This window comes from Lepisosteus platostomus, chromosome 5 (genome assembly GCF_059453375.1).
Source record: "Lepisosteus platostomus isolate fLepPlt1 chromosome 5, fLepPlt1.hap1, whole genome shotgun sequence".
In the NCBI taxonomy this organism is placed as follows: Eukaryota; Metazoa; Chordata; class Actinopteri; order Semionotiformes; family Lepisosteidae; genus Lepisosteus; species Lepisosteus platostomus.
This window is the reverse complement of record NC_142615.1, coordinates 29,135,293-29,279,471: the sequence shown is the minus strand read 5'-3', so window position 1 is coordinate 29,279,471 and position 144,179 is coordinate 29,135,293. Positions and strand designations below refer to the sequence as shown.

Below are 144,179 nucleotides of genomic sequence, written 5' to 3'. Positions count from 1 at the left end.
ATGGTTTTGTGTAAAAGTTGATTTTGAAATCTAACAATTCAGCAATTCTTGTTGGGATATATATTTTCCTAAATATAGGGGAGAATGAAAAGGATCTTGCACTACATGTACAAGGCTACATTAAAAGAACGTATCCAGACTACTTCAAAAAGGAGCACTTGTTTGGAATGCTATCACAGTAGTGCTTCTCTTTGGGGCAGCCTTGAGAGGATCTGGCACAAATCCCTTTTGTTGAGCGTACCTGGAAGTATGGTTTTGTGTTGCAGTAGTTCCGCTGAAACTACCTGAGGTCTCAAACCTCTCTCCTTTATGATGAAGACTATGCAAAATGACACGTTCAGGCCCCTTCAAAGTGAAGCACTTGCTTGGAATACCTGCATGTAAGTGCTTAGTTTTGGAGTAGCTTTGATGGGGTACAACAGATCCAACGCGAGGAAAAACTGGCATAGGTGCTCTCTTGTACAAATTTACATTGGACGGCACGCGTCAGACTAACGTCAAGCAACTGGAGGCACGATCTGAAACTAAAAGACGGGAAGCCCCACTTGAATCGAACCTCGACTTTAGCACTGTTCTTGGTATGATATTAGAAAGTGCTACCAAGTGGAGGTATGATCTGGTGTTGTAATTCTTCAGTCACAATTATCGAAAGGCCTTCGAAGGTCTGAAACCTCTTGCTTCGTTAATGGAAAAGGCTGTTAAAAATGACACATTCAGGCCACTTCAAAATGGAGCACTTACTGAGACTACTTTTTGTAAGTGCTCAGTTTTGGAGTGGCTTTGATGGTGTGCAACAGGCAGCTTCACCTACAAAACCTAATAACAATGGTTTTCAGTAGTCTTTTTTTCTGCATTTTCTGAAATACTTGGCTTTTCCTGGATCTTTACTTGAAATCTAACGACTGGCAATGATTTTATTGTAAATTCATGAACCTAATTAGGAATGCTGAAAAGTGACGAATGCCGTCAACACCCACATTTCCATCTGAAACTGGAATGTGCCACAATGCCACAGGGGGCAACAATGAGCACTTCACACCTTTCGACTGGCCGTCTTCGACAGAAACTGCTCAAACCACGGAGGAGTGGTTGTGAAAGGGGGAGTGGCTGCATACGGCTGACACTTTGTTTCACGGCCAACTTAAACATGGCAAGGCGAGGTACGTCAAACCTGTAGGCTGTACATTAACCTCACCTTCATTGGACACAAGTCTTTCTTCTTCTGAAAGATGAAAGATGAAACGACAAATGGTAAGTCCTGCTTTATCACCATTACACTGGGTTGCACTCTTTAGTGACGCAATTCTTGTTGGGCGTAAGTGCTCCGTCTTGGAGTGGCCTTGATGGCGTAAAAAGACATTTGCAGGGAACATGGTTTTGTGTAAAAGTTGATTTTGAAATCTAACAATTCAGCAATTCTTGTTGGGATATATATTTTCCTAAATATAGGGGAGAATGAAAAGGATCTTGCACTACATGTACAAGGCTACATTAAAAGAACGTATCCAGACTACTTCAAAAAGGAGCACTTGTTTGGAATGCTATCACAGTAGTGCTTCTCTTTGGGGCAGCCTTGAGAGGATCTGGCACAAATCCCCTTTGTTGAGCGTACCTGGAAGTATGGTTTTGTGTTGCAGTAGTTCCGCTGAAACTACCTGAGGTCTCAAACCTCTCTCCTTTATGATGAAGACTATGCAAAATGACACGTTCAGGCCCCTTCAAAGTGAAGCACTTGCTTGGAATACCTGCATGTAAGTGCTTAGTTTTGGAGTAGCTTTGATGGGGTACAACAGATCCAACGCGAGGAAAAACTGGCATAGGTGCTCTCTTGTACAAATTTACATTGGACGGCACGCGTCAGACTAAACGTCAAGCAACTGGAGGCACGATCTGAAACTAAAAGACGGGAAGCCCCACTTGAATCGAACCTCGACTTTAGCACTGTTCTTGGTATGATATTAGAAAGTGCTACCAAGTGGAGGTATGATCTGGTGTTGTAATTCTTCAGTCACAATTATCGAAAGGCCTTCGAAGGTCTGAAACCTCTTGCTTCGTTAATGGAAAAGGCTGTTAAAAATGACACATTCAGGCCACTTCAAAATGGAGCACTTACTGAGACTACTTTTTGTAAGTGCTCAGTTTTGGAGTGGCTTTGATGGTGTGCAACAGGCAGCTTCACCTACAAAACCTAATAACAATGGTTTTCAGTAGTCTTTTTTTCTGCATTTTCTGAAATACTTGGCTTTTCCTGGATCTTTACTTGAAATCTAACGACTGGCAATGATTTTATTGTAAATTCATGAACCTAATTAGGAATGCTGAAAAGTGACGAATGCCGTCAACACCCACATTTCCATCTGAAACTGGAATGTGCCACAATGCCACAGGGGGCAACAATGAGCACTTCACACCTTTCGACTGGCCGTCTTCGACAGAAACTGCTCAAACCACGGAGGAGTGGTTGTGAAAGGGGGAGTGGCTGCATACGGCTGACACTTTGTTTCACGGCCAACTTAAACATGGCAAGGCGAGGTACGTCAAACCTGTAGGCTGTACATTAACCTCACCTTCAGTGGACACAAGTCTTTCTTCTTCTGAAAGATGAAAGATGAAACGACAAATGGTAAGTCCTGCTTTATCACCATTACACTGGGTTGCACTCTTTAGTGACGCAATTCTTGTTGGGCGTAAGTGCTCCGTCTTGGAGTGGCCTTGATGGCGTAAAAAGACATTTGCAGGGAACATGGTTTTGTGTAAAAGTTGATTTTGAAATCTAACAATTCAGCAATTCTTGTTGGGATATATATTTTCCTACATATAGGGGAGAATGAAAAGGATCTTGCACTACATGTACAAGGCTACATTAAAAGAACGTATCCAGACTACTTCAAAAAGGAGCACTTGTTTGGAATGCTATCACAGTAGTGCTTCTCTTTGGGGCAGCCTTGAGAGGATCTGGCACAAATCCCTTTTGTTGAGCGTACCTGGAAGTATGGTTTTGTGTTGCAGTAGTTCCGCTGAAACTACCTGAGGTCTCAAACCTCTCTCCTTTATGATGAAGACTATGCAAAATGACACGTTCAGGCCCCTTCAAAGTGAAGCACTTGCTTGGAATACCTGCATGTAAGTGCTTAGTTTTGGAGTAGCTTTGATGGGGTACAACAGATCCAACGCGAGGAAAAACTGGCATAGGTGCTCTCTTGTACAAATTTACATTGGACGGCACGCGTCAGACTAACGTCAAGCAACTGGAGGCACGATCTGAAACTAAAAGACGGGAAGCCCCACTTGAATCGAACCTCGACTTTAGCACTGTTCTTGGTATGATATTAGAAAGTGCTACCAAGTGGAGGTATGATCTGGTGTTGTAATTCTTCAGTCACAATTATCGAAAGGCCTTCGAAGGTCTGAAACCTCTTGCTTCGTTAATGGAAAAGGCTGTTAAAAATGACACATTCAGACCACTTCAAAATGGAGCACTTACTGAGACTACTTTTTGTAAGTGCTCAGTTTTGGAGTGGCTTTGATGGTGTGCAACAGGCAGCTTCACCTACAAAACCTAATAACAATGGTTTTCAGTAGTCTTTTTTTCTGCATTTTCTGAAATACTTGGCTTTTCCTGGATCTTTACTTGAAATCTAACGACTGGCAATGATTTTATTGTAAATTCATGAACCTAATTAGGAATGCTGAAAAGTGACGAATGCCGTCAACACCCACATTTCCATCTGAAACTGGAATGTGCCACAATGCCACAGGGGGCAACAATGAGCACTTCACACCTTTCGACTGGCCGTCTTCGACAGAAACTGCTCAAACCACGGAGGAGTGGTTGTGAAAGGGGGAGTGGCTGCATACGGCTGGCACTTTGTTTCACGGCCAACTTAAACATGGCAAGGCGAGGTACGTCAAACCTGTAGGCTGTACATTAACCTCAGCTTCAGTGGACACAAGTCTTTCTTCTTCTTTGCCAAGGCTGAAAGATGAAACGACAAATGGTAAGTCCTGCTTTATCACCATTACACTGGGTTGCACTCTTTAGTGACGCAATTCTTGTTGGGCGTAAGTGCTCAGTTTTGGAGTGGCCTTGATGGCGTAAAAAGACAACGGCAGGGAACATGGTTTTGTGTAAAAGTTGATTTTGAAATCTAACAATTCAGCAATTCTTGTTGGGATATATATTTTCCTACATATAGGGGAGAATGAAAAGGATCTTGCACTACATGTACAAGGCTACATTAAAAGAACGTATCCAGACTACTTCAAAAAGGAGCACTTGTTTGGAATGCTATCACAGTAGTGCTTCTCTTTGGGGCAGCCTTGAGAGGATCTGGCACAAATCCCTTTTGTTGAGCGTACCTGGAAGTATGGTTTTGTGTTGCAGTAGTTCCGCTGAAACTACCTGAGGTCTCAAACCTCTCTCCTTTATGATGAAGACTATGCAAAATGACACGTTCAGGCCCCTTCAAAGTGAAGCACTTGCTTGGAATACCTGCATGTAAGTGCTTAGTTTTGGAGTAGCTTTGATGGGGTACAACAGATCCAACGCGAGGAAAAACTGGCATAGGTGCTCTCTCGTACAAATTTACATTGGACGGCACGCGTCAGACTAACGTCAAGCAACTGGAGGCACGATCTGAAACTAAAAGACGGGAAGCCCCACTTGAATCGAACCTCGACTTTAGCACTGTTCTAGGTATGATATTAGAAAGTGCTACCAAGTGGAGGTATGATCTGGTGTTGTAATTCTTCAGTCACAATTATCGAAAGGCCTTCGAAGGTCCTCTTGCTTCGTTAATGGAAAAGGCTGTTAAAAATGACACATTCAGGCCACTTCAAAATGGAGCACTTACTGAGACTACTTTTTGTAAGTGCTCAGTTTTGGAGTGGCTTTGATGGTGTGCAACAGGCAGCTTCACCTACAAAACCTAATAACAATGGTTTTCAGTAGTCTTTTTTTCTGCATTTTCTGAAATACTTGGCTTTTCCTGGATCTTTACTTGAAATCTAACGACTGGCAATGATTTTATTGTAAATTCATGAACCTAATTAGGAATGCTGAAAAGTGACGAATGCCGTCAACACCCACATTTCCATCTGAAACTGGAATGTGCCACAATGCCACAGGGGGCAACAATGAGCACTTCACACCTTTCGACTGGCCGTCTTCGACAGAAACTGCTCAAACCACGGAGGAGTGGTTGTGAAAGGGGGAGTGGCTGCATACGGCTGGCACTTTGTTTCACGGCCAACTTAAACATGGCAAGGCGAGGTACGTCAAACCTGTAGGCTGTACATTAACCTCACCTTCAGTGGACACAAGTCTTTCTTCTTCTTTGCCAAGGCTGAAAGATGAAACGACAAATGGTAAGTCCTGCTTTATCACCATTACACTGGGTTGCACTCTTTAGTGACGCAATTCTTGTTGGGCGTAAGTGCTCAGTTTTGGAGTGGCCTTGATGGCGTAAAAAGACAACGGCAGGGAACATGGTTTTGTGTAAAAGTTGATTTTGAAATCTAACAATTCAGCAATTCTTGTTGGGATATATATTTTCCTACATATAGGGGAGAATGAAAAGGATCTTGCACTACATGTACAAGGCTACATTAAAAGAACGTATCCAGACTACTTCAAAAAGGAGCACTTGTTTGGAATGCTATCACAGTAGTGCTTCTCTTTGGGGCAGCCTTGAGAGGATCTGGCACAAATCCCTTTTGTTGAGCGTACCTGGAAGTATGGTTTTGTGTTGCAGTAGTTCCGCTGAAACTACCTGAGGTCTCAAACCTCTCTCCTTTATGATGAAGACTATGCAAAATGACACGTTCAGGCCCCTTCAAAGTGAAGCACTTGCTTGGAATACCTGCATGTAAGTGCTTAGTTTTGGAGTAGCTTTGATGGGGTACAACAGATCCAACGCGAGGAAAAACTGGCATAGGTGCTCTCTTGTACAAATTTACATTGGACGGCACGCGTCAGACTAACGTCAAGCAACTGGAGGCACGATCTGAAACTAAAAGACGGGAAGCCCCACTTGAATCGAACCTCGACTTTAGCACTGTTCTAGGTATGATATTAGAAAGTGCTACCAAGTGGAGGTATGATCTGGTGTTGTAATTCTTCAGTCACAATTATCGAAAGGCCTTCGAAGGTCCTCTTGCTTCGTTAATGGAAAAGGCTGTTAAAAATGACACATTCAGGCCACTTCAAAATGGAGCACTTACTGAGACTACTTTTTGTAAGTGCTCAGTTTTGGAGTGGCTTTGATGGTGTGCAACAGGCAGCTTCACCTACAAAACCTAATAACAATGGTTTTCAGTAGTCTTTTTTTCTGCATTTTCTGAAATACTTGGCTTTTCCTGGATCTTTACTTGAAATCTAACGACTGGCAATGATTTTATTGTAAATTCATGAACCTAATTAGGAATGCTGAAAAGTGACGAATGCCGTCAACACCCACATTTCCATCTGAAACTGGAATGTGCCACAATGCCACAGGGGGCAACAATGAGCACTTCACACCTTTCGACTGGCCGTCTTCGACAGAAACTGCTCAAACCACGGAGGAGTGGTTGTGAAAGGGGGAGTGGCTGCATACGGCTGACACTTTGTTTCACGGCCAACTTAAACATGGCAAGGCGAGGTACGTCAAACCTGTAGGCTGTACATTAACCTCACCTTCAGTGGACACAAGTCTTTCTTCTTCTGAAAGATGAAAGATGAAACGACAAATGGTAAGTCCTGCTTTATCACCATTACACTGGGTTGCACTCTTTAGTGACGCAATTCTTGTTGGGCGTAAGTGCTCCGTCTTGGAGTGGCCTTGATGGCGTAAAAAGACATTTGCAGGGAACATGGTTTTGTGTAAAAGTTGATTTTGAAATCTAACAATTCAGCAATTCTTGTTGGGATATATATTTTCCTACATATAGGGGAGAATGAAAAGGATCTTGCACTACATGTACAAGGCTACATTAAAAGAACGTATCCAGACTACTTCAAAAAGGAGCACTTGTTTGGAATGCTATCACAGTAGTGCTTCTCTTTGGGGCAGCCTTGAGAGGATCTGGCACAAATCCCTTTTGTTGAGCGTACCTGGAAGTATGGTTTTGTGTTGCAGTAGTTCCGCTGAAACTACCTGAGGTCTCAAACCTCTCTCCTTTATGATGAAGACTATGCAAAATGACACGTTCAGGCCCCTTCAAAGTGAAGCACTTGCTTGGAATACCTGCATGTAAGTGCTTAGTTTTGGAGTAGCTTTGATGGGGTACAACAGATCCAACGCGAGGAAAAACTGGCATAGGTGCTCTCTTGTACAAATTTACATTGGACGGCACGCGTCAGACTAACGTCAAGCAACTGGAGGCACGATCTGAAACTAAAAGACGGGAAGCCCCACTTGAATCGAACCTCGACTTTAGCACTGTTCTTGGTATGATATTAGAAAGTGCTACCAAGTGGAGGTATGATCTGGTGTTGTAATTCTTCAGTCACAATTATCGAAAGGCCTTCGAAGGTCTGAAACCTCTTGCTTCGTTAATGGAAAAGGCTGTTAAAAATGACACATTCAGGCCACTTCAAAATGGAGCACTTACTGAGACTACTTTTTGTAAGTGCTCAGTTTTGGAGTGGCTTTGATGGTGTGCAACAGGCAGCTTCACCTACAAAACCTAATAACAATGGTTTTCAGTAGTCTTTTTTTCTGCATTTTCTGAAATACTTGGCTTTTCCTGGATCTTTACTTGAAATCTAACGACTGGCAATGATTTTATTGTAAATTCATGAACCTAATTAGGAATGCTGAAAAGTGACGAATGCCGTCAACACCCACATTTCCATCTGAAACTGGAATGTGCCACAATGCCACAGGGGGCAACAATGAGCACTTCACACCTTTCGACTGGCCGTCTTCGACAGAAACTGCTCAAACCACGGAGGAGTGGTTGTGAAAGGGGGAGTGGCTGCATACGGCTGGCACTTTGTTTCACGGCCAACTTAAACATGGCAAGGCGAGGTACGTCAAACCTGTAGGCTGTACATTAACCTCAGCTTCAGTGGACACAAGTCTTTCTTCTTCTTTGCCAAGGCTGAAAGATGAAACGACAAATGGTAAGTCCTGCTTTATCACCATTACACTGGGTTGCACTCTTTAGTGACGCAATTCTTGTTGGGCGTAAGTGCTCAGTTTTGGAGTGGCCTTGATGGCGTAAAAAGACAACGGCAGGGAACATGGTTTTGTGTAAAAGTTGATTTTGAAATCTAACAATTCAGCAATTCTTGTTGGGATATATATTTTCCTAAATATAGGGGAGAATGAAAAGGCTCTTGCACTACATGTACAAGGCTACATTAAAAGAACGTATCCAGACTACTTCAAAAAAGGAGCACTTGTTTGGAATGCTATCACAGTAGTGCTTCTCTTTGGGGCAGCCTTGAGAGGATCTGGCACAAATCCCTTTTGTTGAGCGTACCTGGAAGTATGGTTTTGTGTTGCAGTACTTCCGCTGAAACTACCTGAGGTCTCAAACCTCTCTCCTTTATGATGAAGACTATGCAAAATGACACGTTCAGGCCCCTTCAAAGTGAAGCACTTGCTTGGAATACCTGCATGTAAGTGCTTAGTTTTGGAGTAGCTTTGATGGGGTACAACAGATCCAACGCGAGGAAAAACTGGCATAGGTGCTCTCTCGTACAAATTTACATTGGACGGCACGCGTCAGACTAACGTCAAGCAACTGGAGGCACGATCTGAAACTAAAAGACGGGAAGCCCCACTTGAATCGAACCTCGACTTTAGCACTGTTCTTGGTATGATATTAGAAAGTGCTACCAAGTGGAGGTATGATCTGGTGTTGTAATTCTTCAGTCACAATTATCGAAAGGCCTTCGAAGGTCCTCTTGCTTCGTTAATGGAAAAGGCTGTTAAAAATGACACATTCAGACCACTTCAAAATGGAGCACTTACTGAGACTACTTTTTGTAAGTGCTCAGTTTTGGAGTGGCTTTGATGGTGTGCAACAGGCAGCTTCACCTACAAAACCTAATAACAATGGTTTTCAGTAGTCTTTTTTTCTGCATTTTCTGAAATACTTGGCTTTTCCTGGATCTTTACTTGAAATCTAACGACTGGCAATGATTTTATTGTAAATTCATGAACCTAATTAGGAATGCTGAAAAGTGACGAATGCCGTCAACACCCACATTTCCATCTGAAACTGGAATGTGCCACAATGCCACAGGGGGCAACAATGAGCACTTCACACCTTTCGACTGGCCGTCTTCGACAGAAACTGCTCAAACCACGGAGGAGTGGTTGTGAAAGGGGGAGTGGCTGCATACGGCTGGCACTTTGTTTCACGGCCAACTTAAACATGGCAAGGCGAGGTACGTCAAACCTGTAGGCTGTACATTAACCTCAGCTTCAGTGGACACAAGTCTTTCTTCTTCTTTGCCAAGGCTGAAAGATGAAACGACAAATGGTAAGTCCTGCTTTATCACCATTACACTGGGTTGCACTCTTTAGTGACGCAATTCTTGTTGGGCGTAAGTGCTCAGTTTTGGAGTGGCCTTGATGGCGTAAAAAGACAACGGCAGGGAACATGGTTTTGTGTAAAAGTTGATTTTGAAATCTAACAATTCAGCAATTCTTGTTGGGATATATATTTTCCTAAATATAGGGGAGAATGAAAAGGCTCTTGCACTACATGTACAAGGCTACATTAAAAGAACGTATCCAGACTACTTCAAAAAGGAGCACTTGTTTGGAATGCTATCACAGTAGTGCTTCTCTTTGGGGCAGCCTTGAGAGGATCTGGCACAAATCCCTTTTGTTGAGCGTACCTGGAAGTATGGTTTTGTGTTGCAGTACTTCCGCTGAAACTACCTGAGGTCTCAAACCTCTCTCCTTTATGATGAAGACTATGCAAAATGACACGTTCAGGCCCCTTCAAAGTGAAGCACTTGCTTGGAATACCTGCATGTAAGTGCTTAGTTTTGGAGTAGCTTTGATGGGGTACAACAGATCCATCGCGAGGAAAAACTGGCATAGGTGCTCTCTCGTACAAATTTACATTGGACGGCACGCGTCAGACTAACGTCAAGCAACTGGAGGCACGATCTGAAACTAAAAGACGGGAAGCCCCACTTGAATCGAACCTCGACTTTAGCACTGTTCTTGGTATGATATTAGAAAGTGCTACCAAGTGGAGGTATGATCTGGTGTTGTAATTCTTCAGTCACAATTATCGAAAGGCCTTCGAAGGTCTGAAACCTCTTGCTTCGTTAATGGAAAAGGCTGTTAAAAATGACACATTCAGGCCACTTCAAAATGGAGCACTTACTGAGACTACTTTTTGTAAGTGCTCAGTTTTGGAGTGGCTTTGATGGTGTGCAACAGGCAGCTTCACCTACAAAACCTAATAACAATGGTTTTCAGTAGTCTTTTTTTCTGCATTTTCTGAAATACTTGGCTTTTCCTGGATCTTTACTTGAAATCTAACGACTGGCAATGATTTTATTGTAAATTCATGAACCTAATTAGGAATGCTGAAAAGTGACGAATGCCGTCAACACCCACATTTCCATCTGAAACTGGAATGTGCCACAATGCCACAGGGGGCAACAATGAGCACTTCACACCTTTCGACTGGCCGTCTTCGACAGAAACTGCTCAAACCACGGAGGAGTGGTTGTGAAAGGGGGAGTGGCTGCATACGGCTGGCACTTTGTTTCACGGCCAACTTAAACATGGCAAGGCGAGGTACGTCAAACCTGTAGGCTGTACATTAACCTCAGCTTCAGTGGACACAAGTCTTTCTTCTTCTTTGCCAAGGCTGAAAGATGAAACGACAAATGGTAAGTCCTGCTTTATCACCATTACACTGGGTTGCACTCTTTAGTGACGCAATTCTTGTTGGGCGTAAGTGCTCAGTTTTGGAGTGGCCTTGATGGCGTAAAAAGACAACGGCAGGGAACATGGTTTTGTGTAAAAGTTGATTTTGAAATCTAACAATTCAGCAATTCTTGTTGGGATATATATTTTCCTAAATATAGGGGAGAATGAAAAGGCTCTTGCACTACATGTACAAGGCTACATTAAAAGAACGTATCCAGACTACTTCAAAAAAGGAGCACTTGTTTGGAATGCTATCACAGTAGTGCTTCTCTTTGGGGCAGCCTTGAGAGGATCTGGCACAAATCCCTTTTGTTGAGCGTACCTGGAAGTATGGTTTTGTGTTGCAGTACTTCCGCTGAAACTACCTGAGGTCTCAAACCTCTCTCCTTTATGATGAAGACTATGCAAAATGACACGTTCAGGCCCCTTCAAAGTGAAGCACTTGCTTGGAATACCTGCATGTAAGTGCTTAGTTTTGGAGTAGCTTTGATGGGGTACAACAGATCCAACGCGAGGAAAAACTGGCATAGGTGCTCTCTCGACAAATTTACATTGGACGGCACGCGTCAGACTAACGTCAAGCAACTGGAGGCACGATCTGAAACTAAAAGACGGGAAGCCCCACTTGAATCGAACCTCGACTTTAGCACTGTTCTTGGTATGATATTAGAAAGTGCTACCAAGTGGAGGTATGATCTGGTGTTGTAATTCTTCAGTCACAATTATCGAAAGGCCTTCGAAGGTCCTCTTGCTTCGTTAATGGAAAAGGCTGTTAAAAATGACACATTCAGACCACTTCAAAATGGAGCACTTACTGAGACTACTTTTTGTAAGTGCTCAGTTTTGGAGTGGCTTTGATGGTGTGCAACAGGCAGCTTCACCTACAAAACCTAATAACAATGGTTTTCAGTAGTCTTTTTTTCTGCATTTTCTGAAATACTTGGCTTTTCCTGGATCTTTACTTGAAATCTAACGACTGGCAATGATTTTATTGTAAATTCATGAACCTAATTAGGAATGCTGAAAAGTGACGAATGCCGTCAACACCCACATTTCCATCTGAAACTGGAATGTGCCACAATGCCACAGGGGGCAACAATGAGCACTTCACACCTTTCGACTGGCCGTCTTCGACAGAAACTGCTCAAACCACGGAGGAGTGGTTGTGAAAGGGGGAGTGGCTGCATACGGCTGGCACTTTGTTTCACGGCCAACTTAAACATGGCAAGGCGAGGTACGTCAAACCTGTAGGCTGTACATTAACCTCAGCTTCAGTGGACACAAGTCTTTCTTCTTCTTTGCCAAGGCTGAAAGATGAAACGACAAATGGTAAGTCCTGCTTTATCACCATTACACTGGGTTGCACTCTTTAGTGACGCAATTCTTGTTGGGCGTAAGTGCTCAGTTTTGGAGTGGCCTTGATGGCGTAAAAAGACAACGGCAGGGAACATGGTTTTGTGTAAAAGTTGATTTTGAAATCTAACAATTCAGCAATTCTTGTTGGGATATATATTTTCCTACATATAGGGGAGAATGAAAAGGATCTTGCACTACATGTACAAGGCTACATTAAAAGAACGTATCCAGACTACTTCAAAAAGGAGCACTTGTTTGGAATGCTATCACAGTAGTGCTTCTCTTTGGGGCAGCCTTGAGAGGATCTGGCACAAATCCCTTTTGTTGAGCGTACCTGGAAGTATGGTTTTGTGTTGCAGTAGTTCCGCTGAAACTACCTGAGGTCTCAAACCTCTCTCCTTTATGATGAAGACTATGCAAAATGACACGTTCAGGCCCCTTCAAAGTGAAGCACTTGCTTGGAATACCTGCATGTAAGTGCTTAGTTTTGGAGTAGCTTTGATGGGGTACAACAGATCCAAAGCGAGGAAAAACTGGCATAGGTGCTCTCTTGTACAAATTTACATTGGACGGCACGCGTCAGACTAACGTCAAGCAACTGGAGGCACGATCTGAAACTAAAAGACGGGAAGCCCCACTTGAATCGAACCTCGACTTTAGCACTGTTCTAGGTATGATATTAGAAAGTGCTACCAAGTGGAGGTATGATCTGGTGTTGTAATTCTTCAGTCACAATTATCGAAAGGCCTTCGAAGGTCCTCTTGCTTCGTTAATGGAAAAGGCTGTTAAAAATGACACATTCAGGCCACTTCAAAATGGAGCACTTACTGAGACTACTTTTTGTAAGTGCTCAGTTTTGGAGTGGCTTTGATGGTGTGCAACAGGCAGCTTCACCTACAAAACCTAATAACAATGGTTTTCAGTAGTCTTTTTTTCTGCATTTTCTGAAATACTTGGCTTTTCCTGGATCTTTACTTGAAATCTAACGACTGGCAATGATTTTATTGTAAATTCATGAACCTAATTAGGAATGCTGAAAAGTGACGAATGCCGTCAACACCCACATTTCCATCTGAAACTGGAATGTGCCACAATGCCACAGGGGGCAACAATGAGCACTTCACACCTTTCGACTGGCCGTCTTCGACAGAAACTGCTCAAACCACGGAGGAGTGGTTGTGAAAGGGGGAGTGGCTGCATACGGCTGACACTTTGTTTCACGGCCAACTTAAACATGGCAAGGCGAGGTACGTCAAACCTGTAGGCTGTACATTAACCTCACCTTCAGTGGACACAAGTCTTTCTTCTTCTGAAAGATGAAAGATGAAACGACAAATGGTAAGTCCTGCTTTATCACCATTACACTGGGTTGCACTCTTTAGTGACGCAATTCTTGTTGGGCGTAAGTGCTCCGTCTTGGAGTGGCCTTGATGGCGTAAAAAGACATTTGCAGGGAACATGGTTTTGTGTAAAAGTTGATTTTGAAATCTAACAATTCAGCAATTCTTGTTGGGATATATATTTTCCTACATATAGGGGAGAATGAAAAGGATCTTGCACTACATGTACAAGGCTACATTAAAAGAACGTATCCAGACTACTTCAAAAAGGAGCACTTGTTTGGAATGCTATCACAGTAGTGCTTCTCTTTGGGGCAGCCTTGAGAGGATCTGGCACAAATCCCTTTTGTTGAGCGTACCTGGAAGTATGGTTTTGTGTTGCAGTAGTTCCGCTGAAACTACCTGAGGTCTCAAACCTCTCTCCTTTATGATGAAGACTATGCAAAATGACACGTTCAGGCCCCTTCAAAGTGAAGCACTTGCTTGGAATACCTGCATGTAAGTGCTTAGTTTTGGAGTAGCTTTGATGGGGTACAACAGATCCAACGCGAGGAAAAACTGGCATAGGTGCTCTCTTGTACAAATTTACATTGGACGGCACGCGTCAGACTAACGTCAAGCAACTGGAGGCACGATCTGAAACTAAAAGACGGGAAGCCCCACTTGAATCGAACCTCGACTTTAGCACTGTTCTTGGTATGATATTAGAAAGTGCTACCAAGTGGAGGTATGATCTGGTGTTGTAATTCTTCAGTCACAATTATCGAAAGGCCTTCGAAGGTCTGAAACCTCTTGCTTCGTTAATGGAAAAGGCTGTTAAAAATGACACATTCAGGCCACTTCAAAATGGAGCACTTACTGAGACTACTTTTTGTAAGTGCTCAGTTTTGGAGTGGCTTTGATGGTGTGCAACAGGCAGCTTCACCTACAAAACCTAATAACAATGGTTTTCAGTAGTCTTTTTTTCTGCATTTTCTGAAATACTTGGCTTTTCCTGGATCTTTACTTGAAATCTAACGACTGGCAATGATTTTATTGTAAATTCATGAACCTAATTAGGAATGCTGAAAAGTGACGAATGCCGTCAACACCCACATTTCCATCTGAAACTGGAATGTGCCACAATGCCACAGGGGGCAACAATGAGCACTTCACACCTTTCGACTGGCCGTCTTCGACAGAAACTGCTCAAACCACGGAGGAGTGGTTGTGAAAGGGGGAGTGGCTGCATACGGCTGGCACTTTGTTTCACGGCCAACTTAAACATGGCAAGGCGAGGTACGTCAAACCTGTAGGCTGTACATTAACCTCAGCTTCAGTGGACACAAGTCTTTCTTCTTCTTTGCCAAGGCTGAAAGATGAAACGACAAATGGTAAGTCCTGCTTTATCACCATTACACTGGGTTGCACTCTTTAGTGACGCAATTCTTGTTGGGCGTAAGTGCTCAGTTTTGGAGTGGCCTTGATGGCGTAAAAAGACAACGGCAGGGAACATGGTTTTGTGTAAAAGTTGATTTTGAAATCTAACAATTCAGCAATTCTTGTTGGGATATATATTTTCCTAAATATAGGGGAGAATGAAAAGGCTCTTGCACTACATGTACAAGGCTACATTAAAAGAACGTATCCAGACTACTTCAAAAAGGAGCACTTGTTTGGAATGCTATCACAGTAGTGCTTCTCTTTGGGGCAGCCTTGAGAGGATCTGGCACAAATCCCTTTTGTTGAGCGTACCTGGAAGTATGGTTTTGTGTTGCAGTACTTCCGCTGAAACTACCTGAGGTCTCAAACCTCTCTCCTTTATGATGAAGACTATGCAAAATGACACGTTCAGGCCCCGTCAAAGTGAAGCATTTGCTTGGAATACCTGCATGTAAGTGCTTAGTTTTGGAGTAGCTTTGATGGGGTACAACAGATCCAACGCGAGGAAAAACTGGCATAGGTGCTCTCTCGTACAAATTTACATTGGACGGCACGCGTCAGACTAACGTCAAGCAACTGGAGGCACGATCTGAAACTAAAAGACGGGAAGCCCCACTTGAATCGAACCCCGACTTTAGCACTGTTCTTGGTATGATATTAGAAAGTGCTACCAAGTGGAGGTATGATCTGGTGTTGTAATTCTTCAGTCACAATTATCGAAAGGCCTTCGAAGGTCTGAAACCTCTTGCTTCGTTAATGGAAAAGGCTGTTAAAAATGACACATTCAGGCCACTTCAAAATGGAGCAGTTACTGAGGCAATGATTTTATTGTAAATTCATGAACCTAATTAGGAATGCTGAAAAGTGACGAATGCCGTCAACACCCACATTTCCATCTGAAACTGGAATGTGCCACAATGCCACAGGGGGCAACAATGAGCACTTCACACCTTTCGACTGGCCGTCTTCGACAGAAACTGCTCAAACCACGGAGGAGTGGTTGTGAAAGGGGGAGTGGCTGCATACGGCTGGCACTTTGTTTCACGGCCAACTTAAACATGGCAAGGCGAGGTACGTCAAACCTGTAGGCTGTACATTAACCTCAGCTTCAGTGGACACAAGTCTTTCTTCTTCTTTGCCAAGGCTGAAAGATGAAACGACAAATGGTAAGTCCTGCTTTATCACCATTACACTGGGTTGCACTCTTTAGTGACGCAATTCTTGTTGGGCGTAAGTGCTCAGTTTTGGAGTGGCCTTGATGGCGTAAAAAGACAACGGCAGGGAACATGGTTTTGTGTAAAAGTTGATTTTGAAATCTAACAATTCAGCAATTCTTGTTGGGATATATATTTTCCTAAATATAGGGGAGAATGAAAAGGCTCTTGCACTACATGTACAAGGCTACATTAAAAGAACGTATCCAGACTACTTCAAAAAAGGAGCACTTGTTTGGAATGCTATCACAGTAGTGCTTCTCTTTGGGGCAGCCTTGAGAGGATCTGGCACAAATCCCTTTTGTTGAGCGTACCTGGAAGTATGGTTTTGTGTTGCAGTACTTCCGCTGAAACTACCTGAGGTCTCAAACCTCTCTCCTTTATGATGAAGACTATGCAAAATGACACGTTCAGGCCCCTTCAAAGTGAAGCACTTGCTTGGAATACCTGCATGTAAGTGCTTAGTTTTGGAGTAGCTTTGATGGGGTACAACAGATCCAACGCGAGGAAAAACTGGCATAGGTGCTCTCTCGTACAAATTTACATTGGACGGCACGCGTCAGACTAACGTCAAGCAACTGGAGGCACGATCTGAAACTAAAAGACGGGAAGCCCCACTTGAATCGAACCTCGACTTTAGCACTGTTCTTGGTATGATATTAGAAAGTGCTACCAAGTGGAGGTATGATCTGGTGTTGTAATTCTTCAGTCACAATTATCGAAAGGCCTTCGAAGGTCCTCTTGCTTCGTTAATGGAAAAGGCTGTTAAAAATGACACATTCAGACCACTTCAAAATGGAGCACTTACTGAGACTACTTTTTGTAAGTGCTCAGTTTTGGAGTGGCTTTGATGGTGTGCAACAGGCAGCTTCACCTACAAAACCTAATAACAATGGTTTTCAGTAGTCTTTTTTTCTGCATTTTCTGAAATACTTGGCTTTTCCTGGATCTTTACTTGAAATCTAACGACTGGCAATGATTTTATTGTAAATTCATGAACCTAATTAGGAATGCTGAAAAGTGACGAATGCCGTCAACACCCACATTTCCATCTGAAACTGGAATGTGCCACAATGCCACAGGGGGCAACAATGAGCACTTCACACCTTTCGACTGGCCGTCTTCGACAGAAACTGCTCAAACCACGGAGGAGTGGTTGTGAAAGGGGGAGTGGCTGCATACGGCTGGCACTTTGTTTCACGGCCAACTTAAACATGGCAAGGCGAGGTACGTCAAACCTGTAGGCTGTACATTAACCTCAGCTTCAGTGGACACAAGTCTTTCTTCTTCTTTGCCAAGGCTGAAAGATGAAACGACAAATGGTAAGTCCTGCTTTATCACCATTACACTGGGTTGCACTCTTTAGTGACGCAATTCTTGTTGGGCGTAAGTGCTCAGTTTTGGAGTGGCCTTGATGGCGTAAAAAGACAACGGCAGGGAACATGGTTTTGTGTAAAAGTTGATTTTGAAATCTAACAATTCAGCAATTCTTGTTGGGATATATATTTTCCTAAATATAGGGGAGAATGAAAAGGCTCTTGCACTACATGTACAAGGCTACATTAAAAGAACGTATCCAGACTACTTCAAAAAGGAGCACTTGTTTGGAATGCTATCACAGTAGTGCTTCTCTTTGGGGCAGCCTTGAGAGGATCTGGCACAAATCCCTTTTGTTGAGCGTACCTGGAAGTATGGTTTTGTGTTGCAGTACTTCCGCTGAAACTACCTGAGGTCTCAAACCTCTCTCCTTTATGATGAAGACTATGCAAAATGACACGTTCAGGCCCCTTCAAAGTGAAGCACTTGCTTGGAATACCTGCATGTAAGTGCTTAGTTTTGGAGTAGCTTTGATGGGGTACAACAGATCCATCGCGAGGAAAAACTGGCATAGGTGCTCTCTCGTACAAATTTACATTGGACGGCACGCGTCAGACTAACGTCAAGCAACTGGAGGCACGATCTGAAACTAAAAGACGGGAAGCCCCACTTGAATCGAACCTCGACTTTAGCACTGTTCTTGGTATGATATTAGAAAGTGCTACCAAGTGGAGGTATGATCTGGTGTTGTAATTCTTCAGTCACAATTATCGAAAGGCCTTCGAAGGTCTGAAACCTCTTGCTTCGTTAATGGAAAAGGCTGTTAAAAATGACACATTCAGGCCACTTCAAAATGGAGCACTTACTGAGACTACTTTTTGTAAGTGCTCAGTTTTGGAGTGGCTTTGATGGTGTGCAACAGGCAGCTTCACCTACAAAACCTAATAACAATGGTTTTCAGTAGTCTTTTTTTCTGCATTTTCTGAAATACTTGGCTTTTCCTGGATCTTTACTTGAAATCTAACGACTGGCAATGATTTTATTGTAAATTCATGAACCTAATTAGGAATGCTGAAAAGTGACGAATGCCGTCAACACCCACATTTCCATCTGAAACTGGAATGTGCCACAATGCCACAGGGGGCAACAATGAGCACTTCACACCTTTCGACTGGCCGTCTTCGACAGAAACTGCTCAAACCACGGAGGAGTGGTTGTGAAAGGGGGAGTGGCTGCATACGGCTGGCACTTTGTTTCACGGCCAACTTAAACATGGCAAGGCGAGGTACGTCAAACCTGTAGGCTGTACATTAACCTCAGCTTCAGTGGACACAAGTCTTTCTTCTTCTTTGCCAAGGCTGAAAGATGAAACGACAAATGGTAAGTCCTGCTTTATCACCATTACACTGGGTTGCACTCTTTAGTGACGCAATTCTTGTTGGGCGTAAGTGCTCAGTTTTGGAGTGGCCTTGATGGCGTAAAAAGACAACGGCAGGGAACATGGTTTTGTGTAAAAGTTGATTTTGAAATCTAACAATTCAGCAATTCTTGTTGGGATATATATTTTCCTAAATATAGGGGAGAATGAAAAGGCTCTTGCACTACATGTACAAGGCTAAATTAAAAGAACGTATCCAGACTACTTCAAAAAGGAGCACTTGTTTGGAATGCTATCACAGTAGTGCTTCTCTTTGGGGCAGCCTTGAGAGGATCTGGCACAAATCCCTTTTGTTGAGCGTACCTGGAAGTATGGTTTTGTGTTGCAGTAGTTCCGCTGAAACTACCTGAGGTCTCAAACCTCTCTCCTTTATGATGAAGACTATGCAAAATGACACGTTCAGGCCCCTTCAAAGTGAAGCACTTGCTTGGAATACCTGCATGTAAGTGCTTAGTTTTGGAGTAGCTTTGATGGGGTACAACAGATCCATCGCGAGGAAAAACTGGCATAGGTGCTCTCTCGTACAAATTTACATTGGACGGCACGCGTCAGACTAACGTCAAGCAACTGGAGGCACGATCTGAAACTAAAAGACGGGAAGCCCCACTTGAATCGAACCTCGACTTTAGCACTGTTCTTGGTATGATATTAGAAAGTGCTACCAAGTGGAGGTATGATCTGGTGTTGTAATTCTTCAGTCACAATTATCGAAAGGCCTTCGAAGGTCTGAAACCTCTTGCTTCGTTAATGGAAAAGGCTGTTAAAAATGACACATTCAGACCACTTCAAAATGGAGCACTTACTGAGACTACTTTTTGTAAGTGCTCAGTTTTGGAGTGGCTTTGATGGTGTGCAACAGGCAGCTTCACCTACAAAACCTAATAACAATGGTTTTCAGTAGTCTTTTTTTCTGCATTTTCTGAAATACTTGGCTTTTCCTGGATCTTTACTTGAAATCTAACGACTGGCAATGATTTTATTGTAAATTCATGAACCTAATTAGGAATGCTGAAAAGTGACGAATGCCGTCAACACCCACATTTCCATCTGAAACTGGAATGTGCCACAATGCCACAGGGGGCAACAATGAGCACTTCACACCTTTCGACTGGCCGTCTTCGACAGAAACTGCTCAAACCACGGAGGAGTGGTTGTGAAAGGGGGAGTGGCTGCATACGGCTGGCACTTTGTTTCACGGCCAACTTAAACATGGCAAGGCGAGGTACGTCAAACCTGTAGGCTGTACATTAACCTCAGCTTCAGTGGACACAAGTCTTTCTTCTTCTTTGCCAAGGCTGAAAGATGAAACGACAAATGGTAAGTCCTGCTTTATCACCATTACACTGGGTTGCACTCTTTAGTGACGCAATTCTTGTTGGGCGTAAGTGCTCAGTTTTGGAGTGGCCTTGATGGCGTAAAAAGACAACGGCAGGGAACATGGTTTTGTGTAAAAGTTGATTTTGAAATCTAACAATTCAGCAATTCTTGTTGGGATATATATTTTCCTAAATATAGGGGAGAATGAAAAGGCTCTTGCACTACATGTACAAGGCTACATTAAAAGAACGTATCCAGACTACTTCAAAAAGGAGCACTTGTTTGGAATGCTATCACAGTAGTGCTTCTCTTTGGGGCAGCCTTGAGAGGATCTGGCACAAATCCCTTTTGTTGAGCGTACCTGGAAGTATGGTTTTGTGTTGCAGTACTTCCGCTGAAACTACCTGAGGTCTCAAACCTCTCTCCTTTATGATGAAGACTATGCAAAATGACACGTTCAGGCCCCTTCAAAGTGAAGCACTTGCTTGGAATACCTGCATGTAAGTGCTTAGTTTTGGAGTAGCTTTGATGGGGTACAACAGATCCAACGCGAGGAAAAACTGGCATAGGTGCTCTCTCGTACAAATTTACATTGGACGGCACGCGTCAGACTAACGTCAAGCAACTGGAGGCACGATCTGAAACTAAAAGACGGGAAGCCCCACTTGAATCGAACCTCAACTTTAGCACTGTTCTTGGTATGATATTAGAAAGTGCTACCAAGTGGAGGTATGATCTGGTGTTGTAATTCTTCAGTCACAATTATCGAAAGGCCTTCGAAGGTCCTCTTGCTTCGTTAATGGAAAAGGCTGTTAAAAATGACACATTCAGACCACTTCAAAATGGAGCACTTACTGAGACTACTTTTTGTAAGTGCTCAGTTTTGGAGTGGCTTTGATGGTGTGCAACAGGCAGCTTCACCTACAAAACCTAATAACAATGGTTTTCAGTAGTCTTTTTTTCTGCATTTTCTGAAATACTTGGCTTTTCCTGGATCTTTACTTGAAATCTAACGACTGGCAATGATTTTATTGTAAATTCATGAACCTAATTAGGAATGCTGAAAAGTGACGAATGCCGTCAACACCCACATTTCCATCTGAAACTGGAATGTGCCACAATGCCACAGGGGGCAACAATGAGCACTTCACACCTTTCGACTGGCCGTCTTCGACAGAAACTGCTCAAACCACGGAGGAGTGGTTGTGAAAGGGGGAGTGGCTGCATACGGCTGGCACTTTGTTTCACGGCCAACTTAAACATGGCAAGGCGAGGTACGTCAAACCTGTAGGCTGTACATTAACCTCAGCTTCAGTGGACACAAGTCTTTCTTCTTCTTTGCCAAGGCTGAAAGATGAAACGACAAATGGTAAGTCCTGCTTTATCACCATTACACTGGGTTGCACTCTTTAGTGACGCAATTCTTGTTGGGCGTAAGTGCTCAGTTTTGGAGTGGCCTTGATGGCGTAAAAAGACAACGGCAGGGAACATGGTTTTGTGTAAAAGTTGATTTTGAAATCTAACAATTCAGCAATTCTTGTTGGGATATATATTTTCCTAAATATAGGGGAGAATGAAAAGGCTCTTGCACTACATGTACAAGGCTACATTAAAAGAACGTATCCAGACTACTTCAAAAAGGAGCACTTGTTTGGAATGCTATCACAGTAGTGCTTCTCTTTGGGGCAGCCTTGAGAGGATCTGGCACAAATCCCTTTTGTTGAGCGTACCTGGAAGTATGGTTTTGTGTTGCAGTACTTCCGCTGAAACTACCTGAGGTCTCAAACCTCTCTCCATTATGATGAAGACTGAAAAATGACACGTTCAGGCCCCGTCAAAGTGAAGCACTTGCTTGGAATACCTGCATGTAAGTGCTTAGTTTTGGAGTAGCTTTGATGGGGTACAACAGATCCAACGTGAGGAAAAACTGGCATAGGTGCTCTCTCGTACAAATTTACATTGGACGGCACGCGTCAGACTAACGTCAAGCAACTGGAGGCACGATCTGAAACTAAAAGACGGGAAGCCCCACTTGAATCGAACCTCGACTTTAGCACTGTTCTTGGTATGATATTAGAAAGTGCTACCAAGTGGAGGTATGATCTGGTGTTGTAATTCTTCAGTCACAATTATCGAAAGGCCTTCGAAGGTCCTCTTGCTTCGTTAATGGAAAAGGCTGTTAAAAATGACACATTCAGACCACTTCAAAATGGAGCACTTACTGAGACTACTTTTTGTAAGTGCTCAGTTTTGGAGTGGCTTTGATGGTGTGCAACAGGCAGCTTCACCTACAAAACCTAATAACAATGGTTTTCAGTAGTCTTTTTTTCTGCATTTTCTGAAATACTTGGCTTTTCCTGGATCTTTACTTGAAATCTAACGACTGGCAATGATTTTATTGTAAATTCATGAACCTAATTAGGAATGCTGAAAAGTGACGAATGCCGTCAACACCCACATTTCCATCTGAAACTGGAATGTGCCACAATGCCACAGGGGGCAACAATGAGCACTTCACACCTTTCGACTGGCCGTCTTCGACAGAAACTGCTCAAACCACGGAGGAGTGGTTGTGAAAGGGGGAGTGGCTGCATACGGCTGGCACTTTGTTTCACGGCCAACTTAAACATGGCAAGGCGAGGTACGTCAAACCTGTAGGCTGTACATTAACCTCAGCTTCAGTGGACACAAGTCTTTCTTCTTCTTTGCCAAGGCTGAAAGATGAAACGACAAATGGTAAGTCCTGCTTTATCACCATTACACTGGGTTGCACTCTTTAGTGACGCAATTCTTGTTGGGCGTAAGTGCTCAGTTTTGGAGTGGCCTTGATGGCGTAAAAAGACAACGGCAGGGAACATGGTTTTGTGTAAAAGTTGATTTTGAAATCTAACAATTCAGCAATTCTTGTTGGGATATATATTTTCCTAAATATAGGGGAGAATGAAAAGGCTCTTGCACTACATGTACAAGGCTACATTAAAAGAACGTATCCAGACTACTTCAAAAAGGAGCACTTGTTTGGAATGCTATCACAGTAGTGCTTCTCTTTGGGGCAGCCTTGAGAGGATCTGGCACAAATCCCTTTTGTTGAGCGTACCTGGAAGTATGGTTTTGTGTTGCAGTACTTCCGCTGAAACTACCTGAGGTCTCAAACCTCTCTCCATTATGATGAAGACTGAAAAATGACACGTTCAGGCCCCGTCAAAGTGAAGCACTTGCTTGGAATACCTGCATGTAAGTGCTTAGTTTTGGAGTAGCTTTGATGGGGTACAACAGATCCAACGCGAGGAAAAACTGGCATAGGTGCTCTCTCGTACAAATTTACATTGGACGGCACGCGTCAGACTAACGTCAAGCAACTGGAGGCACGATCTGAAACTAAAAGACGGGAAGCCCCACTTGAATCGAACCTCGACTTTAGCACTGTTCTTGGTATGATATTAGAAAGTGCTACCAAGTGGAGGTATGATCTGGTGTTGTAATTCTTCAGTCACAATTATCGAAAGGCCTTCGAAGGTCCTCTTGCTTCGTTAATGGAAAAGGCTGTTAAAAATGACACATTCAGACCACTTCAAAATGGAGCACTTACTGAGACTACTTTTTGTAAGTGCTCAGTTTTGGAGTGGCTTTGATGGTGTGCAACAGGCAGCTTCACCTACAAAACCTAATAACAATGGTTTTCAGTAGTCTTTTTTTCTGCATTTTCTGAAATACTTGGCTTTTCCTGGATCTTTACTTGAAATCTAACGACTGGCAATGATTTTATTGTAAATTCATGAACCTAATTAGGAATGCTGAAAAGTGACGAATGCCGTCAACACCCACATTTCCATCTGAAACTGGAATGTGCCACAATGCCACAGGGGGCAACAATGAGCACTTCACACCTTTCGACTGGCCGTCTTCGACAGAAACTGCTCAAACCACGGAGGAGTGGTTGTGAAAGGGGGAGTGGCTGCATACGGCTGGCACTTTGTTTCACGGCCAACTTAAACATGGCAAGGCGAGGTACGTCAAACCTGTAGGCTGTACATTAACCTCAGCTTCAGTGGACACAAGTCTTTCTTCTTCTTTGCCAAGGCTGAAAGATGAAACGACAAATGGTAAGTCCTGCTTTATCACCATTACACTGGGTTGCACTCTTTAGTGACGCAATTCTTGTTGGGCGTAAGTGCTCAGTTTTGGAGTGGCCTTGATGGCGTAAAAAGACAACGGCAGGGAACATGGTTTTGTGTAAAAGTTGATTTTGAAATCTAACAATTCAGCAATTCTTGTTGGGATATATATTTTCCTAAATATAGGGGAGAATGAAAAGGCTCTTGCAGTACATGTACAAGGCTACATTAAAAGAACGTATCCAGACTACTTCAAAAAAGGAGCACTTGTTTGGAATGCTATCACAGTAGTGCTTCTCTTTGGGGCAGCCTTGAGAGGATCTGGCACAAATCCCTTTTGTTGAGCGTACCTGGAAGTATGGTTTTGTGTTGCAGTACTTCCGCTGAAACTACCTGAGGTCTCAAACCTCTCTCCATTATGATGAAGACTGAAAAATGACACGTTCAGGCCCCTTCAAAGTGAAGCACTTGCTTGGAATACCTGCATGTAAGTGCTTAGTTTTGGAGTAGCTTTGATGGGGTACAACAGATCCAACGCGAGGAAAAACTGGCATAGGTGCTCTCTCGTACAAATTTACATTGGACGGCACGCGTCAGACTAACGTCAAGCAACTGGAGGCACGATCTGAAACTAAAAGACGGGAAGCCCCACTTGAATCGAACCTCAACTTTAGCACTGTTCTTGGTATGATATTAGAAAGTGCTACCAAGTGGAGGTATGATCTGGTGTTGTAATTCTTCAGTCACAATTATCGAAAGGCCTTCGAAGGTCCTCTTGCTTCGTTAATGGAAAAGGCTGTTAAAAATGACACATTCAGACCACTTCAAAATGGAGCACTTACTGAGACTACTTTTTGTAAGTGCTCAGTTTTGGAGTGGCTTTGATGGTGTGCAACAGGCAGCTTCACCTACAAAACCTAATAACAATGGTTTTCAGTAGTCTTTTTTTCTGCATTTTCTGAAATACTTGGCTTTTCCTGGATCTTTACTTGAAATCTAACGACTGGCAATGATTTTATTGTAAATTCATGAACCTAATTAGGAATGCTGAAAAGTGACGAATGCCGTCAACACCCACATTTCCATCTGAAACTGGAATGTGCCACAATGCCACAGGGGGCAACAATGAGCACTTCACACCTTTCGACTGGCCGTCTTCGACAGAAACTGCTCAAACCACGGAGGAGTGGTTGTGAAAGGGGGAGTGGCTGCATACGGCTGGCACTTTGTTTCACGGCCAACTTAAACATGGCAAGGCGAGGTACGTCAAACCTGTAGGCTGTACATTAACCTCAGCTTCAGTGGACACAAGTCTTTCTTCTTCTTTGCCAAGGCTGAAAGATGAAACGACAAATGGTAAGTCCTGCTTTATCACCATTACACTGGGTTGCACTCTTTAGTGACGCAATTCTTGTTGGGCGTAAGTGCTCAGTTTTGGAGTGGCCTTGATGGCGTAAAAAGACAACGGCAGGGAACATGGTTTTGTGTAAAAGTTGATTTTGAAATCTAACAATTCAGCAATTCTTGTTGGGATATATATTTTCCTAAATATAGGGGAGAATGAAAAGGCTCTTGCACTACATGTACAAGGCTACATTAAAAGAACGTATCCAGACTACTTCAAAAAGGAGCACTTGTTTGGAATGCTATCACAGTAGTGCTTCTCTTTGGGGCAGCCTTGAGAGGATCTGGCACAAATCCCTTTTGTTGAGCGTACCTGGAAGTATGGTTTTGTGTTGCAGTACTTCCGCTGAAACTACCTGAGGTCTCAAACCTCTCTCCATTATGATGAAGACTGAAAAATGACACGTTCAGGCCCCGTCAAAGTGAAGCACTTGCTTGGAATACCTGCATGTAAGTGCTTAGTTTTGGAGTAGCTTTGATGGGGTACAACAGATCCAACGTGAGGAAAAACTGGCATAGGTGCTCTCTCGTACAAATTTACATTGGACGGCACGCGTCAGACTAACGTCAAGCAACTGGAGGCACGATCTGAAACTAAAAGACGGGAAGCCCCACTTGAATCGAACCTCGACTTTAGCACTGTTCTTGGTATGATATTAGAAAGTGCTACCAAGTGGAGGTATGATCTGGTGTTGTAATTCTTCAGTCACAATTATCGAAAGGCCTTCGAAGGTCCTCTTGCTTCGTTAATGGAAAAGGCTGTTAAAAATGACACATTCAGACCACTTCAAAATGGAGCACTTACTGAGACTACTTTTTGTAAGTGCTCAGTTTTGGAGTGGCTTTGATGGTGTGCAACAGGCAGCTTCACCTACAAAACCTAATAACAATGGTTTTCAGTAGTCTTTTTTTCTGCATTTTCTGAAATACTTGGCTTTTCCTGGATCTTTACTTGAAATCTAACGACTGGCAATGATTTTATTGTAAATTCATGAACCTAATTAGGAATGCTGAAAAGTGACGAATGCCGTCAACACCCACATTTCCATCTGAAACTGGAATGTGCCACAATGCCACAGGGGGCAACAATGAGCACTTCACACCTTTCGACTGGCCGTCTTCGACAGAAACTGCTCAAACCACGGAGGAGTGGTTGTGAAAGGGGGAGTGGCTGCATACGGCTGGCACTTTGTTTCACGGCCAACTTAAACATGGCAAGGCGAGGTACGTCAAACCTGTAGGCTGTACATTAACCTCAGCTTCAGTGGACACAAGTCTTTCTTCTTCTTTGCCAAGGCTGAAAGATGAAACGACAAATGGTAAGTCCTGCTTTATCACCATTACACTGGGTTGCACTCTTTAGTGACGCAATTCTTGTTGGGCGTAAGTGCTCAGTTTTGGAGTGGCCTTGATGGCGTAAAAAGACAACGGCAGGGAACATGGTTTTGTGTAAAAGTTGATTTTGAAATCTAACAATTCAGCAATTCTTGTTGGGATATATATTTTCCTAAATATAGGGGAGAATGAAAAGGCTCTTGCACTACATGTACAAGGCTACATTAAAAGAACGTATCCAGACTACTTCAAAAAGGAGCACTTGTTTGGAATGCTATCACAGTAGTGCTTCTCTTTGGGGCAGCCTTGAGAGGATCTGGCACAAATCCCTTTTGTTGAGCGTACCTGGAAGTATGGTTTTGTGTTGCAGTACTTCCGCTGAAACTACCTGAGGTCTCAAACCTCTCTCCATTATGATGAAGACTGAAAAATGACACGTTCAGGCCCCGTCAAAGTGAAGCACTTGCTTGGAATACCTGCATGTAAGTGCTTAGTTTTGGAGTAGCTTTGATGGGGTACAACAGATCCAACGCGAGGAAAAACTGGCATAGGTGCTCTCTCGTACAAATTTACATTGGACGGCACGCGTCAGACTAACGTCAAGCAACTGGAGGCACGATCTGAAACTAAAAGACGGGAAGCCCCACTTGAATCGAACCTCGACTTTAGCACTGTTCTTGGTATGATATTAGAAAGTGCTACCAAGTGGAGGTATGATCTGGTGTTGTAATTCTTCAGTCACAATTATCGAAAGGCCTTCGAAGGTCCTCTTGCTTCGTTAATGGAAAAGGCTGTTAAAAATGACACATTCAGACCACTTCAAAATGGAGCACTTACTGAGACTACTTTTTGTAAGTGCTCAGTTTTGGAGTGGCTTTGATGGTGTGCAACAGGCAGCTTCACCTACAAAACCTAATAACAATGGTTTTCAGTAGTCTTTTTTTCTGCATTTTCTGAAATACTTGGCTTTTCCTGGATCTTTACTTGAAATCTAACGACTGGCAATGATTTTATTGTAAATTCATGAACCTAATTAGGAATGCTGAAAAGTGACGAATGCCGTCAACACCCACATTTCCATCTGAAACTGGAATGTGCCACAATGCCACAGGGGGCAACAATGAGCACTTCACACCTTTCGACTGGCCGTCTTCGACAGAAACTGCTCAAACCACGGAGGAGTGGTTGTGAAAGGGGGAGTGGCTGCATACGGCTGGCACTTTGTTTCACGGCCAACTTAAACATGGCAAGGCGAGGTACGTCAAACCTGTAGGCTGTACATTAACCTCAGCTTCAGTGGACACAAGTCTTTCTTCTTCTTTGCCAAGGCTGAAAGATGAAACGACAAATGGTAAGTCCTGCTTTATCACCATTACACTGGGTTGCACTCTTTAGTGACGCAATTCTTGTTGGGCGTAAGTGCTCAGTTTTGGAGTGGCCTTGATGGCGTAAAAAGACAACGGCAGGGAACATGGTTTTGTGTAAAAGTTGATTTTGAAATCTAACAATTCAGCAATTCTTGTTGGGATATATATTTTCCTAAATATAGGGGAGAATGAAAAGGCTCTTGCAGTACATGTACAAGGCTACATTAAAAGAACGTATCCAGACTACTTCAAAAAAGGAGCACTTGTTTGGAATGCTATCACAGTAGTGCTTCTCTTTGGGGCAGCCTTGAGAGGATCTGGCACAAATCCCTTTTGTTGAGCGTACCTGGAAGTATGGTTTTGTGTTGCAGTACTTCCGCTGAAACTACCTGAGGTCTCAAACCTCTCTCCATTATGATGAAGACTGAAAAATGACACGTTCAGGCCCCTTCAAAGTGAAGCACTTGCTTGGAATACCTGCATGTAAGTGCTTAGTTTTGGAGTAGCTTTGATGGGGTACAACAGATCCAACGCGAGGAAAAACTGGCATAGGTGCTCTCTCGTACAAATTTACATTGGACGGCACGCGTCAGACTAACGTCAAGCAACTGGAGGCACGATCTGAAACTAAAAGACGGGAAGCCCCACTTGAATCGAACCTCAACTTTAGCACTGTTCTTGGTATGATATTAGAAAGTGCTACCAAGTGGAGGTATGATCTGGTGTTGTAATTCTTCAGTCACAATTATCGAAAGGCCTTCGAAGGTCCTCTTGCTTCGTTAATGGAAAAGGCTGTTAAAAATGACACATTCAGACCACTTCAAAATGGAGCACTTACTGAGACTACTTTTTGTAAGTGCTCAGTTTTGGAGTGGCTTTGATGGTGTGCAACAGGCAGCTTCACCTACAAAACCTAATAACAATGGTTTTCAGTAGTCTTTTTTTCTGCATTTTCTGAAATACTTGGCTTTTCCTGGATCTTTACTTGAAATCTAACGACTGGCAATGATTTTATTGTAAATTCATGAACCTAATTAGGAATGCTGAAAAGTGACGAATGCCGTCAACACCCACATTTCCATCTGAAACTGGAATGTGCCACAATGCCACAGGGGGCAACAATGAGCACTTCACACCTTTCGACTGGCCGTCTTCGACAGAAACTGCTCAAACCACGGAGGAGTGGTTGTGAAAGGGGGAGTGGCTGCATACGGCTGGCACTTTGTTTCACGGCCAACTTAAACATGGCAAGGCGAGGTACGTCAAACCTGTAGGCTGTACATTAACCTCAGCTTCAGTGGACACAAGTCTTTCTTCTTCTTTGCCAAGGCTGAAAGATGAAACGACAAATGGTAAGTCCTGCTTTATCACCATTACACTGGGTTGCACTCTTTAGTGACGCAATTCTTGTTGGGCGTAAGTGCTCAGTTTTGGAGTGGCCTTGATGGCGTAAAAAGACAACGGCAGGGAACATGGTTTTGTGTAAAAGTTGATTTTGAAATCTAACAATTCAGCAATTCTTGTTGGGATATATATTTTCCTAAATATAGGGGAGAATGAAAAGGCTCTTGCACTACATGTACAAGGCTACATTAAAAGAACGTATCCAGACTACTTCAAAAAGGAGCACTTGTTTGGAATGCTATCACAGTAGTGCTTCTCTTTGGGGCAGCCTTGAGAGGATCTGGCACAAATCCCTTTTGTTGAGCGTACCTGGAAGTATGGTTTTGTGTTGCAGTACTTCCGCTGAAACTACCTGAGGTCTCAAACCTCTCTCCATTATGATGAAGACTGAAAAATGACACGTTCAGGCCCCGTCAAAGTGAAGCACTTGCTTGGAATACCTGCATGTAAGTGCTTAGTTTTGGAGTAGCTTTGATGGGGTACAACAGATCCAACGTGAGGAAAAACTGGCATAGGTGCTCTCTCGTACAAATTTACATTGGACGGCACGCGTCAGACTAACGTCAAGCAACTGGAGGCACGATCTGAAACTAAAAGACGGGAAGCCCCACTTGAATCGAACCTCGACTTTAGCACTGTTCTTGGTATGATATTAGAAAGTGCTACCAAGTGGAGGTATGATCTGGTGTTGTAATTCTTCAGTCACAATTATCGAAAGGCCTTCGAAGGTCCTCTTGCTTCGTTAATGGAAAAGGCTGTTAAAAATGACACATTCAGACCACTTCAAAATGGAGCACTTACTGAGACTACTTTTTGTAAGTGCTCAGTTTTGGAGTGGCTTTGATGGTGTGCAACAGGCAGCTTCACCTACAAAACCTAATAACAATGGTTTTCAGTAGTCTTTTTTTCTGCATTTTCTGAAATACTTGGCTTTTCCTGGATCTTTACTTGAAATCTAACGACTGGCAATGATTTTATTGTAAATTCATGAACCTAATTAGGAATGCTGAAAAGTGACGAATGCCGTCAACACCCACATTTCCATCTGAAACTGGAATGTGCCACAATGCCACAGGGGGCAACAATGAGCACTTCACACCTTTCGACTGGCCGTCTTCGACAGAAACTGCTCAAACCACGGAGGAGTGGTTGTGAAAGGGGGAGTGGCTGCATACGGCTGGCACTTTGTTTCACGGCCAACTTAAACATGGCAAGGCGAGGTACGTCAAACCTGTAGGCTGTACATTAACCTCAGCTTCAGTGGACACAAGTCTTTCTTCTTCTTTGCCAAGGCTGAAAGATGAAACGACAAATGGTAAGTCCTGCTTTATCACCATTACACTGGGTTGCACTCTTTAGTGACGCAATTCTTGTTGGGCGTAAGTGCTCAGTTTTGGAGTGGCCTTGATGGCGTAAAAAGACAACGGCAGGGAACATGGTTTTGTGTAAAAGTTGATTTTGAAATCTAACAATTCAGCAATTCTTGTTGGGATATATATTTTCCTAAATATAGGGGAGAATGAAAAGGCTCTTGCAGTACATGTACAAGGCTACATTAAAAGAACGTATCCAGACTACTTCAAAAAAGGAGCACTTGTTTGGAATGCTATCACAGTAGTGCTTCTCTTTGGGGCAGCCTTGAGAGGATCTGGCACAAATCCCTTTTGTTGAGCGTACCTGGAAGTATGGTTTTGTGTTGCAGTAGTTCCGCTGAAACTACCTGAGGTCTCAAACCTCTCTCCTTTATGATGAAGACTATGCAAAATGACACGTTCAGGCCCCTTCAAAGTGAAGCACTTGCTTGGAATACCTGCATGTAAGTGCTTAGTTTTGGAGTAGCTTTGATGGGGTACAACAGATCCATCGCGAGGAAAAACTGGCATAGGTGCTCTCTCGTACAAATTTACATTGGACGGCACGCGTCAGACTAACGTCAAGCAACTGGAGGCACGATCTGAAACTAAAAGACAGGAAGCCCCACTTGAATCGAACCTCGACTTTAGCACTGTTCTTGGTATGATATTAGAAAGTGCTACCAAGTGGAGGTATGATCTGGTGTTGTAATTCTTCAGTCACAATTATCGAAAGGCCTTCGAAGGTCCTCTTGCTTCGTTAATGGAAAAGGCTGTTAAAAATGACACATTCAGACCACTTCAAAATGGAGCACTTACTGAGACTACTTTTTGTAAGTGCTCAGTTTTGGAGTGGCTTTGATGGTGTGCAACAGGCAGCTTCACCTACAAAACCTAATAACAATGGTTTTCAGTAGTCTTTTTTTCTGCATTTTCTGAAATACTTGGCTTTTCCTGGATCTTTACTTGAAATCTAACGACTGGCAATGATTTTATTGTAAATTCATGAACCTAATTAGGAATGCTGAAAAGTGACGAATGCCGTCAACACCCACATTTCCATCTGAAACTGGAATGTGCCACAATGCCACAGGGGGCAACAATGAGCACTTCACACCTTTCGACTGGCCGTCTTCGACAGAAACTGCTCAAACCACGGAGGAGTGGTTGTGAAAGGGGGAGTGGCTGCATACGGCTGGCACTTTGTTTCACGGCCAACTTAAACATGGCAAGGCGAGGTACGTCAAACCTGTAGGCTGTACATTAACCTCAGCTTCAGTGGACACAAGTCTTTCTTCTTCTTTGCCAAGGCTGAAAGATGAAACGACAAATGGTAAGTCCTGCTTTATCACCATTACACTGGGTTGCACTCTTTAGTGACGCAATTCTTGTTGGGCGTAAGTGCTCAGTTTTGGAGTGGCCTTGATGGCGTAAAAAGACAACGGCAGGGAACATGGTTTTGTGTAAAAGTTGATTTTGAAATCTAACAATTCAGCAATTCTTGTTGGGATATATATTTTCCTAAATATAGGGGAGAATGAAAAGGCTCTTGCACTACATGTACAAGGCTACATTAAAAGAACGTATCCAGACTACTTCAAAAAGGAGCACTTGTTTGGAATGCTATCACAGTAGTGCTTCTCTTTGGGGCAGCCTTGAGAGGATCTGGCACAAATCCCTTTTGTTGAGCGTACCTGGAAGTATGGTTTTGTGTTGCAGTACTTCCGCTGAAACTACCTGAGGTCTCAAACCTCTCTCCATTATGATGAAGACTGAAAAATGACACGTTCAGGCCCCGTCAAAGTGAAGCACTTGCTTGGAATACCTGCATGTAAGTGCTTAGTTTTGGAGTAGCTTTGATGGGGTACAACAGATCCAACGCGAGGAAAAACTGGCATAGGTGCTCTCTCGTACAAATTTACATTGGACGGCACGCGTCAGACTAACGTCAAGCAACTGGAGGCACGATCTGAAACTAAAAGACGGGAAGCCCCACTTGAATCGAACCCCGACTTTAGCACTGTTCTTGGTATGATATTAGAAAGTGCTACCAAGTGGAGGTATGATCTGGTGTTGTAATTCTTCAGTCACAATTATCGAAAGGCCTTCGAAGGTCTGAAACCTCTTGCTTCGTTAATGGAAAAGGCTGTTAAAAATGACACATTCAGGCCACTTCAAAATGGAGCAGTTACTGAGGCAATGATTTTATTGTAAATTCATGAACCTAATTAGGAATGCTGAAAAGTGACGAATGCCGTCAACACCCACATTTCCATCTGAAACTGGAATGTGCCACAATGCCACAGGGGGCAACAATGAGCACTTCACACCTTTCGACTGGCCGTCTTCGACAGAAACTGCTCAAACCACGGAGGAGTGGTTGTGAAAGGGGGAGTGGCTGCATACGGCTGGCACTTTGTTTCACGGCCAACTTAAACATGGCAAGGCGAGGTACGTCAAACCTGTAGGCTGTACATTAACCTCAGCTTCAGTGGACACAAGTCTTTCTTCTTCTTTGCCAAGGCTGAAAGATGAAACGACAAATGGTAAGTCCTGCTTTATCACCATTACACTGGGTTGCACTCTTTAGTGACGCAATTCTTGTTGGGCGTAAGTGCTCAGTTTTGGAGTGGCCTTGATGGCGTAAAAAGACAACGGCAGGGAACATGGTTTTGTGTAAAAGTTGATTTTGAAATCTAACAATTCAGCAATTCTTGTTGGGATATATATTTTCCTAAATATAGGGGAGAATGAAAAGGCTCTTGCACTACATGTACAAGGCTACATTAAAAGAACGTATCCAGACTACTTCAAAAAGGAGCACTTGTTTGGAATGCTATCACAGTAGTGCTTCTCTTTGGGGCAGCCTTGAGAGGATCTGGCACAAATCCCTTTTGTTGAGCGTACCTGGAAGTATGGTTTTGTGTTGCAGTACTTCCGCTGAAACTACCTGAGGTCTCAAACCTCTCTCCATTATGATGAAGACTGAAAAATGACACGTTCAGGCCCCGTCAAAGTGAAGCACTTGCTTGGAATACCTGCATGTAAGTGCTTAGTTTTGGAGTAGCTTTGATGGGGTACAACAGATCCAACGCGAGGAAAAACTGGCATAGGTGCTCTCTCGTACAAATTTACATTGGACGGCACGCGTCAGACTAACGTCAAGCAACTGGAGGCACGATCTGAAACTAAAAGACGGGAAGCCCCACTTGAATCGAACCTCGACTTTAGCACTGTTCTTGGTATGATATTAGAAAGTGCTACCAAGTGGAGGTATGATCTGGTGTTGTAATTCTTCAGTCACAATTATCGAAAGGCCTTCGAAGGTCCTCTTGCTTCGTTAATGGAAAAGGTTGTTAAAAATGACACATTCAGACCACTTCAAAATGGAGCACTTACTGAGACTACTTTTTGTAAGTGCTCAGTTTTGGAGTGGCTTTGATGGTGTGCAACAGGCAGCTTCACCTACAAAACCTAATAACAATGGTTTTCAGTAGTCTTTTTTTCTGCATTTTCTGAAATACTTGGCTTTTCCTGGATCTTTACTTGAAATCTAACGACTGGCAATGATTTTATTGTAAATTCATGAACCTAATTAGGAATGCTGAAAAGTGACGAATGCCGTCAACACCCACATTTCCATCTGAAACTGGAATGTGCCACAATGCCACAGGGGGCAACAATGAGCACTTCACACCTTTCGACTGGCCGTCTTCGACAGAAACTGCTCAAACCACGGAGGAGTGGTTGTGAAAGGGGGAGTGGCTGCATACGGCTGGCACTTTGTTTCACGGCCAACTTAAACATGGCAAGGCGAGGTACGTCAAACCTGTAGGCTGTACATTAACCTCAGCTTCAGTGGACACAAGTCTTTCTTCTTCTTTGCCAAGGCTGAAAGATGAAACGACAAATGGTAAGTCCTGCTTTATCACCATTACACTGGGTTGCACTCTTTAGTGACGCAATTCTTGTTGGGCGTAAGTGCTCAGTTTTGGAGTGGCCTTGATGGCGTAAAAAGACAACGGCAGGGAACATGGTTTTGTGTAAAAGTTGATTTTGAAATCTAACAATTCAGCAATTCTTGTTGGGATATATATTTTCCTAAATATAGGGGAGAATGAAAAGGCTCTTGCAGTACATGTACAAGGCTACATTAAAAGAACGTATCCAGACTACTTCAAAAAAGGAGCACTTGTTTGGAATGCTATCACAGTAGTGCTTCTCTTTGGGGCAGCCTTGAGAGGATCTGGCACAAATCCCTTTTGTTGAGCGTACCTGGAAGTATGGTTTTGTGTTGCAGCAGTTCCGCTGAAACTACCTGAGGTCTCAAACCTCTCTCCTTTATGATGAAGACTATGCAAAATGACACGTTCAGGCCCCTTCAAAGTGAAGCACTTGCTTGGAATACCTGCATGTAAGTGCTTAGTTTTGGAGTAGCTTTGATGGGGTACAACAGATCCATCGCGAGGAAAAACTGGCATAGGTGCTCTCTCGTACAAATTTACATTGGACGGCACGCGTCAGACTAACGTCAAGCAACTGGAGGCACGATCTGAAACTAAAAGACAGGAAGCCCCACTTGAATCGAACCTCGACTTTAGCACTGTTCTTGGTATGATATTAGAAAGTGCTACCAAGTGGAGGTATGATCTGGTGTTGTAATTCTTCAGTCACAATTATCGAAAGGCCTTCGAAGGTCCTCTTGCTTCGTTAATGGAAAAGGCTGTTAAAAATGACACATTCAGACCACTTCAAAATGGAGCACTTACTGAGACTACTTTTTGTAAGTGCTCAGTTTTGGAGTGGCTTTGATGGTGTGCAACAGGCAGCTTCACCTACAAAACCTAATAACAATGGTTTTCAGTAGTCTTTTTTTCTGCATTTTCTGAAATACTTGGCTTTTCCTGGATCTTTACTTGAAATCTAACGACTGGCAATGATTTTATTGTAAATTCATGAACCTAATTAGGAATGCTGAAAAGTGACGAATGCCGTCAACACCCACATTTCCATCTGAAACTGGAATGTGCCACAATGCCACAGGGGGCAACAATGAGCACTTCACACCTTTCGACTGGCCGTCTTCGACAGAAACTGCTCAAACCACGGAGGAGTGGTTGTGAAAGGGGGAGTGGCTGCATACGGCTGGCACTTTGTTTCACGGCCAACTTAAACATGGCAAGGCGAGGTACGTCAAACCTGTAGGCTGTACATTAACCTCAGCTTCAGTGGACACAAGTCTTTCTTCTTCTTTGCCAAGGCTGAAAGATGAAACGACAAATGGTAAGTCCTGCTTTATCACCATTACACTGGGTTGCACTCTTTAGTGACGCAATTCTTGTTGGGCGTAAGTGCTCAGTTTTGGAGTGGCCTTGATGGCGTAAAAAGACAACGGCAGGGAACATGGTTTTGTGTAAAAGTTGATTTTGAAATCTAACAATTCAGCAATTCTTGTTGGGATATATATTTTCCTAAATATAGGGGAGAATGAAAAGGCTCTTACACTACATGTACAAGGCTACATTAAAAGAACGTATCCAGACTACTTCAAAAAGGAGCACTTGTTTGGAATGCTATCACAGTAGTGCTTCTCTTTGGGGCAGCCTTGAGAGGATCTGGCACAAATCCCTTTTGTTGAGCGTACCTGGAAGTATGGTTTTGTGTTGCAGTAGTTCCGCTGAAACTACCTGAGGTCTCAAACCTCTCTCCTTTATGATGAAGACTATGCAAAATGACACGTTCAGGCCCCTTCAAAGTGAAGCACTTGCTTGGAATACCTGCATGTAAGTGCTTAGTTTTGGAGTAGCTTTGATGGGGTACAACAGATCCAACGTGAGGAAAAACTGGCATAGGTGCTCTCTCGTACAAATTTACATTGGACGGCACGCGTCAGACTAACGTCAAGCAACTGGAGGCACGATCTGAAACTAAAAGACGGGAAGCCCCACTTGAATCGAACCTCAACTTTAGCACTGTTCTTGGTATGATATTAGAAAGTGCTACCAAGTGGAGGTATGATCTGGTGTTGTAATTCTTCAGTCACAATTATCGAAAGGCCTTCGAAGGTCCTCTTGCTTCGTTAATGGAAAAGGCTGTTAAAAATGACACATTCAGACCACTTCAAAATGGAGCACTTACTGAGACTACTTTTTGTAAGTGCTCAGTTTTGGAGTGGCTTTGATGGTGTGCAACAGGCAGCTTCACCTACAAAACCTAATAACAATGGTTTTCAGTAGTCTTTTTTTCTGCATTTTCTGAAATACTTGGCTTTTCCTGGATCTTTACTTGAAATCTAACGACTGGCAATGATTTTATTGTAAATTCATGAACCTAATTAGGAATGCTGAAAAGTGACGAATGCCGTCAACACCCACATTTCCATCTGAAACTGGAATGTGCCACAATGCCACAGGGGGCAACAATGAGCACTTCACACCTTTCGACTGGCCGTCTTCGACAGAAACTGCTCAAACCACGGAGGAGTGGTTGTGAAAGGGGGAGTGGCTGCATACGGCTGGCACTTTGTTTCACGGCCAACTTAAACATGGCAAGGCGAGGTACGTCAAACCTGTAGGCTGTACATTAACCTCAGCTTCAGTGGACACAAGTCTTTCTTCTTCTTTGCCAAGGCTGAAAGATGAAACGACAAATGGTAAGTCCTGCTTTATCACCATTACACTGGGTTGCACTCTTTAGTGACGCAATTCTTGTTGGGCGTAAGTGCTCAGTTTTGGAGTGGCCTTGATGGCGTAAAAAGACAACGGCAGGGAACATGGTTTTGTGTAAAAGTTGATTTTGAAATCTAACAATTCAGCAATTCTTGTTGGGATATATATTTTCCTAAATATAGGGGAGAATGAAAAGGCTCTTGCACTACATGTACAAGGCTACATTAAAAGAACGTATCCAGACTACTTCAAAAAGGAGCACTTGTTTGGAATGCTATCACAGTAGTGCTTCTCTTTGGGGCAGCCTTGAGAGGATCTGGCACAAATCCCTTTTGTTGAGCGTACCTGGAAGTATGGTTTTGTGTTGCAGTACTTCCGCTGAAACTACCTGAGGTCTCAAACCTCTCTCCATTATGATGAAGACTGAAAAATGACATGTTCAGGCCCCGTCAAAGTGAAGCACTTGCTTGGAATACCTGCATGTAAGTGCTTAGTTTTGGAGTAGCTTTGATGGGGTACAACAGATCCAACGCGAGGAAAAACTGGCATAGGTGCTCTCTCGTACAAATTTACATTGGACGGCACGCGTCAGACTAACGTCAAGCAACTGGAGGCACGATCTGAAACTAAAAGACGGGAAGCCCCACTTGAATCGAACCCCGACTTTAGCACTGTTCTTGGTATGATATTAGAAAGTGCTACCAAGTGGAGGTATGATCTGGTGTTGTAATTCTTCAGTCACAATTATCGAAAGGCCTTCGAAGGTCCTCTTGCTTCGTTAATGGAAAAGGCTGTTAAAAATGACACATTCAGACCACTTCAAAATGGAGCACTTACTGAGACTACTTTTTGTAAGTGCTCAGTTTTGGAGTGGCTTTGATGGTGTGCAACAGGCAGCTTCACCTACAAAACCTAATAACAATGGTTTTCAGTAGTCTTTTTTTCTGCATTTTCTGAAATACTTGGCTTTTCCTGGATCTTTACTTGAAATCTAACGACTGGCAATGATTTTATTGTAAATTCATGAACCTAATTAGGAATGCTGAAAAGTGACGAATGCCGTCAACACCCACATTTCCATCTGAAACTGGAATGTGCCACAATGCCACAGGGGGCAACAATGAGCACTTCACACCTTTCGACTGGCCGTCTTCGACAGAAACTGCTCAAACCACGGAGGAGTGGTTGTGAAAGGGGGAGTGGCTGCATACGGCTGGCACTTTGTTTCACGGCCAACTTAAACATGGCAAGGCGAGGTACGTCAAACCTGTAGGCTGTACATTAACCTCAGCTTCAGTGGACACAAGTCTTTCTTCTTCTTTGCCAAGGCTGAAAGATGAAACGACAAATGGTAAGTCCTGCTTTATCACCATTACACTGGGTTGCACTCTTTAGTGACGCAATTCTTGTTGGGCGTAAGTGCTCAGTTTTGGAGTGGCCTTGATGGCGTAAAAAGACAACGGCAGGGAACATGGTTTTGTGTAAAAGTTGATTTTGAAATCTAACAATTCAGCAATTCTTGTTGGGATATATATTTTCCTAAATATAGGGGAGAATGAAAAGGCTCTTGCACTACATGTACAAGGCTACATTAAAAGAACGTATCCAGACTACTTCAAAAAGGAGCACTTGTTTGGAATGCTATCACAGTAGTGCTTCTCTTTGGGGCAGCCTTGAGAGGATCTGGCACAAATCCCTTTTGTTGAGCGTACCTGGAAGTATGGTTTTGTGTTGCAGTACTTCCGCTGAAACTACCTGAGGTCTCAAACCTCTCTCCATTATGATGAAGACTGAAAAATGACACGTTCAGGCCCCGTCAAAGTGAAGCACTTGCTTGGAATACCTGCATGTAAGTGCTTAGTTTTGGAGTAGCTTTGATGGGGTACAACAGATCCAACGCGAGGAAAAACTGGCATAGGTGCTCTCTCGTACAAATTTACATTGGACGGCACGCGTCAGACTAACGTCAAGCAACTGGAGGCACGATCTGAAACTAAAAGACGGGAAGCCCCACTTGAATCGAACCTCGACTTTAGCACTGTTCTTGGTATGATATTAGAAAGTGCTACCAAGTGGAGGTATGATCTGGTGTTGTAATTCTTCAGTCACAATTATCGAAAGGCCTTCGAAGGTCCTCTTGCTTCGTTAATGGAAAAGGTTGTTAAAAATGACACATTCAGACCACTTCAAAATGGAGCACTTACTGAGACTACTTTTTGTAAGTGCTCAGTTTTGGAGTGGCTTTGATGGTGTGCAACAGGCAGCTTCACCTACAAAACCTAATAACAATGGTTTTCAGTAGTCTTTTTTTCTGCATTTTCTGAAATACTTGGCTTTTCCTGGATCTTTACTTGAAATCTAACGACTGGCAATGATTTTATTGTAAATTCATGAACCTAATTAGGAATGCTGAAAAGTGACGAATGCCGTCAACACCCACATTTCCATCTGAAACTGGAATGTGCCACAATGCCACAGGGGGCAACAATGAGCACTTCACACCTTTCGACTGGCCGTCTTCGACAGAAACTGCTCAAACCACGGAGGAGTGGTTGTGAAAGGGGGAGTGGCTGCATACGGCTGGCACTTTGTTTCACGGCCAACTTAAACATGGCAAGGCGAGGTACGTCAAACCTGTAGGCTGTACATTAACCTCAGCTTCAGTGGACACAAGTCTTTCTTCTTCTTTGCCAAGGCTGAAAGATGAAACGACAAATGGTAAGTCCTGCTTTATCACCATTACACTGGGTTGCACTCTTTAGTGACGCAATTCTTGTTGGGCGTAAGTGCTCAGTTTTGGAGTGGCCTTGATGGCGTAAAAAGACAACGGCAGGGAACATGGTTTTGTGTAAAAGTTGATTTTGAAATCTAACAATTCAGCAATTCTTGTTGGGATATATATTTTCCTAAATATAGGGGAGAATGAAAAGGCTCTTGCACTACATGTACAAGGCTACATTAAAAGAACGTATCCAGACTACTTCAAAAAGGAGCACTTGTTTGGAATGCTATCACAGTAGTGCTTCTCTTTGGGGCAGCCTTGAGAGGATCTGGCACAAATCCCTTTTGTTGAGCGTACCTGGAAGTATGGTTTTGTGTTGCAGTACTTCCGCTGAAACTACCTGAGGTCTCAAACCTCTCTCCATTATGATGAAGACTGAAAAATGACACGTTCAGGCCCCGTCAAAGTGAAGCACTTGCTTGGAATACCTGCATGTAAGTGCTTAGTTTTGGAGTAGCTTTGATGGGGTACAACAGATCCAACGCGAGGAAAAACTGGCATAGGTGCTCTCTCATACAAATTTACATTGGACGGCACGCGTCAGACTAACGTCAAGCAACTGGAGGCACGATCTGAAACTAAAAGACGGGAAGCCCCACTTGAATCGAACCCCGACTTTAGCACTGTTCTTGGTATGATATTAGAAAGTGCTACCAAGTGGAGGTATGATCTGGTGTAATTCTTCAGTCACAATTATCGAAAGGCCTTCGAAGGTCTGAAACCTCTTGCTTCGTTAATGGAAAAGGCTGTTAAAAATGACACATTCAGGCCACTTCAAAATGGAGCAGTTACTGAGGCAATGATTTTATTGTAAATTCATGAACCTAATTAGGAATGCTGAAAAGTGACGAATGCCGTCAACACCCACATTTCCATCTGAAACTGGAATGTGCCACAATGCCACAGGGGGCAACAATGAGCACTTCACACCTTTCGACTGGCCGTCTTCGACAGAAACTGCTCAAACCACGGAGGAGTGGTTGTGAAAGGGGGAGTGGCTGCATACGGCTGGCACTTTGTTTCACGGCCAACTTAAACATGGCAAGGCGAGGTACGTCAAACCTGTAGGCTGTACATTAACCTCAGCTTCAGTGGACACAAGTCTTTCTTCTTCTTTGCCAAGGCTGAAAGATGAAACGACAAATGGTAAGTCCTGCTTTATCACCATTACACTGGGTTGCACTCTTTAGTGACGCAATTCTTGTTGGGCGTAAGTGCTCAGTTTTGGAGTGGCCTTGATGGCGTAAAAAGACAACGGCAGGGAACATGGTTTTGTGTAAAAGTTGATTTTGAAATCTAACAATTCAGCAATTCTTGTTGGGATATATATTTTCCTAAATATAGGGGAGAATGAAAAGGCTCTTGCACTACATGTACAAGGCTACATTAAAAGAACGTATCCAGACTACTTCAAAAAGGAGCACTTGTTTGGAATGCTATCACAGTAGTGCTTCTCTTTGGGGCAGCCTTGAGAGGATCTGGCACAAATCCCTTTTGTTGAGCGTACCTGGAAGTATGGTTTTGTGTTGCAGTAGTTCCGCTGAAACTACCCGAGGTCTCAAACCTCTCTCCTTTATGATGAAGACTATGCAAAATGACACGTTCAGGTCCCTTCAAAGTGAAGCACTTGCTTGGAATACCTGCATGTAAGTGCTTAGTTTTGGAGTAGCTTTGATGGGGTACAACAGATCCAACGCGAGGAAAAACTGGCATAGGTGCTCTCTCGTACAAATTTACATTGGACGGCACGCGTCAGACTAACGTCAAGCAACTGGAGGCACGATCTGAAACTAAAAGACGGGAAGCCCCACTTGAATCGAACCTCGACTTTAGCACTGTTCTTGGTATGATATTAGAAAGTGCTACCAAGTGGAGGTATGATCTGGTGTTGTAATTCTTCAGTCACAATTATCGAAAGGCCTTCGAAGGTCCTCTTGCTTCGTTAATGGAAAAGGCTGTTAAAAATGACACATTCAGACCACTTCAAAATGGAGCACTTACTGAGACTACTTTTTGTAAGTGTTCAGTTTTGGAGTGGCTTTGATGGTGTGCAACAGGCAGCTTCACCTACAAAACCTAATAACAATGGTTTTCAGTAGTCTTTTTTTCTGCATTTTCTGAAATACTTGGCTTTTCCTGCATCTTTACTTGAAATCTAACGACTGGCAATGATTTTATTGTAAATTCATGAACCTAATTAGGAATGCTGAAAAGTGACGAATGCCGTCAACACCCACATTTCCATCTGAAACTGGAATGTGCCACAATGCCACAGGGGGCAACAATGAGCACTTCACACCTTTCGACTGGCCGTCTTCGACAGAAACTGCTCAAACCACGGAGGAGTGGTTGTGAAAGGGGGAGTGGCTGCATACGGCTGGCACTTTGTTTCACGGCCAACTTAAACATGGCAAGGCGAGGTACGTCAAACCTGTAGGTTGTACATTAACCTCAGCTTCAGTGGACACAAGTCTTTCTTCTTCTTTGCCAAGGCTGAAAGATGAAACGACAAATGGTAAGTCCTGCTTTATCACCATTACACTGGGTTGCACTCTTTAGTGACGCAATTCTTGTTGGGCGTAAGTGCTCAGTTTTGGAGTGGCCTTGATGGCGTAAAAAGACAACGGCAGGGAACATGGTTTTGTGTAAAAGTTGATTTTGAAATCTAACAATTCAGCAATTCTTGTTGGGATATATATTTTCCTAAATATAGGGGAGAATGAAAAGGCTCTTGCACTACATGTACAAGGCTACATTAAAAGAACGTATCCAGACTACTTCAAAAAGGAGCACTTGTTTGGAATGCTATCACAGTAGTGCTTCTCTTTGGGGCAGCCTTGAGAGGATCTGGCACAAATCCCTTTTGTTGAGCGTACCTGGAAGTATGGTTTTGTGTTGCAGTACTTCCGCTGAAACTACCTGAGGTCTCAAACCTCTCTCCTTTATGATGAAGACTATGCAAAATGACACGTTCAGGCCCCGTCAAAGTGAAGCACTTGCTTGGAATACCTGCATGTAAGTGCTTAGTTTTGGAGTAGCTTTGATGGGGTACAACAGATCCAACGCGAGGAAAAACTGGCATAGGTGCTCTCTCGTACAAATTTACATTGGACGGCACGCGTCAGACTAACGTCAAGCAACTGGAGGCACGATCTGAAACTAAAAGACGGGAAGCCCCACTTGAATCGAACCCCGACTTTAGCACTGTTCTTGGTATGATATTAGAAAGTGCTACCAAGTGGAGGTATGATCTGGTGTTGTAATTCTTCAGTCACAATTATCGAAAGGCCTTCGAAGGTCTGAAACCTCTTGCTTCGTTAATGGAAAAGGCTGTTAAAAATGACACATTCAGGCCACTTCAAAATGGAGCACTTACTGAGGCAATGATTTTATTGTAAATTCATGAACCTAATTAGGAATGCTGAAAAGTGACGAATGCCGTCAACACCCACATTTCCATCTGAAACTGGAATGTGCCACAATGCCACAGGGGGCAACAATGAGCACTTCACACCTTTCGACTGGCCGTCTTCGACAGAAACTGCTCAAACCACGGAGGAGTGGTTGTGAAAGGGGGAGTGGCTGCATACGGCTGGCACTTTGTTTCACGGCCAATTTAAACATGGCAAGGCGAGGTACGTCAAACCTGTAGGCTGTACATTAACCTCAGCTTCAGTGGACACAAGTCTTTCTTCTTCTTTGCCAAGGCTGAAAGATGAAACGACAAATGGTAAGTCCTGCTTTATCACCATTACACTGGGTTTCACTCTTTAGTGACGCAATTCTTGTTGGGCGTAAGTGCTCAGTTTTGGAGTGGCCTTGATGGCGTAAAAAGACAACGGCAGGGAACATGGTTTTGTGTAAAAGTTGATTTTGAAATCTAACAATTCAGCAATTCTTGTTGGGATATATATTTTCCTAAATATAGGGGAGAATGAAAAGGCTCTTGCACTACATGTACAAGGCTACATTAAAAGAACGTATCCAGACTACTTCAAAAAGGAGCACTTGTTTGGAATGCTATCACAGTAGTGCTTCTCTTTGGGGCAGCCTTGAGAGGATCTGGCACAAATCCCTTTTGTTGAGCGTACCTGGAAGTATGGTTTTGTGTTGCAGTACTTCCGCTGAAACTACCTGAGGTCTCAAACCTCTCTCCATTATGATGAAGACTGTGCAAAATGACACGTTCAGGCCCCGTCAAAGTGAAGCACTTGCTTGGAATACCTGCATGTAAGTGCTTAGTTTTGGAGTAGCTTTGATGGGGTACAACAGATCCAACGCGAGGAAAAACTGGCATAGGTGCTCTCTCGTACAAATTTACATTGGACGGCACGCGTCAGACTAAACGTCAAGCAACTGGAGGCACGATCTGAAACTAAAAGACGGGAAGCCCCACTTGAATCGAACCTCGACTTTAGCACTGTTGTTGGTATGATATTAGAAAGTGCTACCAAGTGGAGGTATGATCTGGTGTTGTAATTCTTCAGTCACAATTATCGAAAGGCCTTCGAAGGTCCGAAACCTCTTGCTTCGTTAATGGAAAAGGCTGTTAAAAATGACACATTCAGACAACTTCAAAATGGAGCACTTACTGAGACTACTTTTTGTAAGTGCTCAGTTTTGGAGTGGCTTTGATGGTGTGCAACAGGCAGCTTCACCTACAAAACCTAATAACAATGGTTTTCAGTAGTCTTTTTTTCTGCATTTTCTGAAATACTTGGCTTTTCCTGGATCTTTACTTGAAATCTAACGACTGGCAATGATTTTATTGTAAATTCATGAACCTAATTAGGAATGCTGAAAAGTGACGAATGCCGTCAACACCCACATTTCCATCTGAAACTGGAATGTGCCACAATGCCACAGGGGGCAACAATGAGCACTTCACACCTTTCGACTGGCCGTTCGACTAGGCTGTACATTAACCTCAGCTTCAGTGGACACACGTCTTTCTTCTTCTTTGCCAAGGCTGAAAGATGAAACGACAAATGGTAAGTCCTGCTTTAGCACCATTACCCTGGGTTGCACTCTTAGTGACGCAATTCTTGTTGGGCGTAAGTGCTCCGTTTTGGAGTGGCCTTGATGGCTTAAAAAGACAACGGCAGGGAACATGGTTTTGTGTAAAAGTTGATTTTGGGCGGCCACAATCACTTGAAAAACCTGTGCATTCCTGCACTCATTCAGCCAAGGGCGTCTGTTACCTCAAGACCTAAATGCCTCTCCGAGACTTTAGAGAGGACTTACACCGCACTGTTCACAGGTAAGGAACGAGACCTCAAAAACCCCCTTTCTTGATCAGTAATTCACCATCCCCAGAACACCAGCATCGCTGCTTTTGCCCCGGGGTGGACTTACGCACTGAGCTCAATCAGGGCGATTCTCGGGTCTCAACGTCCTTTAAATCCTGCTACTTAATGCTTTGCTCTTTTATTATGAGGTGTGTTTATGTTAGTGTCGTGCGTGTGTATATGTATTTCACAAACAAGGAAAACACCAAAAACATACATACATATATATCTCTTCTACTCCTGTTTCCTTTAAAACAAAAAACCACGCCACGCCAATCCGTGCACGATCAAGGCGTAGCTAATCTCAGGACCCCGGGCGCAATTAAGGCCCACACCAATCTTGGATTATACGTGCATTTAACGCACCACTCAGCTCCAGAACCCCGGGCGCAATTAAGGCCCACACCGATCCCGAGCCTCAGAACTCCGGGCGCAATTAAGGCCCACACTAGTCCTGAATTACGTGCATTTAATGCACCACTTGCTCTAGAACCCCGGGCGCAATTAAGGTCCACACTGATCCTGAGCCTCAGAACTCTGGGCGCAATTAAGGCCCAAACCAGTTCTGACCTTCAGAACTCCGGGCGCAATTAAGGCCCACACCAGTCCTGAACTTCGCGGTAAGGGTCCAAAACCCGTTCAAAAACTCCACGCGCAATTAAGGCATACACCAGTTTCGAACGCCTGTACACAATACCGCGGACCTCCTGCCAGACCAAATTCTGGGCTTACAGCAAACAACCCCTTACATACACCGGTGTCTTCCCCGGGCCAGAGGAATACAGGAACTCACGTTTACTCTGTCATCTCGGGCGATTCTCGCAGGGAGCAGAGACTTCCCAATCGGTCAGAGAGAGTCGGGACTTTTAAATAAAAGAGGAGTCCTTACCTCTTAGTAATGTGCGCGCTGACCGTCTCTCCTGCCGATGGGAAGTTCCGCACCTTCTGGAGCATCCGCCGACTACGCCAAATTTGTTGTAACAGAAGAAATAAGGTTCTTGATCCCGAGATGTAGTAAACATATGGGTTTATTGCATGCAAGGAACAATAAAGCCGAAGTCTTGTTTCCCGCAAGAAACAACAAAACGGAAGTATTGTTCCCCATACTGTTACAAATTTTTGGGTTATATAGTGTCTTCTTCTCCGGTTCTGACGTCACTCGGTCTGATGGTAAAGAGGGGGGTTCATGGTATTTGGCCAGTTTACGATGTTCTGGACAAATGGTCAGTTTAAGATTACACCCAGGGGGGTTCCTAGCTTGCATCTGCAATCCTTATCAGTTAACCCCCTTTCCGGCCATAAACCCCAGCTTGTGACTTAGAAGTCTAAACCCCCTACAGAAAGGATTAAATTCAAACCCCCGTCTTCACATCTTTCTTCATTGGCGTAAAAAGACAACGGCAGGGAACATGGTAAATATAGGGGAGAATCAAAAGGCTCTTGCATTACATGTACAAGACTACATTAAAAGAACTTATCCAGACTACTTCAAAAAGGAGCACTTGTTTGGAATGCTATCACATTATTGCTTCTCTCTGGGGCAGCCTTGAGAGGATCTGGCACAAATACTTTTGTTGAGCGTACCTGGAAGTATGGTTTTGTGTTGCAGTACTTCAGCTGAAACTACCTGAGGTCTCAAACCTCTCTCCTTTATGATGAAGACTATGCAAAATGACACATTCAGGCCCCTTCAAAGTGAAGCACTTGCTTGGAATACTTGCGCGTAAGTGCTCAGTTTTGGAGTGGCCTTGATGGCGTCAAAAGACAACGGCAGGGAACGTGGTTTTGTGTAAAAGTTGATTTTGGGCAGCCACAATCAGACTACTGTGGAAACCTGGGGTTGCCGAGCTTTGACAGTACACATCCAAGGACGTGGAATCCCACTTGAATCAAACCTCGACTTGAGCACTCTTCTTGGTCTAATAATAGAAAGTGCTGCCAAGTGGAGGCATGGTCTTGTGTTGCAGTACTTCAGCTGAAAGTACCTAAACGCTTGGAGTCCGCTCAGATGATTTAAAGCCTCCTTTTCACCGTCAATCAAGCATACACTACAATGACACATTCAGGCCACTTCAGAATGATGCACTTGCTCGGAATACCTGCACGTAAGTGCTTAGTTTTGGAGTAGCTTTGATGGGGTACAACAGATCCAACGAGAGGAAAAATTGGCATAGGTGCTCTCTCGTACAAGTTTTCATTGGACGGCACGCGTCAGTCTAACGTCAAGCAACTGGAGGCACGATCTGAAACTCAAAGACGGGAAGCCCCACTTGAATCGAACCTCGACTTTAGCACTGTTCTTGGTATAATATTAGAATTAATATTGTAATTAGTGTTGTAATTCTTCAGTCGCAATTATCGAATGGCCTTTCGAAGGTCTGAAACCTCTTGCTTTGTTAATGGAAAAGGCTGTTGAAAATGATAGGATGAAATTAGGTCAGCACAATTCTGCAGTCATTGTGGTCACTATATATTATAGAGACCACAGCTCTCAGAACACAAATATTCAAATCTCTGATCTGAAGGCACACAGTCTTTAAAACCATTGTTCACTGCAGTGACCATAGGTGCAGAATCTCACGAACAAATTAATTACAGCCATTGTCCAATTTAGTGAACGTAACACGTAACCCAGAAATATAGTAATTAAACCCACTGTCCATTGTAGTACTGCCAGCTCCCAAAACACAGGAACACTGTCATTACATTTACTTTCCACTGCAGTGACTACAGTTCACTGGTACACATTCAGTATAGCCACTGTCCACCATAGTGACCACAGCACGAAATAACAAGGAACACAGACAGCAAGAGACACAGGACCATATTCAGAACATCAGTCACTGGACACTTCCTTCCACATTCAGCAAGACATACAGGACCATGATCAGAACATCAATACAATACAGACAACAAGAATGACAGGACCATATATACATAATTGATTATCTTAATACTGATTTACATTTATAATTCTTGTCTAGAAATGAATACATTTATTTTACTGTATAGTATATCTGATCTCTTCCTGCCCCTGCTGCACCTGCAGCTCGCTGTATGTGTCTGTGAGTTTCCTCCAGTGAGACACAGAGCTGCTCCTGTCTCTCCTTTCTTCCGCAATGCTGGCAATGACGTTTGGATGAAAAAAGCATAACAAAATATTTTGAAAATGAGATAGGCTTGAAAAATAGTTATATTCTATTATAATTTCTGTAGAAAAATATGGGCTTAGATATTTTAATGTTTTATTTTAAATTCAGGTTTCTGAGTATTTGTCAAATTGTAAATCTGTAAACATTATTTTAAGATGTTGCCATTGGTGTTATAAACATTCATGAGCTATTACACACAGTGAAGACAGGGTTAGAGATACAGGACTGGGTTTTGTTATTTACAAGTTATCAATCTATGGGAGAGGCTGGTTATTATCAGCCTCTATTGATACTTTCTAAAATGTTTGATATATAAAATAGAAATACTAACTATATAAAGTATTTACAATTCCAATTCTGTCACCATAAAAATGTAAGCTGTTTCCTAAAAACAAAAGATGAAGAAAAAAAGTATAATAGTATAATATTGTGACTTGGAAATAATTATAAGAGACTAATGTATTAATAGAAATCAGTGGGTTCTTAATGACTGAAGTATTATTGAGACTGACATTTTATTATTCAAGATTGGTGTTGTAGCGGCGAGGCTTATTAATAAGAAAGAATTAAGTGTTTCTGAGCTTTCCCAAATTAGGCCTCATCTCTCTGTTCATCTCTGTGGTGCAGCCACAGAGAAACTATTCATGCAGGCTGATTTAAGGTTTCCTTTGATAAGGTTTCCTAGGACAGCTCCCAAAGGGGGATGCACTTAGCTAAGCCTGGCTATCATGATCAATGGTCATCCATTGCGCCTATCTGTCTAGGGAGTGCCAGATGGACATCTGGACATCTGGACTGCATTCCTAAGTGTCAGGAGTAAGTGACTCATATCTCACCTTGATCAACCAATCAGGGACTGGTAGGGCCGAGTAACCCACGTGGGACTCTGATGCCCATGGAACTTTCAGCCAATCAACGAGCTGAAGTTCCTCCAGGTAAAAACAGGCAACACAGAGATTCAGTAAGATTCAGTGGAGGATTAATGTGGACTTTTGTAACGGGAATTCAAAGGAGAATTCCAGGGCAGGACAGCCCAGGAGCAGAAGGCTCCCAAGGGCAGGACATTCTCGCAGCGCGCCTACTGACCATCCTGAGACTCAACCCGGACAACCACGGAACGGCCAGTGTGTCCGAGTGCCAGAATTTTCCTTTGTTCTAAGAGTCTAGAGCGGAGGTTGCCAGAGAGTAACCAGAGGATCCACCCGAGGTTAGCACCAGCAGCAGGCCTCGTGAACAGGTCAGCTGTGTGGACAGCTGAATCACTATTCAGAACTAGCTCTTCATCAGGAACGAACCGGTCCTCTTCCTGACTTGCTTGGACCCACAGTCATCTTTTCTCCTGTGCGCAAACTTTGCTAGTTAAAGCCAACACTAACTAGCCGGTCAGTGAGCATCAGCAGCGCACCGTCGCAAGCCGCACAGCACAGCCTGGCACCGAGCCAGAGAGCGCGGATTGGACAGCAACAAGCCTGCAACTGTTCCTTTGTGCCCGCAGGAGATCTGAATCCCCAGAGAGTGGATGAGTATTCAACTTCAAAGCATTACAGCTCGAGAATTCAATTGTTATCCAAACCAGTTGATATCAATTTAATTCCTAAGAGTTATGTACTTGTTTTGAGTATCTAATGTAGAAGTTATAACCAAGTTCATTTATGAAACGGTCTAAATGAATGATATACTGAACGTATGTCCTCTTGATATATGTAACTCTTTGTAACTGACTGAATATATACCTTTTGTATTCTGATAACCCTCTCGATAAGATCTGTTAGGTTTACATGCATATTCTATGTATTAATAAATGTATCCTCGTGTATTAGTACCTGTGTGTGCGCGTTGTTTGAGTTATATCGCATGGTTGGATTCTAAAGCCATCAAAAAATCAATTTTGTGATTTACTGCTACAATTAATAATTGTCCCAGTAAATGCCCAAACCCTACAGAACTGGTGCCTTCAGAGAGCACACTACATTACAGTGTATTAATATAAATAAGTATAACATTAAAAGAGATGTGTATTTTTAAATACTAGAGTATTTCTGAGACATATTATATTATTACAGAATCATCTATAAATATAATTGTGTTATTGAAGACTTAAATATTATTGAGACTAATATTTTATTATTACAGACTGATGTATTAATAGAAATATGTGTCATTATAGACCAAAATATTATTAAGTCTGATAGACTGATAATTTATTTTTACAGACTGATTTATTCATAGACTCTTCGATCAAATCAAGATGAAAATATTGAGGCAAAAAGTCATGAAAGCCAATGGCCAAGACAAATACACCCTATTAGTCAATAGGCAACATTGATGTGGGGGGTTTACAGTTTACAGATTAAATCCTAGACTTCACTGGAAGACTGAAACTAAAAAAAAACACATCTAGGCACTCTAAATTCAAACCATATTCACAATGTGGGAGTAATTACTGTTAGCTCCCCTACCTGAGCACAGGATTCTCACATCCTCCTTGTGTCCACAGTCATGCTGTCCCCATCACGCTGAAGGATACTCAAAGAGACGACTCGTTCCCCAGACAGCCCACCTCATCCAGCCAGATGGGTCCAGTTCCCTGGCTGAAGGAGGCCGGCACTGGGGCACTGAGGGCCGTCCCACACTGGAGCTGCCTGCACACCACTTGAGAGTCTGCCAGGTCCCAGGACTCATCACACACTGTCCCCCAGGAGCCACTGTGATAAACCTCCAGCCTCCCAGCACAACCGCCTGCTTGTCAGAGAGGCAAAGGTCAAGGGCCAGTGAAGTACTCTAGAGGCAGACATTTTGCTGTAGCAACTTAAACATCAGCTCAGGCCACTGGGGGCAGCAGATACAGTACAAGTAACTCTTGTGTCTCCTGGGGCTCCAGTCTGAGTGAATAGCAGCAGCTCAGTTACTGAAAACCCAGAGTCAAGACTTTCCACCCACTACAGGACCAGCAGTACACACACAACAGTGTGCTGTGGGTTTTACAGGAAATTGGAGGATTCCTTAATCTCATCTGTTTTAAACACTGTGGAATTACTTCACATATTAGAAGAAAGTAAGCATTTTACAGATTTAAATATTCAGTTATGAGAAGTGATGACTGTCATGATCTTCTCCACACAGTAGAATAAGATAAATTAAAAACAGTATTAAAAACTGGAATGGGATTTAAAGATCTCAGAATTGGGCATTTTTATTAATTTCATATGTACTTTTAGCAGACTGTACCAGCTATGATAAAGCACAGAAAAAGTACCTCTCAGGTGACAAACTAAAGTGTTCATATATTGTAGATGCATTTGCTGCAGATCCCACGAACACTGACTGTATGAGAAAGGTTGAGCAGGACAGTGGTGAAAACCCACATACACACCTGCAGCCTCATCTGGGATTAAACTGATTTACAGGTATAGAGAGCTCAACACACACTGGGAGCCCTGGAGATTGTCACGATTATAGTCCTCCCTCTTTAAGGGTGCTCCAGCCCTTCACTTTAGACCTTATTCTGTGCACCTGATCCCTATTCCCAGCCCACCTTAAAAGCCAAGCGCTGACGCTCATCTGGGCTCTGCATCTGGTTTCCGTACCGTGCGAGTCCGGGACCTGGAAGCGCCTGGTCCCATTAAGGTTTTAATCTCTGTTCCCGTTCCTGTTCCCTGTCCGCCGGTTCCGACCCGGTTTCTGGTTTTAATTCCTTGTTTTGATGGATCTCCTGGTTTTGGACTTACCCATGTGTTTTGGATACTCTCTAAGGATTATTCTTTTGGATTGTTTGCCTCGGCCACACCTTCCCCGTGCTCCAGAGCACTTTTCAGCCCCGTATTCCTGCATGACGTTTTCCCAGTGTTCCCCACTTCTTCGAATTGTGTCGTCTGCATAGGGTCCGGGAAGAACTGTTCGTTACAGAGATACAGAATGAGAACCAGTTCATACCTGGTGTTTCTGAGGAAGAAACAGTTGAAGATTGGAAACCTGTCAAAAATCAGAGTGTGTGAGAAGAGCGATTTAACACTATTAAGGAAACTACAATTAAAACAGCACTGATGTGATAGAAACATATCTCATTATCTCTTTACCTGCTCCAGGTGAATCTCTGGTGATATTTGTGTCTGTAAAAGCGAAGGAAGGAGCTCAGCTCTGTCCACAAGTGTGATGATTCCCCAATAGAGTGTCAGCTGTGTTCAACCATTGCTATCCATAAACCTTTACTATTCGACTCTTGCTTTCTCAAGCCCCTTGGTTTATTAGTTGTTGGATTAAAGAACTGGATTAAAGAAGAATTTAACTGGACAGTTTTTAGTTACTGGGTACTGACATCAAATTTTTTTTAGTTTATATAACCATGAATACAATTAAAAAATATGAATATAAATGTAAAACTCATTTTTACTCCTCACTGTATCTATGTAGCAATCTAAAAAAATGACACAGTAATGTAATAGTGTGCTTCTGTGTGTAAGCAGAGGGAGTGTTATTGTGTGTTAAACACACAATTCTCACCTGAGCAGATGACCCCTAAGTCTTGTCCATGAGAGCACCTTGTTCTCCTCCGTGAAGAGACAGCGCAGTGTGAGAGACGGCTCTCATTGCCCCGGCACTCAAACACATCAGCCCATACTGGTTCACTGCCCTGTCCAAACCAGGCCTGTCCTGGCGCTGCTACAGCCTCCCCACAGCCCAGCTGCTGGCAGAGAACACTGGTATCTCTCAGGTCCCAGTACAGGTCACACACTGCCCCAATTCCTAAAGAGCCACTGTAACTCCACTCGTCCAGAGCAGGACTCTGAGCCATTCACCAGCCTGAACCCTGTGAATCCTGCCCACAGGACAGAGGAGAGAACAGAGGCACAACTTCACAACACAACAACAGGCTATAACTCTCAACTTCAACTTCAAATCCATTGTGATGGTGCACTTTGTTAATCAAAATGATTACTTTTTTTCATTTTCAAGTGTAAACAAAAAAGCAATACAAAAACAAAGCAGATTAATCTCTCTGACCGTGGCTCTCTTGCAGAGACCTGGTGTGCTCTTCCTCTTCAGACACTGTACCTCACACACCTGCAAACAAGCTGGAATTTAAATGGGAAGGAGCTCACTGGTCAGTCATCTGGGACTGTAATAACTACCTGCTGACTCCCCTTGATTAGATACTCATGCGGACTACTTGTTCATATATTTACAACCGTGACCTTTGAATTATTTAAGTAACTTGCCAACATATTATTGTGAATCAGAAGGCTGGTTTGATGAGGCATCATGGCCAGACCATGGTAGCATGACCAAACCAATGTATCAGCACTGAAGTCAGTGGAGCACCACTACAGCAAAGACTACTGGGAATGACAGTCTGATGACCAGTGTTAATACCGCAGTGAGCAGATGTCTGATGGGAGTTGGGATCTGCTTCTCCCCCAAACACTGTATTATGAAATACATGATCCCGCTCTTACCAAAACTCACACACTGAACCCCAGGTCTCTCTGTGCTCCAGTTCCACTCTTCCAGAGCAGAGATCACTGCCTCCAACGAGCCTGAACCCTCGATGAGCTGGGATATCAGAACAATAACAGAGATCACTGTCTGTCCCTGACCAGTCTGACCCCTCGATGAGCTGGGATATCAGAACAATAACAGAGATCACTGTCCCTGACCAGTCTGACCTCTCAATGAGCAGTGCAAAAGGGAGGATGGACAGATGGGTCATGATGATGGACTCTAGATCACTGATGGAGCTTCAATATTCCTCACTGCTGGAGACTGAAGAGAGTCTGTACTTTCTCCCTGAACACCTCAGTCGAGCATCATGGACATGACTGAAACCTCATTCTTACCTACCTGTACAGATCACACCAGAGTCCTCATGAGCATAGTAGTACTGTATCACTTCATCTTTACCACAATCTCTCAACGCAGACTCTGATCCCCTACAGTAGACCTAGCCCAGCAGGACTGATCCTGGTCTGAAGTGAGCTCCTATTGGTGCTGAAATAGCAGATCCACAGCCCAGCTGTCTGCACACTACTGCAGCATCATCCAGATTCCAAACTCCGTCATAAACTGTCCCCCACTCTCCTTTATACTGAATCTCCACTGTCCTCTCACAGGGACTGGCTCCATTCACCAGCCTCACATCAGCACTGTCTGGAGAAAGAGAGAGACAATACCTGTCTACAGGATGTTTTTATATTTATACATATTTGAAAGACACCAGATATTGTCTTATTTGTCTTATTAATGTTTTTTACCTGCTTGATTGGATTGCTAGTCCCTCTCATTGGGAAGAGGAGACAGTACAGTGACAGGAAGATACCGACAGTGTGTGAGATACAGAAGTGTCTATCTGTTTGACTTTAGAAGGTTGGGACTTCTGGTCCTGTGTTTCTGGGAGCTGTGGTTCAGAGTTCACTAAAGTTGTCAATGTCATCACATTAGAGTAACTACATTGCTTCTGATTGTATATAACAGGTAAGAGATTTAAACACTAAGGTGGCACTCTGTGTGCTGTACTTTGAAAGCATTAGTTAAGAAAACAAAACAGAAACAATGAAAGACTTTTCACAGTTTACATCATATTTTGCTGAAATATATATGAGATGTACAGTATATGTTGTGATGGAGATTTTTGTCTGAACTACATTCCTAAGAATGCTGTGGGGAATTAGATGCTGCCATAAGCCACCTGACCACTTTTGAGAAGATGATTGATCAGGTGTCAGTCTAAAACCAGTAAGCCAAGTCTTTCAAGGGTTCAGTCTACCTGCTGTTTGGGACCAGAGGGCAGATCCTACAGAATGTGTTGTAAATTCACCCAGGATTGTCATCTAGCTAAAACTTTTACGGCTTTTGAGGCTTTTTTAGTGTTTGTGAGGATCAAAGAGAGAAACCTGTCTGGTAAAAGTGTTTGTGTAGAAAGACTGAGCTTTGTGAGGAGTTTGGGTGAGGCACTTTGTCTTGTAAGATTTGCAGATTGAAACCTGATGTTGCAGCGTATCTGTGCAGCTCTGTTTATGAGGGAGTGAGTACATTCATGAATTAAAAAATGGGGCACTTGCTTTGGTGGGGAAAAAAAACCCATGACACCTGCACTGTCATTAACACAGACTGAGATCCGTATCAGGTCTTGTAGTAGACTGTATGTGATGCGGTAAGAGCTGGAGAAAACAGGAGGCGAGGTAAAAGGAAACACACAGGGGTTTAATAGTGCACAAAATTATAGTGACAATCCATGAGACAGTGAACTGGGGAGACAAAGAATGGCATCTAAATCCAAATGGGTCCAAAAGCAGGTCAGGGCACAGTCCGAGAGTCCATCAGCGAGTAATCCATCCTGGGACACGACAAGGTTAAAATCCCCGGGAGGGTGGAACACACAGACAGACAAAACTTAGAGGTCCAAGGGTGATAGGGAGAGAGCTTCCAGACCCCGGGATCAGGAATCAGGAGGTGTTGGGGATGAGGCCTATGCCCTCAGGAGACGGACATAGGGTTTCCTGGTGCCAAGAGGGCCTCGCGACATCCTTACCCTAATGGCCCTGAGGACTGGAGGAGCTAGTCTTTAAATAATACACCTAAGAAGGTACACCTGGGGAGCTTTATCACAGAAACAATAATGGGAGTAGTGGAGCGCCCCCAGGCATGAGGAGGCATGAGACACTGTAAATAAAAACAATATGGAGCACAGGGTCTACCAGTGTATGGCACCCCTGGAGCAGTTGGGGTTAAGGGCCTTGCTCAGGAGCCCAACAGAGTAGGATTCCTCTGCCAGCTGCAGGATTTGAACCAGCAACTTTCCAGCCACAGGCACAGATCCTTAGCCACAGAGCCACCCCTCCGCCCGAAAGCAATAGAAATCAAACTTGTCATGATTAATTCATTATTCTTCCCCAAGCTGCTTCCAGGTTCCGGACTCGCCTGGTGCGGAAACCAGAGCAGATCCCGGATTAACGTCAATGTCTGGCTTTTAAGGGGAGCTGGAAGAAGCCTAGAACAAGGGGCAGGTGCATAAAATCAGGTCAGAAGTGAAAGAGCCGGAGCGCCCTGTAGTGTGCTCTGAAGGCACCAGTTCTGTAGGGTTTGGGCATTTACTGGGACAATTATTAATTGTAGCAGTAAATCACAAAATGATTCTTTTGATGGCCTTAGAATCCAACCATGTGATATAACTCAAACAACGCACACACACAGGTACTAATACACGAGCATACATTTATTAATACATAGAATATGCATATAAAACTAACAGATCTTATCGAGAGGGTTATCAGAATACAAAAGGTATATATTCCGTCAGTTACGAAGTATTACATATATCAAGAGGACATACGTTCAGTATATTATTCATTTAGACCGTTTCATAAATTAACTTGGTTATAACTTCTACATTAGATACTCAAAACAAGTACATAACTCTTAGGAATTAAATTGATATCAACTGGTTGGGATAACAATTGAATTCTCGAGCAGTAATGCAGTGAAGTTGAATACTCATCCACTCTCTGGGGATTCAGATCTCCTGCGGGCACAAAGGAACAGTTGCAGGCTGTTGCTGTCCAATCTGCGCTCTCTGGCTCGGTGCCAGGCTGTGCTGTGTGGCTTGCGACGGTGCGCTGCTGATGCTCACTGACCGGCTAGTTAGTGTTGGCTTTAACTAGCAAAGTTTGCGCACAGGAGAAAAGATGACTGTGGGTCCCAGCAAGTCAGGAAGAGGACCGGTTCGTTCCTGATGAAGCGCTAGTTCTGAATAATGATTCAGCTGTCCACAGTTCTGACCTGTTCACGAGGCCTGCTGCTGGTGCTAACCTCGGGTGGATCCTCTGGTTACTCTCTGGCAACCTCCGCTCTAGACCCTTAGAACAAAGGAAAGTTCTGGCACTCGGACACACTGGCCGTTCCGTGGTTGTCCGGGCTGAGTCTCAGGATGGTCAGGAGGCATGTTACGAGAATGTCCTGCCCTTGGGAGCCTTCTGCTCCTGGGCTGTCCTGCCCTGGAATTCTCCTTTGAATTCCCTTTAGAAAAGTCCACAGAATTCTCCTGAATCCTCCCTTCTGAATCTTACTGAATCTCCGTGTCTCTCAGGCTCTCTGTGTTGCCTGTTTTTACCTGGAGGAACTTCACCTCGTTGATTGGCTGAAAGTTCCATGGGCATCAGAATCCCACGTGGGTTACTCGGCCCTACCAGTCCCTGATTGGTTGATCAAGGTGAGATATGAGTCACTTACTCCTGACACTTAGAAATGCAGTCCAGATGTCCATCTGGCACTCCCTAGACAGATAGGCGCCAATGGATGACCATTGATCATGATAGCCAGGCTTAGGTAAGTGCATCCCCCTTTGGGACCTGTCCCTTATCAAAAGAAAACATCTTTAAATCAGCCTGCATGAAAAGTTTGAACAGAGAGATGAGGCCTCATTTGGGAAAGCACAGAAACACTTAATTCTGTCTTATTAACAAGCATTGCTGCTACAGCCCTTAAGGAGGAGGGACTACAATCGTGACAGCTGTATGTACAAACATTAGATTAGTTTTACATTACCTCTTTTTTCATCTAGAGCTTTTACAAAAATAAAATTGTTCTAAGCAATTAAACATTTTTCCTGATTCCCAGCCCAACAACAAAAAAAGCAGTTGTAGGATCTGTAAGTAACCACAAATCAGAATTAAAAAAAATATATTACAATCTCTCTAACCCGTTTTCACTTTTTTGCTTAAGTACATTCACAGTATAATTATACTGAATAGCAGCTGTAGAATTATTATTAATCCCACTGCTTTTAAAAACAAACTTAAAATAAAAGTAGGCAATTAATTTACAGTAATTACATACAGAATCACCAAAGAAGTAATGTCTGATAAATTACCACAAAGTTGTATTTAAAATAAAACAGAAATGTCTCAACACAGGTTCATTTTTGCACAACATTGTGCTCCTTTAAAATGTATAGATTTAGATAGATAAATACTTTTATTGATCCCGTGAGGGAAATTGCAGTGCAACAGCAGCTTTACACAGACAACACAGCCACACTCTAACGAATGATACAATAATAATAATAGTACAATACATACAATACAATCAGTACAGTGAGGGGTGCACTAAAAGAGTTACTCTCAGCCCGGACACACAAAGAACAAACTAGAACAGAACAGTACGGAGAAAAATCCTATCACACATGATTATAAATATAGATATAAATACAGATATAAATATAAATATAAATGTATTGCACGGGTCCCTGGCATATATTGCACAAAAAATGGTTGTAAACGGGAAAAGAAAGAGAACAGATGTAGAGTAGATGTGTAGATGTGTGCAGTCCAGAAACAGGTCACTGTCAATGTTGCCTCTGTCCAGACGCAAGGTGGATGCGTTGTACAGTCTTATGGCAGAAGGCAAGAATGACCTCCTGTAGCGCTCCCTGTCGCACCGTGGATGAATCAGTCTATTGCTGAAGGTGCTCTTCATTTCTACAAGCCTGTCATAGAGGGGATGGAAGATGTTGTCCATGATGGCCTTTAGTTTGGACACCATTCTCCTCTCAGCCACTACCTCCAAGGGGTCCAGGTCAGACCCAGTGACAGAGCTTGCTCCCCGGATGAGCTTGTTCATTTAGGTTTTAATTGCAGTTTTTAACCAGTACAATCTCTGCATTTGAATCTGCAATCATTTTTACATTACTTTTTACTCCTTCCCATCTACAGATTGATCCCGAGTTCCAGTCTCTCAGCAGAGATACAGTTATTATTACTGCATTTTTCTTAAAAAGACAGAAATATTTCTAAGCATTAATTATTTTCTTTACTAACAGATGCAGAAAACAATCAAATTTCTGGTTTAAATTCTGGGCTCATTGTAACTGTAAAACTATAAAAAACTGAATTACTCTGTAGATGATATGGAGTTAAAAGTAATGTTAAAACGTTTTAAACAGTTTATCAAGCTGACTGATAGGTCTCTAAATTCCCTGGTTTTGAGCTCCAGTCTCTCAGCAGAGATCCAACTATCATCACTTCTATTTAAGAATAAATAACTTAACAGTGCTTAAAATGAAACCATCAAAATCTCTGCTTTGGAATTATCATCCATTCTGTTTTATTCTAAGACTAAAATTGTTCAAGGCAACTCAATATGTTCTTTACTAACAGACTCAGAAAACAATCAGTGATAAATAACCAGCAGTCTCTGCTTTTGAGCCTGGGTGCATTTTCACATACTGTAATTTCTACTCCTTTTAGTTTATCAAGCCAAATTTCTCTACACCCTGATCCTGACCCCTAGTCTCTCAGCAGATTGCAGTTATTGTCACTGCTGTGCTTTTACAAAAAGACTGAAATTGTCCTAAGCAATTCATTAATTTCTTTTATGACAATTCATGATAAACAGCCAGTACAAGCTCTTCTTTTGAAACTGGGCTCATTTTCAAATTACCCCTTACATTGTAACACTAAAACTGTAGAAAAACTGTACTTGTAGATTAAATAGGGGGAAAAAGTAAAAAGAAATTCTCAGATGAATTTTCATTTGCAGTTTTTACACAGTTAATCAAGCTGAGTGATAAATCTCTAAATTTCCTGATCTTGGGCCCTGGCCTCTCATCAGAGATACAGTTATCTTCCCTTCTATTTAAAAAAAAAACAGACTAAACAGTGTTTAAAATATAAAAAAACATTATAATTTCAGATTTTTGAATTATCATTCCAGATGCTTTTTTTAAGACTAAACTGTTGGAGGCAATTTAATATGTTCTTTACTAACAGATCCAGAAAAAGATCAGAGATAAATAACCAGTACAATTTCTGCATTTGAGCCTGGGCTCATTTTCACAGTAGTTAATACTTCTTTTCATCTAAAGATTAATTATACTTTTTATACAGTTTATTAAACAGACTAATGAGTTTCTGAATTCCCTGATATTGAGCCCCAATCTCTCAGTAAAGATGTGATAATCATCAATTATATTATGTTCTTTAAAAGCGGGCCTGATCTATGATAAATAACCAGTACAATCTCTGCTTTGAAAACTGGTCTAATTGTTTTACGTCATCTTCAGATTAATTACAGATATCATACAGTTTATTAAGCACACTGATTATCCTGAATCCAGTCTTTCAGCAGAGTGCAGTTATCACTGCTGTTGTTTTACAAAAATACTGAAAGTTTTATTTAACTCTTTATTTTTTTTAATAAATAACCACTAAAATCCCTGCTTTTCAGTCATGGCTCATTTTCACATTACATTGTTCTCCTTTTCATCTACAGATTTTTTAAAGACTTTATACTGTTTATTAAAGCAGACTGAGTCTTTACACTCCTAAATCCCAGTTGCTCAGCATATGTGCTTATTTATTTTATTTTTTATTTAAAAAGCACTAAAATTGATCAAGGCAATTAAATACCTTCTTTACTAACAGACCCCAAAAAACAGTAATATATACTGCATAAGGCTGAGTTTAAAATAAAAGTAGTAAACTCTCTCACCCTGAGCTCATTTTCACATTACGTTTTACCCCTTTCATCTAAAAATTTATTACAGGTTTTATGCACATTATCACACTGATTGCTGAGTCCATGACTCTGTCATTTATAAGTGCTGGTTTTGAAAACTAAAATTATTATAAAAAATGTAATATATTCCTGATTTGATAACCAAAAAATAAAGAGCAACTAAACTAATTTTAAAAAAAAAAATCCAGCATTGCCAAGTTTTTATTATTAGTTTGTGTTCCTTTTCCACCTAGAGATTTATGGTTTAATTAGAGATCTTTATTAAGCTGATTGCTGAGTTTCTAAAAAACCTGATCCTGAATCCCAGTATCCCACGACTCATCTGAGCAGCTGGACAGGAAAAGACTGGACAATTACTGGCTGAGCTGTGTAGCACCAGGACAGCGAGAGAGAAGATGGACAGGTAGCTCTCCATTGTTGTCAGGGCAGAGAAAAGCTGAGACCCCTGACTTCACCCCTGGCCCACACGGCAAATGAGCTGCTGCTCCAAACCCCAGTCCCCCAGTAACAACACAGCCCCCTGCCCCTCCAATCACACACAACCATGCCTTTTCAGACTGACAGCAGGAACCTCTCGCACAGCCAATCAGACAGTTCCATTTCAGTCTTCTCCATATCTATCAGAGACACATCACTGTGAATTTTTTTGTGAAATTTTTTTTAAGGAATACTTGGATTTTTTTTTTCCTGGACCATCTTGTTTCTCCGTTTCTTTTCCTTTCTCCACTGGAACTATTTTTTGAGTGGACAGCCCTACCGTTTTGTATATAGTATTCTCTGGTTTTATCTTGTGTATATAGTGATTCTGAATTTCATTCTCTGGTTGTATATTGTCTGTGCTTGTGATATTCTTGTTGATAGTATTGCCCTTATTTTTAATCGTGTAGGGCGTCAGGAGCCGCCCTTGAAGGGGGGGGGGGGGTTCTGTCATGCCCGACATCCCTCCCTAGAGGGCGATCCACTGCTCCCGTTATTGTCCTTGTGATTAAGCTCCCCAGGAGCACCTTTTTAGCGTTATTATTTAAAAACCAGCTCCTCCAGTCCTCGCCGCTCATCATTAGGGTAAGATGTCGCGAGGCCCGCCTAGCACCAGGAAGCCCTACGTCCATCTCCTGAGGGCATAGGCCTCATCCCCGACATCTCCTGCTTCCTGAGCCCGGGGTCTGGAGGATCTCGCCCCGTCACCCTTGGACCTCCATGTTTTGTTTGTCTGTGTGCTCCCCCCTCCCGGGGATTTAAACTTTGTCGGGTCCCAGTATGGATTCCTTGTTGATGGACTCTCGGACTGTGCTTTGACCTGCCCTTGGACCTGTTTGGATTTGGATGCCGTTTTATCTTCCCCGTTCACTGTCTCACGGATTGTCACTATTATTTTGTGCACTATCAAACCCCTGTGTGTTCCCTTTTACCATGCCTCCTGTTTTCTCCAGCTCTTACTGCATTGCATAGGTCTTCTACAAGATCTGACACGGATTTCAGTCCGTGTTCGTGACAGAATGCACGGAAGAACTTTTGTAACCTGCAGTGTCAAGAAATGGAGCAAATCATCCATATATATCCTATATACCACAAACAACATGTTTTGCCATTCTGCTGGTATTACATAAATAAATCACTTGGTTATGCCAAAAAGAGACAAAACCAACTGCATTAAACCTCAAGAAACATGGGACGCCTGACCAAATGCCCATAGATATCACTTATTTGGTCTTAAAGAACAATATATAATAAAACAGAAGAAAAAGTCAGATTTCTGATTGCAATAACCATTATTAAAAGGATTTAGCATTTAGAAAACACATTATTCTCATCCATTCACATTGATTGAGGGTCCCAGTTAGGAAAACACCCCCTCTGGTGGTGAAATGGGATACAACCTACTCTGATTGCTTGTTTAGCAAATCAGAAGTTTGACCTGATAAAATAGCATCCTTCATTCCATTCATAAAAGACTGTATGAAGTACTGGCTGTATTCCCACATTACCTTCTAATTATTGGCCTAAACGGGAACACTGAAATAGTATAGAAAAACCCCTATACAAACAAACAGCACTAGAAAAAGACCAAATTATTTCCCTACAAAAGTGTGAATCTAAAATATTAAATTAAAAATACAACATAAGAGAATTTAATTATTTCAGGTAGAAGTGGGCTATGCTTGTTTGGTATCAAAAGAATGGGCAAAACATGAGTAGTTTGGAATTCTAATGATCAACTTGTATGTAATACGCAAAAGAAGTTATGAGTTTTCCCAAAAAACGGATATTTTATCCTGTCTCTCCTGATTGAAGCAATACAATATTCTTGCAGGAGAGATATGCAAATCAAATATTTGAATTGGCCAACCAGAACCCTGGCTGACAAGGCGTTGGAATGTCTTTGTCTGAGGCTAATAAATAGGGCAAGCCAAGAACCACTATCTGGAAGTTATGCCCTGATGTCTGGGAAGTAAGGCTGAAGAGGACAGAACATCAAGACCCAAGGAAGCCAGCGTACCAAGTAGCAAAGAGCTCAACTAGTCCAGGGAAACAAAGTCTGATATGCTGCTCCATCCTCTCCAGCCAGCAGCCCATCTACAGCACAATTCCGCAGCAACACTGGATCAGCTCCTGAGTCACAGCACCACTCGCCTAACAAATCTTCACGGATCAGGTGGAGATTGCCCCACTATTCAGAATATAAGAAATAAGAACATACCAAGCTCGCTCTCATTTGCACACCTCTTAAAGGAATAGGTTGCATTCACCTTGTGCTTGGGTTAAATGCTTGATAGTGTAAAATAGTTATCTTAATCTTAATCTTAATGAGAATATATTATAAACATGCCTTTTGCCTTGAATAAGGATTCATTAACATTATTCTATATCTTAACTACTTGCACTTTTCAATTTTTTTTCATTCATTTCCTCATGTCTTTCCATAAGCCTTTGTATTAATGTTTATTTCTAATAAACTCAAATATTTCACACAGATCAACGTCACTGCTATCTTAATAATAATAATAATAATAATAATAATAATAATAATAATTGCTTACACTTATATAGTGCTTTTCTGGACACTCCACTCAAAGCGCTTTACAGGTAATGGGGACTCCCCTCCACCACCACCACCAATGTGCAGCATCCACCTGGATGATGCGACGGCAGCCATAGTGCGCCAGAACGCTCACCACACACCAGCTATCAGTGGGGAGGAGAGCAGAGTAATGAAGCCAATTTATAGAGGCCATGATTGATAAAGGCCGATGGGGAAATTTGGCCAGGATGCCGGGGTTATACCCCTACTCTTTTCGAGAAACACCCTGGGATTTTTAATGACCACAGAGAGTCAGGACCTCGGTTTAACATCTCATCAGAAAGACGGCGCCCACTACAGTATAGTGTCCCCGCTTACATGGACATTAGGGTGGGCACCCCCCGCTGGTCCCATTAACACCACTTCCAGCAGCAACCATAGCTTCCCAGTTGGTCTCTCTTCCAGGTACAGACCAGGTTCTATCCTGCTTTGTTTCAGTGGATAACCAGTTGAGAGCTGCAGGGTGATATGGCCGTTGGTGCAGTCTATAATATCTCCTGTCAGTTTGTCAAACGTATGCCTAACCTTTTATGAAGTGTTCTTGTTATCAGTACATTCCTCAACTTTCCCAAAATTATCTTTTTCCTACCTACATCTCTAGTTTTGCATCCTGCAATAACTCAGCCTATACTTAAATCCTCAGAAACTGCTTGTATTAATTTAACAAATATCATATGTAAATACCGGCTATGTAGCACTCTGCACTGTGAAATAAAACACTGATTCCCTTTCTTTTAAAGGGAACTAGAGAAACTAAGAAAGGTTTTTTTTTCTAGAATTACTCGCTAGCAAGCAATCACATTACACCTGTCTTCAAGTACTTGCACTGGCATCCTAACAGGTTTCTAGTCAACTTCAACATTCTCATCCTCATTCAGTACCAATATGGCTTATTATCTATCTACTCCCCACCTTGCAACCTTTGTTCATCTGACTCTTGTCTTCAAGATAATCTACATTCTGTGGGAGACAGGGCCTTCTTTAGCTTCACCCCAGAGCTCTGAATTTGTGTCCTCAGGGATATCAGAGTCACCTATCCTGAGTGCATTTAAACTCAAAACCTTTCTTTTCAGAAAGACTGTATCTAACACTGTTAGTGTCTGTATTGTCTTCATTTTCTAATTTCAGTGGCACTTCTAACTGCTTGTCTTTCTTATATGTACTTACTTTGTAATTTGTGGTCCTTATTCCTGTTTTTACACCTACTGTATTGCTTTGAGATGCTAATTATAAAGGTGCTATATTAAATAATAAAAAAAAACTTTATTGTTATAGAGAAGCATGATCAGGTTTTCCCTGGTAAAGAAAAAATATCTAAAGCATACTGGTTTGTCTCTCCTTACACCCTCTTTGCTAAATGGCTTTGCATACTAATTAGATCTATCTAACTACATATTTCCTGTGCTTTCTCTATCCTACTAGAATTATAACTATTCTGAAAATCTCTTCTTGAAATGTGTCATTTCTAAATACCTGATTTCTTGCACGAACTCTCTGACAAAATATACACTGAACTCAACCTGACAGCTGCTGAGTCATAAGTTCATCCTACTACCAGCATTGAATTAAAGATCTTTAGATTTCTGTATTCATGTCTTTATGTGGTTCCATTAGTGACAAACACTAAATTACTCTGTTGTAAAAATGTTTCTGTGTTGCTTGGAAAAGTGTTTTATGTGTTGCAATAAAAACTGACATGCTTTAACAAAATATATTTATAAATCTTTTACCCTGACAATCTACCTGAATGCTCAACTAATTGAGAAGCCTTTCATGAAACCATGTTTGCTATTAATTCATACAGGGCTCTCTAACTGAATTGCTCTGTTTGTCACGTGAGCTGATTTTCTGGCTCTCTATCCTATCAAACCTTCATACTGTTCATACTGCCAGAAACGCACCTGATTATTCAAGCCCCTCACTCTCTGCCAAATCTGAATCAGGCTCACATGTTCTTTTTGTGATTTTATTTGTATACCTAAGCTTTTGCAATTGTAGTTGGGATTCACTTTTTCCTCTACGTCTATCCCTACTCTCTCTCACCCTCTGCGATTTGGACATGGAACGGTTAAAGATGGTGACAAGTCAGGCACCCAGAGGGAAGTGGGGAGGGTTGCCTTCCTGACTCCATAACTAAAAAGGCAAATAGGAGTGGGTTAAGCAACATACAGATTTGTGTAACTGACAATTTGAGGTAGGCTATCATGTAAATTACACTTTGTTGCTGATAAGTTAAGCTTTCAAAAATCAGCCCCAGCCCCAAAGTCATGGACTGATTTTTTGCCCTGTTTTGTTGGTTAAACAATATAGCCGACTTTTAAAAGTTTGAAAAGAATTCTCTACACACTGAACGTAATGTTGTTTAATTTATCTGATTTTAAAACATTTATTTTTATATTTTTAATATTTAAAAACTACATTCTGTGCAGAGAGTTATTTTCAAACTTTTATAGCCTATCAGTTACAACTGCAGAGAAGTTAGTAAAATTTAAAATTCCACCCCATCCACAATGTTCTTCTCAAAAGAAAAAAAACCTTTGTATTTTTTAATCCAATGTAATTTTCTATTTCTTCCCCCAAATCGTGAGGTTTGTGGTTGGGGTTGTACTATAGCACCGCAACCAATTGAAAACTGTTTATGCTTAAAATTAGCTGGGGTGTCCAGCATAAACTGTACCGACCGAGCTGTCAGGACCGGCCACTGTGTATGTTATTTTCAACACTTGGCTTTCTTTTTTGCAAATGTCAGACAATGCAACAACCAAGATGGACTCTGGATTTCGTCTCCATTCTGAAAGTGATTCTGTTGATGGGGAACTGACAATATCTGACGGAAAAGAGTCGCTACAAATGGTAAATATCTTATTTTGGGAAAAAGCATACTATTGAATGCTTTTTTATTTAGTCAAGCATTCCTTTTTCTTTTATCTTTTAATAGAATAATGAAGAGGTTGAGTCGCCAATCTTCAAACTACAAGCAAGATTGAAAGTTTCATATCTGTACGTGTGTTCACAAAAATGTGAATAATGTTCATTATGTAAATAATGACGATGGTCAACCTAGTTTAGCTAACTCACACACTAATGCGTCCTTTGTTATGGACCAGGCTGTAAAGTTGGCTGTTTGTTGCATCTTCAACCACTGTTTAAAGGGGCTTCTGATTGATGAATGTGAAGCATGTTTAATTGATAATCCGAGTCAGATGGGGCAGTATGAAGATGGCTACAATGATGGGTCAATTGTAGAGTCAGAAACGTATAAGTCTCTCAGTTTCGGCCGAATTTTAGCAACTGTTCTGTACATCGCACGAGCCCTGGGTACATTTTCACTGAGCAGGAGATAAGACTGGTGCTAAAAACAATTAATGAATAATTAATACTTTTTTTACAGAAAGAAAGAAAAAAGATCTTAAGTAAAACCAGGGGTGTGAGATTTTTAAATTGTGAATAGAGCTTCACTCTGTTTTACAGACCTGGGTGAGACACTGTCAGAAGAATGAGGAATTTCGATTGTAAAAGGTGTATGTAAAGAACATGAGTGACATTACTTCAAATCTGATGTTTACAGATCAGAAACTAAAGCCCTGTGCTAACTGTGGGTTCTATTCCAAAATACAACGTGTGTTGCATAGAACCTGTGGTAACACTGTGCCTCTGATCAGCCAAACAAATCTATTTTCCCTGCTGAACAGAGTAGCACAGGTAGGTGTTCACAGCTATAGAAGCGGAGAGAGAAAGGGTGTGCAGAGTTTTTCAGCCATGTTCGAATAATAGCTACATGTACTGAACCAATTTTCCCACCAACATTTAATTGTAGATTGCAACCAGGAGTCTGTAACATCTGTAAAAAGTTTTAAAAGTTCAAAAGTGTATTCTGGGTTGGTTTCTCTCTCAGTTTTCTGTATTTGAAAAGCTGCTGTTATAATAAAAGCTGATCACATTTTACATTCTGGTTTTCCTGAGTGTTCTTTCCGTGACACTTTACTCTACGTGTATGTGTGTGTCTGTGCACGCATGCATGCTATCAGGATGCCCAGTTATAACCCCTTCCAGACCTGGTTTTCAGAGGCACAGCCCAGGCGTATTTAGACAACATGTCTATACATGTTAAGAAGTAACAGAAACCGTCACTGAACTCTGTGTACTTACCCATGTCCACTTAATCAGCCAGCCACTGCCAGTTGATATCCAGCACCAGCGTCCAGTTTCTCTTAAATCTCATGCAAACCCGTTTGTGCAGACAACCAATCTGACACACGCCCGTGGCTTCCAGTCACACCCCGGGGTCACACAGCCCTAGCCAGGCTCCCCACGCTGCCGGAACTCCCTGGCTCCTTAGGAGTAAAATACACAGTGCTCAAATCCACTTCAGACATGTTGCTCAACCATTATAAAAATATACACTTTTTATTCATATATATGTAGCCTGGCAAAGAATACACCATACTACAATGAATTTAAATGGGGATTTTTTTTATTCTGGATCTGCATGAAATCATAAAAATGAGGGGTTGTATTATTTTGTGTTACAGAACTTAGATTGCATACAGTATGACCTTTAACCCAAAAGCTTCACATAGATATACCTGGAGATATACACACACCAGGATACACAAAGCGCTACTAAAATAACAAAGACAAAGAAATAAATACGGTAATGGCAATTTCCCTAAGGAAAGAAATACTCCACATTAGTCTGATGCCATATTCATTGGTCCCCTTACATCACAGAAATATAAAAAAAAGTACTCACTCTTTGATCTCGCCTAATCCAAGACGCACAGAATATCACAGTCTTCTTTTAACACGCTCTGAACAAGTTAAACAGAATAAGGTCATTCTCAAAGAACAAAATAAATCATTTCCTCCACAAACAATGGTTAAAGAAATGCAAACATCTAACAAAAATTTATGACCATTCAACATTGTGAACATTATTCCCGCAAACTCACCCACACAGCACTGAAACTTCATGGGGGTTGGGATCACTTCATCCCTAAACATCCACCAATTTTCTCTAACTAATATGTCACCCTCCACTAATATATCAGCAATATACGTCTCTTTCAAGGATTACCAAACTTCATTTTCGATAGCTACACAATCAACTGAATTCTGAACATTTACCTCTGCATTCACATCACACGTAACCAAACACGCTCAACTTTATGATGTCCACTCCCACAATTACTGGCGCGCTGATGTCACTCATACGTGCATGTCTTAAAGCGACACCTACCAATTTCAGTGTCAGATTCCAAATATCCCTTCCATAACCACCTGGTTACTTATATTTATAAATGCTGGATGGGAGGCAACAGAGGCGGAAATATGGACTCTGCAATGCAGCACCGCTAGCAGGGGGTCGGGGAGTGGGACGTCCCAGACATAACGGCCTCCCATTGGATGGAAAAGAGGGCGTGGCACCAAGGCGTCACCTTGCACTACTGACAGTCTCTCGAGAAACTAAGCAAGGTGTTCAAAGATACTTTGTCATCTTAACATCAATACAGAAAAAAACTTTATTTCATCTTCTCAACACAAACGCGCTTGGCCACCTTTTTGCGTTATGCAAGGAACGAGGTCTGCCGAGATCACTTTGAGTCAGTGCAAATCGTAGTGTGCCCTCAGTTTTAATGTTGGTTGTGCTGGCTTGCTGCTTCTGTCTGTGAATCTTAAATGTTCTGCTTCTTCAAGCCGAAACATTAGCAGGGGTATAACTTATCAAATAGTTGCGCATAGCGCTCTCTTAGAACTAATTTGTCCAAGTTCAAAAGAGGTCGTGGGATTTAACTCATGCGTTCATAAAGCATAGCTCACACGACAAATGTAAATGAATTTAAATGAATTGATTGTGCTTCTTGCCATTGTTGTTGTGGTCACAAAGCTGAAGGTTCTTCCATGTTCTGCTAGAGTATCCCCTGGGTGGGCTTTATCAATTGTCTCAGAAAGAACATCTGTGCTTTGTCTCTGGAAAAATATCCAGCACTGCCATTTTTACTGTGCGTATGGCCATCTTTTAAAGCATGTAAAATCACGAGTTCATAGATTACAACGGCATTGTCACGATTGTAGTCCCTCCCCCTTAAGAGAACTCCAGCTCTTTCACTTCGGACTTGATTTTGTGCACCTGCCCCTTGTTTCAGCCTCCTCCCAGCCCACCTTAAAAGCCAGATGCCCACTCAGTTCGGGGCTCTGCATTGATTCCCGCATCATGCGAGCCCGGGACCTGGATGAGCCTGGCTCCGTTATGGTTTTATTTTCTATTCCTGTTCCTGTTCCCAGCCGGTTCAGATCCGGCTCCTGTCTTTATCCTGTCTAGTCTCGGATGGACCACCCGGCTTTGGACTTTGCCCGTTTTGGATTACCCGTTTGGACTACTTCTGGATTGTTTGCCCCGGACTCACCCCCTGGACACCTGCGGACTTTGGACATGCCCCCCGACTCCTGCATGCCTTTTTGCCCTGTGTTTTCCTCACTCCACCCCGGATCTTGTCGTCTGCATAGGGCCCTGAAAGAACTCTCTCGTTATAGGCATGTTGTAAACCTATGATATGTATGCAGCCATAGCTCAGAATTCCTAATATGATTTTCCTGAATTCAGTTTTGCAGTGCTTTATTGCACAGGCACAGACATTATCCGGTGCACCTCCTGAACATTTCACAGACTCCAGCTCCTCCTGAACATTCTCAGACTCCGGCTCCTCCTGGAAATTTCCCAGACTCAGCTCGGACACCCATGTAATGGCCAGTGTGTCCGAGTGCCAGGACTTTACTTTTGTTCTAAGAGTCGAGAGCGGAGGTTGCCAGCGCGTAACCAAAGGATCCACCGCAGTCACTTTTCTCCCGTGCACAAACTCTGCTAGTTTCATCCAACACAAACTAGCCGGTCTACAGAGACATCAGCAGCACATTGCAGCAGGAATCTCTCCCTCCTTCTCCCACACCGCCAGCCGCACTGGCCACTGCTTGGCACGGGGCCAGAGAAAGCGATTAGACACAGCAACAGCCTGCCACTGTTCTTTTGTGTCCGCGGGAGATCTGAATCCACACAGATTTGATGAGTACTCAACATTCTGCATTACAGCTCAAGAATTCAATTGTTACCTTAACCACAGTTGATATCAATTTAATTCCTATGAGTGATGTACTTGTTTTGAGTATCTAGTGTAGAAGTTGTAATCCAAGTTCATTTACGAAACAGTATAAATTAATGATATACTGAATGTATGTCCTTTTTGGTTTGTAACTCTTCGTGATCAAATATATACCTTCTGTATTCTGCTAACCCTCACTATAAGATCTGTTATGTTTATATGCACATTTTATGCATTAATACATGTATTCTCATGTAATAGTCATGTAATAGTGTGTGCGTTGTTTGAGTCATCCCGCATGGTTGATGCGGGATAGCCATCAAAGAATCATTTTGTGACTTACTGCTACAATTAATAATTGTCCCAGTAAATGCACAAACCCCTACAGTTATTGGTGCCTTGTGAGAGGATGCCTATATTGGGTTGGGTGTTATTTGGCAAGCATGCACCACTGAGAATGAATCTAAATCAATCAAGAACACAGCAATTCTAATATTATAATAACTGTGGTCTTGTGTACAGAGATCTGCTTCTTCTTTATTGAGTGTTTCAGTGTTTAAGAAGATGCTTTCTACCTCCAATGCTAGTTTCAGAAGATGGGTTAAAGGATCACAGATTCATTTGAAAAGATTTGGGGATGCATTGCCCAGGACTCAGGCCCAGCTCAATTGTTTGGAAAACACCTATACCACCAATGCACTTCTGTGAAGCACCTTTTTCACAATCCTCTCTCTCACCTTAAAAGTTACGAAGATACAAACGTCCAATGACTGTATAACTGATTCATTTTTTGATCCCGGTCACTGGAAGCTTTAATGAGATTCTTTTCCCGTCCTTATTTCTTCATTCCCATTAATTTACTTTGTAGTAAAGGAAAAGCAAAAGCGGGAAACTGCACGTATTCTTTGTGGTGAATTCCTTGTGCAGAGAGTTTTTGCACTTCCCTAAAGTGTAGCTTTAGCGGTGGTGTAGCACATCCTTTGCATGCATGAGGTTCTGGCTTAAATCCCTGGCATTTCTGGGTGTTTTGTGTTAGCGCTCACATAGAAAACGTCTTTGCTTGTGTTCATAGGGAGCTAGGTTTATACAATTAAATCTAGATACTCTCCAAGTGCTACAATGCTGCTCTACTGCTTTAAAGATACTTCTAAAGCATTTAGTCTTGTTAACTATCAAATGATATAACTAATTTAACGTCATCTACAAGAAAGCCAGAGAAGGCCTTCCGACTTGTCTTGGCTGTTGAAGAAGCACCAGTTGAATCTCAGCCGGGATTTCTTGAGAGTTCATTCAGCGAGCGAGGCCTCTGGACTCCGCACTGAGCTGAAAACTGTGCGAGCTCCTCACTGTGTGTCCTGTACTGTTACGTGTGCTCTCGTGTAGATTATCTATGTGCAGCACAGCGACAAGAACACCTTGAAATTTTTCCGTTTGGGAAGAAAAATGATAAAGAGAATGAAAAAATAATGAACGTGTAAAATATCCACGATACAATTAAAAAACCTGAAGGACAAAACAACGACTTTTGAAGATCACAAGAGCTTCAAGAAACACAGCCGTCCACTTGAATGCTGAACAGTTAAAAGTTAAAAGACTGATTGTTTACCTACAAAGCGAAGGACATGACCTGTAACTCTCTTCATGGTTTATAGTTTATGAAATAAATGGTGCAATCATTTTGTTTCAGTTTTGGAAAATCGAGGCCAGCAGCTACTGAAATAGCAGCATTTTGGGTAGAAAAAGGTATGTCTTCGTATGAATTCTAACACTTTTATGGGCGGCATTCTAGGACTTCTCACTTCAGATAAAGTTGTCAATACATCTTCTACTTCATTAATATCAGCAGTGCTGTTGCTACTGAACGCTAAATGTAGATCCAGGCAATACTTAATGAGATCTTTTTTAGAAAATTGTTTATTTTACTTTTTAAATATTTTCAAAACCATTCACAAAATTGAAAGTTTTAATTGAAGGCAACTGATGAAATCTTTCTTCGATGGAAGTTATAACTATGTCCATAATACTACAGAAACAATCAAATTAACATGTTTCTTTTGGATATTAAAGATATTAAACTACAATTGTACAGTCATAACCTAATAATGCTTGAGAAGTTTTCCAACAAATCTGAACTGTAATTGTGAAATATTATAGCTGAGAATGCAAAGAGAGTATGTAAATTCAACAAGTGAAAATAATTTTATTGGAAGTTGCCGATGTTGGTCATTATTGATCATTCCAGGTGATATTGACTTAGATACTAAATTGATTACTTGTTGTAGCTTTAAATATGCAAAACACTTGCATTTCTTCCAAACCTCAAGATGTTTTAGAGAAAAATAATTGAGTTTTGGCAGAGATGATGTTTACATGGGAATCACAGGAAGTGAGACACAGGGTGGGCAACTAATCTTCTGCTTTAGAGAAAAAGTAACAAGGACTGACATTTTGCAAAGTTATTAAAAGACCTTGATAGAGAAATGTGGCAGTGAATGAATCTCCAGTTCAAACTTAAATGGAGACGCACGTGTTTTCAAGGTAAATTTATTCCTGCTCCCAAACCAATATGGTGCAGTGATATCTGAAAATGGTACTGTCACTGCATGTGAGTCACGTATTCCAGCTGTCAGCCTACAATACCATGTTCAACCAATGCTAGAAATATTAATGTGTAATAGAGGAGCAAGAGAGGCGTAGTCGGTAGAGCTGACGACGCTTAAGTTCAGAATTGTGGATTCAAAGGTCGTTTGTGTCCTTTCTGATTACTCTAATCTTTTAGTAGGACAGTGCAAGCAGCACGTGATAGCATCATCAGTCACTAGCTACATCAGGAAATGTGCTGACAATGTCACACTCACAAAAGAAATAAGAACTTTTCCTAACTAGAAACCATCGATGAATAGTGAGGTTCGCACCCTAATCAAAGCAAGGGATGCAGCATTCAAATCCGGCAATAACTCAGAACTAAGATCAGCCAGGATCAATCTTAACAATGGTATTAAACATGCAAAAAACACGCTCAAACAAGAATTAGAGGTACACTTCACCACTAATGACCCAAGGCGTATGTGGCAAGGTATACAGGCCCTCACAGACTACAAGAGGAAGAACATCTGTGCAACTGCCCATGATGCCTCCCTGCCTAACGAGCTCAACACCTTCTATGCTCGGTTTGAAGCCAACAACACAGAACCAGTCATCAGAACTGCACCCTCCGCAGCTGACCAGCTGCTCTCACTGTCTGCAGATGAGGTGAGGAGATCTCTGCTAAAAGTGAACACACGCAAGGCTGCAGGACCCGACAGCATACCCAGTCGCGTCCTTAGAGCCTGCGCCAATCAATATGATGCAGTCTTACCCACTGCATCACTGACTACATAAACTTCTGTGTTGACAGTGTAGTGCCCACCAGGAAAGTGCGCTGCTTCTCCAATAATAAACCCTGTGTCACCAGTGATCTGAAGGCCATCCTAAATAGGAAAAAGAGGGCTTTCCAGGCAGGTGACAAGGAGAAGCTGAAGCGAGCACAGAAAGAGCTGAAGGTGAGAGTTAGGGAGAGCAAGGTGGCTTATGGGAGGAAAATGGAGGACAGGCTGAGGGAGAGCAATGTGAGAGAAGTGTGGAATGGCATGAGGAAGATCTCCGGATACAAGTTGTCCGGCGGCCAACAGAGTGAGGGAGGCCTGGAGAGGGCCAATGAGCTGAATCTTTTCTTTAACAGATTCGATACAGGGTCCACTGTCCATTCACCTCACAGGCCTTCACCCCAGATACCCTCTTCATGTCCTCAGTCACCCCATCATGTGATCCCTCCTACTCCTACTCCATCTTCCCCTGCCCTCCTCGGCTTATCCATCACAGCTGACCAGGTCAGAAGGGAGTTGAGGAGACTCCATGCAGGGAAGGCAGCGGGTCCTGATGGTGTCAGCTCCAGGGTGCTAAAGATCTGCGCAGACCAACTGGGTTCAGTGCTGCAGTATATCTTCAACCTCAGCCTGAGATTAGAAAAGGTTCCGGTGCTCTGGAAGACATCTTGCCTGGTGCCAGTACCCAAAAAGGGGCACCCTAAAGTCTTGAATGACTACAGACCAGTGGCACTTACATCACACCTAATGAAAACTCTGGAAAGGCTTGTACTGGACCACCTCAGAACCCTGGTGAGTACAGCACTGGACTCCCTGCAGTTCACCTAACGGTCACACCTGGGAGTGGAGGATGCAGTCATCTATCTGCTACACAGAGCTAACTCTCACCTGGAGAAGACGGGGAGCATTGTGAGAGTTATGTTCTTTGACTTCTCCACCGCCTTTAACACCATCCATCCACCTTTACTGAGAGATAAGCTAAGGGTGGTGCAGGTGGACACTCCCCTGCTGTCCTGGATTATAGACTATCTGACCTGCAGGCCACAGTATGTATGGCTACAGAGCTGTGTGTCCGAACAGATTGTTAGCAGTACTGGGGCTCCACAGGGGACTGTCCTTGCTCCATTCCTGTTCACCTTTTACACCACTGACTTCAGGTACAACTCTGAGACATGTCACCTGCAGAAGTTTTCAGATGACTCTGCAATTGTGGGGTGTATTAGAGAGGGGAGGGAGGAGGAATATAAGAGCTTGATTACTAATTTTGTGGAGTGGTGTCATCTTAACCACCTCCAGCTTAACACCAGCAAGACCAAAGAAATGATCAAGTAATAGGTTTATTCCATGCTGAAAAAAAGAAGAAAGAGAACACAACGTTTCGGCCGTGGAGCCTTCTTCAGGTGTGAGAGAGACAGGGCAGTAGGCAAAGGTAAAGTAGCGGGAGAACAAAGGTTGGGAGGGAGGAGGAGTGAGAGGCGGGAGCAGGGGACAGAAAGAGAGGCCAATCAAGAGGTGTGAAGTCAGAGTGGGTGCAGAGAGGTGTGAAATGAAACTTCCAATGAATGGAGAAAATTTAAAAGAACAGTAATCTGTCATTAAGGGAAGGGAGAATGTGTGATCCTAACTGCAGAATAATTTTAGTTTCGGTGGTCTTTCTGATGTATGAGTTCGGAAAACCGTCTTTGAGAACACAGACGGAGAGATTAGTGTGGTCGTGGCCGTAAGAGGTGAAATGAGAAACAATGGGCCTGGAGAGATCTTTAATCTTCACAGCCCTGACGTGTTCTCTGAAGCGGTCTCCGAGTCTCCTTCCTGTTTCTCCAATATAGATGGCTGGGCATTTACTGCAAGAGATACAGTAAATAAGGTTGCTGGAGGTACAAGATGCTGTCTGGGTGATCCGGAATTGTCCTGAGGGGCCTTGAATGAGTGTGGTGGTGGCTGTGTACTTGCAGGTGATACAGCGAGCTCTGTTGCAAGGGAAAGTGCCTGGTGTGGATGGTTGTTGAGGGCGGTCAAGGGAGCTGTGAACAAGGAGGTTACCAACTTCCACCCGTCCCTCAAATATACGGTTAACATATCTTCCACCACTCTTCCGTTTCTAGACATCCACTTGTCTATCAACTACCCCCGACTGTCCACTTCAGTTTATTACAAACCCACGGATTCACACAGCTACCTCCTGTACAGCTCATTTCACCCCAACCACACTAAAAACTCTCTTCCTTTTTCACAGTTCCTTAGGTTACGACGACTATGCAGCGACGACATCGACCGAGGACCTCACCGAGGACCTCAAATGGTCTCTCAACACCACCTGTCTGATCAAGAAAGCGCAACAGCGCCTGTACTTCCTAAGACAGTTGAAGAAGGCTAAGATATGTCTACAGAAAGCACACTGACAGGCTGCAGGTGTTTCTAAATCGAGGCTGATCTGCTCAGGAGTAAGTACAAACACCTGAGCGTTTACTGTTTGAAGACCGTATTTTGTCAAAATACTTCTGCTTCTTAATTTCAGGTAATTGTAACGAACAGTTCTTTCCGGACATTATGCGGACGACACAGTCCGACGGAGTGGGGAAACATTGGGGAAATGTCATGCAGGAAAACGGGGCAGAAGACAGGGGGCGTGTCCAAGGTGCGCTGGTGCACGGGGGAGGTGTGGCCGAGGCGAACGATCCAAGAGTAATCCATAGAGTATCCAAAACGCAAGGGTAAGTCCAAAACCAGGAGATCCATCCGACGAAGGAATTAAAAACCACGAAGGCCGGGTCGGAACCGGCGGACGGGGAATAGGAACGGGAACCGAGGTTAAAACCTTAACGGGACCAGGCGCTTCCTGGTCCCGGACTCGCACGATATGGAAATCAGATGCAGAGCCCGGAAGAGCGTCAGCGCCTGGCTTTTAAGGTGGGAAGGGAATGGGAAACAGGTGCAGAGAATGAAGTCTTTAGTGAAAGGGCTGGAGCACCCTTAAGGAGGGGGGACTATAGTCGTGACAGTACGCCCCTCCTTTTCAGGGCAGCTCCGAAGCCCTAAGAAAAAAAAAGGGAGAAAAAAAAAAACGATGGAATCCGGGCTGCCAGGGTGCCGTCCGCGGGGTCCAGGTGTAGGCTCTGCATTCTGTAACGAACAGTTCTTTCCGGACCCTATGCGGACGACACAGTCCGACGGAGTGGGGAAACATTGGGGAAATGTCATGCAGGAAAACGGGGCAGAAGACAGGGGGCGTGTCCAAGGTGCGCTGGTGCACGGGGGAGGTGTGGCCGAGGCGAACGATCCAAGAGTAATCCATAGAGTATCCAAAACGCAAGGGTAAGTCCAAAACCAGGAGATCCATCCGACGAAGGAATTAAAAACCACGAAGGCCGGGTCGGAACCGGCGGACGGGGAACAGGAACGGGAACCGAGGTTAAAACCTTAACGGGACCAGGCGCTTCCTGGTCCCGGACTCGCACGATATGGAAATCAGATGCAGAGCCCGGAAGAGCGTCAGCGCCTGGCTTTTAAGGTGGGAAGGGAATGGGAAACAGGTGCAGAGAATGAAGTCTTTAGTGAAAGGGCTGGAGCACCCTTAAGGAGGGGGGACTATAGTCGTGACAGTAATGGTATTGAGACGGGGCAAAGTACTCTAGCCCTTGTACAACTTTGATCGCTGATTAGAGCTTTAAGTTACGGCAGCAGGAGTAGCAGTAATGGCAAGAGCATATTTGGAGTTCAGAATTTCTCATTTCTTATGCAGGGCCATCGACTCGGAAAGCACTGCCAAGTGCAATAAGGAATTGCGGCTTCAGATCGCTTTAACTGAGAGCTGCCTTGGTCTGTTCATGTTGCCTAAATGCTTTGAATTGCTGGCATTTTCTGCAAGCATTCCTTTTTGAGGTTTCATAAAATTCCTTACATTTGAGACAACACTAAAATATTTCATTTGGGTCGCCTAATTCATAGTGCAAACTGTATCTGCATGGGAATCCTGTGGCACATGTAGCCGTTTGTTATTCTGTCACAATTTAGTGTGAAGCACAAAAGCCAGCTGGATAAATCTCTTACATGTAATTTATAATGGCCTTTCAACTAAAAGCCCGTGCAGGGATCAGACCCCAGCTGTTGGTTCGAGTTAGCCTCTGCAACATGCAGATGAAAAAGTATCCGATGCTTCTTCATTATATACACAGTGAGCAATATTTGTGAGCCTACTGCCCCCAGGTCTTGCAGAAATGAGGTGAGGAGGGTATGTTCATTAAAAGGCTCGCAGTATCCATGGGTGGGCTCAAACCACCACGCTTTCAGTTAACAGCCAAGCCACAAAGACTCAAATACAGCTTAACACTTCTCGGTCTCATTGAAATTGCTACACTCAATTTCCGGAGATTTTTTTAATTTTTTTAAAGGAAAAGAACCAACAGCGGCCAAGATCTGCAAGATTTTTTTAATTCTATACAGTGATTTCTAAAGGTTAACCTGTGAAAATATGAGTTCTGACGAGAAGGGATGGACATACAAGGTCATCAGGCTTGCAGAATTGGAGGCACGGTGAGGGATGCAGGTCCAGCAGCAGCAGAACCCGAACAGTATTAATAAACTCTGATGTGATTTGAACTTCCTGATGTTAAGTCAGACATGCTACCATTACACCACAAATTGATCACATACAAAACCTTATTCTCATAAAGAACATGTCACCTACACAGTCACTGTGAAACTGGTATTAGGAAACGTTTCTTAATATTTCTTTTGATAAGCATGCAAGTAAATTTCATCATTACCTATGGAATTTCTCGCCAGTGTGGAGCTCGAATTCGCAACCTTGAGATTTAGAGTTTAAGAGTCACAGAAAAGTTCGGGCTGCTCTTCAACTTACTAACATTAAACTCATGGAAGTGCTCCTCTGTAAGGCAGTTTTATTGGATCGGTTATGTGGGATGGCACAATTCTAAGATCGTATCCAGTACACGCATGGTTTCCCCTGCTTCTCTCAAATAACATAGACGAAGGAAGCTCTCTTGTCTTGGGCAACTGTTACCCGGTTTCAAAGTTCTATGGGTGCCAGCTAACTCTCTAGCAAGCACACTATAAAGACAGGAATTACACTTTGCTCGTGTCACGCACAGAATGCTGAGGCTACATGCTTCGGTATTATCTAGTCTCACCTCATATGGTGAGGATTCGTGGTTTATTTTAAAAAGAGCACTGCAAACACCGTAAGCAGTGCAAGACATTTGATTAAAGACATCTCATTTCTGTCCTTTGGCTGACATTGGAACATTGACTGGTGCATTTTTGTTAGTATCGCAGTCGCTCAGGGCGCGTTACTTATAAAGCAGTACACAGCGGAGTCATGCCGAGGGTTGTGAGCTCAAGATTTAAGTGGAACACTGTCCTCTATGTCTTTCGCTGCTTAAAGCAACTGTTGACTTTACTTGCGTAGTTCTTACTCTTTTCTCTCCTATACAGCTGTATTAATGCCTGTGTCCACATGAAAGTTATTGCTGCTCCTAAACCAAAGTACTGCAGCCTCATCTGATACTGATACTGATACTGTCAGTGCGCGTGGACTACGTGTTCCTTGAAGTTAGCCTACTACCCCATGTTCAGCCACTGCTAGTCTGCAAGTGTTAGTCCTCCAGTACAGGAGAAAAGGAACACCAAACCAGCTTAGAAACAGCACACATGTAAAACGTTACAAGCGATGAGGATGGAATTCGAACCCACTTGTGATCTTTCCCTGTACTCAAGGGTAATTTTCCCCTTCCACTTACCATTTCACTGTTTTCCTTGGGAGATATCAAGCAACCAAGCCTGTTGTGTGCTTCAGAGGTGGGTGTAGAGGACATCTTCTTTTACACAGAAAGCACATTGAGATCCTTGGACATGAAAAGTGCCAGATTCTTATCCTCTCTTAGTGTTGATGCTGCAATCGCATTTAAAGGAGGCAACTTGCTCGGCAAGCAGGCTCAGGGCACACCAAACACAGATGTCTCAAGTCAGTTGAGATGTGTCCAAGAGGATGTAAAAGGACAGCACTTTGCCAGCACCATGTCTTAGTTGGTTAAAGTGCTTTTCTAGGAAACTGGAGATCCTGGGTCCAATTCCCAGCAGTGCCTTTCGTCCTGTCATACCATACAGATTTTATCCTTATGGGCAATCACAAATGGCTTGATTTAGTTAAATGCAAGTGTTCATTTCCTTTCTGCAACATCTTGTTTTTCAAGAAATCCATAAATCTTGCAAAAGGGGAAATACAAATCATGCTTATCAAATTATATCTCATAGAGCTCTAAGAGCAAAGATTTAAAAAGCTCTACTCCCGAAAACAATTCAGCATGAAGAATATACTGTGCAATGTCTTCTTAATGCACCGCACATTCTGGGTTTATGTATTCATTTATTTTTATGTAAACATATTACTTACTTTGTAGTACTTGCATTAATAGTATTATTTTGTATATTGATGTTTATATGGATTGATTTATAAATATGTACATTTGTGTGGGATCTACATGTGGACAGAGCTCTAACACACCTATTCTTGATGTGCAATATATGTCTTGTTTAGATATCTTGTTTGCATGTTTGTACATGTTGTGTGAGTAACCTAAATCTAATTCCTTGCATGTTAAAACTCATTTGGCCAATAGGTTGATATACTGTCTGCCATTCTTTATATTTAATTTTTATTGCACTTTTAACTGATTCTACTTATTATATTACTGTTATAATATTACATTTATTATATTTACACTGTGCTTGATTGTGCTTAATAAAAGTACTTAAAGTGGACACGTGGAATCGAACCTGAGCCCTTTTGTGTCTCGTTGTTCTCTGCGCCACTGGAGCACCTCCCTTTATTTAGCCTCTTCCCCCGAGTATAAGATTGCTCCCCCTCCTCCAAGGTCAGCTCTGAACACTCTTCTGGCTTAACTGCTAACAAGCGAGTGACTTTTGCAAACTGTGGATTTTGAACTTTTTTCTATTAACTGTGAGCCAGCACCATGAAACAGTAGCTAAACGTCTCTAATCGGCAGAAAAGTAAATGTACTTCCTCTTTGTTGTAATACTGTAGTGTTAATCATGTATTGATGCATTTTATTAATTCATGACACAGGCAAATATCCGACAAAGCGATAACTATTAATTTAATGTGATTAAGAATACCCGATCTTAAGTCTATGACTAACTGGTTTAAAGTAAACTTGCTATTACACCATGTTAGCTGAAAGCTGATGACTTTTTTCAGTTACCTTGCTGTTGACCTGCTGTTGACCTGCTGTCGATAGCAGTTGAACCACCAAACTTTTTATCAATTGTATGATACATGGAAAAGTGAGCTCTGGAATTAAGGAGAATGGGGAACATGAGGCGTTATGCACTATCTCAAGAAGAAACTTTAAAACGGCAGAGGAACATTGTAGCACTGCGAGAGCATTGGGATTTAAATGTATAAACTGGGCTCTCTATGAACACAAGCAAACAGTTCTCACTCAAGAGAGGTTCGGTAATATAAAACACCTAGAGCTGCCAGGGATGGAACCCAGAATCTCATACATGTGAAGCATGTGCTGTACTACTGAGCAACACCCTCATCGCCTTGACTTGAAGACGCAGAACATTAATGTTTCACTGATAAAAGTGGCACAACTGACATTGAAATTTAGGGCACACTGATTTGCACGGACTCAAAAGTCATCTCCGTAGACGTCCTTCCCGGCATAACGCTGAAAGTGACAAACAGCGTTTGTGTTGAGAAGATGAAACAAAGCTTTTATTTCTGCCTTGATGTTAAAGCTGGCAATGTAACTTGCAACGCATTGCTCAGTTTATTGAGAAACTGTCAAAACACACTTACACCCATTGGATTCCAAATCAGTAGAAGCAGTTTTAACACAGAAACAGCTGGTAAGGATCAGATTCAAACCACACATCCTAGAGCCTTAATCCAGTGCCTTAGGCCGTTCAGCCACGCTACCCTCTACGTGCTACCCCTGCGCCACGAGGTCACACAGAACAGTCAGAAAAAAAATCAGCGTTCCGAGAAAAGATTTTTTATTTCATTCTCTCCTGTGAGGAGCACCTTCCAGACCACAGAGAGCAGACACACCATTTCCACTAATGTCTTCACTACATCTACAGATCTGACCCCCGTACAGCCCCAAAATTCCTGGACAGTCAATTGATACTGATCATGTTCTGCTGCTGCCTAACCCGCAGCCCTCACCATACAGTAAAATACTTCCGAAGGTGTGCTATGCGCAAGGATTTAACAAGCTCAACCCCTGCCTACGGTTCGGAACGAAGAAACAGAACATTAATGTTTCACAGACAGAAGCAGCACGCCACCACAGCAAGCTGATTGATGGAGCACTATGATATTCATTGACTCAAAAGCGATTTGGGCAAAATTTGTTCCCTACGTAAAGTTGAAGGTGCTAAACAGCATTTCTGTTGAGAAGACAAAAAAACTCCTTCTGCCTTGATGTTAAGGTCAACTTTCTTTAATAATGTTGCTCTCACTCTTCCAGGAGATGAACAAATGTACTTCATAACTCTAAAGCCAGAAATTGTCAGTGATGGGATACAAACCCATGAGCCAGAAGGGACTATAACCTTAACCCAGCACCTTAGACCACTCAGCCATACTACCTACGGTACTGTGTCTCTTCGTCACATTACTTGCTCCGAGAAAGCTGGTGTTTTTAGCACTTGCTGTCCGACCTAGTGGCGTTTTGACTGTGGAAGCGACTGCACCTGCTTTTTCCCGAGATGCATCCTTTCTCATGGTGAAATCGTTACTTCTTTAGCACCTGTGGGAATAGTTCTTCTGACATCTGGTATAGTGCCCTTGACGTCATTTTATTCTTAAAACAGCACACATTCTGAAATCTCTTTTTTTACTTTTTATTTGAACAACAAAACTAGATACAATAAAAACAAGAGCACATATAATGTATATATAACATAGTCAGGGACACAAACTATAATAATTACACTTTATGAAAAAAAGATTAAACAAGGCAATTAAAAACAACAGCCGTAAAGCTTTCATGTACTTACATTTCAAAATCGTCTGCAAATAAAGTCTTTACATCTATTTTGAACTGTTCAAGCATAGGACTCTTCCCAGATAATTTCACCTTATGTATATCTCATTTCGAAATGAAGCCTATATCTCCTCTTTTAGAAAATCTTTAGGTTGTGTATTGTACAATGCATAAACACTATTCTAATCGTGGACTGTAGATCTTTGCTATAGTTCAGCTGAATTCGAGTGATCCAGCAATCATACTGGATTTGACTGAGATTCTGAAATGTCTCTTTCAAAGGTATTCGGGCATCAAAATCAGTGATTGGAAGGTAGGAAGTTTCAGATCACTTTGCTATTATAGATTCAAGCAAACCTGAATAGATTTAAAGAAATCCAGTAAAATTGCTGCACAGATCTACAATATATAATTAGAACACTATCATTTAGATATATCTTAAACACAGTTGAACATAACACAATGAATGCGTTTAACTTCACTTTTACTTCAACGGCCATTACACAATTCGTTCAAAGATGAGCCATCTTCAATCTCACACTAGCTTACTCCAGGGAGTGTCTCAAAATTACTAGACTAACTAAAACACAAGGGAGTGTGTTAAAATTACCCATCATGATAGTTCTGTTTATGCTGCCTTAATGCTTTGAATTGGTGATGTTTTGAGCAATCAGGTCTTGGGGCAAAGTGGTGGCTCTTTGGCTAAGGAGCTGCACCTGTGGCTAGAAAGTTGCTGGTTCAAATCTTGCAGCTGGCGGAGGAATCCTCCCCCATTAGGCCCCTAAGCAAGGCCCTTATCCCCAACTGCTCCAGGGGTGCTATACAATGGCTGACCTGCACTCTGACCCCAAGCTTCCATGTGTCTCATAGAGAGCAAGCTTGGGTATGTAGAAAAGACAAATTCATAATGTAGGAAATTGTATATGGCTAATAAAGTGATATCTTATATTCCTTTTTCTAGTTCCATGAAATTCCTCACATTTGAGCCTTTTTGTCAAGGAAAAAAAAAATCGCTGGCAGCCAGCAGTATTTCTTCCTAACTTATAAGCAAGATTTGTATTTTATTTTCCCGAAGTTGTATGCATTTCTTGAAGATGAAAACCAACTTGTTACAGAAAAGAAAGGTACACTTACTTGCATTACCTGTATATTAAACTGTAGTACTGTATTTTTTTTCAGCACATTCGTAAGAGTGAAAATCAAAGGCAATTCCTGCCTCTACCATAACTATAAATAATATTCAAACTGCGGTGTTGTGCAGCTTCTGAACTCTTATACATGTTTAATTTCAAGAATGCTGCAGCAACAGCACTTACTGTAGATGTGGTCAAATGGTTAAAGTGATAAACTTGAAATCCTTTGGGGTCTCCCTATGAAGGTTTAAATTCTGCCGACTACGGCAACCTCCTCATGGGGTTGTGTGCACAAAAAAGGAGAAGCACCCTTTCTCTTTTCCTTATACTTTTAAAATGCTAAATCACTTGGACCCGCTACCTTGGAAATCAATTCTTCAGTGCCTACGAACTACATTGAGCAGCTAGAAACAAATAACAATAATAATAATAATTGCTTACACTTATAGAGCACTTTTCTGGACACTCCACTCAAAGTGCTTTACAGGTAATAGGGACTCCCCTCCACCACCACCAATGTGCAGCATCCACCTGGATGATGCGACAGCAGCCATAATGCACCAGAACGCTCACCACACATCAGCTATTAGTGGGGAGGAGAGCAGAGTAATGAAGCCAATTCATAGACGGGTATTATTAGGAGGCCATGATTGATAAGGGCCAATGGGAAATTTGGCCAGGACGGTTACACCCCTACTCTTTTCAAGAAACGCCCTGGGATTTTTTTTAATGACCACAGAGAGTCAGGACCTCAGTTTTACATCTCTTCCGAAGGACGGCGCCTGTTTACAGTATAGTGTCCCCATCACTATACTGGGGCATTAGGACCCACATGGACCGCAGGGTGAGTGCCCCTTGCTGGCCCCACTAACACCTCTTCCAGCAGCAACCTTAGTTTTTTCCAGGAGGTCTCTCATCCAGGTACTGACCAGGCTCACACCTGCTTGCTTCAGTGGGTTGCCAGGTGTGAGTTGCAGGGTGATATGGCTGCTGACAATGCATTTTGTGTCCACGTGTCTTGTGTCCTTCCAGCCTTTGAAAACCTTATTAAAAAAATCAGGAGGAAACAACTCCCTAGGTGTTTGTAGTGCACAAGAAGAAGCAGTGATGATAGCAGAGGAGGAGTGAGGATGGCACAGATGAAAACACACTTCCATGGGCTCCTCTGGAAGGAATAAAAATAAAAGCCGAAACCAAAACAGTAGCAGCTGCAAGAGGAAATGCCTCCTAACACCAATCAAGTGCTCCTTGTTAGTACAGTGATGAGTATCTACACATGTGGGAAACCGGGGTTCGATTCCCCACCAGGAAGTGGTAGCTTTTCTCCAATCCCATCTCTCATATGGTGTGTGTGAGAGCTTATGTAATTTTCGTTTCCCATCATTTTCTGAGGGCTGCTCCAAAGGGGCACCCTGTCAACTGCTAAATACATTTGAAAATCTGCCTCTGTGCTTGATTAGTTTTTTTTTGTCTAAAAAGTTCAATATTGATCATAATCTCCAGCGAACAAAAACTGGGCAAAAGATGCAAGATGCTACACAGGTATCTGTTCTGTGGTGGTTAGGATATATTCGTACCAGATACCAAGAGGAATCGCTTCACTCCTAAAAAGCAAGAGCTGAAACAGGAAAGGAATGGGACATTTTGTATGTTCTTTTACCTACATTGTAGTGCCTTTCTCACTTGTATGCTACCAGAAAGACCATAGAGCAAGCTCTTCATCATGAATTGGATTCAAACCCAGGCCTCCCCTATAACACCAGTATTAAAATGTGTCAGCATTTATATCCCATATTCTTTGTGGAGTGAATGTTGTATTTGAGAGAAAAGCAAAGATGCTCACTAAAGTAGGGATGACAAAGGTTCCGGCTACGCAGGAACTGTGAATCATATTCATACGAGGTCGTCAGAAAATAATGTTTAATTGCATTTAGTTACGTAGCTGTTAAAGAATATATATATATTCCTTGTCCTCTCTGGGTTAAAAAAAATTAGCATTGAAAAAAAATGCTAAAATATGGAATTATAGTCACTAAAACCCTTTCCACAATGACTGCAGCTGAAAAGTCTCTCTCTGGTGTGATTAGGAAAGGTGCAGTGGCTCTGTGGCTAAGGATCTATGTCTGTGGGTGGAAGGTTGCCGGTTCAAATTCCACGGATGGCAGAGGAATCCTACTCTGTTGGACCCTTAACCTCAAGTGCTCCAGGGGTGCTGGACAAAGGATGGTCCTGCGGTCTAACCCCCAGCATCTCCCTAGTTGTGGGCCTCATGGTGAGCACGTTGTGAGAGACAAATTCCTGATATAAAAAACTGTATATGGCCAATAAAGTGATCTTATCTTATGTGCTGGTGATGTCTTAAGGTGATTCAGTCACTAAAACTCTTCCCCAGGCTGACTGCAACAAAATGGTCTCTCTCCTGTGTGAATGCGCTGGTGTGTTTGTAAGTGGTTTATCCGACTAAAACTCTTCCCACACTGACTGCAGCTGAACGGTCTCTCTCCTGTGTGAATACGCTGGTGGGCTCTTAAGACACTTGAGTCACTAAAGCTCTTCCCACACTGACTGCAACAAAATGGTCTCTCGCCTGTGTGAATGCGCTGGTGTGTTTGTAAGTGGCTTATCCGACTAAAACTCTTCCCACATTGACTGCAGCTGAATGGTCTCTCTCCTGTGTGAATGCGCTGATGGGCTCTTAAGTTACTTGATAGACGAAAACATTTCCCACACTGACTGCAGCTGAACGGCCTCTCTCCTGTGTGAATACGCTGGTGTTTTTTTAAGTCATGTGATTCACTAAAACTCTTCCCACACTGACTACAGCTGAATGGTTTCTCTCCTGTGTGAATGCGCTGGTGGGCTCTTAAGTTACTGGATTTAATAAAACTCTTCCCACACTGACTGCAGCTGAACGGTCTCTTTCCTGTGTGAATGTGTTGGTGGGCTCTTAAGGTACTTGAATCACTAAAACTCTTCCCACACTGACTGCAGCTAAATGGTCTCTCTCCTGTGTGAATGTGCTGGTGTGTTTGTAAGTGGCTAAACCGAATAAAATCCTTCCCACACTGGCTGCAGCTGAACGGTCTCTCTCCTGTGTGAATGCGCTGGTGGGCTCTTAAGGTACTTGAATGACTAAAACTCTTCTCACACAGACTACAGCTGAACGGTCTCTCTCCTGTGTGAATGCGTTGGTGGACTATTAAGTTACTTGACTTAATAAAACTCTTCCCACACTTACTGCAGCTGAATGGTTTCTCTCCTGTGTGAATGTGCTGGTGGGCTATTAAAGCACTTGAGTCTGTAAAACTCTTCCCACACTGACTGCAGCTGAATGGTGTCTCTCCTGTGTGAATGTGCTGATGTCTTTTTAAGTGACTTGACTGACTAAAACTCCTACCACACTCACTGCAGCTGAATGGTCTCTCTCCTGTGTGAATGCGCTGGTGGGCTCTTAAGGCACTTAAGTCTCTAAAACTTTTCCCACAGTGACAGCAGCTGAATGGTCTATCTCCCGTGTGAATGCGCTGGTGTCTTTTTAAGTGACTTGACTGACTAAAACATCTGCTACACTCACTGCAGCTGAATGTACTCTCTCCTGTGTGAATGTGCTGGTGGGCTCTTAAAGCACTTGAGTCTTTACAACTCTTCCCACACTGACTGCAGCTGAAAGGTTTCTCTCCTGTGCAAAAGGTTTTTGAAATGCTAGACTGACAGAAATGCTGCTCTTCTTTGTCCACTCCATCTGAGGAAGGCCTTGAGTGATTCTTTCTCATCCTCTGATTGTGCTGTCTCTTATTTTGCAAATGCTCCATGGAATGGTCTTGCTCTGTGTGCTGAAACTGATATTTGTTTTCTCCATTATGCCCCTCAGTGTGCTGCTCAGCAGTGTGAATCACCTGGGGCTCCTTCCCCTGCTCTGCGGGGTCAATCAACTGGGGCTCCATGTCCTGCTCTGTAAGATTAAACTCACTCAGTTCTTCGAGTTCTTGTACAGAGACGCAGTCAAGTTCATCACAATGTTCTGCAATATTCTTCGTATCCAGATGATTAATCTTCTCTGTAAATATTAAGAACCCAAGTGTCTCACTCTCAGGTTCTATCTTCATGCTGTGCAGATCCTCGACACTCTGTCTGCTCTCTGTGTACTTCTCACTGAGTTTCTCTTTCCCTTCTGCAGCAGTGAGCTTTGTCTCCTGCATCAGACTGGAGCCCCACTCCTCCTCACTGTGCTGCTGTTCAAGAGGAGCCCTTTCCCTAGCTTCACAGAGAACACTGGCCTCTGAGCCTGAAAACACAGGACAAAAGGACAAGATCTTTATCATAATAACAATAAGCTTAATTTTATATAGCATCTTCAAAGGTGGCTGTATAGTATGGGAAAGAAAGATGTTCTGTAAATGTGTTGCACATGTGGGTCAAATGTCAAGCCTGAGTCAAATATCATGCCCAAGTTTTTCAATTTAGACTGCAGCTCAAGTACAGAACCATCTACAGATAGGTTTACAGCATTGGTTTTACAAAGTTGATGGGGGTGCCAATAAGCATGACTTCAGTCTTGTCACAGGTAATATGAAGGAAATTTTGAGTTACATAGGTTTTTATGTCCAAGATACAATTTGATAGAATAGAGAAAGCCACATCAGTGTCAGGTTAGGTATGGTTGTATATTTGTGTCTCATCAGCATAGAAATGATAGTTGAGGCCATATTACCTTAAAAGCTGACCAAGTGGACACATCCAGTACAGATCCAGCCATTCAAAACACTTGGGAGTCAAAACGTGGTGGGTGTGGCGCATGATACCTCATTATGCCGCTTGCAAATTGAAATATGATAACAGTATCCGGAGACACCTTGTAAAACTGCCAGGTGGAGCTAATAAAGCTTAACATATCTTGTACAGCATTTGAGCCATCACCAGAAAATGTCCAGTTTTGAATCCCGGTCACTGCTGAGGGACAATCTAAGTTGTATACTCTTTAGACTTTTAATAATTTTAAACTGTGTATTACAGCATGTTAATCATTAAACATTAAAAAGGCGGTACATTTTATAAAAGCAAGATTGATCAGTTAGACAAAAGTACACAACCTTACACCTTCATCATAAATATTTTAATTATGCATTGTAGATTAAACCAACCCAGGGATGCCAAATAATGTAGGGAAAACCGGTTCAGGGACGCCAAATATGTAATGTTAGTGGCTCTCTGAAGGCACCAGTTCTGTAGGGTTTGGGCATTTACTGAGACAATTATTAATTGTAGCAGTAAATCACAAAGTTGATTCTTTTGATGGCTTTAGAATCCAACCATGCGACATAACTCAAACAACGCGCACACACAGGTACTAATACACGAGGATACATTTATTAATACATAGAATATGCATGTAAACCTAACAGATCTTATCGAGAGGGTTATCAGAATACAAAGGTATATATTCAATCAGTTACAAAGTGTTACACATATCAAGAGGACATACGTTCAGTATATCATTCATTTAGACCGTTTCGTAAATGAACTTGGTTATAACTTCTACATTAGATACTCGAAACAAGTACATAACTCTTAGGAATTAAATTGATATCAACTGGTTTGGATAACAATTGAATTCTCGAGCTGTAATGCAGTGAAGTTGAATACTCATCCAATCTTTGGGGATTCAGATCTCCTGCGGGCACAAAGAAACAGTTGCAGGCTGTTGCTGTCCAATCCGCACTCTCTGGCTCCGTGCCAGGCTGTGCTGTGCGGCTTGCGACGGTGCGCTGCTGATGCTCATTGTTGGCATTAACTAGCAAAGTTTGTGCACAGGAGAAAAGATGACTGTGGGTCCCAGCAAGTCAGGAAGAGGACCGGTTCGTTCCTGATGAAGAGCTAGTTCTGAATAGTAATTCAGCTGTCCACAGTTCCGACCTGTTCACGAGGCCTGCTGCTGGTTACTCTCTGGCAACCTCCACTCTAGACTCTTAGAACAAAGGAAAGTTCTGGCACTCGGACACACTGGCCGTTCCGTGGTTGTCCGGGCTGAGTCTCAGGATGGTCAGAAGGTTTGCTGCGAGAATGTCCTGCCCTTGGGAGCCTTCTGCTCCTAGGCCGTCCTGCCCTGGAATTCTCCTTTGAATTCCCTTTAGAACAGTCCACAGAATCCTCTCCAGAATCTTACTGAATCTTGTTGAATCTGAATCTGAATCTGAATCTGAATCTGAATCTCAATCTGAATCTGAATCTGAATCTCAATCTCACAGGCTCTCTGTGTTGCCTGTTTTTACCTGGAGGAACTTCAGCTCATTGATTGGCTGAAAGTTCCATGGGCATCAGAGTCCCACGTGGGTTACTCGGCCCTACCAGTCCCTGATTGGTTGATCAAGGTGAGATATGAGTCACTTACTCCTGACACTTAGTAATGCAGTCCAGATGTCCAACTGGCACTCCCTAGACAGATAGGCGCCAATGGATGACCATTGATCATGATAGCCAGGCTTAGCTAAGTGCATCCCCCTTTGGGAGCTGTCCTTGGACCTTAAATCACCTTGCATGAATGGTTTCTCTGTGGCTGCACCACAGAGATGAACAGAGAAATGGGGCCTCATTTGGGAAGCTCAGAAACACTTAATTCTGCCTTATTAATAAGCCTCACCGCTACAGCATAAATATTTTATGCATCAAAGTCTTTAACTTGGTAACTTACATGGGTTCTGGTTTTTACGTGCTTGTTCTAACATTATTATACTTATATTCTGTACTTCATAAAAAGTCATAACGTTTTATCCTTTTCTAAGAATATGTACTGTAGTAAGAACACCACTTGCTGTTACTGTAAAAAATAAAAGTTGTACTGATTTAATACCACTTGATAGTAATATTATTATGGAGCTGTTTAACTAAGCAGCTAAAATATTTCAGAAACATATTTTGGACATTTTGACATTTGTTTTTTTTTCAAGCTTGTATTGTTCTTCTAGTGGTAATGGAGAACACACTGTACAGTATGTTGAAACTGTACCATGACAGTGAAGACGTGTTACACCTTAAGTAAATAAGCCAGTGTCTGTTGTTTACTATGCTGAGATGAGGTTGTTTAACTCTACCAAAATTATTCTGTACACTGAAGAGATATAGAGCAAACACGTTGTGCATCGCCTCATACACTTGCTCCAATTTTGATGCAATATGGAAGATGTTATTAATAGTATTAATAATGAATGACCTTGGACAGGTTGTTTCGGATAATACCCCACCTGTCTGAAGGGTGCACAGTAAAGCCCGACATGGTTTGTGTATCAGGGCCAGGAGGGTTGAAATAGAGAGGTTTCTGATTGTACCCCACCCATATGAAGGGTGCACAGTAAAGCCTGACGTGGTTTGTGTATCAAGGCCAGGCGGATTGAGATAGAGGGGTTTCAGATAATACCCCACCCGTCTGAAGACGGAAACACGCAGTAAAGCCAAATGGGAGTGCGTAGGTCTGGGAAAATTAGTTGGTGTAAAGACAAGTTAACTGAGGTTTCTGACTGGGTGTCAGAGAAAAAGAAGCTGAAAGAGGAGAAACTTAAAAAGAAATATGGCCTCTCCGAAGGTACCCTGACGGAGCCCGAGTGTAAAAAGGTCTACGTATATTGGAATAAAAACAAACAAACCGAAATTTGGCTGATTCTAGGAGAACACCTTAGGTGTAGACAAACCAGTAGTGAATAAAGAGAATGGGACAAGGTACAGAAGTCCTTAACAGAGAAACTAAAAGCTATGGCAGAATGGGTTGATACCCTGACCGAAGAAAGATATAAGCTGCAAAGCGAAGTAGAGACAAAAGACACTAAAAAAGCAGACAAAAATAAAAGGGAGGGGGAGGGCAATAAGCCTCCCAAATTATATCCAGATTTGACACCATTGCAAGCAGGGAACCCCTGGGATAAACATCCCGACTGGCTGTATGGGGACCAGGGATCTGATTGGGATGACACATGGTATGAAAGGGACAGAGAAGGGGTGAACCTGTTTCCTGCACAAGCAAAACTGAACTCAAAGGGAGCCAAGGGTAGACAAAAAAGTCCAGAAAGGGATAGTAATACAGGCAAGGAGGGTAAGAAAAATTAGAATATACCCAGATATAAAGCCAAACCAGAAGATATTGATTGATGGGCCAAAGAAGTTCCCCACCCTAAAGCAGGGATGCAACAGACCTGGAGTGCTCTTCAAGAGTTAAAAGATATGTATGGCATAAAACCCGTGGAGGCAGCAATGATTTTAAAGAGAGTGGGGGAAGAGACGGGCTGGGCAGTTGTGTGAGATATATGGAATTAACAGTGAGGCCACAGGGTGGGAGGTAATATTGAAAAATCAATATCCTCCTAAAGCAGACTGGAAGAAAGTGACAACCTGTCAGTAGAAAGAATGAGGATGTATCAGATTTTACTGAACGGTTTATCACTTTATGGATCGAATATTCCGGGTTGGCAGACAAGAAAGTAGTAAATAAAACAGATTAACACGGGAGGGTTGAAACCTGATATCGCTAAGACCATTATGTTAAGTTGCCCGGACCTTAAGGAGAAAGAGGAGCAATTTGAGATGCTCACTAGAGAAGCCCATAAAATTGAAAGAAATATGTTTGCTAAAGTATGAGCCATGCAAATGGAACGGGCAACTTAATAGTAACGTCTAAGGGAAAATGGGGACAGGAAGGTAGTGGCGTTATATGCTTCTATTGTAACCAGCCAGGACATACGATCAGGCGCTGTCCCAAGAAAAAAGCTCTCTGAGCTTAACACAAAATTTAGGGAAAAAAGGGAACTGATGCTCCAATGTACAGTTAATGATGTTCCAGTACTGATGTGGGATACAGGAGCTCAGATATTGTGTTTCAGCTAGAACAGCAGATGTCAAGTGCAATATTCTGTAAGGCATTTAGAGGCCACTGGGGTGGGGGGGGGCAAAGGGTTAGCTTAAAAGAAACACGAGCTGTCACCATCCGTATGGGAAATGATGTACAGTATCAGTTCTCCATGTCAATTGCACGGGATATCATTATTGGTACAGGGCAATCAGGTACAGGTCAATATATGGTCCTTACAAAAGGACGAAGTGAATGGGCATGCTATTTGGTCAGAAGATAAGGATGAATGTGGGCTTTTGGTCATGCCCCCAGTCACGTTCACAGGTAAGCAGCCACCCTATACAAGACCGCTCCAGATTAGCCCTGAAGCTAAAGTAAGCATTAGGCCAGTAGTGCAGAAATTAATGGAACAGGGCATCATTAGACCTGCAGTAGACGCAATAGTCCCACATGGCCTGTAAAAAAGGAAAGCTCACTGTAAATTACCAGGAAGCAAATAAATATATTGAGAAATTGACACCCTAAGTGGCTGACCCTTCTACTCTTTTTCAGTTGCTGCAGCCAGAACACAATGTTTTCTCAGTCATAGACATGGCTAATGGTTTCTGGTCTGTACCATTAATCCCTGACGTTCAAGATTTGTTTGCCTTCGTGGTAGATGGGGAGCAATACACCTGGACGAGGTTGCCTCAGGGATTCCATAACAGCCCCACTGTATATCATATGGCATTGAGGCAACACCTCCGGGAATTGCCCCCACTGGAATCTGGTTATACAATATGTAGACGACATATGGGTGGCCTCTCTTGATGAGGAAACTCATAAACAGGAGCTGTTATTAATATTGGATCATTTGGCTAATAAAGGGCATAAAGCTAGCCTCGAGAAAGCCCAAACATGCCTAGACACAGTAGTGTATTTAGGACAAAAAAATCAGTAAAAGGAAAGAGGAAACTCACAAAAAAGCAGGCACAGGCCATACGCCTGTATGCCTCCCCCCCGAAAACTGTCAAGGAATTGAGGACCTTCTTGGGCATGTGTAAATTTCAATAGGACATGGGTAGACTCCTTTGCTGAAAGAGCGCAGGCTCTCACTGATCTACTACAAGGAGGGGTGCGTTCAGATGACCCTATTTTATTAAATTCAGAGGCTGAGGTAGCCTTTACTGATTTGAATCAAGCTCTTTTACAGGCTCCAGCACTGGGTTTTCTACAACAGGAGAGGCCTTTCTACTTGTATGTAAGTGAGCGCAATGGACGGCTGTTCTGACTCAGGACCATGACTTGGCTGGTGGGATACTATTCAGGAGAATTGGAAACTGTAGCTAAAGGGTGGGGCCCTTGCTTGAGGGCTGTTCAGGCTGTCTGTTTAGCCGTACAAGCCGTCAACAGCATAGTCCTGGATCAGCAGTTGACTGTATGTTGCTATCCCTTAGCAGGGTTAGCCAGGTGAGCACTAGCCGATGGGCTAAGCGGCAGGTGTTGCTAGAAGCCCCCAATGTGGTAGAAGAAAGGGAGGGCTCCCTCAACCCAGCCTCCCTAATGCCTGATCCAAGTGACCAATTCCTCTTAGAACATGAATGTGAGGATTGGATTGTAGGAGATAATATGTCTGATATTTCAGAGCAAGCCCTCGAAAATGCTGATCTTGTGCTATATACAGATGGTTTTTGCTTTATGCATGAGGGGGGGAAAAAGAGACAGCTGGGCTGTGGTCTCTGACACCCAGCTAGTGTGCTCAGACATTTTAGCAGGGGGGAAGTCCGCACAGCAGGCAGAACTGAAAGCGCTCATAGAAGCTTGTAAATATGCTAAAGGTCAAACTGTTACAATTTATACGGATTCACGGTATGCATTTGGGGTATGCCATGATTTTGGGAGATTGTGGAGAAAGGGATTTTCTCACAGCTACTGGGACACCAGTTAAAAATACTGGGTTGGTAGCAGAATTGTTAGAAGTACTGGCCCCCCCAAAACAGATTGCAGTTGTTAAATATAAAGGATACAACAAAGAGGACTCAGCTGTGGCTAAAGGCAATGGCCATGCTGACACAGCAGCCAAACAAGCAGCCTGTACAAGACAGACAATTACAGCACATACAGACAGAGGCACCCAAAGAGGAAAACTGGGCCTGGCTCGAAAAAAGGAATCGGGCTAGGATCTGATGGATTATGGCTACATCAGAGCACTGGAAGGCTAGCATGTCCTAGGCCTCTGATGCCTTTTGTTGCCAGATATATTCTGTGGGACATGTGGGAGTTACGCAAATGTCCCAGTGCTTTATGCAGCACTGGGTAGGGATAGATTTCATTAAATATGCTAGGGACGTGGTCGAGAGATGCAAAATTCCACAGCTGACCAGGTGAAGGTGCCCCAGCGGAAGCAACCTGCTCCAGAAGGGCCATTTTTGCATTGGCAAATCGACTACAGCACCCTACCTGAGTGTAAAGGAAAGACTGTTTTTTTGGTCATGGTAGACCTTTTCTCCTGATGGGTTGAGGCCTTCCCTGTCAAGAGAGCTACAGCTTCTGTCACTGAGAAATACCTAGTGACTGAAATTATATCCAGATGGGGGTTGCTGTGCCAAATAGACGCTGATCAAAGCACACATTTTACTGGGAAAGTGTGCCAGGAAGTTGAAAAGTTATTATGAATCAAATGGGACTTGCATTGCCCCCATCATCCCCAGTCCAGTCTAAAAGCTACCAGTCTGAAGGACTGTCATGGGTAGAGGCGCTTCAGCCAGTCCTGTGCAGCATACGGGCAGGGGCCAATCGAATTATGGGTTTAAGCCCGTTTGAAATTGTGACAGGGCGTCCTATGAGGTTGCCTGGGTCCCGAGATCTGACTAAGGGGAATATGAGTTTATTAACTGATTGTCTGTTGCAGTATGTGGAGCTTTTGACGGCAGCAGTCCAACAAGCCAGGGAGCAAGTGCTGGACGCCTGGGGCCCCCCTGTTGAAGGTGGACGGGACTTGATACCCGGGGAGTGGGTCTGGATCAAGAGGATACCATCCAGCCAAAGTGGGAGGGTCCCTTTCAGGTGCTGCTGACCACCAACTCAGCGGTCAAGGCCAAGGGCAAAGATCAGAGGATTCTTGCTTCACACTGTCGACAAGCAGGTCCTCCGGAAAATAATTGAGACAATGAAAACTGCTATCAATGTCCTGTCTTCTCTCCCTCCTCTACAGGGATATCCTGCAACAACGCTTAGAGCATCGACTGGACGATGGGAAAAACTCAAATAGAAGCTCCTGTTAGGTGTGCCTAGCAATTCCTAGATATATGAGGGGGGGGGATTTCCTCTCATGCCTACATTCTACGACTTGTCAGATTATCTAGGAGCCATCTTACGGATGAATGACATTAGTAATACTTGCTGGTGGGGCTGTAATAATACAAACAACAATTGTACGTTTAAAGGTTGGCTAACAGATAAAAAAAAGTGTATACTGATTTTTCCAACCTTTACTTACCAAATGTGTGGCAAAATAATAGTTGGTGGAATAGGAAGCCACCTTATCTGAAATTAAGTGGGACGTTTAATGGATCAATATGTTTCAATCACATAGGAGAGAACGAATCACAGACATTAGGAGTTAGCCGTAATCACACCATTAACGTTAATTCTTCCCACCAGGCTTTCCAGTGGCCTCAGAAAGGGATAATTGTAAGGAATGGTAGTGAGGCTAACTTTAGCCCAACTTTCCGATTTCAGGTGTGGCCAAAAGACCTCCAAACGGTACTTATTTTATCTGTGGAAATAATGCATATCCCTGGCTGCCGACTAAATGGAAGGAAAGTTGCTATTTGTTTATGGTTCCTGAGCAAAATACAAGCAGTTTGAAATTATTTGTTGTTATTAATAAATCACTTAGCTTCAAACATGTTGTGATATTTAGAAATATGAAAAAATGTTAATAGTGTCCATAACATTTTATCAGTTAGTTTTTCAAAGAAATGTTTATTTCTTAAAAGAAAACTCAGCTGGATTCAAACCCCCGACCTCCAGCATGCAAGTCACACGCCTAACCCATTACTCCAACACAACGCTTAACAACTTAAACCGTAGCTGAAAAGAGCAGGCAAAATGTTTCCAAATAATCGCTGGTGAATGGGTCAAATTTATGCAGATGTTTACAAAGAGAGTGTACCACTGTAATAATTTGAGCTATATGAATAATTATATTGTTATTAATTTCTTTAGATACGCAATTCCATATTGAAAATAAAGCAGACTCGCATTTTACGTTACATATTTTTACAAACATTCATATATAGCCAGTCAGCGGTGAAAAATAATATTTACTGTAAATACAAATTTAAATAATGCAGGAAACTCCAAAAATTCACCTCTCAACAGCACACACCTTAAGCACCTCTTTGGGAACTGGTCACTAGTTATCATGCAGCATGAATATCAATATGACAAGCACAAAGAGGAAAAGCAAGACAAGAAAAGTTAAGTTGTAGCACTGTTTTTATTATACTTTAAACTACATACATGCACATGCTAGAACAGTGACAAATTAGTTGTTTAGGGATGGGTAATAAGCATCTAAGCGGGGGGGGTTCCGATTATATGCAATTTGGATATGCAGGCTTTGTCAGGAATTAAACTGCTGTATAAAATGCGATTCTACTGGAATAATATCACAACTACATTATACTTAAATTAACACTGCACTGACACTGAGCAGCTCCAGTTACTTTGTGATTTGTGTGTCTTTTTGTTGTTTACTACCTGTAGTTTATATTAGTTTTAGTTTTGAATATCGTTTAGTTCTTTTCTCAGATTTATGACGGTCTCTGAGCAACTTTTTAAATCGGCGTGTACTACAGGCAAACCGGGCTCTTTTGCTTACACTAGAGACCAGCTCTTCATGTTACAGAAGTCGGCAGTGTTCTCATGTGAGCTGTTGAAGATCCCCAGGGAACTAATACAATGGAGTAGAGGCTGTAGATCCGGAGCAAAGTGTCGGGCTAAAAAAAGAAGGTATAAACCTTCTTTACCCTCCATCATAATGGGGAATGCATGATCACTTGCCAACAAGATGGAGGAGCTAGTGACACTGACGAGGAGCCAGTGGGAATATCGTGAGACCTCCATTATGTGCTTCACAGAGACTTGGTTGAACGAACTGGTTCCCGCCGCTAATGCTACAGTAGAGGGTTTTCAGATGGTGCGTGCAGATTGGAAAATCAAGGAGAGCTGTAAAAAGAGGAGAAAAAAGGAGAAGGTCTGGCAGTGTTTGTGAATAACAGATGGTGTAACTTTAGTCATACTGTAAAAGAACAGCTATGCACCCTGGACACTGAGCTACTACCAGTTAGCCCGCAGGTATATTACCTATCTAGGGAGTTCTCACATGTTATTGCTGTTGGTGTGTGTCCTTGCCCTCTGCCGACACAGCCTCAGCGTGTAACATCATACACTGATAACTGGGGATTTTAATCATGTTTCGCTCTCCTCTACTCTGCCTACTTTTAGTACGCTGGTCAAACGTTCTGAGGTCAAATTCTTCCGCGACGGGGGTACCTTTAAAGTGGAGATGACGGTACCGAAATTTTTTGGCGCACCCTCTCTTTAAAGCCCTGGCCAAATATGAATACAGTACGTACAGTTATAATTCAAACTGAATTAAAAACTACACATCCCATTTACCATGGTGGTGCTTGTGATCATTGCGTTTAACCAATGAAACGGTGAAAAATCAGTCACATGACTTTGGGGCTGAGTTTCGAAAGCTTAACCTATCAGCAACAAAGTGAAATCTACACGATAGGCTACCTCAAACTGTCAGTTACATGACTGTGTATGTCGCTTAAGCCAACCCTATTTGGCATTTTAGTGCCCCCCCCTCCCCCCTCTGGGTGCCTGACTTGTCGCCATCTTTAACCGTTCTGGTGCCAAGCCACAGCGAATGAGAGAGACCCTGAGAAAGAAAAAAATGAATCCGGAGAAAACGCTTGTGTGCCCTGGTGGTAAGGGGAAGCAATACATCAGTATTCCTTCAAGGAATTAGGGATAGATGTAGAGTTAAGATTTGAACGAATACAAAAACTAGATGTTAAAATCTTGACGAACAGAGCGATGATGGAGATATACAAATTTTCTGGAGCCAAAAAAACAAATAGGAAACAGGTGCTTTTTGATATCTTAAATCATAATTTCGACCTAGGTTTAAGAAATGAACAGGAAAAATAATATTTTCACAGAGTGATTAGTTTGTATGTACAGAGGATCATTAATAAGAAATCCCACTTAAGAAAAAGTGAAAGGGAAGATTTTGACCGCCAGATCTTTGCTCTACCCCTAGTAAGAAAGGAGAGCAGTGAAATGTCAGCTGCAGAAGATGCACAGCAAACAGCTAGCACTAGCTCTGCTTGTGATGTAAGATCAGCAACGAGTGAATTAAGTGATGTAAAGTGCACTCATGAGGTAGTTAGCGAATTAGGAGCACGGTTTAAAAATGTGCATAGATTAATGCAGGAAGCTAGACGATGAAAGAGCTAGGTTAGACAAGAAAAAAAAAAGAGAGGACTTATGCTTTATAAGGCTGAAAATGAAATTCAAGCTCTCTCAAATAAATTAAGCAAGGCAAATGAAAAGTTAGGACATGGAAGTGTTAGGAATGTAAATAAAAGGCTTAGACACAGGGATAGTAAAATTCGGACACTTGAGCAGAAAGTTGTGGAGTGTGAGCAGGTAGTCATTTTGAATGAACAGGAGAAAAGTGAGTCAGAGAAGGAAAAGGCACAGCTAGAGAAGAGTATTGATGAATTGCAAGAACAGTTGGAAAAGCTTAGATGTACAAAAAAAAGGAATCGCAGAAGGTTGTGTATTATAAAAGGAAATGTGATTCTGAAACAAATTTAGCACATAGGGTGAGGGACCTGAATTAGGAGGTACAGTTCTGGCAGGGAGAATATGAAGGATTGAAAACAGAGATAGACAGGATAGTGAGTCACAATATTAGCATGTATGAAAAAGGCAAGTATAGTGATGCTGTAAGAGAGGCTTATATGGATTTAGTAGCAAACATGGGCGTTAGTACACGAAAAGCTTCTCAGATAGTCAGACTAGTTTTTGATAAATTGGTAGGTATTCAGGTAGATAGATTACCAGGGGAAAGTTTTTGTACATATCTTGTGTTAGAAGCGAGGCAAGTTTCTTTGCAACATCTGAAAGAAAAACTGTTGCAAGAAAGTAATTTAACCCTTGCCACAGATGGGACCACTAAATATGGTCATAAATATGGAACTGCAGGGTTTTCTTTCCAGGATGGTAGCAGAATGCATTTAGGACTCAGAGAGCAGGCATCGGGTTCAGCTCAGTGCATATTTGACACAGTTAGAAAGTGGAAGCAAGGATTTGGATGCAACAAGTTCTGAGAAGGAAATTTTCTGCAAAATTACAAATCTAATTGGCGACAGGGCAAGTACAGAAAAAATATTTAATGAAATTCTGGCGCAGTACAGAACTGATATCTTGCCTGAAATTGTAGATGGATTTGACGACCTCAGTGAAACAGACAAGGCTAGGATCGGAGTTATCAATGAGTTGTTCTGTGGATTGCATTTAATTGATGGCTTGGCACATCAGGCAAATGTTACACTTTCTGTCTGGGAAAGAATGATTTTTGGTGGTGAAAAGGTGGGCAGTGTTAGCTTAGATTGGATGCAAAGCCATCCATGAAAGAGGGTGTGAGAAAAGTGGCAAATCTGTGCAGTTTAGATCTTTTTTGTTGAGTCAGGGGAAATCTGATCATGTCCCTCTGGTTCCCTTTAAAGGAAACCGAATGAATGCAATGTTCCACAATGCAGCTGGAGAATAGGAAAACATCTTGTAGCCGATGCTGATGTGCCAGGGAGGCTAGTGAAAAGCTGATCCCTGGAGCCAGCATCTTAAGATCTCTGTATTTGTACATACCTAGGAAGTAAATTAATTTAAAAACATGCAGATTATGGATGCTGATGCGCCAAGGAGGTCAAAAGGTTGATCCCTGGAGCCAGCAATATGAAATTAATCCTCTATATATACATATCTGCTGATATAACTTCCCCGTGCCTTCTGATATCAGGTTTCCAGCACTGTATATAGTTACTCATTAGTTATAATTTTTAACATTTACATTGTTATTCATTGTTCATTGCTATTCATGAACATAGCAATGCTATTCAGCTGTGATAATGCCTTTTTTCCCCATCAGGTCCAAAGAAAGTGTATGTCCTCAGCACCTATGTTGCGGGGCCTGGAAAAACTGATGCCAGCAGAGCAGGTGTGGCTGCATCCTGGCACAACACTGCAGCGCAATGCCCACCAGCACCTGTACCACCTCCAGGCCCTGAAAGAGGATATATAACTAATCATTAACATAGGGACAAATAACATAGCTCAGGGTGACACCCCCTATGACATCCTTAGAGCTACGGAAGAACTGACTGAGACAGTAAGGAGAGCATCTCCTTGTAGGTTTATATTGCAATTTGCTCAATTTTGCCACGGCTGTGTGATGACTCATTTACTGCTAGAGCTGTGAAAGAAGCTAACCGGGCTCTTTCACAGCTCCCTTCTCAGATGGACCATGTGCAGTTCCTCAGGAGCAACAGAGTGCTTCTGAAGAATAAGCAGCTCATTTCTCAGTCCTTTGCTGCTGATGGGCTTCATCTCAGTGCCGATGGGAAAAGGAGCATTTTTTAGTATATTTTAAATTGTATTTCTCATTATTTTAGAACTTTAGTACTTTAGTTTGATTTATTTTACTAGTGCCACATTTTATTTCATAATTTACTTTTTTGTTTACCTTCATTTCTTGATATTTTTATTTTGTCAGATCAAATGCACATTTGACCAAAGTCTTGTAAATGATTACATTTTAAAAGACATGGGAAAAAGTGCAACAATTCCAACGCAATTTTAATTTTACTATATTTGTCATTCATACCTTATATTATGTATGACAATTATTATATTTATAATTTATACCAAAACTGTTTTGTATAGATGAAACCTTTCCAAAATGTATAAATCATTAAAGATTATTAAAAACATTATTTTCCATGTGTAATATAATTAGGAAGTACAATAAGATATTGTTATAAAATGATACGTCTAATTTGTTGAAAAAGTTGTTTGTTTAATGATAAGTAAAGGACTTAGAAGTAAAAAGAGATGCTTCATATTGCTTGATTAATTTTAAAAACGAAGTTATAAATGCAGATGCGAGCGGTTCCATAAGCGCTCCAGGCAGCAAAACGTTCGTTCTGCGTCTCCTCCCTCTCTCAGTGCCGCCCCCCTCTCTGACGGAATGCAGTGGGCGGTACGCTATTGTCAGAGCCTCTGATTGGGAAAAAAAGACGTGCTGACCAGTTTCACACAACAGGAATAGAAAAGAATGGGATTTTTTCACTTCGAAACGTGTGTTGTCTTTATGAAATTTGTGTATTTTAAATGTTTAATTAAGAAGTAAAAACCTTACAGCGTACACAAAGATTCTGAGCTGATCACGAGGAAGAAAAATCACCCATTTTTCATGCATAAAAAGTGGTTTTTAACTCTCGAAACCTGTTTTTATAGGTTTTAAAGTCATGCAATGTCCAAAGTTAAGCAGGAACACATCATTATATCACATTTTTTATTTCTTTAAAAAAAATTTAAAATTGTTTGCCCAGCCTACTTTTAGTCAGTTTGTTAAATGCCCTACTAGCGATAACAAGACTTTGGACTTGCTGTATGCTAATATCAAGGATGCCTACAGCTCCTCATCACTAAGCCCACTTGCCAGATCTAACCACAACCTTGTTCATCTCCTATCTCTATACAAGCCTCTTGTCCTACAGCAACCAGTGACCACCAGGACAGTGAGGAGATGGTCAGCTTAGGCTAATGATGCACTGATGGACTGTTTTGAAACAAGGGAAATACTCTGTGAGCCTTATGAAGATGATATTAATGGTCTTACTCACTGCATCACTGACTACATAAACTTCTGTGTTGACAGTGCAGTGCCCACCAGGAAAGTGTGTTGCTTCTCCAATAATAAACCCTGGGTCACCAGTGATCTGAAGGCCATCCTAAATAGGAAGAAGGCTTTTTGGGCAGATGACAAGGAGGTGCTGATGTGAGTGCAGAAAGAACAGAGCAAGGTAGCTTATGGGAGAAAAATGGAGGACAGGCTGATGGAGAACAATGTGAGAAAAGTGTGGAACAGCATGAGGAAGATCTCAGGATACAAGCTGTCTGGCAGCCAACAGAGTGAGGGAGGCCTGGAGAGGGCCAGTAAGCTGAATCTTTTCTTTAACAGATTCGAAACAGGGTCCACTGTCCGTTCACCTCACAGGCCTTCACCCTAGACACCCTCTTCATGTCCTCAGTCACCTCATTATGAGATCCCTCCTACTCCATCTTCCCCTCCCCTCCTCGGCCTATCCATCACAGCCAACCAGGTCAGAAGGGAGTTGAGGAGACTCCATGCAGGGACGGCAGCAGATCCTGACGGTGTCAGCTCTAGGGTGCTAATGATCTGTGCAGACCAAAGGGTTCAGTGCTGCAGTACATCTTCAACATGAGCCTGGGATTAGAAAAGGTTCCGGTGCTCTGGAAGACATTTTGCCTGGTGCCAGTACCCAAAAAGGGGCACCCTAAAGTCTTGAATGACTACAGGCCAGTGGCACTTACATCACACCTAATGATAACTCTGGAAAGGCTTGTACTGGATCACCTCAGAACCCTGGTAAGTACAGCACTGGACCCCCTGTAGTTCGCCTATCAGTCACAACTGGGAGTGGAGGAGGCAGTAATCTATCTGCTACATAGAGCTAACTCTCACCTGGAGAAGACGGGGAGCATTGTGAGTGTTATGTTCTTTGATTTCTCCAGTGCCTTTAATACCATCCATCCCCCATTTCTGAGAGATAAGCTAAGGGCGGCGCAGATTGACACTCCCTTGGAGTCCTGGATTATAGACTATCTGACCTGCAGACTGCAGTATGTACAGCTACAGAGCTGTGTGTCCGAACATGTTGTTAGCTGTACTGGGGCTCCATAGGGGACTGTCCTTGCTCCATTCCTGTTCACTTTTTACACCTCTGACAAGTACAACTCTGAGGCATGTCATCTGCAGAAGTTTTAGAATGACTCTACAATTGTGGGGAGTATTAGTGAGGGGAGGGAAGAGGAATATAGGAGTTTGATTACAGGCTTTGTGGAGTGGTGTCATATTAACCCTAGCTAAACACCAGCAAGACTAAAGAAATGGTCATGGACATTCGGAGGAATAAGTCTCCGCTGAACCCTGTTTCCATCCATGGTGAGGACATAGAGGTGGTGCAGTCCTACAAGTACTTAGGGGTACACCTGGAAGATAAGCTGGAGTGGACTGTTAACACTGATGCCCTGTACAAGAAAGGTCAGAGCCAACTATTTTGATAGAGGTCCTTTGGTGTATGTGGAACACTGCTACACATTTTTTATGAATCAGTGGTGGCAGCGGCTATCTTCTACACTGTTGTGTGCTGGGGCAGCAGTATCATGGCAAGAGATGTATATAGGCTCAATAAAGTCATCAAGAAGGCTGGCTCTGTGTTGGGGTTGGGCCTTGACCCCCCTGGAGGTGGTGTTGACCAAGCTCAGGAACAACACCTCTCATCCGCTAAATGGGGCTGTTATTAGGCAGCAGAGCATGTTTAGTAAGAGACTCCTCCGGCTATGGTGTTCAAGGGTACGTTCCCGCAGGTCCTTGCTCCCGGCAGCTTTCAGGATGTATAACACTGCCCTAGGCTAGGACAGTTAGCCCTTCACCTTCTCATCTCTGGACAGCATGTTGCACTAATGTACTTTTTGGACAGTCAATGTGTATATACCTATGCGCATTTTGCACATATTTTATTATTTTACAGTGACTCTTAGTATATTTTGTACACACATAACTATTTTACTTTGTATTGCTGTACTTATTTTAATTTTTGTATTAAATTTGTATTCTGATGTCTGTTTGTGCTGGTCTTGGGCTGGGCTCTGTAACACCACAATTTCCCCTTCGGGATCAATATTCTTATCTACTAACACTTCACTGAGAGAGAGGGGCTAATACAAACACACCGACTGGACACTACAGTACACAAAAAATGAACAGAGAGAGATGTTAATCATTAACACTGCACTGGGATAGAGGGATTAATACAGAAACACTGACTGACTGGACAATACAATACATTAACACTGCACTGAAAGAGGGGTTAATAAAGACACTGATTGAACACTACAGTACATTAACATTACACCAAGAGAGAGGAGGGTTAATATGGACGTGTTCTGATTATATACAATTTTGGATATAAAGGCTTTGTCAGGAACGAAACTGCTGTATAAAATGCGAGTCTACTGTAATAATATCACAACTACATTACACTTAAATTAACACCGTACTGACACTGAGGGGTTAATAGAGACACACTGACTGGACACTACAGTACATTAACACTGCACTGAGAGAGAGAGGGAGAGAGAGAGAGAGAGGGGGGTTAATACAGATGCATTGACTGGACAGTATATGAACACTGCAAGGAGAGAGAGGAGGTTAATACACAAACACTGACTGGACACTGCAGTACATAAACACTGCTCTGAAAGAGAGGGCTCAGTACAGACACACTGACTGGACACTGTAGTACATTAATACTGCACTGAAAGAGGGGTTAATACAGACACACTGACTGACTGGATACTACAGTACATAAATACTACACTGAGAGAGAGAGGTTAATACAGATGCATTGATTGGACAGTATATTACATGAACACTGCAATGAGAGAGAGGGGGGTTAATACACAAGCACTGCCTGGACACTGTAGTACATAAACATTGCACTGAGAGAGAGGGGTTAATCCAAAAACACTGACTGGACACTACAGTACACTAACACAGTACTGAGAGAAGGCTCAATACAGACACACTGACTGGACACTGTAGTGCATTAATACTTCATTGAGAGAGAGAAGGGTTAATACAGACACACTGACCGGACACTACAGAACATTAACACTGCACTGATAGAGAGAGTTTAATAAAGATACAATGCCTGGGCACTGTAGTACATTAATACTGCAATGAGAGAGAGGTGTTAATACAGATACACTGACTGGACACATTCAGATGCAGCCATTCAAAATGCGCGTTACAAATACGCGGTACGGTAACCTACCCACAAGCCACCGGAGGGCACCTCGGTAAGTGATTGGCTGGCCAAAATGACCGACAGGGGCACTCGTGGTGCATTGGTTGGCAGTGAAAAGATTTAATCATTTAATGTCTTTACTGTGCACATTTTAATCCGCTTAGTTTTGAATATTTATTTGGATTTTTACCACTAAAGGGAAATTTTAGTAGCTGAGCATAAAAAGAAGAGGAGCATAACGCATCTGAAGGTCATAAACGATATTAATTTAGGAACATAAACATTACTGTAAAAATACACACCAGTCTTCCATTTCTCCCTAAACATTTTAAGCATGAAAGTTTTATGAAACAGTACCCAAATATGCGATTGCTGTATAGAATGAATTTTAATTAAAAAAAAATTATTTGACACGAAAATTAATCTTCCGCCTGAGAACAGTCACCCATTGCTACCCAACGCAGAAACAAAGCCACTAACTAGCAAAGAGAGGACATTAGCTAGCCAATATGATAAAGAAATAAATGATTATTTTGTTTCTTTTGCACATTTATTTGAACATTTCCATCGATTGTACAAGCACTTGGAAACTGTCCAATCCCTAGTTCATCAGGCATTTTCTTTTACGCTGCGGGCATTCTCCTGGTCTGGCACCGGTCTGCGTCTTCTAGTATATAATGCCAGCGAACTCTTGTTTTTATGTCCACTATAACAGACAATCTCCTTTGCTTTTAACCGAACGTTTAATAATTTCCTAAAATGAAAATGATTTATTTTATTTCCCTCATGGGATCCATAAAAGTATCTATCATCTGTCTAAACTATGGGACAGAATTCTGGGGTCTCCCCATACCAGAGGTTATGGTAGGGCTTCAGAATGGTGATTGGCTGACACCATCTGACACCCCTCTGATTGGAGAAAAAAGAAGTGCTGGTTTGCTATACGTACATACTGTACCAGGAAGAGGATTTATTTCTATTCGAAACATGTATTTTAAAAGTTTAAGAAGTAAAAACCTTACAGCGTACACAGATTTCTAAACTGATCAGGATCGTTATCTTTGTCTTATGCATAATAATGTTCACCGCTCTGTGCAGCAAATTAATAATAAACTTTATTTTATATAGCGTTTTAAACAAATAAGTAATTAGATTGCTCATAAACCTAATCACTTATTCTACATAAACACAGCGTAATTGCTCTCTGAAAATGCTTTTTCTTTTTATTTAGGCTCAGATTTCAACTATAGATCGTATTATTATAAACTTTCTAAACTTCATAAACTTTTTAAAATGTCTTTTATGTAAACCATGTTTGCTATTAATTCATTTAGGGCTAGAATATTCATTGTCTTCCAATCGAGTCGAGTCGACATTAGAAGCTTGCCACGCCCGGACTGTTACACCAACGCATTAGCATGTTAAAGCGATTTCATTGAGGAGCCTAGCTTTCTTAACTAGTAAGTACCGTACTTCCTTGGTTTTGGAGGGGGGAGGTGTCTTTCGCTGGAAATCTCGCCCCCTTCTACTTTGAAAATACCTGTGAAACCGGTTTAATTCGTCACAGCCAGCACTCCCGCAGAGAGGGGGGTTGTAATCGTTCATGTCTAAGCCGGAACACATCATTATATCTCATCTTGTATTTCTATAAAAAAATTGTTTGCCCAGCCTAACACTGTTGTTCTTATTGTTTTTATCCTGTAAAGCGCTTTGAGGAGCACAGCTTTCTCACCACTTAGATTACTTTTTGATACCATCCTTACACAAAGCAGAAACTTCTTGTATTTTCCGATGACATACAAGTGGAAAGATTACAGATTTTAATCATCTTTTTTCTTAACCAGGGAAAATCTGATCATGTTTCTCTATAACAATAATAAAAAACTTTATTTTACATATAGATTACAAAGTAAATACCCAGACAAACGCAAACGTGTTTTTAATAAAATGCTTTTATTCATTCAGCAGAGAGAGAGCGTAAAACCTGGGCGTAACAGCTGTTCCTTTTTCTGATCACTCACTCTCTAGATAAACGTCTCACCTGTCCTGTTCTTTGTGTTCCTAATTTGCTGATTATGCCTTCCGCAATCCACTCCTGCCCTCACACCTAAAGTAGACTATTTTAAATTTCTTTGTGCGGTCCATTGTGCAATTAACCGTAGTATGTGCTGTCCTTAAGGTGATATCACATAAAGGTGATATGTAAAATAATGTTTTTTATTATTGTTATAGAGAAACATGATCAGATTTTCCCTGGTTCAGAAAAAAAGATCTAAAGTATACTAGTTTGTCACTAGTATACTTTTAATACAGTCTTTGCTGTGCTCTTGGGGATCCTTGTGATATTTCGAGCTCTGGTTGAATGATAAGTGTCGCAGTTTAAATCTCTCTCTCTCAATTCAATTCAAGGTGCTTTATTAGCATGACAGATGGGTACAATCAGTGTTGGGTATTTACTTTGCTTTGAGATGCCACTTTTAAAAGGTGATATATAAAATCAAGGCTTTAACTACGCAAGTCTGAGTTCTTGTGTCTGTCCTATCCGAACCCGAAAGGATCACAATATGTATCTTTATAGCAGGTGGTGTACAGCTTTTTAGTATAGATATAGATTACACTTTTCTAAAATGTAATTAAAAAATAAAAACGATTACAATCTAATCTTTCCACGTTTGATCCCAAGAAAAATAAATCTAAGAGAAAGCTATGCTGAAAGTTTATTAAGATACTTAGAAGACAAAGATATCAATTTATGTTGCATTTGTCTGATTGTGAATCAAAAAACACATATATTTAAACCCGCTTTTGCGATTTAAATCAAAACGCGATTTAAATCAATATAAATGTTTATATTGTAACGCCTAACGCATTGTTATTAAAATAACTTAAATTCGATCATGTTGTGATATTTAGAAATATACATTTGTTTGGTGCGAGTGAAGTTATATTTAATCTCTGAGCCATAATGATTCTTATGGAAGCCAGTTTCCCCCAGGGAATAAAAAAAAACACACTATAGTATTCTCTCCGATGCAGTGCAGTTAAAAACATATCTCTGATGCTGTTCCTAAATGAATATCGTTTATGACCATCAGACGCTTTATGCTCCTTTTCTTTTTTCCAGTGGATTGAACAGGGAGAGGCATTTCATGATGTACTTTTCACTGATGAAACAACAGTGGCTCTGGAACAGTTTTCAACCATGTCGTTTTATAAAAAGGGGAGATATGTACGCGTTACTGAAGCTAAAAGTTTAGCCTTTGTCACTAATGTAACCACTAAATAAAGACATATAGAAATCCCTACAATACAGACTGTATATGGCTGGTATTGGTAGTTCAAAGAAAAAATACACACCAGTATTCCACTTTCTCCCTAAACATTTTAAGCATCAGAGTCTTACATGTTGTTATTTCGGAAACGTTTGTACGTGCTCCTTCTGACCATGTTACTGTTTACTGTTACTGACCATATGAAGTTTAAGTGCCTGTGGGCACTTTTCCTGTCTGTGGGGGGTGGACCGTCTTTCATTAGAAGGTTAGTCTGTTCTACTCTGAGAATGTAGAGGGGGTGGAAAGTAATTCCGTGTTGCATTAACTAACCTCTTCAGTTTATTCCGCCAGACAGTACATGAATATAATTATATCATTATTAATTTGTTTAGATACTCAATTCCATATTATATTCCCTGTTAATCAAATTCTAAAAGTATGCATTTGTTAGATAACAAGCGAATTCACAGAAAAGGTTAAAAGACTATCACTTTTCACAAAGTATATAATCCTAATAAGTCTAAATCCTAATATAAGTCTAAACAGTATCAGCTTTATTTACGGGTTGCAATTTAAAAAAAGTCAAAAACCGCACTCAAAATGCAATTTCGAGCTTTCTGGCAAGAGGAGACACCCAAATTAATAATGTAACATGCCACTGTTTGTGCATGAACAAGGTTATACTTGTTCCCCGGCGGAACACATTCCATAAGAATCAGCGCTTTTATATATTGCCTTTAAAGGTGGCTTCTCAAAACGCTTTACAGGATAAAAACAACAATAACAGCAACAACAACAGTATTGTATTTCATTGCACTTTGATAGATCATCCTTAAATCAATTGTTGACTTTTCTCTCTTTACTACTGAACTTGTTTGGATTGACTGAGCTCCGTTCTGTACCACACAATGATCCCCCCCAGAGTCTCTGCCCCGGGTGATTTGGGGTTTTTTGACAGAGGGTAAAAAACTCTCTCTCTCGTTTGCCCTCCCCCCCCCCCGTGTATTGTCTGTTTTTTTTGTGCCGTCCTTTGACAAAACAAGGCTCGCAAGATAATGTGAATCGAAACCTGTTTTTCTAGCTTTTAAAGTCGTGCGATGTGTAAGCGGGAACACATCATTATATCTTACATATGAAAAATACGCCAGGTTCTGCCGCAGCCTCTGTTCTGTGGGCGACAGGTCGTCTGCAAAGAGCAGGAACTTGATTTCTGTAATTAATGCAGATCAGTAAATCAAGGGACAAAACAATTATTGTGCCAGGCTCCTCAATGGGCTTTGACATGCTAATGCGTTGGTTTAACAGTCCTGGTGTGGCAATGTTTTTTATTATTGTTATAGAGAAACATGATCAGATTTTCCCCGGTTCAGAAAAAAAGATCTAAAGTATACTAGTTTGTCACTCTTCTCATCCCCTCTTTGCTAAATTGCTTTTGAATAGAGTCACATGAAGAGAGAGGTGAAACAGCCCTACACAGCCCTGTCGCAGTACACGAATATAATTATATCTTATTAATTTCTTTAGATACGCGATTCTTTTAATACAGTCTTTGCTGTGCTCTTGGGGATCCTTGTGATATTTCGAGCTCTGGTTAAATGATAAGTGTCGCAGTTTAAATAATTTCCGTAGTTATAAATTATGGAACGCTCTGTTAAAAGCAAGGGAGTTTTTATGTCCATTGCAGTAAATGAATATAAATGAATATAAATGAATATAATTATATTGTTATTAATTTCTTTAGATACGCGATTCCATATTATATTCCCTTTTAATCAAATTCTAAAAGTATGCTTGTTGACTCCGGTATCACGTTCGTTAAAGACTTCGATGCTTAAAATGTTTAGGGAGAAATGGAATACTGGTGTGTATGTTTTCTTTAAAGTACCGAGACCAGCCATATACTGTATGTTAAAGTTCCAAAATTAATATCGTTTATGGCCTTCACACGCGTTACAGTATGCTCCTATTCTTTTTATGCTCAGGTACTAAGATTTCCCTTCAGGGGTAAAATTCCATATAAATATTCAGTACTTAAACGGGCACAGTTAAGACATTAAATATACATATACATACTGTATACAGTACAGATCGCATACGGTAATATGTTTATGTTCTTAAATCAATCTCTTTTATGAGCATGTGAAAGGCATGGTGAATCAATTCTCAAAAATTACTGTACTTTGCATGATTGGAAACAAATGCGTGATTGCGAAATGCTGTGGTGTTACTTTTACAAAGACGGTCAATGAAAAAAAAAAATGTGGACCAGGGCAATACTTTGAGTTTACAGCTTGTCCAAGGTCATTCGTTATTAATACTATTCTATTCAGTGCATGTCACATGACTTCCTCGGTGGCATGATAGCTTAAGTGACTGACTCATAACCCTGAGGTCGGGTGTTCAAACCCAGCTGTTGCCATGAGTACAATTGAAACATGATAGGAAGCCAGTGCAAGTATTTGAAGACAGGCACAATGTGATTGCTTGCTAGAGACCCGGTCAGGATTCTGACTGCCAAATTCTGAACACATTGGAGATTGCTCAGTGTGGATTTAATTACCCCAGTGTGTTACCCCATGTGCATTTATTCTACAAAAAAAAAATGTTTCTCTAGATCCCTTTAAAAGAAAGGGAATCAGTGTGATATTCCACAATGCAGAGTGCTACATGGCCGGTATTTACATATATTTGTTAAACAAATTAATACAAGCAGTTTTTGAGGATTTAAGTATTTAAGCTGAGCTATTGCAGAATGCAAAACTAGAGATGTAGGTAGGAAAAAGATAATTTTGGGAAAGTTGAAGAACGCACTGAATAACAAGAACACTTCCTAAAAGGAAGTAGTGTTAATGGGACCAGCAGGGGGTGCCCACCCTGCAGTCTGTGTGGGTCCTGTCCCAGTATAATGGTAGGAACACTATACTGTAGTGGGCGCTGTCTTTCGGATGAGACAATAAACTAGGTCCTGACTCTCAGTGGTCATTAAAGATCCCCAGGCATTTCTTGAGAAGAGTAAGGAGTTACCCCAGTGTCCGGGCCCAGTTTCCCCCCTTGGCCTTTACTGTGGCCTCAAAACTGCCCCCATGTATAATTGGCTTGCTCTTTCCCTGTGATGGACTGGCAGCCCATCCAGGGTGTACCCTGCCTTGCGCTCATTGCTTGCCATTGCTAGGCTCCGGCTCTTCCTGCAACCCCGCATGGGATAATGCAGTAAGGAGGACGGATGGATGGATGTTATAGACTGAGGAAGATGATGGAGTTAACAGACTGAATGTTTGGTTCTTGTATGCTACTGAAAAGCATACAAGAACCATGCTAACAACTGTGTCATCCTATTCTTTAATTAATACATTTGATTTTTATAAACAGTTAACATTGATTAATCATTCATTCATAAGGAAGATCAATAAGCTTCTGCAAAAAATTCTAAACGGTGAAGAAAGCTGTGCTTAAAGATTAGAGACTTAAAAGTCAAAGAAAATGTATACTGTTTAATTTTAAAAACTAAGTTGTAAATGCATTCACAATATGTTTGCAATTCACAATTTGCGCTATAGAACGCTCATTCTATATTGCTGAGCTCCGCACCTCTTCTCTCTCTCAGTACTACCTCCCTCTCTCAGAGAGTGGTATGCTATGTTCCAAGCCTCTGATTGGGAAAAAAAGACCTGATGATCTGATTCACAGGAAGAGAAGAGAATGTGATTTTTTCTGTAAGAAACGCGTGTTACATTTATGAAATTCAATTATTTAAAACATTTAATCAAAAAGTAAAAAAACCTACAGCATACACAAATTTTCTAAGCTGATCATAAGGAAGACAAATCGCCCATTTTCTGGCGCATACAAAGTGTTTTTTAACTAAACCGAATTTTTATAGCTTTTAAAGTCATGCATTGTTTAAGTTAGGCAGGAACACATCATTATATCTTATTTTTATTTTAAAAAATAATTTGCTCAGCCTTTTAAAAAGCACTGTGATAAACTGAAACGCAGGCCTGTCATAATACTTATACTTAACATAATACTAGCAAAGCATGATTAACACTTACACTATGTCAGTTTTTCAACTAAATTATTATGGCATCAAAAGAACTATTTATTAATAATATCAGTGCAATAAAGAATGTGTATATTACTTTTACTGTTTTGTGGTAATATTTTAAGTAATTCATGCAGTAATTACCCTAAAGTGATTACAAATTCAGTATTGGTGGAAGCCTTTACTGAATAAACTGAAAATAATGTTGCTTTGAAATTTTGAAAACACTTCCTTCGAAAACAATTTCAACACAAAACTTATAGAAAAGTACAGAATTATTAACAGTGCCAAAATACATGTTCTTATTAGGAAAGATTCATACGATGTCCCTCTATAAGATTATCAAAAATAAATTACTTATTGCATTGATATTTCTGGGGATCAAAACTCTTTAGACTGTGCAACAAAAACTTGTGCTTTTCGTCAAAATCAAAATAAGTTAAATATTTTCTTAGGTACATATTTTATTATTTATTACAATTTAGTATTTATTATACCTTTATTTTAATTTATTTGTATAATAAAATGTAAACTTAAAATGTGATTAAACTATTTTGTCTTAATCACTTTAATTAAGTTAATTAATTAAGACCAATTATAGTGAACATTTAGTTGACTGGACTAAATTAAAAATGGATGACTAGAAGGTAGCTATGACTAACAAACTTTCACTGACTTGACTAAGACTATGACTAATTCAAAAACTGGAGACTAAATTAACACTGCAAACAAGTACACAGAAAAACAACACTCAGAATTAACAATTTTTCTAAACACACATTAAATTTGTTGGTATCATATACCTCTATTAATGGCAACAATCAGCAAATCAGCAATCGACCAGCAAAGTCTTTTAATAACCACGTCAAGGTTTAAATGTGAAAACAGCATGGTGATTGGTTGAAGCCCAAGCACAGTCCTCAGTGTGATGTTTAAGGTTGAACTATAGAAGCTGTGAATGGCTTAGAAAGTGAATTCAGAGGGAGACAGTCTGATACAGAACTGTTTAATTACAGAGAGGCTCCCAGCTGAAACAGAAAGAGGTGAGCTGGTGATTCACCAAAGAGGAGAAAAAAGGTAAAAAGGCACAGAGATAACCAGTGGGAGAAAATGAGACTGGGGATGATTTTCCACCGAGTCATTACTTGACATGATGAGAGGAGAAAAGGATTGTTTTGAATTTACTCGCAGAAAGGGAAGAGAATGCCAACACAAGTGCAAGACACTCAATAACAACAACAGTGGTTTTAATCATAATAATAAATACAAAATACAAAACTATTTTATATAGCACTTTTAAAAAGGGCTTCTCAAAGCTCTTTACAGTGGGAAAAAAACTACACAGTGGGAGGAGGCAGCAAAATTAAACAGGTACAGTGAGGGTTAGGAAGGGGAAATAAGGAGTCTGATTAAACTGATTGAGATCTAGACTGAGATCCTGATTGAAAAACAGACAGTCTGAGAGAAAAGTGTTTGAATGGCAGGGTGAGAATGTGAGAATGCTCGCGTTGCCCCTAGCAACCGCAGGACGCAGGTTGGACCCAGTCCAGGTATGACAAAAAAATTTAAGACCCCCAACAAAAGCAAAGATCCAAACACACAAATGATCTGAACCTGATTCTTTGGAAAGTGGAGTGCATAGATTCTAAAATAACCACAAATACCAAATTTGATCAAATAACATTGAGATTAATCTAAACACAACGTGTAACATTTCAAGCTTCACAGCAAAGGGTATGCTCACTGAGATGTGGAAGCCCCAGACTCAGTGATCAAAGCAATTGTAAAGTTTACCTTGGTTTACATTAGTTAATTCAATTCTGGGTAAATGATTAAGTGTAAATCAATAGTCCAGGAAGACAGTATAAAAGAAAGGGACAGAGATAAGAACAGAGGAGACAAGAGAACATGAAGGTGAGAGCTCCTTGTTCCAGATCACCTGGAAAGACCAGACTGAAGCTAAGTATTTGAACCTTGTTAAGGTAGCCTGTTATTCTGTATTTTTTAGAGATCTCTGATTACCAATGTAAAGAATGCCTTGGTTAAAAACACCTCCTGATTAGTGGGTGGATTTGAGAATAAGCAGATAAATTGCCAGTAATTTAAGAGGGGGAGAGAGATTTAACTGCAGGTAACATTGTTTTTGTAATGAAACAGTTCTTTCAGACCCTATGCGGAAGACACGATCCAGGGAAAAGTGAAGAAAACATGGGGGGAAAAGTCATGCAGGATACGGGGATGAAAACAGGGGGCATGTCCTTGGTGCGCTGGTGTTCGGGGGAGGTGTGGCCGAGGCAAACAATCCAGGAAGAAGTCCAAAGGAGAATCCAAAAACAGAACAAAAGTCCATGGCCAGGTGATCCATCCAAAACAGGAGATTAAAAACAGGAACCGGGTCGGAACCAGCAGGGGAAACGGGAACAGAAAATAAAACCTTAACGGGACCAGGCACTTCCAGGTCCCGGACTTGCCTGGTGCGGAAACCAGAGCAGAGCCTGGATTAACGTCAGTGTCTGGCTTTTAAGGGGGGCTGGAAGGAGGCTAGAACAAGGGGCAGGTGCACAAAATCAGGTCAGAAGTGAAAGAGCCGGAGTGCCCTTAAGGGCGAGGGACTTCAATCGTGACAGTTTTTAGTTTAGAAGGGAGTAGATCTCTTCTTTTGGTCTTTGTAGGAGCTATTTAAGAGTTGAATACATAGAAACAGGTTTTTCTGGGTAAAAAGGAGGTGGGCCTCTTGGTCACCTTATTTATAAACTGCATAACGTGCATGTTGTATGTTTACTGTGTGTGTAGTTTAGTGTGTGTTTTGTCATTGTTAATAAAAATCTGTTAGCCTAGTGTGTCTTACTTATGTCTCTTTTCTGAGTAAGAGCACAAAGAACTGAAGTGCTTGTCAATCTAATTATTGCTATATAAGGGGGATATAGTCACATAATTGTTGATTTACCCTCTGGGCCATTTCAGGCTGTTCCTCTAATTTTAAAACCCCCTATTTGTAACAATTGGTGTCAACAATATTCTGTGATGAACTGGTATCCTGTCCTCAGTGTATCCCACACTGTGCCACTTGTATGCTGGAATAGAGTCAGGCTCTACCGTGACCCTGTACTGGATAGAGCAGTGAATTCAACTGAGAGGAAATGACTCTCTCTAGAAGACTCATACACATTCTGCTCTTTGCTTAATCCAAAGAGGTCAGGAAGAAAACAGTGCACATTGCAGTGCTGGTACTCAACTCAACAGTAAGAGCAGACAACACTGGCCAGACAGTGCAGCACAAACACACCAAGAGAAAAAACCTGGGAACAGTTTGTCCTTTCAATTCCTTCCAAATCAACGACACTCCTCATACAGCACACAGTCTACACACTTCCAACACCCCAATATGCTGCAGCTCACGGAGAGACAATCCAATATTCACTTGATCCTGCGCCTCAAACCCCTGACCGCTAGAAATCCTAAAACTGGAAATATATGTTGACTGATCGACCACTTTTATCCTGTTTACAATTTTCCATTTATTTCCAGATTTTATTTGCTTTTGTAAAACCTAAATCACTGGAAAAACGTATGGACAAAATTATATTAAAAGTAAGGAGGATATTCCAAAGATAAAAAACTAAACAAGCAAGATACCAAAGTTTTCCCACAACAATTATGTAAATACAGTAGCTCATCATTTTTTATCTGAGTCATTGAATGATATGGAGTCAGTCTAAATGATGTGTTCTCAGCTCTGCAATTACAGATATTTTCAGCACCATAACTGGACAACAACAATTCAGTACTGTACTGAGAATGAGGGGTTAATACATACACAATAACTGGACACTACAGTACATGAACAAAGTACTAACAGAAAGGGGGCTAATACAGACACACTGATTGGATACTCCAGTACATTAACACTGCACTGACTGACTTAATAGATAGACCCTGGTGGACTGGAATGTTTAAACCTATTCATATAAATATAAAATCTAAACAAATATAACACAATAATTATAATATAAATACAATATTATATATTTCCTAATGACGTCGGATTACACACTGATTTAGAGAAACAGATGCTGAATCTGAACGAGTTGTTTTTGGCACCATATTCGGAGAACAACAAGTCAGTTTCCAGTAAAGAATCCCGTTGCTACATCACACAAGTCTTTCCCACTTCACTCTGTATCTCCACTATATTCTCACTAGTGACACCGGTTTTTAAACACACACTGACTTCATACAAGTCACCACACTGACCTGACAGCTCCGGTTTCGTGTCCATTTCTTCTTTTATTTCTGCAGCGACTTCACAGAGAAGCGTGTGTCCAACATGATCCGTCAGTCCTTGATCTCCTGCTTCTCCCGACTTCTTCTCCCAAAGTTGCAATCTCCACTTCAGGCTCTCGTTTTCCTTCTTCAGCTCCGCCATTTCACTCCCGACACAGTCCTCCACACACTGTGTGATTTTAAACACGGCCCGTCTCACCAGGATCTGGGAAACGCTGCGGAGTTTGTCTTGAAACTCGTCCTCGGTGTCTGATACCCTGTTTCTGAAAACTTCCGAAACTTCATACACGATCGATTTGAACAAAACCTGCATGAAAGAGTGAAGCTCAGTTTGCAGATTCAACAAACACTCTGCCATCTTTCTTCATAGTCGGTCGGAAACAACGGCTAAATTGCGGCGTTTAAACGCAAAAACTTTTTTCTTTATTTTTATTTTTCGTAGATCCTGTATTCAGGCCTGTAATCTGTTAAAGCATAAACACAGCCGACAAATCGTAGCGTAGTAAAAAAAAAACTTTACTTAACGATTTAGCTAAAGCAACCGCCACGTGAGTGAAATATCTGCTTAGCCGCGCGGCATGATGACGTCATTCGTTAGCGCTGTCACAGCATCAAAACAACCGAGGAACGGTGTTGAGAACGATGTATTTCTGCAGCCGATATAAACCTGACTGCAGCTGGTAGCGACACCTAATCAGGAGGAGTGAATCGCTTGCGAGTTACGCAGTTAGTGTGAATTGTGAAACTGAAAATTTATTTCCACGTTTTTCTTGCAGAACACTATAATATTGTAACGCAACGGGGGCTCAGACGGGCCCCCTTGCCGCATCTGGTCGAGCCCGCGGCCGTAAGCGTTACAATATATATTATTATCAGTGCAATATTTCATGTAAAGCTATTTTTAAATCGAAGCACACATCACTCATCACCTGCTCTGCTCAGTTTTGTGATTATAAAATATTATCAACTAAAATCTCTTCAAGAAATGCTACTGTGTGCTTTTCAGGATCAGATAAGCCACTGAAACTAGCGCCGTGACTGAGCCGATGGTAGAGGCTGTGGAGAAATTTTACCGGTTCAGAAGGAACACTGAATAAGTCAAGTAAGTAAGGGCCATACCATCGTCTTAAAACTGAAAGAATGGAATGCAGACAATATTTTAACAGATTTATTTTTTTAGTCTTCTTTTGCCCCTCCACAACCCCCTCCCCTCCTGTCCCAAATCCATCATATCTAATTCATACATTTTTCCTTCCTTTCATTTTATTCATACAGCTCTCTTATTTTTCCTCAAAGGGTATAAATAGTGTTTTCATTTTCAGTCTGTCCAACAGGTTCATTGGCCCCATATTGTCCACCCGTTTATACAGAACAGCATAAAGCATAGCAGATCTACAACATAAATAACAACTCAAAGAGCAGCTAAACACCCAGGGTCAGGAAATTTTACCAGTCACCTCACCATGACAACAGGGGTGCTGTTTGAGTTTAAAGGTTAAATTCTTTCTCTGTGTACAATGTTCAGCAGAGCACAATCTCCAGCATTAACCAATGTTTGTGAGGCTAGGAGCCTGCAGAAACAAAATATGCCTATTGTAATAATTCTAAGAATTGTTCTAGTGTAGAAGCTTAATGTAGTGGTGAGGCTTATTAATAAGGCAGAATTAAGTGTTTCTGAGGCCTCATTTCTCTGTTCATCTCTGTGGTGCAGCCACAGATAAACCATGCAGGCTGATTTAAGGTTTGATAAAAGACAGCTCCCAAAGGGGGATGCACTTAGCTAAGCCTGGCTATCATGATCAATGGTCATCCATTGGCGCCTATCTGTCTAGGGAGTGCCAGTTGGACATCTGGACTACATTACTAAGTGTCAGGACTAAGTGACTCATATCTCACCTTGATCAACCAATCAGGGACTGGTAGGACCGAGTAACCCACGTGGGACTCTGATGCCCATGGAACTTTCAGCCAATCAATGAGCTGAAGTTCCTCCAGGTAAAAACAGGCAACACAGAGAGCCTGGGAGATTCAGATTCAGATTCAACAAGATTCAGTAAGATTCTGGAGAGGATTCTGTGGACTGTTCTAAAGGGAATTCAAAGGATAATTCCAGGGCAGGACGGCCTAGGAGCAGAAGGCTCCCAAGGGCAGGACATTCTCGCAGCGCGCCTCCTGACCATCCTGAGACTCAGCCCGGACAACCACGGAACGGCCAGTGTGTCCGAGTGCCAGAACTTTCCTTTGTTCTAAGAGTCTAGAGTGGGGGTTGCCAGAGAGTAACCAGCAGCAGGCCTCGTGAACAGGTCGGAACTGTGGACAGCTGAATCACTATTCAGAACTAGTTCTTCATCAGGAACGAACCGGTCCTCTTCCTGACTTGCTGGGACCCACAGTCATCTTTTCTCCTGTGCACAAACTTTGCTAGTTAAAGCCAACACTAACTAGCCGGTCAGTGAGCATCAGCAGCGCACCGTCGCAAGCCGCACAGCACAGCCTGGCACGGAGCCAGAGAGCGCGGATTGGACAGCAACAGCCTGCAACTGTTTCTTTGTGCCCGCAGGAGATCTGAATCCCCAGAGATTGGATGAGTATTCAACTTCAATGCATTACAGCTCGAGAATTCAATTGTTATCCAAACCAGTTGATATCAATTTAATTCCTAAGAGTTATGTACTTGTTTTGAGTATCTAATGTAGAAGTTGTAACCAAGTTCACTTTACGAAACGGTCTTAATGAATGATATACTGAACGTATGTCCTCTTGATATGTGTAACACTTTGTATCTGACCGAATATACCTTTTGTATTCTGATAACCCTCTCGATAAGATCTGTTAGGTTTACATGCATATTCTATGTATTAATAAATGTATCCTCGTGTATTAGTACCTGTGTGTGCGCGTTGCTTGAGTTATGTCGCATGGTTGGATTCTAAAGCTATCAAAAGAATCAACTTTGTGATTTACTGCTACAATTAATAATTGTCTCAGTAAATGCCCAAACCCTACAGAACTGGTGCCTTCAGAGAGCCACTATGATTACATATTTGGTGTCCCTGAGCCGGTTTTCCCTACATTAACCACCATTGTACCTGTATTTCCAGGTGCTGTACCAGTTCAGTCATCAGTCACCGTGGAGTGTGCTTAACAAGTAGAAATCAAATACAACTGAAGTTTTCCTTTTTGAGACTTAAACTGTTCACCATCATCAAGTAAGTGTATAAAACGTCAGCTGTAACTCTTCTTGTCAGAACTACTCTCCTGACTGTAAGGAGAGTACTTCTTCTTGGTTATCTACTCAATAAACTCCTCTTCTGCTCGACAAAATCGTCTTAAGTGGATATTTGTTCTACATCTCCATTCGCGGCTTTTTGGTTTAAAAAAATTGCTGGGATTTTCTAGTCATCGGGCAGAATTCTTTCTGCGCTAATAAGTAAGATTTCAACTTTCACAAGTTGTATGCATTTCTTGAAAAAGTTCTGTAAGACAAAACAGGAAGAAAGGCACCGCAGGATTTCAAATGTTTATTGAGAAAAGCTTTAACCATCATCTGGCAGTATTCATGTCCAAGAACCTCAATGTGCTTTCTATTTACAACAGGTTGTCCACTACAGCTGCCACTGAAGCACAGCACAGGCCAGAAGTCTGACATCTCCCAAGGAAGATGTTGAAATTGCAGGTGGAAGAGCAAAGTAACCCTCAAGTACAGGGAAAAGGTGATCATCTTGAGTGTGCCACCTCATGATTGGTCCAGTGGCAGTGCCCTGACAAGGTGGCTGAGTGGTAAAGGTGATGATTGCTAATCCATTGTGCTCTGTGTAATGGGTTGTAATGGACACTGTTATTTTGTGTAGTTTTCACTGGGATGTTATTTTGTTCAATCTTTTTATCCGTTATCTACCCGTAGAGTCGACAGTTTTAATTGATAATGTACTACTTATGTCTGTGAAGCACAGTGAGAGGGAGCTCCTGTTGCCTTTCCTCATTCACACTAAAAGCCACTGAAGAGGAAACAACGAGTTGAGTGACTGATTATTTAATAATTTCCCTCTTCAGGTAAAAAGTGTATAAAACACAATTGTTATTTGCAGAAAGTCATCAATGATTTGTTATTATGACAAAAGTATTTTCCGGTCAGATTTGAGTGTATTTGTTAAGTTATATCAAGTTATTAGAACAAAGTTAGTAGCACGAATCCTCATGGTTAGCATAAAGGCCATGTATTTGGCATGTTAAATGAAATGTGAATGTTTTAGTGATAAGCAATTTAGTTCATGTTCGGTAATAGCCTCAGTTTATTTCAGTGTTCCTGGTTTTCTATATATATTAATATTTTTATATTAATATCCAAAGTGCTATTGCATTTATATTGCTAGTGAACGTTACATTTTTAAATACTAATATAGTCTTGAGATATCGCAGATTTGATTGTGTTTTAGTGTTTCTGATTTTTTTACGGAACTGTGTAATACACTAAGGAGAAGACTGAATAAGACATAATGCAGAATATTTTCTTAATATATAATTAAAAATATTAAGAAGCCTTTTGTAACTTTCAGCTTATTTTCTTTGTTTATATTGTATTACTGTAAACTGTTTATCCTATATAGATTCACACTAAAAGCCACTGATGAGGAAATGACGAGTTAAGTGACTGATTACTTAATCATTTCCATCTTCAGGGGCACTACATCTGCACGCATAGGTTAGAATCCCATCCAAGTTGTGTTCAGTGTCTGCTATGTGTTCCCATTTGAAACTGTTTAATACTTGTTCCTTGTAATTGTTGTTCCTTTACTAGAACACCAGCCAAAGACGAGAACTCCCTCCATCTATGTTATTTGAGTGAAGGGGGGGGGGGAACCATGCTTGTACTGCAAACAATCATCAAATTGATGTGCTCCCCCACATAAGCGATGCCTGAACATTGTTGGTAACCTGGAGACCAGACCGACCTCTTCAATGACGTAAAGGACAGGACCTGCAGTATGTAATATGAATAACAGATTTCAGTTTTCAGTGAAGCAACTGATATGAAACTCTTAATCTCAGGATTGTGAATTCAAGCTCCATGCTGGCAAGAAATTCCAATGGGAAAGATAAGATTTACTTGTATTCTAATTAAAATAAATATTATGAAACTTTTCCCAATACTAGTTTCACTGTGATTTTGTTGGTGACATGTTGTTCTTTATGAAAATATTGTTTCATATGCAATTTATACCTGCACCAGTAAATATATTGGAAAGAAATGGCCTGTCACTAAGGAAAATCATAAAATAGAGCAGAGATACAATAAGGAAACCAACATAAAGGAAATGTTCATCACTTGGCATGTTCTTTAGTGTTTTTTATAAACCGAAAAAATGTCAAAGCATTCTAGTCATTGTACTCCTTGTAGATAATCTGAACAAAATCACTGTCAAGCCTTCATCCCACCACATTCTCACACAGAAGTGCATTTGCACTAATCACACTCCAGCCCCAGGCACTTCTGCTAAACGATACTGATCCTGCCAATCAGCCAACCACGACACTCCATCAATCAGCGCACCTTCTCCCTCGCACAATACTTAAACCCTCCAGAAGCCTCTGTTCTTTGCCTGGTATTGGTTGTTCTTTGGAGCTCCTACCTCACCTTTGTTTTTGGATTCAACTCTCTCCTCGTAACGAACCTCGGAACTTTCCTTCGACCATGTCTCTTGTCCCTTTTTGGATTGGAAGCCTGCTCGTTGACCTTTTGTTACGAACCTCGGAACTTGACTCGGACCTCACCTCTTGCCTTGTCCTCAAAACCTCTGAATCTTCTCCCTCATCTCTAGACCCCCTAAGGTACTGCATAGGGTTCATCTTCCTGTTTGTATAGCGGGTCATCTGTGACAGAATACCAGGTGCAGATATTGGAGCCCGTTGACCTACACCCTATTTCCTCCCTGCTTAACCAGCACTCTCAAACTATGTCCCAACTCCATGACTCCCTCCAGCTCCTTACGGATCACGTCTCTCAGCTTTCAGCTCCCACCCCTGTATCAACTCCTGTCCCGGCTCCTGCCCTGCTCCCTGTCCCCGCAGCAGCAGCTGTCTCGCCGCCACTGATCCCTCTGGACAAGTTTGATGGGAACGCACACCTTCCTGAAGACTCTCTGTATGGTGATTACACATTTCATTATCAAGTCTCCTCCTTTACATGCAATAGCAGCCCGGACACTAAGAGAAGAGATGAGAAAGGGCTTTTATCTGGCACTTCTCATGCTCAACGAGTTCAATGTGAAGCTCAGTACAGGTTGATGGCTTCACATCTCCCAGGGAAAATGTTGATCCATCAGATACAATTGTAGTAAAGATACGCTTGAAATATGACTCTCTAGTACTGGGAAAGATGATTATCTTGAGTCTGCCACCCAGTGCCTGCTCTAGGTTTTCTGCCGCTCCCACCAAACAATTTCTTGTCTGGCCCCTCTAAGAATTTTGTGATGCTATTTACCCAGGCCTGTGCTTTGCATTTTTTTTTTGCTTCAAAACAACCAAACGAAAATTAGGAAGATTGCATTTTGAAATAAATCAATTTCTTACTCGTTTATTTCAGAAGATTACACATTTTGGGATAAACTATTTATATACACATATCCTGGGGTTTTCCGGTACGCAGGCTAAGTTCTCCAAAATTTAAAGAAGATATCATGTGAATTAATTGTTACATTGTTACAGCGTTTTTTCAGTAAAACTATTTTTTCTCGGTACAACTTTGAATTGATATTACTACTACTCCTGATGAACGATTTTGGGACATGGTGAATTTTATTTTTTTATGTTTCAGAAAAAAACACACTCACCAGAAGCTTCTGAAACTGGTAATGTTCACATAATGCGTAATGTGAGCACAATGTTTGCGGTAAAAAAAACAAACAGATTTCTTCCTATGAAATCTAATGCTTTTATAGGACCTGTTTTAGAACATTTTAAGCTCAGATAAAGCTGTCAATTCATCATACATTTCCACTCCATCAACATTGCTACTGAGTGCTCTGGCAATACTTCCCGAGATCTTTAGAAAACTGCTTTTTACCATTTTCAATATCGTTCAAAAAGTCCAAAGTATCAACTGCACGAAACTGATAAAATCTATCTTTGATTATCTTTATCAAATGGTTTGGAAGGGTGCACTGGCTTCGGCTCGGGAAGAAACATTGTTTTGTGTGTGTGTATATAGCCATCTTTTAAAAAGTGTAAAAATCACCAAATCATTGATTTCTGTGACTAACAATTGTCCATTTTCAACATGTGATGAGGATTCTTAATCATAGTTTTACTGCTGGGCAAAAGCCAGCAAAATATCGATAGTTGTTCAAGCTTTCAGCGTCTGTATCAGATTGCGTGGATGCAAATATTGCTCAGAATTACCAGTATGATTCTCCTGAATTCAGATTGGCTGTGCTTTAGTGCTTTCAAAAATGTATAGGTAACAAGTTGGAGTACTAGGTTCCTAACAGTTTTCAACAACGTTTGAAAACAGCTGTCGATGCATTGGGCTTGAACCAAACCCGGGTCAACTGCTTGGAAGGCAGCGATGCTCGCCACTACACCACCAACGCGCACGTTGCAGAGCCCCTCAGAACACCATAAGAGAATGCCACTGATATTTTAAGCTTTCTCCAGCATTTGTGTTGATTCCACATATCGTGAAGGAATCATGATATCGTTCAATACTGCTCCTAGACGTTCAGATGGACTGTTTCCTTGAGAGTCACGAACCGCAGTGGTATTGTATTGCAGTGAGACAGCAAGACTTGCAATGCCTGCAAGACTATGTCACGCTAAACACCACAGATTGTGTTTGTCCAGTTGTGTCAGTTGTCCTGCAGCTACAGATAGTCTGACACAAACGTGCTGTAATACTTTCAGGATGTTAGGATTTGATTGTGCAACATCCGAGAACATTGCTCCTTTGTCATTGTTCTGTCATCTTATCCGTCATCAGCTTGAAATAGACGTAAAGGGGTATTTACCATCTCTCTCGAAATGTAAGAACAAGCTGTGCAATCTTTATTTACCTTGTGTAATCATTTTTCATAAAGTGTAGTTGTATTATAGCATGTGCCCCTGACGATATTATTGATACGTTATATGTGCTCTTGTTTGTATTGTATGTATTTTTGTTGTTCAAATAAAAAGTAAAAAAAAAACAACTTTCTGGATGTGGCTGCTGTAAAAATAAAATGACATCAAGGGTGCTGTACACAGAGGTGTGAAGCCTGTTCCATAGAAGAACTATATCCAGAGGTGTTAAAGGAGTCGAGATCTCGCCATTGAGAGGGGAAGCATCTCAGAAAAAGCAGGTGCAGTCGGTTCCACAGTCATAACACCACTAAGTCAGACGACAAGAGCGAAAGCCACTCGGCTTTCTCCGAACAAGTAATGAGGCAAAGAGAGAGGGCAGTGGGTAGTGTGGCCGAGCGGTCTAAGGCGCTGGATTTAAGCTCTAGTCTCTCTGGGGGCATGGGTTTAAATCCCACTGCTGCCAGGTCTGTCAAGACCCCCTTTCTACTGACTTGAAACGCAAGGGGTTGAATTTCTTTTTGACAGTTTTTCGAGAAGCTAAGCAACGTGTTTAAAGATACTTTGTCAGCTTGACATCAAGGCAGAAAACAAAAACTTTATTGTGTCCTCTCAACCCATATGTGCTTTGCCACCTTTTGCGTTATGCAGGGAACGACGTCTGCCAAGATCACTTTTGAGTCAATGCAAATCGTAGTGTGCCCTCCTTTTTAATGTTGGTTGTGCTGGCGTGCTGTGTGTGAAACTTTATGCAATGAAGGCATTGAACATTTTTTTAATTATTGTATAAAAAATGTTCATTTTTTTCTTAAATATTTAAAAAAGTTCTTAAATATGAAGAAAGGTCTGACTGTGAAACGGTCAAAATGTCAGTGAAGAAATTAATAATGTGAGGAAAGATTAATTGGGGGAATCTTGACCCCCCCTTGACTCGCCATATCGTGCTGTATTTCTCTCTCATTCTACTGGGAGTGGATTATTATTAATATATAATAATATAATTATTAATAATAATAATAATTGCTTACACTTATTGAGTGGAGTTTCTGGTTTCCACTCAAAGTGCTTTACAGGTAATGGGGACTCCCCTCCACCACCACCAATGTGCAGCATCCACCTGGATGATGCGACAGCAGCCATGGTGTGCCAGAACACTCACCCTACATCAGCTATCAGTGGGGAGAGCAGAGTAATGTAGCCAATTCATAGATGGGGATTATTAGGAGGCCATGATTGGTAAGGGCCAATGGGAAATTTGGCCAGGACACCAGGGTTACACCCATACTCTTTTCGAGAAACACCCTGGGGTTTTTAATGACCACAGAGAGTCAGGACCTCTGTTTTACTTCTCATCCAAAGGACGGTGCCTGTTTACAGTATAGTGTCCCCGTCACTATACTGGGGCATTAGGACCCACATGGACCACAGGATGAGCGCCCCATGCTGGCCCTACTAACACCTCTTCCAGGAGCAACCTTAGTTTTTCCCAGGAGGTCTCCCCTCCAGGTACTGACCAGGCTCACACCTGCTTAGCTTCAGTGGGTTGCCAGTTGTGAGTTGCAGGGTGATATGGTTGCTGGCCGATAAAGTCTGGATAAAGATGGGTCAGGTATGACTGTGCTTCACCACAAGATAAGACACTTCATTTAAAAGGATCCCAACAGTATCTTCCCCCTTTCAGAGCCCATGGGAGTGAATTTTATACACAATTAAAAAAAGGCAAATTTTATTTTACTTATTAATAGTACTGAGCACTAAATGTAGGTCCTGTCATCATATAAAAATTAAGGTAAATATACAAAAGTATTAAAATACAAACGCACAGTCCAAACATAATCATGCCATCCAGCTGTCTTTTTTGCTTGTCAAGTTCTCCAACAAATTTTTAATTGTTATAATTTTAAATATTTTAACTAAGGGTGCAACGAGAGTATAAAATAATTCTCCTGCCAGCCATTCGAAGATCAAAGTCCATGGCTGTATACGATTTCCTTGAATGCTGGCCATTATTGGCCATTCCCAGTGATATTGACTTACTTACTCAATTGCTTACTTGTTGTTGGACACGCACAAAACAACTGCATTTCTTGCAAATATCAAGTGGGTTAAGGTTTTGCTAAGAAATCCAATTAAGTAGAGATGAGGTTTACATCAGAATAATGAGAAGTGTGTCCCTGGGTGGGCGCGAACCACTAACCTTTCAATAAACAGCGGCCAGAAACTGACGTGCGTCCCTTTTCTCCATTTGTAAACTTTTGGTTAATAAAGAAAAATCGCTGGCTTTTTTCTTGCCAGTCGGCAGTATTTTTTTTTGCTCTGCGGTGAGTTTCCCGAAAGCATCGTAGCGCTAAGAACATTGTTAACTCGCTCTTAAGATAGATCGTTAATTTACGAGTGTTTCCCAAAACCTATCGGAACTAAAGTAGAACGTTAAATCCTTCGTAATCTACGTGCTCCCCGACCCACTCGTTAATTACTAAGTGCTTCTTAAACTGGCTACCTCTTGCGCCAACCTTAGTGACAGAGATCGCCAGACAGAGCACATTCAATTCACGTCATGGGAATTCTCTGGAAATATAGAATACTAGGAGTTTATATTAAGGATTTTGATATTTTGTTGTACTATGTAAGAGGAAATTCGAAAAAAGAACATTTATTTCTACAGTAATTAATTTATTAGTCATCTTGGGTAAATTACATATTCATAAGTCAAATGTTTTAATAATACTCCCTCTTTTCCCAGTGGGCAAAAGACGTATAATATACTTCTATTAAACGCATACCTTAGACGTCTAAATGTGGTCTGCAATTCGTCTAGAATGAAATTCTAATATACATCTAAAGTTATACGTCAATTAGACGTCTATGTTTAGACGTTCATTATACATAAATGGTTGGAGTTCTATTATACGGATAAATTTAGAGGACTATTATACATATATGGTTGGAGTTCCGGATAACTTTAGAGGACTATTATACGTATATGGTTAGAGGTCTATTATACGGATAACTTTAGAGGTCTATTATACGTATATGGTTAGAGGTCTATTATACGGATAACTTTAGAGGTCTATTATACGGATAACATTAGAGGTCTATTATACGTATATGGGTAGAGGTCTATTATACGGATAACATTAGAGGTCTATTATACATCAAAGATAGGTTTATAGGTGTAGAAACAAGTAAACCAAGCCAATGATTAGGTTTAGAAATTTATTCTGAAAATACACATTCACACCTGAAACATATGTATTTCAAATTATACATGGTATACAATCAATCAACAATCAACATATGGGCAATAATCATAAAAAACACAACTAGTCTTAAACTTCAGCTACAAATTCTGGTAACATGGCAATATACAGTATAGTAATGACAAACACAAACTAATTACATTAACACACTAACTCAAAACCACATTTTGATTCAAATATACATTTTAAAATGTACAACTTCTATATTTCCAAGAAAAAAATATTACAATGGAAGTTAAGACGATTTTTGTCCACTATTTGCAAACCCTGTCTAATTGTCCTAACAGTTAGAACCAAAAACCTATTATTTTCAGTGTCCAGATCTCCTGGCCCCCTGCCTTGCATATGCATTCTTCAACTAACACATTGCGTGCTCCTTTATTTCTTTTTCTGTTGATGTAGGGTGGGACTTCAGCACCGCAGCTAGGAGAAAATTATATAATATTACTTCCCAAATAAATGATGATTAATATCTTCTTTAGTATAATCTAAAAAATGAACGGTTTACTAAGCTCAAAGCTGAAATAAATGTATAAAATTTGGCTTGCATCATAGCAGTTGAGCAATAAAGTCTGTCCTAATTAAAGAGTACCCAAAGTTTGAAAGTACAACATAGAATAAGAATAGAGAAACGGCAAAACGATTTTGTGTCATCTTCCCCATTCACACTATTTTTATGTGCCATTTTTTGCTTATTCACGTACTATTTTAATCAAAATAATATTAAGAAAGATCTGTATGTATTCAGATAGTATTATTATTGTTCATACTTACTCGTCAAAAGAGGATTGCTGAGATATTTGCGGATATACTTCTACGTTTGAAAAACGTGTCCAAAATGGTGACCAACGAATACTAGCAATGCATTGTGGTATATAACCGGAAAATATGCTGGGTTCGATATTTTCTCAACGTATGCGTTTTTTAATGTTGTCAATATTATGGTTGAAATTTAACATTGATAATACATCGCGGCTATGTGCCCCCTGCTATGAGCTGATGTGCAATTTTAACGCATGCAGTTAGTAAGGATCGGTCACTGTTGTATGGTATTATATATAATGACATTATGGAATAGGATGGGGACAGGCCTGGCATCATGGGGGGAGGGAGGAATGTCGCCCCTTCAGTTTTGGGCAAAAAGATTTACCTAACTTAATTTAACCTCGACGTATAATCAATGTCGAATTGCAACCATAAAATCGACGACATTAATAAACGCATATATAACGTCGAAAACACATCTAACACAGTGCCTGAGGCTTTTTACTGTATGTATCGTGTGTGCCGCAACTAGGAGTATACGGCACTCTGCACAGTGTACGAAGTAAATTATTTTCGCAGTATTTAATTTACACGTGTATAATAAATATAGTAAATATAATAAATTAATTACTGCGAAAATAATTTACTTCGTACACTGTGCAGAGTGCCGTATACTCCTAGTTGCGGCACACACGATACATACAGTAAAAAGCCTCAGGCACTGTGTTAGATGTGTTTTCGACGTTATATATGCATTTATTAATGTCGTCGATTTTACAGTTGCAATTCGACGTTGATTATACGTCGAGGCGACGTATATATACGTATAGCCGTATTTTCGCCGTGAATATACGTATATTCGACGAATCAATGCCCACTGGGTTAGTACTTTTGGGGTGGGGTTTAAATTGTATTTAAATTCCATAAATAATGTGAAACATGTAACATGTATTACAATGTAGCGCCACGCAGGGCGGGCTGAGAACAGCACCTGGGGACTACCGGACTATATAGTGGGACGGAGTCTGGGATACAGTCTCTTCCCTTCGTGTGTGTGTATGTTAGTGTAGGTGCAGCGCTGTAACCCCTGTCCCTGTGTGTGTACCTTTCCCGATTCGAGTTAATAAATGCGTTGTTCAGCCCCATTCCCCGAGTCCCACGCCTGCTCCATTCCGTACCGAAACCCGCGGTCGATACAATATTTAAAGTTCGAATACCGTTTTATGTTAAAAAATAACAACAATTATTTTCTCATGAAACACTGTGATTCTTAACAATGGCAGCGCACCTAAAAACATGGCTTTAAATCAAAGACGTCGTGCAGGACGCATACACTGTCCACGCAGTTAAACTTGATTTTCTTTTATGGTCATTTACTTTCTTTTCTCTTAGAAACAATAAGGGTCCCATTTTGTGCCTATCTATACGCTTTCGCTTAAATGGTTGTTAAATTATGATGTCATGTTTGCTTCATATTCCTTTTTTATTTTATTCCTTACTTTATTTCATCCCACTGAAGGACCAAAACCGACACCATATAATGAAAGTATTGTCAATCGATTGTTTTTCAATCGACTTGTGATGCTTTTTGCTAAGCGACTTCAGGGGATGGGTTAACAAAGAAGTACTTTATACTCGCTCGTTAAATGATCGATTAAAAGGGGTTTTGGGAAACCCACGAAAAAGTAGCTCGTACGTTACGTACGGACATCGTTAAGTTGCTCGTTAGTCTCTAAGATTCATCGTTTTCGGGAAACTCACCCCCGATAGGTAAGATTTGTATTTTATCTTTTATAAGCTATATGAATTTCTTGAAAAGCAAGTTGTTCCAGAAAGGAAATGAATGAATCGTGATCATCCATAGCGATGCATTCTGTAAGACAAGACAGGAAGAAAGGCACTGCTGGGATTTGAACTCAGGATTTCCTGTTTAATAGGACAGTAACCAAATCAACCAAGGTGTCGTCAGAGCATTAACATCATGTCTGACTGAGTCTGTGATTTCAGCTGACTGTCGCTGGAGGACAGTTCATCGTGAACACATCAGCCTGCACAATGAGAGGGAAGAGACTGGCCTCTGTGATGCAGTATCAAGTTACACTAACCTTCTGTTCTACTGTTCTATGCTTCACTCTACCCTTGTAGGAAAATAGGAATAGTAGGAAAAAACTTGGTTTCCACGCATTTAAGGTTTCTTTCTTGTCAAATATTTTCAAGCACATTTCTGATGTTGAAAATAAACCTTGTTGTTTTCAATGTTGTGCTCCTTTTCCCCTAGTGTCACCCAAATTGATACATTGTGCTTTGGCAGTTCTTCAAGCTATAGTGTTTAGAAGAGATCAGTTGAATTAGTTTGCATAAAGTATTATTTTTCATTTTAAATACCACAGAAAGAAATTTAGAGAAGGTGCTGGTGTTTTCACTGCTATAAGAGCTGTGATGCACAATAAATATTTCCTGTTAGAAAAATGTAAGAATAACAGGAAGTAATCAAACACTCTGACACAGTATGAACAACACAAATTATTATTATTTGACATTATCAAAAAATATTAACATATCACAAAAATACAAACTGAACCCACATAGGGAAATCAGTAAGATCACTGTTAAGCAGAAACAGATCAGTTATCGGGTCCATTTCCTTTCATCAAACCAGTCACTGGTTGTTCTCAGCCAGGGTGCACAAACTGCTCCCTCAAGAAGGGCAACACCAGGCAGGAGGGTCAGGTCTGTCCAGCACCAGAGCAGGCCTGGGTTTCTCCAGCACTGCTGGGCTACTGGGAGTGATGCTGGTACGACCCCAATCAGAGTCCACTGTCTCCTGCCGGCACTGCAGTATGAACACAGATGAGCTCTGGAGCTGCTGAATTCACAACTTCCTGCCAGGATTCGGAGGAATACTAGAGCTGATGTCTGGCGATTTGAAGGAATACAGGAGCTGATGACTGGGGATTCAGGGGAATACTGGAATTGATGTCTGGGAATTCTGAGGAATACTGGAGCCAATGTCCAAGGATTCAGGGAAATACTGGAGCCAGTGTCCTTGAATTCTGAGGAATACTGGAGTTGAGGCTCACACACCTCTTGTCACGATATTAGTTCCCCCTCCTTAAGGGTACTCCAGCCCTATCACTCAAGACTTTATTCCATGCACCTGCTCCCTATTCCCTGCCCACCTTAAAAGCCAGGCGCTGACGCTCATCCGGGCTCTGCTCTGATTTCCATATCGTGCGAGTCCGGGACCAGGAAGCGCCTGGTCCCGTTAAGGTTTTAACCTCGGTTCCCGTTCCTGTTCCCCGTCCGCCGGTTCCGACCCGGCCTTCGTGGTTTTTAATTCTTGTTCTGATGGATCTCCTGGTTTTGGACTTACTCGTGTGTTTTGGATTTTCCCTAAGGATTACTCTTGGATTGTTCGCCTCGGCCACACCTCCCCCGTGCACCAGCGCACCTTGGACACGCCCCCTGTCTTCAGCCCCGTTTTCCTGCATGACGTTTCCCTAGTGTTTCCCCACTCCGTCGGACTGTGTCGTCCGCATAGGGTCCGGAAAGAACTGTTGCGTTACACCTCTATCCTTTCACTAACATCCTATACTCCAGGTTCAGAGGACAGTGACTTCTCTACCTGCACTCAGGCTACCAGACACTCCTCTGGCCTTCCAGTCTTAACTTCTGTCTCCCCAAAATTAAAAGACCAAAAAAAATTATGTTTTGCCTTTTCAAGCTACTATGCAATTGCCTAAAGTCACTCTTTAATTAACATATCTATTACTTCTAGCAGTTCTAGGTCATCTCCTTTGCTATACGTATGTATAAGGTAAAAAACTACTGTTGCACTGAACTAAAATCCACCTCTGTAATTACTCTTCACACAGAATGGTGTCCAAACTAGAGGCCATCACGGACAACGTCTCCCATCCCCTCTATGACATGCGTGTGAAAATGAAGAGCACGTTCAGCAACAGGCTGATCCATCCACGGTGCGACAGGGAGTGCTACAGGAGGTCATTCTTGCCTTCTGCCATCAAACTGTACAACGCATCCACTGTGTGTCTGGGCAGGGGCAGCACTGACATTGACATGTTTTTTGCACTAAACAGTAAACTCCTTCCTACATCTGGCTTTCCTGTTTACAACCATTTTTTGTGCAATATATGCCAGGGACTTGTGCAATACATTTAGATTTATATTGTGCAATACAACTTTTGTGTACTGTTCTGGTATGTTCTGGACTGTGAATAACTCTTCTTAGTGCACATCTCACTGACTGTACTGATTGTATTGTATTATTATTGTATCATTCGTTACACTGTGCTGTCCCTCATAGGATCCGTAAAGTATCAGGGACAGTTTAAACCAGAGAATCACACTTCTAAAACAATTACAGAGAAGGGATTAAGCTGATATAATTAAATGCACTTTGTTCCCTGGCGCAGCTCTGGTGAAGAGGTAATAAATTAAAGAAAATAGGGTTAAATTAATATTCACCAATAATGGAACAAGTAAAGGGTTTATTGCACGCTAAAAAGAGAAGAAAGGAAACACAATGTTTCAGTTGTGGAGCCTTCTTTGGGCTTACTTTAGCTAACTATTTACTTTAATCACATCAAAAGAAAGCTCCTCAGCCAAAATGCTGTGTTTCTTAGCTTCTCTTTCTAACATGGAATTAACCTATTACTTGTTCTTTGCAGCCTACGCATGCTGACACAGCTACCTACTTGAACTATTTACCAATAATGACATAATACAAACTAAGCAATACAAAGTACAACAGGAGAGACCATCTTTAACCTGGAGATTCTTTATACCATCCCCTTATTTAGCTGTAACATTACCTTCCTCAATACTTTACACTGAGATGCCTTATCTAGCAGAGAGGTCATTAAACAGATTAAGGATGTGTAACATTTCTGCTTTTACATGAAATATATTCAGCTACAGTAGACTTATTTAAAATCCCAGACTTACAAGGATATTTTACAGACAGAGATTAGAGTGTTTCTAACATGATTTTCCAAAGTTATTAAGACGACGTATAATTACTGTTCGGAATGTTTGAGCATTTGTTATTTACTTAGAGGTTGAATGTTACAATGTGTAAATGAAGGTAAAATAAATTCTGATATAACATGCTTTAGTTTCATGCCTACAAATTGTGGTATTTTGGAAAAATTGGGAAGGTCTTCTACTAGGCTGGGCAAACGATTTTTAATTTTTTTTAAAAAATAAATAAACAATGAGATATAATGATGTGTTCCTGCTTAACTTAGACATTGCACACTTTAAAACATATAAAAACAGGTTTCGAGAGTTAAAAACCACTTTTTATGCGCGAAAAATGGGTGATTTTTCTTCCTCGTGATCAGCTCAGAATCTTTGTGTACGCTGTAAGGTTTTTACTTCTTAATTAAACGTTTAAAATACACGAATTTCATAAAGACAACACACGTTTCGAAGAGAAAAAATCCCATTCTTTTCTCTTCCTGTTGTGTGAAACTCATCAGCAGGTCTTTTTTTCCCAATCAGAGGCTCTGAAAATAGCGTACCGCCCACTGCGTTCCGTCAGAGAGGGGCGCGGCACCGAGAGAGGGAGGAGGCGCGGAGCTCAGCAGTACAGACCGAACGTTCTTCTGCCTGGAGCGCTTATGGCAGCGATCGCGTCTGCATTTATAACTTAGTTTTTAAAATTAATCAAGCAATATGAAGCATCTCTTTTTACTTTTAAGTCACTTAATTATCATTAAGCACAGCTTTCTCACCACCTAGACTACTTTTTGATACCATCCTTAGACAAAGCAGAAACGTGTTGTTCTGTCTAATGACATTACAAGTGGAAAGATTACAGATTGTAATCGTCTTTAATTTTGTTACGTTATACATTTTAGAAACGTTTCATCCATACAAACACCACAAAACTATTCTCGATTGTATTTCTGAATGGTATGTTTCACTTAGTTCACTGTTTTAAATACATCTAAGAAAGTTAGGTGTTAGCATAAACTATTAGCAATAATATTAAATTTAGCACTGTAATAAGTTGTTGCACTTTCCCCCGCATCTTGTAAAAATATATTTTCATTGTTCAAATATACATTAAATCTGACTATCATATAATAAGTTAAATACAAAACTAAAGAAAAAATAGGGTTAAATATAATTCAAAATATTTTGCTAACAATGTTAACTGTTTATAAATAATAAATTGTATTAACTAAAGAGTAGGATGGCACAGTTGTTAGTATGCTTTTTGTTTTGTTTCTTTTTCATAAATACAACAGTAGTACCTGAAGTCTCAGTGGCTTTCAAAATTAAATTATGCATGCAAACCTGTGAACTAGAAAGATAACTAAGATATCCATCCATTTATAATGGTGGCAAAGTGGTTAGCATTGCTATCTTGCAGCACTGGGGTCCTAGGTTCAATTCCTGCCATCCTGTGTGTGTGGGGTTTGCATGTTCTCTCTGGGTTACATGGTTTTTCTCCATATGTGTGATATGACTCCCTCTTGCACTCCAAAACATACTGGTATGTTAATTGGTTTATGGGAAAACTGACCCTGGTGTGTGTGTTTGTGTCTGTCTGTCCTGTGATGGACTGCCGCTATGTCCAGGGTGTATTCTGCCTTGTGTCCATTGCTTACTGGGATAGGCTCCAAATCCTCTGTACTGGATAAAGAGATTAGAAATGGAAGTAAAGGCACTGTGTGGATGGAACTATACACAGTGTTAGAAACCCACTATGAAATGGCAGCATCTCACTGAGAATAAAATATTTTATAGTGCTGGCTTAAGGAAACAGCCTTTCCACCTCTCTTGCACATCAGTATCCATACCTAGTTATTTAAACAAATTGCCTCTAATTATAAACATCTTAATATGCTGGCTCTGTGGATCCGCATCAGCTATGTTTGCCCATTCCTTCAATTCATGTGCATCCAACACACAGTTCAACGCTATCAACTACACAAAATCTAAAATACAATCCTCATTTCAGTATCTATGTAAACATACAGTCTGTTAACTTCATCATCTTCATCAAAAGTATGCCTAACCCCATTAGGAAGTGTTCTTGTTATCAGTGTATTCCTCAGCTTTCCCCAAATTATCTTCTTCTTACCAACATCTCTAGTCTTTTATCCTGCAATAACTCAGCCAACACTTAAATCTCCAAAAGCTGCTTGTGTTAATTTCTTGAAATCACAAATATCATGTGTAAATACTGGCCATGTAATACTCTGCATTGTGGAATAATAGTTTATTTTAAAGGGAACTAGAGAAACTAAGAACTAAGAAAGGCTTTTTTTTTCTAGAATTAATAAATGCACATCCTGTTCACTGGGGAAATTAAATCCACACTGAGCAATCTTCAATATGTTCAGAATATGACAGTGAGAATCCTATCAGGGATGCATTACACCTGTTTTCAAGTCCTTGCATTGGTTATCTATCAGGTTTCGAATCAACTTCAAAATCCTCATCCTCATTCAGTACCTACAGTATATGGCTTATTATCTGTCTACTCCCCACCTTTGTCTGTCTGACTCTGGTCTTCTAGCTGTCCTCAAGAACATCTACATTCTGTGGGTGACAGGGTCTTCTCTAGCTGCACCCCAGAGCTCTCAATTTGTATTCCCAGTGATATCAGTCACGTACCCTGAGTGCATTTAAATCTAACCTCAGAACCTTTCTTTTCAGAAGACTTAGTGTCTGTATCTGCTTCATTTTCTAATTTTGGTAGCACCTCTAACTGCTTGTCTTTCTTATATGTATTCTTAATGACCACAGAGAGTCAGGACCTTGGTTTTATGTCCCATCCGAAGGACAGCACCTGTGTACAGTATAGTGTCCCCGTCACTAACATTAACATTGCACTCAGAGAGAGAGAGAGGTTAATACAGACTGACATTTAAAATACTAATCTGGACGCTTTGGGAGTTATTTTTCAACTAACATAAATATACGTACTGCATCTTGTATTATTTATATAATTTCTGTATAGTATTATTATACAAATACTGCACAGTAATTTTGGTAATGAGGCTAAATTAAAAAAAAACTGATTTGGTAATACAATTATTGTGCAAAGGAATAAGTAATAGGTTTATTCCATGCTGAAAAGAGAAGAGAGAGAAAACAACATTTCAGCTGTGAAGCCTTCTTAGGGTGCCTTTGTAGCGGAGTTAGTTCTGATACGGTGACGGCAGCATCCTCACTGCACGTAGCAGGGACCTCAGCTGCCTGGGCTGAGGGAGGTCTCCTTTAGCCCTGTTGCTTTAAGCTAGAGACCCGGGTTCACGCCCCAGGTGTGCGGGACAGAATGGGTAGCGGAGGGCACGACCCCGAGTGGAACCGCGACAATCACACCTTCACCTGAAAAAGGCTTCACAGCTGAAACAATGTGTTTTCTCTCTCCTCTTTTCAGCATGGAATAAACCTATTACTACGCATGCTGATGCAGCTACCAACCTGAACTATACAAGTATTGTGTCTTCAATAATTTTTACCTTTAGATTAATTACATACCAAAGACCTAAAAGTATTGTTCCAGAATAAAGTTTCACATTATATGTTGGCAATCTGAATTAACAAATGCAAATAAAATAATTAACTGATTTTTTTTATAATGATCGTGATCCAATGATGAGATTATTGAGTCTAAACGTGCTGTTTTCAGCCCTGTTACTGTATTACCTATGTTGTCAGCATCATAACCGGACAACAACAGTTCAGTTTCTAGTAAAATAATCCTGCTGCTACATAACACAAGTCTTTCCCACTCCACTATATTCTCACCAGTGAGGAAGTTAAAGACACTATTTAAAACTCACACTCTGACTTCATACAAGTCACCCCATTAACCTGACAGCTCCAATCTCGTGTCCATTTCGTCTTTTATTTCTGCAGTGACTTCACAGGAAAGCGTGTCCAACATGATCTGTCTGTCCCTGATCTCTTCCTGCTCCCGACTCCTTCTCCCACAGCTGCAATCTCCACAGCACAAAATGTGTTGATTAGAAAAAAAATTGGATGATGCCCAATAAATATTGTATAACTAATAAGGTTAAGGAGGTTTCATACACAATAATTCATCGAATTTACCCAGTTAAGACTCTTGTTATCCAGCGATTTAAAATTAATATCGTAACACAACGGGGGTTCCGGCGGGCACCCTCGCCACATTAGGTCAGCCCCGCACTGTCGGGGGCTCGAACTCGGGACGCTCGTGTCACTCAACAGGGAACCAGCCTGGTGAGCTAAAGAGAGATCTCTCTTTGGCTTACTGGGCTAGGTCCCTGTTGAGTGATGTGGGAATCCCGGGTTTGAGCCCCTGACGGTGTGGGGCCGGCCTAATGTGGTGAGGGTGCCTGCCTGAACCCCCGTTGTGTTACAATATAGATGATAAATGTGTTTTTTGTGACAATAGCCCTGAAACTATTCAGCATTTATTTTGGTTATGTCCCAGGTTAAAAACTTTCTGGACTAAGTTTTATTTTATTTTCTAAGACTTATATTAAAAAAGAGACCAATACTGATATTTGTTTTGATAACAAATATGTTACGTTAAGTTTTAACAATACTAAAATATTGTTGTAATAAATTTGTAAATGTAATTTGTATTATTGTAAATGTAATAATAATTTAATTATACATAAAATGAAGTAGTCTGGGAAGAATCCTGAAGTATCTGCAGACTATTTCAAAATGTAAAAATATGAAAGCGGTGCGGATGTTATTTTCATTTAATTTGTTTAAATGTTTTTCATAATTTGAATTTATTTTGTAATATGTGCCCCTGACATTGTTTTTCTCTTGAAATGTTATATGTACTCTTGTTTGTATTGTAATTTGTGTTGTAGCGGCAATGCTTGTTAATAAGACAGAATTAAGCGTTGGTATGCTCCTAAAGGAGGCCCCATCTCACCCTCCATCTCTGTGGTGCAGCCACAGAGAAAGAATTCATGCAGGCTGATTTAAGATGTTTTCTTTTGATAAGAAACAAGCTCCCAGACGGGGATGCAATTAGCTAAGCCTGGCTATCATGATCAATGGTCATCCATTGGCGCCTATCAGTCTAGGGAGTGCCGAATGGACATCTGGACTGCATTCCTAAGTGTCAAGAGTAAGTGACTTATATCTCACTTTGACCAACCAATCAGGGACTGGCAGGGCGTGGTAATACCACGTGGGTCTCCAATGCCCGCCAAACTCTCAACCAATCAGCACACATCTGGGTCTTGATCAAAAAGGGAGCGCAAGCTCAGTTCTGGGCTCTCCTTGGCCATTTTCGCGCATCCTCAGAGACAATCACGTGACAACTGCTGTTGTCTGCAAAAGGACTTGGACTTTGTTCTAAGCGCGAGGCCGAGGATCCCGTACGTACTCAGAATTCTACCAACGTGAATGCTCCGCTTGATCAACGGCAGCCTACAGTTGGACCCTCGTCGACAACCTGAATAGCTTATTCAGAAGCAGCGCTGGACCGGGAACGAACCAGCTTCTTCCCAGGCAAAAGAGTGACTTGTGAGGACTCGCGGTCACACTCTGTGCATAGAGACTTTCTACTAGCCAGCCGGACTGCTGGTAGATCCCCTCGGAGCAACGACTGCCCTGCACGCCGCAGTTAGATTCCTCCGCCTGTCCTACTCCAAGCTGCACCTCGACTGGTTGGCCGGTAGCCAGAGGACGCCGACACAACGCCCATTGGACAACCGCTGGAACAGAGGCTGCAACAGAGCCTGTCAGCTGGTTTGGTGTTCGTGCCGGGAAATTCCAAATCCAAACACAGTGGATAAGTAAACCCCATGTTCTACATTGCGTCTCGAGAATTTAATTGTACCTCAACACAAGTTGTTATCAATTTAATTCATGAGTAATGTATTTACTTCCGAGCTTAGAGTAACAGTGGGTAATAACACTGATTAGCGATTTGGTAACCGAACGATATATATTGACATATATTCTCTGTTGTGTATCTCTTTGTGTTTGCATCTCTTTGAGATTATATACCTTGTATATTGATAACCCTCACAGTAAGGTCTGCCGCTCGTATCCAGGCAGACTAGTATATGTTTGGTGCACAGTTTATATTAATAAATGTATCCCGTGTATTGAACCCGTGTGTGTGCGTTGTTAGTTGTTCTGACGATTGATTTTCTAAAAGCCCCAACGAACAACCTCGTGATTACTGCTACAATTAATAATTGTCTCAGTAAACCCATCAAACCACTACAGTGTTATTATTTATGCATAAAAAAACATTTTGTAACATGATATGAACCCCCTAGCACCACCTAGTTAGGAGAAGTGAATAGCCATCGAGCTACATGTTCTGATTTGCCTTCAGCTATAAATTCATTTCCCTTTAAAACCTAAAAAACTGTGTACATTATTCTCAAATTAATTCCAAATTGAACATAGTTTGAAGATGTTACATAACAGTACCCACCTATAACCAGACAAAACTACAGGAAGTGATAGCAAGAAACATGGCAGACACAGGAAGTAGTTTTTTAATAATCCATTTCCAATAAAATATTTGTACCGTAACATTTCAGTCCCTTTCTTTTGAAGTGATTACAAAACCTGCACATTTTTATGTTTAAAAACATAAAAAATTACCTTGAGCAGAAAAAAAACTCTCCAAAGAAATTATCTTTGCAGGAAAAACTGTGCAGAGGCCCCATGTAAGTGAATGAACAGCAATGGAGTGCATTTCAATCAGAGAACAGGAGAGACTTGTTTATGCCAAGAGTGGTGTGGAACAATCTGCCCAGGCCTGTTGCTGGGGTCGATATTCTGGCTTCTTTAGGAGATCCTGGTCTCACTAAGAGGCTCCCGGTGGTTTGCAATCTTTCTGTTGCTCTTTTGAGCTGCTTTGTAGTCGACAAAAAGCTCATCTTGGTCTCTCTGCACAGCCAAATTGCAAACAATCAGCTCAGTGTACAGAAGGAACAGAAGGTTCATTTGGTACAAGATGCCATGAAGGCACTAAAAACACATTAGAAACAAATGGTCTGTCTCTATGGACCTTTATGCAGTAGAGATGCTGTCTCAGCGAGGCGGTAGGACCCTATATGGTAGGAACGGAGCAAATGAGAGGGTCCGTCTGGGCTCAAGATCATGGGAGGAGTCGGAGTGAGACATAAGCTCTCAGGTAGCGGATGTGGGGCGACCTGGTGAGGTGAGCCTCTCGACAACCGATCCCAATGCTGAGCAAGGAGGAAGGAGAGACCTGGAAATATAAAGCCCCAGACACAAGACACACCGGAAGTACAAGGAAAGTCCAGGGAATCTAGGAACAGGAAAGAGCAGAAGCACCGTCCGGCTGTGGAGGGCTTGACAGATACATTTTCGTAAAAATGCAGTTGTGTTGGCTGACATAGTCCAGCTGCTCACAGCTCCGGGGCAGGAAAGGCAGCCTCAGATGTGTCCACAGCCATGCCGGCTCGAAGTGGGGGAAGCTTTTTCCCCAAACCACCTCCGAGACTGGCGCCCTGAACTGTTCTGCCACAATCAGCCTGTGGAACACGCTGATTGGGGCACCCCAGGAGGCTCCCCCCACAGTCCCCCCACTTCACTGTCAACACCGGCCAGGCTGGGCCTGCTGTTTCATGCACCGGTCACAGCTTCCCCAGCCAGCTGTCCAGGAGGCTGAGCTTGAGCTGCTCAAAGTTCTGGCGGATCTAACTGCCAGACAACTCATCGTCAACCTCCCACACGGTGTTGACAATAGCTTGAACAAGCAGAAAGTCGTCCTTTGTTTCGTAAAGAAGATCCCCGAACTTAGACAATCCAGCCTCATAGAAATGTCTATTCCATCGAATCCTGACCATGTAGGAGACATGCTGAGACATGAACTCCCCCCCATGCCAGCAAGACTTTCCTGTAAAAGTGGGGCAGATGTTTCACCAGCCCTGCAGTCACCCTCAACAGGAGAGCCTTCCACCCCACGCCCCCGCAGGTCTTGAGGTGACGCCCCATCCAGATCTTCCAGACGCTATGATTATCCATGTCAAGGAAGCTCTTCAGCTTCAGGCCAGCATCAGACAGCCCCAGCCCCTTGAGACTTCTCCAATAAGAGTGTCGTAGGCTACCTGCTGAGGTGCCC

At 41.8% G+C, this 144,179-nt stretch overlaps 1 protein-coding gene and 2 long non-coding RNA genes across 3 annotated transcripts; 1 reads left to right on the top strand and 2 right to left on the bottom strand.

Annotated features, from left to right (window-relative positions):
- Positions 1-67,407: 67,407 nt before the first annotated feature.
- LOC148665503 (uncharacterized) lies at positions 67,408-69,986 on the bottom strand. The gene is made up of 3 exons (XR_015936563.1): positions 69,702-69,986; positions 69,503-69,560; positions 67,408-69,083 (listed from the first exon to the last, which is right to left on the bottom strand). It is a non-coding gene; the product is annotated as an uncharacterized LOC148665503 (long non-coding RNA).
- Positions 69,987-84,090: 14,104 nt separating this feature from the next.
- Positions 84,091-119,726, bottom strand: LOC148665502 (uncharacterized). Its single transcript, XM_088631622.1, has 2 exons — positions 118,965-119,726; positions 84,091-89,667 (listed from the first exon to the last, which is right to left on the bottom strand). The coding sequence occupies exons 1-2, from the start codon at positions 119,350-119,352 to the stop codon at positions 87,758-87,760; spliced, it is 2,298 nt and encodes a 765-aa protein (XP_088487748.1). The 5' UTR covers positions 119,353-119,726; the 3' UTR covers positions 84,091-87,757.
- Positions 119,727-122,092: 2,366 nt separating this feature from the next.
- Positions 122,093-124,101, top strand: LOC148665501 (uncharacterized). The gene is made up of 3 exons (XR_015936565.1): positions 122,093-122,203; positions 122,592-122,707; positions 123,793-124,101. It is a non-coding gene; the product is annotated as an uncharacterized LOC148665501 (long non-coding RNA).
- Positions 124,102-144,179: the final 20,078 nt, after the last annotated feature.

Coding starts and splice junctions, on each gene's coding strand:
- LOC148665502 (XM_088631622.1), bottom strand. CDS start 119,352: ATGGCAGAGTGTTTGTTGAATCTGCAAACTGAGCTTCACTCTTTCATG. Junction 89,668..118,964: donor CACGAAACCGGAGCTGTCAG/GTCAGTGTGGTG, acceptor CTGTGTTTTCAG/GCTCAGAGGCCAGTGTTCTC.